The sequence below is a fragment of the Anas platyrhynchos genome, chromosome 6, assembly GCF_047663525.1.
Source record: "Anas platyrhynchos isolate ZD024472 breed Pekin duck chromosome 6, IASCAAS_PekinDuck_T2T, whole genome shotgun sequence".
NCBI lineage: Eukaryota > Metazoa > Chordata > Aves > Anseriformes > Anatidae > Anas > Anas platyrhynchos.
The window spans coordinates 11,194,968-11,339,146 of record NC_092592.1 but is presented as its reverse complement, the minus strand read 5'-3'; the positions used below and the strand labels follow the sequence as shown (position 1 = coordinate 11,339,146).

The 144,179-nt window shown below is 38.6% G+C and overlaps 1 protein-coding gene across 8 annotated transcripts; it reads right to left on the bottom strand.

Moving 5' to 3' along the window:
- Positions 1-57,496: 57,496 nt before the first annotated feature.
- Positions 57,497-129,751, bottom strand: CCSER2 (coiled-coil serine rich protein 2). Of its 8 annotated transcripts, none has more exons than XM_027462489.3 (12): positions 129,612-129,751; positions 112,294-113,767; positions 111,186-111,388; positions 95,673-95,763; positions 92,617-92,779; positions 91,790-91,985; positions 82,552-82,638; positions 80,269-80,355; positions 79,090-79,188; positions 71,241-71,325; positions 66,440-66,479; positions 57,497-62,715 (listed from the first exon to the last, which is right to left on the bottom strand). In XM_027462489.3, the coding sequence occupies exons 2-12, from the start codon at positions 113,726-113,728 to the stop codon at positions 62,652-62,654; spliced, it is 2,550 nt and encodes an 849-aa protein (XP_027318290.2). In that variant the 5' UTR covers positions 113,729-113,767; positions 129,612-129,751; the 3' UTR covers positions 57,497-62,651. The 8 variants fall into 8 exon arrangements, with proteins under 8 accessions (XP_027318290.2, XP_027318292.2, XP_027318291.2 ...); XM_027462491.3 differs by having other exon boundaries at positions 111,186-111,385; XM_027462490.3 differs by lacking the exon at positions 66,440-66,479.
- Positions 129,752-144,179: the final 14,428 nt, after the last annotated feature.

Here is a 144,179-nt window from a genome sequence, read left to right as displayed (position 1 = left end):
TCAAGAAATCTCTCACTCCCCAGGATGAGAGGCTGACTGGTTTTATTCTAATGGAGTTCAGCATAATCCCTAGTGGTTGGCTTCAGCCATGGCCAATGCGAACGGCTCCCTGTCCTTTGGAAAGTCTTAAATTCCACTCCAGAACAAAGGACTAACCTGCAACCCTAGCAGGCCCAAGAGGGAATCTGCATTCTTCCACGTGAAAAAACAGAGCTAAAGTCACACAGCACCAAATCACCAGTTATTCTCCTACTGAGGGGCACAAGTTTTCAAACCTGCTTTTCCACCACTGAGGCTCAACACATGGGCTGTCACAAAACTGGTCTTAAGAAAACTCAAGTGAAACTGCAAGGCTGAAAGTGCAGCATTGATTGGATTGCACTTCCAGACACTTAGCGATTGCTGGGGACTCAGCACTCACAGGAATTTTAGTAGCTTCCACTGCCCAGAACAAAATACCTCTAAATTACAGCCATTTTCTATCTGCCCATCAAGAGTCACAGGATTACCTTTCCCATGACACCCCAGATCTACCTTTGTCCCATGCTGCTTCTAGAAGCAGGAGACAAGCTTCTCTTCACAGTTTAGACATAGCTGCTGGGCAAGCGTGCTGCTGAGTGGAAATTAAAACTCCACTAAATAGCCATTAAGTTGGGAACAATATACTTTTAACAAATAAATATGACAACACTTATTCTACCTTTTTCTACAGCTCACTTGTGTGCCCCAACAACAGGCACACGTTTCTTACTCGCACAAACTCTTCCACATTCAAATACACCCCAACCTGATTCCACACTGGTGCTTGCATCAGCTGGATGACATATTTTGAGACTGGTTTTCTTTAACCCAGACTACAGGCAATACAATCCACATTTCCATGTGCCACATAAGTGGAAAAAGCATTTCCAAAAGAAATCTGCTCTTTTCTTTTCACTGCTGATGTCAAAACAAAGGGACTTGTGGAATGGACCACAAGAAACAAAGTGAGGTAATTCAGTTTTTTTGTTTTGTTTTTCTTTTTAACTTACCTGACATTCTACCCAATTTTAGAGAATACAACCAAAATGAACTACTGACTATTATAACACCACTCATGACTTTCAAACTGACTTCAGTGCAGACCTGCATAGTCACTTCTCTATCTTCAGACAAGGAGATCGGTTTAATTTTTGTTAATACCTTGAAAGGTATTCCTGCTGCCTCAGTTTTAGGATGCCAAAAGATGACCTTTATGAAGAGATTACCTCCCACATGATCAAGTAAAGAAAAAAGTTCTCCTGAAGGGTAGTTCACATAAATTAGTGTCCCTTAAAATTTGGCAGTTTCATGAGTTTTTACTCACAAAACAGAACATTTTGGTTGTTGAAGCTTTTCCTGATATTTCAGCCTTGAATTCAATCAAAACCAATCTATTAGTATAAAAAGCCCATTTGAAAATAACTTGCAAGAAGTGCCAATTTGTCAGTCCTGGAGGTGAAGCATTTTTTATGAGCAGAACAGATCTCTCATGAGCAGAGGCAGTAGAAAGCTGTCAGCACAGTCACACTTCCAGTGTACTTCATAAACAACTGGCATGGAAAGAGCACCAAGTGACGGAAGACCACCTAAAGTGATACTGAATTCATTTCAATATCCTCTGAAACCCTGCTGTCTCCACTTAAAATCGTAAGACAGGTGTAAATATGTACTAGTATAGACTGCCCTTTACTAATAACTGGAATAAAACCATGATATTTCCCATAGAATTTAACCGGCAATTAGCTTTGCAGTGATTGCAAGCTACATAACTTGTATTGCCACCCTGCAATGTATGGGACAAACAAGGACTTTATGGTGGAAACTTTTTATAACTCATATTAACTTCCTGGATTGCCACAGTGAAGAATTAATGCAGTAACTTCATAGGAAAATGTACCAGCCATTATGTACTGAACAATAGCTCATGCAGTCTCAGACTTGCGAATATGCTCATCCAGCAAAAGCAATTGAATACATGCTTACCTTTAAGTAGCCTCACTGGAAAGAATCTAAGAAGTAAGCAGCAATCATGAAGGAAAATGTTATTCATCCTTCTGAAACAATATTTCTATAACTGAATGTATCTTGCAAGGCCATTTTTGAAAACCAAGGCACACCAGGACAGGACCTTTCACACTTAAAATTTTCTCTCATGATGCACTATTGCAGCTCATGAAAATTTTACCTAATGGCATGACCCAGCTAGAACCTTACGTCTCAGACGCTACATTTTAATCAAATGGAAAGCTGAAAACTTGAAGTCTGCCTTATTTATTTCTTTGTGGCACCAGAATGACCTTTAGGCCAATGACCTGAACAACAAAGCGTTTTACTCTAGCTGAAGGTTTTATAGACCTCTTGCAGCCATCAACTTTCAGAGCCAAAATATATGGAAAAAAGTGTTATGATGAATGCTATATTCTTTCTTCCTACAGAGGTAAGGGTTGTGACAATAAGCTCTAGATGATTTGTAAGGTTTCATCTTACTTTTGGAAGAAAAAAAAAAAAAAAAAACAACAAACTGCTATTATTAAAATATCCAGGGCAAATACTTTAGCTGAAGAGTAAACAATGTACATTATTTATTATTTTTCATCCTCACAGTGAATATGACCTATTATTTGAAAGTCTCCAAATGCCTATACCAATTGCAGACTTTAGACTGGATTTGTTTGATCCAACTCTGTTTTCTTCCACTACATTTAGGGGTTGAAAACCTCCTCTGGGTGAGTTTATCCAGAACAAACACACACTTTTTTTTTCCTTCCTAACAGAAGAAATAGGACAAAAAGTCATTCCAGGGAAGTGGGTAGTCCAGAGATTAAGCACCAATAATCTGTTAGTTACAGATAACTTGAACCAGTGCTGAAAAGACTGGGTCCTAAAACTGAGGCAGCAGGAGTGTGTGTGTGTGTGTGTATACATATACATATGTAGAAATACACACACTGAAGCTTTATCAAAAAAAGTTAAGAGAGATAGGCTTGTTTGCCTGGAGATATGAAGTGAGGTTTCCTGGCATTTGACTTGATGGATATTCCTCCACATCACCTCTTCCAAAAGCTGGGGCAGACTTTCTACTCCTCATTCATGCCCTTAGTGCAGGGCTCTAGGCTCCTCAGGCCAGTATGTGTGCTCTCAGCATTTTTCAGCATCTGATGCTCTCCTCAGGCCTCTTCCCTACCTATACATGTCAAAAGCAGCAGCTAGAGTTGCTTCTATTCCTGCACAAAATACTACACAGCATGAAACATCTCTAACTCTGGGCTGTAACTACCTGATGCAAAACATTGGACAATACTTTACCATAGCCATATTGTCAAGATAAATCATGTGCAGACCTTTCTAGCACCATCTTTGCTCTATATTTTGCTCTAAGTGTTCCAACATTTCAGTGTTTCAGTCTTAAAGTCCTAGTTACCAAAATCACGTTAATGAATACCATGGTTTTAATTTAAAAAGGCATGTCTGGCTGCTCTTATCTTGGACTGGCATACGCTTCCTTGGGTTAGAAACTGGCTGGGTAGCCGGGCCCAAAGAGTTGTGGTGAATGGAGTTAAATCCAGTTGGAGGTCGGTCACTAGTGGAGTCCCCCAAGGCTCTGTACTAGGGACTTTAATATCTTTATCGATGATCTGGAAGAGGGGATCGAGTGCATCCTCAGTAAGTTTGCAGATGACACCAAGTTTGGTGCGTGTGTCGATCTGCTCAAAGGTAGGAAGGCTCTGCAGGAGGATCTGGATAGGCTGCACTGATGGGCTGAGGTCAACTGCATGAAGTTCAACAAGGCCAAGTGCCGGGTCCTGAACCTGGGGCGCAATAACCCCAAGCAGAGCTACAGGCTGGGAGAGGAGTGGTTGGAGAGCTGCCTGGCGGAGAAGGACCTGGGAGTGATGGTGGACAGTCAGCTGAATATGAGCCAGCAGTGTGCTTAGGTAGCCAAGAAGGCCAACGGCATCCTGGCTTGCATAAGAAGCAGTGTGACCAGCAGGGCTAGGGAGGTGATCGTCCCCCTGTACTCAGCTCTGGTGAGGCCACACCTCGAGCACTGTGTTCAGTTTTGGACCCCTTGCTACAAGAAGGACATCGAGGTGCTTGAGCGGGTCCAGAGAAGGGCGACGAAGCTGGTGAGGGGCCTGGAGAACAAGTCCTACGAGGAGCGGCTGAAGGAGCTGGGCTTGTTCAGCCTGGAGAAAAGGAGGCTCAGGGGCGACCTTATCGCTCTCTACAGATACCTTAAAGGAGGCTGTAGTGAGGTGGGGGTTGGTCTGTTCTCCCACGTGCCTGGTGACAGGACGAGGGGGATTGGGCTTAAGTTGCACCAGGGGAGTTTTAGGCTGGATGTTAGGAAGAACTTCTTTACCGAAAGGGTTGTGAGGCATTGGAATGGGCTGCCCAAGCCCAAGGAAGTGGTTCAGTCACCATTCCTGGAGGTCTTTAAAGTATGTTTAGATGTAGAGCTCAGTGACCTGGTTTAGTGGAGGACTGGTCAGTGTTAGGTCAGAGGTTAGACTAGGTGATCTTGGAGGTCACTTCCAACCCAGACGATTCTGTGATTCTGTCTGCCGCTTCCTGTGCTAAATTTGATTGAATACAAGCCTATCAAAAAAGCAAAGCAATTTTTAAGAGCTTGGAATCTGAAATCTTGGTGGTTGTTTTTTTGCTGTTTGGTTGTTGGTTTTTTTTTTTTTTCTTTGTTTTGTTTTGTTTTTGTTGTTTGTGGTGGGACAAGTATGGTAAGATTTTCAGTCAAACATTAACCAGAAAAAGACAGTCAAAGCCAAATAGTTTTTCTTATAACATGGCGGCTTAAAAGAAAGAAAAAAAAAAAAAAAAGGAAGGTTTCTCAGTTGCAAATATGGACTTTGTGGACAAAATGAAGAGACTTGCCAAACATGCAACAAATTACCCATTACCAAATACAAGCCACAGCCCCAGTTAAAGCAAAGGAAGAATTTCATTTTGAATTTCTCATTGATGAAATTATTTGCCCAATATTTTGAACTATTAGTTAGAGGGAAGTGTATGTGTACGTATCTATGTGAAAGGGAAGGAAAACTGCCTCACTTTCATCCTGGAGCCTACTTGCTTACATGCCCAAAACCCCAAAGTTTCTGTAAACTGAAGTATGGAGTAAAAGAGACCTATTAATGACAACAAAATCAGTGGTAAGAAAAATACTTTGCACTTATCGCTCAGGTACATTGCTAATTCTGACTCAAGTTCATTTTAAAGCCCACCCGCCAACACCCTTGGTCATAGACCAGCTCCAAGAAACAGTTCAGTTACACATTATCCTCTCCAGCTGTGCTTTGGTACAGTCATTGCCTTTTCTTATAGCACTGCCACAATAAATGCCAAGCATCTCTTTCACTTTTCTGTGACAGAACTACCAGGGACACGGTGCGAGGACATCTCATTTAAATAACGATTGAGAGAAGAGCACCGTGATGGATGAGGCACTCAGTGGACCAGCTTCCCTAATAACACACCAACCCAAACCACGCGATTTTCTTCCCCCAAGTAGCTCAGCTCATCATGCATAATTCTGCCTTTCAATTCCTTTGAGAATGAACCACTGGGGGATATATGGAGGGTGGTAAGTTGACATTTCTCTCATAGAAATTTTCTGATAATAGCAATTGTAGAGAATCCCCAGGACTGTATAAAGTTTTTAGTCTGGGTTACACAAGGTAATAAAGTCAGTGATTTTTATGCACTGGATAGATTACACACCCAGCAGTAAGGTTTGGTGAGAACTGAGAGAATCAAAGATCATTCTTCTGGCTGCTGCTTGGACACAGATGAGTCATGCCTACAGCGAGACATCCACTTTGATGGCATAGTGACAACACACGTCCTCACAGAACAAATTCCTGCTACTCTGCACTGCCAAGACTCCTCCCTGGTGCCCCCCCCCCGCATCCCAGTGACAGTCCTGAACAGCGCCAGCACCAGCAGCAGTATGAAACAAAGGACAACTTCCTTGGTTTTCTATTGTAATTTCTACTGCATGCCAATCAAACTTATGTAGGTTCTACTGAGTTACAAATCAGGTCTGGAGAATTAACAGTCAGATGCTGCCACAGTGGCTTGATCTTGCAGGTGGGCCTAGCCAGTTCGTGACCCTTGTGGCCCTCCCTTTCTGGGCAGGCAACAGAAAAATAAACCTTTGAAACAAAAACAGACAATTGCCTGATAACCAGCTCAGGATTTTGACCTACTAGGAATCACATGTAGCCCAGAGGACACAGGGCAACAACCTTACAGGCAAGGGTGCTTAGAGCTACAGCTTCCCACATGTGGCAGACCTGATTTTCCACTCCCGTTACAGCACATCTCCGGGCTTTTTCCCACTCTCCCCCGCCTTTTATCACACTTTAAAAGGTACTGAGTCTCTTAATTAGTGGCGAAGAAACCATACAAACTAGCTGAAAGCAGCTTTTCTGCCACTGATCACTGACAAGCTATTAGGCCTGACATTTCCTTCAGCACAGTATTCCTTTGATTAATGCAGCTGCACAATTATTATTTTTTTTTTTTTCAGAATTTGTATAATACTCTCCCATGACAGGAACTGATTTAGAAATACAAGGCAAAGACTAAGAAGAGGTGGACTTTCAGTACGGTAAAAAAAGGTATAATGAGGTTCACAGTCACAGCCAGGGAGGCTGTTATACTGGTTGTGAATCTTGGACAGTTTATTACTGCCTAAGGTAATAGGATGGATCTCTTAAAAGGCAGAGAGGGCTTAGCAGCACTTTCCTGTGACGGGAGCCTGCTGCTAAAATGGTTGAGGACAGAAGCAGCTTTCACTCATGGCAGACCACGTGCAGCAATTCTTCTCATCAACTGGACTATGAGAAGGTAGTAAGTGGTACGACAAAGCCCTTGTGGGAACCAAGATGCTCAGAAAGCGTCAGGCATTGCTGCAAGAATGCAACATGCATCAGGCTCCCAACCTGGCATTTATCTAATGCATCCTCTAATTCCTCTCCCTTCCTGTCTACTGCCAAGCTTCTTTCCTCCTGTCTTCCACCTCACTACCCACCATCCCACTCCAGTGGCAAATAAAACAAATCAAATGTTAGCATCTTATAAGATCAGATCTTCCTCTTTTAGTGAGAGCTAAACCATGACTTCAAAAACTACTCCAGCACTCTCTAAACCAAACTTCACATCAACCCCTAGGACACTGCCTCCATACAAACCATGTCCTTACAGGCCACATATTTACAACTCGTTTATTCCTACTGCTGCCCTTCCAATGGTGAGGCTGGAGGAAAACATCTGCCCTACCCACTGCACTCACACAGCTCACAGGGCATTCAGGATTCTGGCTCCTTTCTCTTCACAGCCAAGTTTGCTCCTTTCCTTTCCTTTTGCATGTCTGACTCCAGCTCAGCATAAAAAGGTACACAAAGGCTGCCTCCCTGACTGATCTGTTCAACAATCTCCCAGCTCTCTCTTATGTGAGACTGCCAACACTTCTTCAAAGGACTTGCGCAGAAATAAAGCCCTTCATCATTGTTTCAATCTGAATTATTTAAAATGTTGCTTTTTTTTTATTATTTATTTATCTTGTTGTTCTCTGCTGAGTCAAGTGGCCTCCAGCTATCTACTCCAAAGCTTGACATATACTCAAGCCTCCTTTGAGCAGAACAAATTTTCTTGTCTTGATGCTTATATACATGAAATATAACAGAAACTTCACAGCAATTCTGCACTTTGTGTTTTCAAGTCTGAATGAATTTGCAATATGACTCAACCAGAGGGTTTTGGTCTGGATTTTTATTTACAGCTTTTCTTTGGCAAGAAGCCACCACCCCTCTCTCCATGTAATCATGACCCCATCTCCAAAATCATCAGCTGGAGGATATGTTGGACTGAAAAAAGGGACACCTGGTTGTTTGTTGTATATGAAGTTTCCTATATGGGTCATGGTAAAACCCAAACTGTTTGATGACTCCACCTCGAGGACATAATCACACGACCTTACAGTATGCGTCCACCATGGGCTCTCCATTCCTCCCTTTCCTCAAAGGGAATTTTTTATCCATTAGTAAATTTGAAATTTATGCACTTCCAAGAAGTTGTATGAAAAAGGCAGCTCCAGAGGGGAGAGTCTTAACTGTAAAATCTTAAACAACAAGGACATTTTTGTTCCCTACATACTAAAAATATGCAAGCTATAAAATCAGCTCACTCCTCAATAAATGCCAGAAAATCCAGTCCACGCCAATGATTGACTGGGAAACCAATTTTAGAAGAACCAGGACTCACTAGTCCCACTGGTCATCAAGCTACGTGTCTGAGCAAAGTGACACAGTGTCTGATGGGCAGGTGTACCTGGCACCATACAATGCCTAGAGACAGGAATATTACCCAGAGACAGACAGGTTTAAATTCCTAAAGCACTGAAAGTGAAACCTGTGTCTTTCTGGTCCACACTGTGTGCCCTTGCCGCCAGGCTTCTAGCTGCTCTTGTGCTACAGCATCTGTTATTTTCAGGTACTTCTGGAGCTATGTAATTTCCTGGACACTAATGAATTTCCTTGAAAGGTTTCAGACTCAGTGGATCAGCTTTTTCTGAGGAAAAGTGACATTGAGAGAAATTTCTCTGCCAGTTGTTACACTGGATAATCCTCAGCAACTCAATTCACCTGTTTCCCCCTTTTGAAACAGGGTAATAATACTCTTTCCTCAGAACCTTCTCTGAGACTGATAGGCAAAAGCATTGCATAAGAGAGAAGTACCATTATTGCTATTATTCCAAGCATCACAGAGATGATAAAGGAAAAACAAAACACTATGATATCCACTGAGGTAACAAAATAAAGCAATGCTTCTAGAAGCCATTCTCTGACAACAGCTTTTAACTGTTACAACTCACGCTTTTTTCCTTCCCTTTGTGTGGCAACCTTAAGGGTTGGTATAATTCCCCAATATAAAAAGTGAGAACAAAAGACTTCATCCCTTAAATTTAAGTTGGCAAAACAAAGAGGGAAAAAAAATCCACAAAACACTTTTGTAGGCTTACAAACAGCCACTGATACTTTTGTCTCTCAGAAAGATTTTTTTCCAGCATCTTCGTAAGCAGAGAAATAATCAATCATTAAAAATCTCTCCATATTGCAAACACTATTGAGAATTTAGAACACTTTACAGGTAGAATTCCTTGGTATCACCTAATAAAACTTAAATTCTAGTAACACAAGAAGACTAAGCAACTCACTATCCTGACACTCATATAATCAGCAAAATAATCCACATAGAACAATGCTTTACAGAAAAAAAAAAAAAAAACACTTCCCTTTCAGTAAAGTATCTAGTATCTATGTATTTAAATATCATTCAGCAGAGATGACTGCCCAAAATTATTTTTCACCACATTTAACTGAGATTGTAAAATTGTGCAATGCACAGAAATGTTCAAGATGTACAAAAATTCCCTTTCCTTCTGCAGATAGTTCTAGAGGTACAAAAATGCCACCTAGGCTAGGAGCAATGACACGTTTTAAACACCAGCCCCATCAGGCTGAGCAGTCCCTTGTCACAGAGAGATTCAGAGCTTCTCTGCAGCAGCACTCTATTAGAAAGGGTTAGATTTCTCTGTTATTTAAAAGGAATGGTTTTTGCAGTAATGGCTCATCTACTGTGTGCTAAATTCTCTAGAAGATGAGCTCTGGGGAAACGTTGTTGCAGTGGTTTAGGCCAGTACCTCTTATTGCTATCCGTACCTGTGCTGGGATGTAGTCTGACTCCCAGAGCTATTGCTGTGTGGGAAGAATTATCACGAGCCCTGGCTGCTCCACTTAAAATCCAAATTGTCACCTGAAACCACCAACAAGGCATGCTTTTCATTCAATGCCCAGACTATGAAATGCAAAAAAAGTACAAGGGCAAGTCCCATCCCAGCAGCCTGGCTATGAAAGGCAGGACCTCTGTAAGAGAGGCAATAGGAAAGTCCTGAGAGGGAAAACTTCTGAATCCCCTACCACTTGGTGAATGTAAGCTGGGCTCCTGACTCCAAGACGTCAGGAACTGGGAATGCCGCTCAGTCACATGGAATGGGAAGGACAAACAGCAAACTGTTTGGAAAGATGCTATGGAGAAGGAAAGCTGAAAGATTATTTTTTCACTGGCTTACCACCAATATGAATCAACACATTTCAGATGACATCGAGAGACATCAACTAGCTGAGACTGGTGCTGACTCCAAACAAGCCCATTACAATTTCAGATACCAAAGAAAACACACTGCCAAATCTCAAGAGAAAAAGCCTACTTTACTTGATACAACCCTGGCTTTGTCTGGATCAGGACAGAAACTCTACCTATTACATTAGTACTTTATGTCATATTCCCTTGGTGCTTCATAATGATCAGGACTTAAGCTTAAAAATTCTTTCCTGATATAAAACATCTGCACGCAGGTGAAACAAGAAATACACACACACACAAGTACCTGCAAAAAGAATAAGAAGCTGTATGTATTAGAATACATTTGTAAGCACAAAACTCCACATTGTGAGGCAGTATAAATACACAAAGCCAGAACACATCGCAAATAAGGAAAGAACAATGTTACATTCTCTGGCTTTCGGGCTGCTGCAATAGGTTTTGTCCTGATCTTCTTCCTCACAGTTCCAGTGTGTTTCAATTAGCCAAAAAAACAAAGAATGAAAATCCTTCTAGAATCAAGGGAAATAGCACAAATTATGTCTCCTTTGCTACCTACAACTTCCTTTGCTACATCTTCCATTTCCAGAGTCTTTTTCAATTAAAAGGCAATACAGCATGATGAGAAAAAAACACCACACTCCCGAAAGATCCACATAGTTTTGGAAAAAGCCTTTAAAATGTTCAATAATTTCCATCAGTGTACCAAAGTAATTTAAAGGCATTTGGAAAAGATTAAAACTGTGCGTCTAAAGTAGAGAATTGTTTCTGTAATTGAAAGAACAGCGATACACAAGCACTGTAATACCACATGGACTCCTGGAGATTAAGCAATCAGCTACACTGTCAACTCCAAACATAAATGTGGGTTGCTTTTTTCTGCAACTGTTGGTTTCAAGGTGATATCTTATTATTTAATACAATTAGAGCATTTTGCATAGAAAATTCAGTATTTCTAAAAAGTTCTGTGTAGGAACTGGTGAAAAACTTCCCAAAGAGATAAATTCATGAAGAGGGGAAACACAACGTTAGCCTTTCTGCTGGCTTGTAAGTAGTTTCATACTATCTGCAAAGTGAACTCTTATATTCATCCTACACAGTGAGTTACTTCCATATGTCAGGCACAGAGCAGATCACTTAAAGAAACTTATTTCTAGCTACCTGTATTTTCTCCCTAACATGGCTAGGTGGTTGCTTCTTGGAGGAGAAAGCCACCCATAAAAACAAAAGTATTTAAATTCAGTGACCCACCTAATAAGAGATGTGGATCACAATAACAAAATAGGTTTCTGATGATGAGAAGGATTAAGATGACATTATTGGGGCATCCATCTAGTTCTTCAATACCTTCAGATAATTTATTGAACTTCACTTGCCAGAAAAGCCCTTTGATTTCCAGCTCTCAAACATGAGTACAACCATTTCCTTCTCTCAAGTGGGTTAGTCTGTTTCATCACTTCCATTCCATCATGGGCAGGCAGCTAACTATATGATGAAGGAGAAGCTGAACTTCTGCAAAGTTCAGAAGTTATTTAGGGTCAATTCCTATACCATTGAGTCACAGGATTATTATTATTATTATTATTATTATTATTATTATTATTATTATTATTATTATTATTATTAATGATGATGATGATGATGATAATAATAATCTGGGTTAAATTTGTTTATGTTGCCCTGAACAAACCACTAAGTTTAGTCTGCCTTTTCTAGTGAACATTCTCACTTTGGTAGCTTATTGCCTTCAGTCTCTAATTAGGCATGCAATCTGTTTTTGCATATATAAAGTATTCCCATTGACATTAACTGGTGCCTTATTTGCCAAATCAAAGATGAAATCCAGCCATTAGTGGCTTGCCTGTTCTTGTTGGTAATGCTTATTCACCGCTCATTGTCTGCAAGGCTGTTCTACATGGCAGTGCTAATTCGAGGGATCAAAGCACTGCATCATTATGATGTAAGCTCATTTCATGCTGTGCTTTATAAGAAATAGATGAATTGTTTTCATGCCCCAAAATACAGTCCGAATATGGAACTCAAAGCTCTTTTTTGTACTTTTAAAGTCAAAGTTTTTCTAGTGTTGTTGTTCTATACAGCTTTTTATCCTGCAATATAACCCTGCAAGACAGAGACAAATATTAGAAGGGTTTACAGGGCTGCATATGATTGTTCTTGCATAACCAAATTGGTTGGGCTGTGAAGTTTGGTGACTTTTCTTCATTAACCATCATAAATGGGAAGAGATTAGTTAGTACAAAAAGACAGGCACAACAGAAATAATCAAAACAAAGTGCCCCATGCTGAATCAAAGATTATAGAAAGAAAGAGGGCAAAATAACAGCATGGTAAGGATAAATCACCTCAAAGCTGTGAAAAACTGATATAGGAAAAAAATGTGATACAGAAGACTTACTTCCACCACAGGGATATGTATTTGAGCTAGGTCCTTAAAGAATGCTGCTGCCAACAGTCACTGTGACTTGGCTACATGTCTTTTATCATTACTTTTACACAGTGTTCTGACTTTACCTCCTTCAAAGTGGCAAGGGAAACTATTCAAAGGCAACCGCTAAGGGATTTGAGGGTGGGTGGGGGAGCTCCTCCATGGTTATGCTTTCAAGCATGTACAAACAGCATTCTCTCAATGATTCTGAAGAGTGCAGTGACCAGATATTCTCAACCCTCATTCACCTCACTTTAAATCAGAGTCAAACGGTGAAAAAGACCACTCCACAGCCATAGTGTCACAATGAAAACATAACTGTTTCTGTCATAACCAGAAGACCCTAAAGGTCATCTGTCTTCTGAACTCTGAACTAATTTGCCAGCATTAAAATTCAAATGCAGATAATTTCAAATGCAGCAGGAATTTTGCTTTGTCACCGAAGTACTCACTGGCTGTGTCCTCCCACAGGCTTGCCAACATTGCTTCACTTGCATAAAAGCTCTGTCTCATCACTATCCACTATTGCTCTACAATAGCAAGACCTATCACCTCTTTTTGTACTGTTGAAACAAACTGTACTGGTCAGGCTATCTGCATAAATGGGTTTCATATACCCAAATGAAATGTCTTGGAAGGGTAAAGAGGGGGCAAAGCTGTTAAAAGAAAACTTACCCTACTTCCCTCAGCTCTACAGGGCAATGAACACAAAGATGATGAGTAAGGAGCGATAAAAGCATGCCAGTAGTATACAATCTTGAAGAGTGATCATAGAGATCAGTACAAATTTCAAACTACTACTTTGTCAGTGTTTCTGTAAATCAGATAATTTTTCCAAATATTGGAAGATATTCCAGGAGAGATTTATAGACCCATAATTAAAAATATACATATTCAAAAGACGTTTAGTTGTAGAGCTTAGGGATATGGTTTAGTGGGGACTGTTAGTGTTAGGTTAGAGGTTGGACTCGATGATCTTGAGGTCTCTTCCAACCTAGAAATTCTGTGATTCTGTGATATACAGATATATATACACACCTTTCCCTACAAATTTGCCATAGTTTTACCCTTCACCCACCATAGCTACTTTTACAGAAAAAGTCATCTGAATTGGTTTGAAGATTGCATACCATAAAAATAAGAAAACAGGCCAAACTGAAAAGCAGCATTTATTCCTCATCATGGAACACCATAACTCCCATGGCACTCAGCACCTGTACCCTTTCACTATCATGCAGAACTTTAAGGACACTATGCAGTGTTGAAGGAGTAGTTCAGAAAAGCAGAGAATCCCTGTCTGTTACTTACACTACTGGCAGAACTCAAGTAAATACCACCATAAGGCCCAAAATCACACCGAAACACTGTACAACATACTCTAAAATCCTATGAAAATAATCAAACAACAGCCTGAGATACAGCTAACACTGCCACTACCACTCTGCCAATTTGGTTAATGAAAGACACCATGTCTCTGTGCTGTTCCTTTTTTTTTTTTTCTTTTAATATTTAGGTGATCATGGCTACAACAAAGATCAGCTCAACTCTTTAAAGCTTAACAACGGATTATTCTAGTTCTCCCACTGGCAAGTATCAGTCCCGGACAGAATGAAAGAGCAGCTTAATCTCTCCTTTGTCCTAGGACTTCACAACATACATGACACCCACAACATAGCCCTTGCAGACCTGGGCCATAATACTAAAGTACAGCAAGCTTGTTTCATTGTTACTGTGTTACAACAATAATTCTCAGGATATTACTTTTGTGGAAACAGCAATGTTTAGCTGCTCTATTTGACGCATCTTTCTTCTAACATTGTTGTCCAGTAAGATCCAAGCCTCTGACAGGAGTTGCTTAAACAGAAAGAAAAGAGAGGAATGAAAACAACCCACCAACGTTTACAAGTATTGTGTTCCTCCTCTCAAAGGCAAAAAGCTACACCACACGTTTGAGAGCACTCAGTGTATAGGGAAATGCTCCTTATTACACAGAATTGGCTTTAAGTCTGTTTTCAGAAGGTGAGAGGTCTAAATAGAAAGACAATTTTAGAAGTGTAAAGTCATAACATAGAAAACTACAAAAAAATCTAATAGGAGAACTAGAAATACAAATTAGACAATAAATTAGAAATCTAACAGATAAACTAGAAAAATCTAAAGGAGGAAGAGATGAATACACCAAAGGAAAGGAGGTAAAGAGAAATGAAGATAGAAATGTGCAATTTAGAGTTTGCAAAATATTCAAAAGGTTTTTGGTTCTTTATCACAACTAAATTATGAGAAAATGCAAATGAGCCAGAATGTATAAATGAAGGTAAATACCTATGCAAAGTACTGTCTGTCGGGTAAAACATATGCAACGTTACACAGCAAAAGCTGAGAGGGATATAGCTCTTGCTCAGCTTGCACACAAACAACACTACCTGTACGGTACACTGAGCCATTGCTTTTGATCTGCTGTCCCCCAGAAAGAAACCTGCTACAGAGAAAGGACCCCATTTGAATATTTTACCACTGAAATATGAGCCTTTGGGGGGCCTTCCATAACATACACATTCCAATCTTAATTTCAAATTTATTCTGGCTTTAATTCAAGCATACTGCCAGACCACTTGCAAAGCAACCACACATTAGCAATGACAAGGCTTCTGTCTACAAAATCTCCGAGGGGTGATGAATATTTATGTCACGTAATAAACCACAGTCTCCCCACACCCATCTCTCATACTTGTTTGTTTATGTAGAAGTAGAAAATGGTGAGGAAGAAGATATCAGGCCTGCTTTATCAAGATGATTTCTTTTGATCCCCTTTTTCAAAATTCTTACTGCCATAAATTTTTATCTCAGTAAGATTTTTTTCTCCCCTTCTTTGCAGAGATGTGATTCACAGCTACAGGACCTGCATAAGCACGTGACAACTCTTCCTGTCTCCATGATGTATGTGCCTCCAACGCTGAGGATACAGAGGATCCCAGTGATTGCTATGCACTAATCTCCAGTGCAGAACAGTTACAGAAATAAGCAGGACCTGGAGCTTTTGGAGCACTCCTCTCTTTTACATAGCTCTGGTCTTCATCTTTCTGGGCGCAAACTCCAAACTGCAACCAATGCCTATATAGGACCATTCCTCCTGAGGAACACACAGTAACAAATTACTTCCCTCATATCCACCACCAAATACCTTTAGCTGGATTAATTGATTAACTTCTGTCCCTTATGATGGTTCTAATCACAGGGGCTCAGGGCCAATCAACTGGGAACATTACCTGAAGGTTTGTTCACGGTGGGCTTCGTAGTATCAACCCCTGAAAAAGATGAAGTCCCACACTTTGTTGCATTAGTGTAGCAGATGAGTTTAGGATTAATTGGTGGGTTTGAAGTATCTTAAACAGCCATATAAACATGAAATTAAATTAATTTCCCAATTCTAGTCCTTTACAGGATATTTACATAAAGACAAATTTGTCTTTTATTCTCTAAGAGAACCATTGCTTTGCTCCTTCTGCATTTTAAAATCCCTCTGTGGAAATTCCAAAGCGGCACTGAATACAGCAGCAGGAAAACAGGTTATATTGCAGAGAGCCAGGGAATAAAAACAACCATTGGGCAAGATCATTCATTCAGTAGAGGGAAAAAAAGATATTTTTACAAGAGGCTACCTTCATTCAGGGGATAAGAAATGGGAAATAGCCTGCATGCTCAAGTAAGAAGAGGGAATGTTAGCACATCATGTGTAGGCCTGTGATTTGGCCAGGTTTCAGTCAAGGCTGCAAGGTAGAAGTCCACACATCACCTGCCCCTTACGAGAGTTGTCTCCAACAGCAGACATGGTTTGCACTTTTCTAAGTTCTATCTTCACCCACACATTTTTCAAAGCAAGTAAAACCAAGCGTTTTATTGACTTAATACATGAGATAATGGTCTGAGAAATCCAATATGCTATTGAAAGATGGCTATTGTTGAAGATCCTGGCAGTTCAACTAGACACTTTTCAAAAGTGAATCTTGAAACTGCTCATTCCCTGCCCCTTTATTCTTTAAGCACCCATTGATTGAGACTATGATGTGCATCTTCAAGCACAAAGGGTTAATTACTGTGTACTACTATTACTTAAAATAATGCCAGTAGAAAAGGTAGCTATGATAGCCTATTGTGTGCTTGCTTTCAAGAAGCCTAAGCACATTTTCTTTAGAAACCACAGCAATTTTAATGTTCCTGGCAAACAAAGAAATAATTACCCTTGCAGTCATTGGAATCAACAATGTGCACACAATTTAAAAAACAACCAGAAAGAAAAGTATCCATTTCCGCCTACTTAGGCTGCAGCAAACTCCCTACATTTAACATGCAGTAAACTTTAGCAATGAAACTTTGAAATTAAATCCTCTCTCTCTCCCTATCTTTCATTTTATTAATTCTTTGATTAAATATAGCTAGAACGTTTCTAAGAAAGCAAGGCCTTATAAGTAAATACAGGCATTTGAAATGCCATTTCTCAGTATATTCTATAAGTCAAAAAACATATAAATGATGACACATAGAAGGCCAGAAAAAAATAGAGAAAATAGAGGATAAATTAAAGAGCATTTTTCTGAGATAAGCCTTTCCACAGCACTTTCTATACAACCGTTCATTGCTGAGTAGCTTGGTAAGCATTCCTGTGTGTTCACATAAACAAGGAAAGCCCTTAAACATGGGATTAATTCTAAAGAAACTCAAGTCCCACTGAGCAGTTCAGAGAAGACAGACAGGTCGTGACAGGATAAATGATTGCACAGTCTGGAAAGCAATGGTAATAACAGTAATATATAATTATTCCCAGCCTTTCTTTGGTTTATTCTCTTGCTCCCCAAACATAGAAATGCTGAAGAAAACAGCTGTTTAGCTCATTTGCAGTGCTTCCTCCAGCCAAATCACGAAATACACACTGAGGAGATACAGAATACGGTTGTGTCCCCTAGAACTACAAATAGCACAGAGCTGTGAGCCTAGGAGAGAGAACCTTCAGCAATATAACAAACTTAATAGGAATCAGGCCTCTTTTACCACTGCCTCTATGGGTATTTCTCCCAACTTTACCTGAGATGACCTGCTTGGCTGAGGATGGAAAACATCCATTCTGCCAGGTCAGCAAAAGGGCCCTGCTGGATGACTGTATGCAATAAGAAATTGCTCCTTGGTCCAAAGAGGATCAGATGGCAGTGATGGTCAGATATGCTCTGCTCATACACAAGGACAATCATCAAGCTGATTGTTACTGCTGAAGTCACTGGTAAATTCAGATCCAACACACACACACCCACACAAGGCTTTCCATACAAGAGAAAAAAAAAGATCGCATTTCATCTCTTGAGAGAAGCAATTGTGTGAAAATTATCTTCCTTGTACAATTAAACTTTAATTTTTTCCTTGCATGCCAAAGGATGAACAATCTAACAAAACAGCTAGCAGACTGAATAGGAAATAATACAGCTTACTGTATTTCAGATTAGCCACGCTTTCAGAAAAAGACTGCTCCAGCATGCTGAACAAAACAACATTCCCCTGTGGGTTAGACAGGAGAAATTACCTTCTCAGTTTTTAATTTTGAACTTGAATTTATGAAACACTAATCTATGCTCCATTAAAGATAGCATTTGCCAACATAGCCAGCAAAGCAGGAATGGTTACGAGCTTTCAGAAGTGTATTTTTTAAAGTAGAAAAATCATTGGAGTCAGCTTTTTCCATTGTTCACATAGTTATCGATTTGGCAACACTCCGAAAAGGAAATAGTGTAAGAAATTGCATAATCTGTTCTCCTTAAATCAGTCAGAGATTTTGCCTCTTTCGTCTTCTAAGGTAAATTGGGATTTTTTTCAAGGAGGAGGGACTAAATAGGAATCAGGGCACTTTCTTGCTTTTGCTTATGCATCCAAATATAAGTTGGCATGAGCTCAGAAAAGCATTCAGAACATTTTGTGTGTCATGTGATCAACTACTGCTAATTTATCTGTGCTGAGCTGACCACCTGCTGATCCCGTGATATCCCCTAATTCTTGTACTGGAAGAGAAATTCAGTGTACAAACTGTTCCTTATTTCTGCCTCTCTATTACGTTCTCTCTGAGCCATCTCTTTTCCAAATGGAAGAATGTTTCTCTGTATCATTGATTGTGCAGAAGTTAAGGAGGTCCTTAATGCACTGCTCTGTATCTCTTCCAGCTATACCCAGAAGCCTTTTTCTATGTGGAAGGGGAACCAGGAACAGGCATGGTTTCAGTTTGCTGTTTCTTCCCTGGTATTCCTAGCATATTATTAGCTTTTTGGATAACACTGAGAAGTGATCTAGTATTTTCTTCATGCCATCTATCAAGATGCTAAGATCTCATTCCTAACTGGAAACAGACAGCTGAGAAGCCATAATTTTATACGGACAGACAAGGTCTTAAATGCATGACTTTACATTCACCTCCATGGTTTCATCTGCCATTTCCTTCACCCAATGACTTCAGCACATAAGATTTCTCTGCAGTTCTGTGCAGATGGCCTTTATCATTAATATCGTGAGCCTTTATCATTAATATCGTGAGATTCTCAGCACTGTTGGTAAACTGTCACCTGTCTATTCACTCCACTTTCAAGATTGTACGTTGAGCAGTGGTGACTCAAATGCAGACTCCTCTAACAACAACAATACTTCTATACGCTTTGAAATCTGATCATTCATTTCTAAGTTCTTTCTACTTAACTAATTATTTATCCATGCAAGAGCAAGGTAATGCAATTTATGGTAATTCCTTCGGCACCTTCATTTGTTGAAGCATAAGTGCCAAGTACTACCAATATTAAAGTAGTCTGTATCACTGGGATTGCCATTACCCACTTGATTTTTGGGTACTGCAAAAAAACTTGGATGAATTTGTGAGGCCTAACCTCTCTTCTGAAAAAATGATACAAATGCTTTGCCAACATGTCCATTTTACCCATGCACTAACTCCATCCTTCCACTTTATTCTGTTTATCAGTCCACTGCAGAACTGAGGCTACTAATTTGTACTTTTCCTTATCTTCCTGCAAACAGACATACACTGATGTCCCACTAGCAGCATTCCACTTCCTTTGGTTGCCAGAAACTTAAGTGAGTTTCTTATTTCTTAGTATCATTTGACCCTGACTTGTCACTGTTCATTCTGTTACACGGATTTATTATTAACTTTCTACAAGTTGGTCCTCAGACACAAATATTAACAAACATACAGCCCGCTGAAAGTCTAAAGCAGAAGTGTATCAAATTCAATTAACTAATTACCTTTTCTACTTCTGAACTCATTTCTGCAGAGGGAATTCCTTTGGAGCCTTGTCAACGCTTCTCTTGGTCACAGGGTCAACAGCCAATAAGTAACGGTTTGCTCAGGAGACCATAACTAAAGAGTGGGAAAGAAGAAATACTGTGAGCAACTAAGGGGAAAGAACATACAGTTTTTAGAGAGTCTTCCAAATGACATGCAATAAAATAATAATATTTTCTTTCTACAATAGCTAAAACTAAACTCCACTTGTGTATTATGCATTCAGTAGCCATGACAAGCCTTTGATCTTAACTAATAGAGACATGGAATATCATAATATTTAAAGGATCCAGTTAGCTTCCTTGTAGCAGTGATGTTTGTCCCTCTATTACCATAGAAACAAGCCAACAATAACAGTACTTGTAAATATCTCACATAAATACAATGTACTCTATCAGCTAGCAATATTTGCAAAATATCTGCCAACAATCATCTCAATGGACTGAGGTTGGAGAAATGTATTATTCCAAGGTTGATATTTTAATGAGCACAGTCAAAATTACCTATTTATCCGCAAGTGTGTATTTCTTATAAACATATCTAGAAATTACCTCTATATGTTTATGAAATGACTAGGGATCTTCAGTTTGCTAGTACTTGCTCACAAGTCTTCAATGAACAGCTGTTCAAAGAACTGTTAGAGGAGTTATTCTCTTACCCAGTTCTGCTCCCATGCCACAACTGTTTAATTTTATTTGCTTTGCCATTAGTTTTAAATTATTTAACTGCTTAAAGATAACGCAATGCAACCCCCAGCAATACAACTTCAGACAAAGATTACACAAAAAGTGAAGTACCTGCTTCAAGATGCAGTAGACAAAGCAGAGAACAGATTCTTTGTGCCTCCATTGCTTTATGGCTTGTTTTTAACTCAAACATGCATAACTCAAAAAAGTCATGCCTGCACATCAAAATTCAGAAAATTACAGTCCCAGACAAGATAAATATTGTTTTTTGGTTTTTGTTTTCCCCTCCAGAGGACAATAACAGCTAGATAAGGAACTCTTTAAAAACCTGAATGTTCTTCTTTCCCGAAAAATAGCAGAAACCTGAAGTGCTGAAATCCTTTATATCTTGCCTTTCTCATTTCTTTTTCCCACCTCTGAAAGATTCCTCAATGTTTCAAGTGCATTACTCATCTTTTTAACTGCACAAACTGAAAGATTTGTATAAGCTGTCACAAGAGCCTTTGCAAAATAGGCGCTGCAGAGCAAGTGAGCCATTGATAACGGTCTTATCTGAACAGTTTGGAGTTTAGGCTGAGGTTTCATCATACTCTAGCAGGTTAGTCGGATCACCTCAGGTTAGTTTGGGCTGCTGGACTGATACGTCTGCAAGGCACTTATCTTCTCTGTACCAGGGTAGAAGTGGTAGCCTTTGGCAGCAGCACAACACAACCATTTGCTAAACAAACATGTCTGAACTTCAGTCATTAATAAAAATGTCTGTCTCCAGCATAGATTCACAAGTTAAACAAGACAAACTGAATTAAAGACCAGTTAATTATGTGTGCAAGACTTCAAAAAACATTTAATTTGAACTAGCTACTCCACTTCAGATGGTAGTTCAGATTATTCCCTTTTTCTTGTGTCCTCCCCACATGAAGAACCTGTTTACAATTCAACCACCCTATCCCCCACTCAGCTGGACTTTATAGAATGTGGTACAGAAATACAAATAAATCTATCAACTTCATTAAACCTACATATGTGCTTAAAGCAGTTCACCTTTAAAATGACTACATTAGGTCTTATGTTTATTTTGTATATCTTTCTCCTCTCTTTCCAACAGAGATTTCTAAATAAGTATTCAGAGAAACTAGAGTAAGATACTGATGTATTTAAGTGTTTTACTCTAGGGAACATGGTTCATAAATTATATTAATACTAGAATATCCCCAAACTGTCCTTTTCAAAGAAGTCTTCTAGACAAAGCAGAAATTATGGTTTCATGCAGAGATTACTAGGAGAACACCTTTGGTGTCAGAGTGTGAGGTGGTCTGGTCACACCCTTGCAGCCTTCCCTTCCAGCCTCAAATATCTAGGAAATTGCTGGAAAGCAGATACTAATTTAATCTCAGTTTTTAATTTAAAAAGAATAGCCAGCCTTACGGAGGCTGTTGCATAGTAATTTCTAGATATACCTTCCTCAAACTGTTATATTAGCAAAATCTGTTAGAAACCAGAGGAAGCAAGCATATTCAGTTCATGCAACATTAAATCAGAAGTACCAATATGTCTTCAGGTCCTTCTGGTTTTGATTTTGCAATGTAAGAAAGCAGAGGTTGTCACATATTTAAACATATTTAAACTGCATCCGTACAATGAGGAACGTGAACCCAGAAAAAAAAAGTGTCAGATGATCGGGTTTTTAATGAAAGCCAAAACAATCTGTCCAAACCCTACTGGAAGATGTACTGTTTTTAACAGTCCTGTACGCAGTAGGACTCTAATGTATCTTCCGGCTGCCCATGTGTCTGATCAGCTGGACCTCCTGAGCTTTTAAGCATCATTCCCTCTGACTGGATCAGTGCTCATGCAACACTGACAGCCTTGTCAATGTATGTCTGAAAGCACAGGCTGAACTTGCAGCTGTAACACCAGTACACTGTGAAACCATCTGTGCAGTCTCACAGCAAGTGTTCAGCTAAATGTCTTCAGAATACAACACCGATAGATCTTTTAACTTCTGCTCCACAGGTGATAAGAGAGCCTCTTACCCCAAGCTGTGGCTCAGATGTATACACATTAAATGCATTGCTTTCATCTTGACTTCATTTTAGAGTGAGAATTAATAAAAACTCTGTTTTGCAATTGATCAGCTCACTCATCTGCTAGCTGCCATGGCATTTGCTGTGGGGCTCCTTCCAGTCGCTCACTTATAGCTAAGCTACTAGAGGGTCATATATTTCCAGGGAATCTTCAGGCCAAAGGCTGCTTTGCTTATTTTAAGGGGGGATCTTCTGATTGTGTTGGAAAATGCCTGTACTGTTCTCTGACACCTCTTCTTTCCCTCTTTTTCTCTGTCCCCCAGAGCGGGCCTTGTTAATGTGCTACCTGGAAAAAATAAAGCTTTTATAGTGAGTCTGCTTCAGTAAGTGACACCTCTGTTCTATGCTGATATTCCTTGAACAACCTTATTCTTGTGTACGTACTTGTTTCCCTATTGCATGTAATCCTGTGTCTATCTGAGCAGTTAATGCAAGTGTAATGATGTCAATTTCCAGGCTGTCGAAGTTCTTCCAGTGACACAGCTCAGCAGCTCTCCTATTCCTCCTGTTCACCGAGCTGATTGTTATAAAATCCCCCCAAGAGACTGTTAAGCTGGAAGAGGGCAAAGGTAAACCAGGCAGAAGCTAAAAGAGAAACCATGGAGAGAGGAAGAAAAAAAAAAGAAAAGAAAAAAAAAAAAAAAAAAAAAAACACAGAGCTGCTAAGGCTGGCAAAGCAGTCTACATCATTACCAGCAGGCGATTGGTTGCACCGTGACACTGCATTTTATGAAATATTTTATTCATTAACTTTCACTCCCCTTATTGTAGCTTCTATTCAGGTGACCTATTTAGTTAATTCTTTGAGATAGTTCTCATTAGGTCTAAAGGCCCCCGCTAAAAGCAGAGCCTATTAGTGCTGAACAATGTGAAAATACCTAGAAGTATTGCCAGTCAAGCACGACACCCCTGAGCAGGAATGGTTCACTTGATCAGGGAGGTTAACACTCGGCAGCTACTCAAGCCAGACAATATGCAAGGGAGCAAGGTGGCTCTCGGCTGTCATTTGCACCTGGTCAGCTTTAACTGCTTCAGGCCACAGGACTAGCAGCCATTCACAGGTGTGAAATTGCTACTGTTGGGGCTCTGCCCTTGACAACTTACTCCAATGCTTCTTTTCATGCTTCAAACTTTACAATAATCAAAGCATACAAGACAAAAACAACAACAAAAAAAAAATGTTAACCTCATCACAGCAATGAGGGCCAGGCAAAACAACGTAATATATCACTGTCATGTCACGGAGTCTACCAGGGATTTGCAAACTGATTCCAAATTTCTGGGAATCCCTACTGGAATTCCCCACAGCATCAGACCCCTCCAACAAGCCCTGGGCTCTGAATTACAGCAAGTCACTGGCAATTCCACATGAGGGGCAGAGTGCACATGAAAGATGTAACAGGAAGAGTCATTAGGTTTCTGGAAGTCACTTGGAACAGAACTCAAGACTATATAAATAATGCAGACTGAGCTAATTTCCCTCGAGCTAATAAATCTCCTCCACAAGAGAGAGCAAAACTGTGTAAAGTGAAAACAGAATATGCCAAACAAATTGCATTTGCCTCTCTAAGACTGCGCAGGAATATTTAGAGCTACCTGCAGACCCTGGCCTAATCTGAAGCCTGGGTGCAGCTTTATTGGCCAAGGCACTTTGGTTCCCCTGGATACCTGAAAACCAGCGAGTCTACTCCCTCTCCAGTCAGTAATACCTAGAAAATCATCTGATGTCATTTCACCATTCAAGGAATGGAATGAATTTTTCTTCCCTTGTAATCTTGCAATGTTCAGGCAACTTTTTACACATGATTTCAGAATTTAACCACATGTGTGACAAAAACAGTTAGTCTCAAAGGCAAGAACACCTTAAGACAACTATCTGTTTCCAGTTGCTATCTAGATTTAAAATACATTTTTCATTTCCCCACACAGAGGATTCCACAGGAGAAAAAAAAAAAAAGAGAGGACAAAAAAAATCAACAATAACAAAATCACAGTGTCATCTCACGTCCTATCCAAATTTAAGAACTGGGAGCTTGCCACATTTTCAATTGCACTGAGGGAATTAATAGCAATATAACATCTAGCATGTCAGAGCAATTTTGGAAGCAGCAATACATAAGGAGATCTTTGGACTTCAGTCAGGCAGGAGGGACTGAAAGCACAATCAATGATCACACTTCTGAGGCTGAAGGTTTTGACTTTTATTCCCTAAGCTGGTGAGATACTGCTTCTAAGCACAGACAATATGTTAGAGAATGCAACTCCTAGATACCCACAGGGACTACAGGGACATAGAGAGCAGCATAAACAGGTCAAAAATGAGAAATTCGCTCTATTTCTGGAGGGATTAACAGGTTCATAGCCCTTGTTCTGGGATGGGTTTAAAGTTCTAAATCCACATCCCAACAGTTACCACAATTCAGCCTAAGGAAAAGTTCAGCCAAGTGTTCCTCCGCTGGCCCAAAAGACAAAGCAAAACAATGCAGTTCCCTTGTCTGATGTTACTCTTCCTAGAACTACTAGTTTGCAAGGAAAGAACAAGCCCCATCTGTGTTGACTTACAGAAAGAATAGGAATCATTACAGATAATGTTGACCAGGATGGCCCCAAACTACCAAGGAACAAAGATATAGTTATATAAAACCTAATATCCTGTCCTTTGTCAGATCATGCATGGCTGTATATTTTCTGAGCTTGCAGTCTCATCCAATATGCTGACTGAGAGAATACAGAAAAACACCTGAAGTATTAATTCCCCTCAAAACTGAAAACCGCTCTAACACTCACACTAAACAAGCCAACAGACAACCAAAACCATAGCACAGTAGCTCTATCATGAGCTCTCTTAGACGAGCCCCAAAGAATAAAGGCAACTTTGCAGACAGCATCATCAGATGCAGAGCATGAAGTTACTTGCAAACTGTGCAAGTGATCAGCTATGGTCTACTGCAAAACAATGAGATTAAGTTTTACACAGCACTGCCCCAGAGCAAAGTCTTTCCAACCCTGACATGAGAGAGAGACAGAATATACAGCGGCTACTGTAACTCTCAGGAAAGTGACACCGTGCTAATGGATTTTGCTAAATTCAAATGAAATGGCAGGATAAATCTGCTAAAAGAAAAGTTATTCTACTCTACACTGATAAGGGTATAGTGATTTAACACTCATCAGAAGGACAACCACTGAGGTCTTGAATTGCCTGTTTGGAAATACTGTTTGGAAAGCTATGACTCAGAAATCCTGAAACTTGCCATTCTAGGTTTATTTCTTCTTCTTTAAAGATAGCAGAAGTTTTGTTTTATTAGCTATGATAAAATAATGTTTTGTTTTTCATCTGGTACTACCAGACTTTTTTTGGGTTTGATTTGTTGATTTCTGTGATTGTATTTATCTCTTGACCACAAAACAATTACAGCTATACCTTATACTTTACACTGCCTTGTCTTGCAGACAAATATTTATAGCATTTAAGTCTTACCCTTTTATATTAGAAATTGTTGAAACATCTCTTTGCCTTTAACAGGCAGTGAGAAAAGGAAGGAGCCCAGAGGTATTATATGCTCAGTGAAAAAGAATCACAGCCATTTTATTTGTCCTGGGCCTTATTTCACAGTCACATGCAGCGAGTTGTACTTCTTACTTTTCTTACTTCTTGATTCAATGCTGCATAAAGTCAATCCACTGATGTTCCTCCCCACCACCAGATAATTATAGCCTAATGAGTCTGATAGAGCATATTGACGTTCTTCTCAGGGAAGGTGGTTTCTGTGAGATTAGTTTTCTGCCAGTTTAGCTCTTAGAACTGAGTACCAAAGCACATGTAGGGAACAGGATATCACCTGGGAGAAGGGGTAGGGAAGGCAGGAAGAAGCAGGTAACTAGATTGGGTGTGTTGTCAACCTGCATCCCGCATCCCTCATAACAGCTTTATGAGATACAAAGTTTTGAGAATACACCGCTACATCTCCAGAAGGGAATCGGGTCACTGACACTTTAGCTTTGCACTGTCATGGCTTCAGAGGCCACCTTCCTTCTCTTTATGTGTCACAGTCACATGGAAGAAAGCAAAACGGCAAAAGAGCTGCTCTGAAAAGTATGAGCACTTTGGTGGTATGACCTTACTTATGAGCAGGACTTACTTAACAGCCAGAACGTAACTGGCTCATTCCAAATGTCAGTTTTATACTAGCAGGAAATGGAAATAAATGGGATCTAAGTCTTGTAAGAATACATTTACGTGTAAGGTTTGGCATGAGAGGTAACTCAGTGGAGTTCTCTTTCTAAACTTTATAAGAACTTTGACTAAACAAATAAAAATCGTAAATCTAAATTTCTCTAAAAGCAAAATGGGAAACGGTTGATACAGGGAATCTCTACCAGACTCACTGCTGCTGATGCATGAGCAGGCAAAGCACCAGTCACCAAGGGTGTCATCATAAAACATTCCTCAAAAATATTTGCACAATGAAAACATCAGATGTGTTTTATAGAGTTTGGTCTTCTCTCTGCTGTCATGAATTGCAGCTGTGACTCAGAAACCCTATGCCTCTGCTGAATGAATGGCTGTCACTTCAGGAAGCCATTCCAAAAGGGTTCACTATCCTGAGCAAAACCATACTACTACCAGGACAATTTTTTCCTTCTTCCGTATTTCTCTTTTCTCATCTTCTTCCTCTATTTCTTTCTTCTTGTTCATTGCTTTACCTCTTGTTATATGAAAACCACATTTTGTGTTTTATTATTATAGCACATACTTTGGAAAACTGCTTGATGGTGTTAGAATGAAAACATAAGCAATACTACGCTTATGCAATCACCTGCTCATTGCTTGTTGTGGATACACCAAAAAGTTGTGTCCAGGTTGGCTGAGTCTTATTTCCTAGTCCTTGGGGCAGGGAGGCAGCAGGGCTGGGGACAGACAGACAGACTCAGTTGTAACTACACAAGGGGCCAGGTCTAGGAGATAGATTGAACCTTATGCTATCCAATGAAATCCTGCAGGTCAAAACCCTATTAAAAAAAAATTATATTAAAAACCCTATTATAAAAAAAATATAGTAAAAAAAATAATAATACATGCAACTACATGCATTCTGTATTCCCAAGTGCAAACCATCTTGCATAAAAACAGCATCTTCTAGACACCAACATGTTCTTTTTCAAAGCAAATATTCTTGGAAGAAAAAGGAAAGAAATGTGGGAAGCAGAAGGGACAAAAGAAAAAAAAAAATCTGCTCCAAGTCAGGTCTACAGAAAGGAGAATTTGATCAACAGATACCTAACCTATATACAACTTGTATAAACATCACTAACTGATGATAGTGACATCAGAGTGGTTCATGTGGATAAGTTTAAACACTATTGAACATAAGCATATGATTATAAATGAAAGACAGTTAAAAAGAAGTGCCATAACATACATAGGAACATACGCACACTGAAGCAATGGGGATAACACAGCTTCATCCATAATCTCACTAGGAGAACTTACAGGAGAAAAAATAAACATTTTAAAATGACATTAATATACTAGATTAACACTAATGAGTAAGCATGTGGACACGAAGGGAAAAAAAAGCCCCAAGCAGACTAAGCCCAGCTTTAATTACTGCTAATCTGCAGATACATTCACATCAGAAATATCACCCTGGCATTTTCCTGTTTACCAGCTGCAGATCGCGCTCTGTAACATTTAATCTTTGCAAGTACTTGCCCTTTGAAAATCTTGCTTTCCCTCATCTTTCTCTCCACAAATCACCTTTGCTCTTCTATTGCTCATACTGCACAGCAGCTTCTGTCAGCCTCTTCTTGGCCAGTCCCCCACAGGGAGTGCTCCCACCTAGGCCTCCTTTCCACTTCACAGTATTTTCTTCCTGGAACCTACCAGTGGTGGGGATATCGGCTTATTCTGACCAACAACAACCCTGGGAGGCCAGGGCAGTCACAGACACGCTCCTAGCAGTGTGCACTGCGACTGCAAAACCAACGAGAATTCACTTAGCAGAACAGTTTAGCTGTCACTAAAGTCAAAGTAAAGGGCTCAAAAAACTGTTGAGATCAAAACATGTAGACCTAGTAGCACGCAAGCCACTTCAGGAGATCCAGAGCTACTTTGCTTCTAGATAAAGGCAATTTTAGCACCACCTCAGTTTAATAAACCTACGCTTAATTAAATGGCATATGCCAACGACCACACCAGAACAATGTTTATCCTTTAGGCATAACTAGCCAATAGGATCCCAATTACTTATACACACTGCAGTTGAGCTCATATATACTCAAGGCCAGACCCACTTATTTTTTGATTAATCCGTTGCAACAGCTTGGAAAAGCACATTTCACAACCTGAACCCATTGACTTCACAAGCCATGTTATGCTGTCTCCCTCACACACCCCCACACTCTTTTTGTTCTAAGGTATAGGTCGTGGCACTAAATAGAGCAGCAGCACATGAGGTCATGGGACGGTTCTTCATTCCTTGTTCTAATTCTGACTCCAAAAAGAAATATCCATCCTTTTCTCACATTGCTTTAAAAATAATGTTAAATAAATAATAATAATATTTTTCGGTATGAGTTGAAACACTGATAACCCCCTTTCCCAAGCAAGTTCACTTCCTTTTTCCGGATAGGTATATGCAAAATGTTTGTTAGTATCAGCACTTAATGTTTTAGGAAGAAATACAGATAATCCAAGCTCTACAACTGTCTTCACTTTTCTAAATGTTAAACTTCCTAAGTAATATATGGAGACTTAATCAGTTAATAATCCCTGCACAGGAATTAATCAATACACTTTCCCTGTGATAGTGCAACATATGGTAAATGGTTCTATTTTGTCTGGCAGAAGTGACTCTTTCTAGATGTTTTGAAGCTATGGATACAGGTTTTAGGGCACTGGGACTGGCAGAGGAAAATTAAAGCACCAGAAAAAAAGACCTTCAGAACAAACCAGATCCTAAAGATGTCTGGATCCTAAGGAGGGTGATACCTGCTCTGTCACAAAGTTTTTCTTATTTTGTCCATCTGTCCCTCACAGTGTCCTGCAAAAAGAGGAAGAGTGGTCAGCCATGGGTGATGTATGGCTGTCAGACTGCATAGACAGGTTGTTTTCCTACAAGTTCGTCACAAAAGACTGGCATTGTTGTTTGCATTAGATGTTCTCATAATCCTGTCAGAAATATCCACATCACGGCATTGCACTGCTGTACCTCGCGGTGAAAGTGTTCCCCAATGCAAACTCCTTCGAGCTCACACAAGCCAAAATAGGGCCCATTACGATCCTAACAAAGCTAAATGGGATCTTCCTTCCCAGTCCTGCAGCACATTATCAGTCATTATGAGGGTAAAAAGCATCTCTGACATCCCTCAGAGGGAACTGGAGCACTGCTGGAGAGTTAACAGCCACATGGCTGAAACTAATTACAACTTCCAGCACGAGAAAGAGTAGGTAGAAACATGCTGTACAGTTGCACATCTTTGTAGCACCTTCAGTAGACATCTCACATAGTTCTTCACCATTGAGTATTCCACTGAAATATGCTGTTTGACCCCCATCTTCTTGCCCTACAAAAAAAAAAAAAAAAAAAAAAAAGAAACCACTACGCAAACCTCAAACTGTTTACAACATTGACTAAAAAATACTGGAAAACAATCTTGACCTCTTTGTGACAAAAAAGATGTTGTTGCTTATCTAAACTGGGACTGCAGCTCACTGTAAATCTATTTCATACTGAAAATAAAATCCCTTAGGATTCTGCCTCAAGGAAGCTTTGGATTTATTTTTTTTTCTACTTTTAAATCCCTACGTTATTTCCGGTATTAAAAAATACATTATTTTTCTGGTCCATTCAAATATCTACCGCGCTTTCTGAGACATCTCCACCCACATCCAGTAAGCAACACATACTAAATATGGTGTCAGAAAGACAACTCTTACCCTTATTTCTGCTCCTTTTGCCTACTGTCACAAAGCACAAGCCCTATTCCCCTGCTGTCTCACACCGTGCAGCAGAGATGATACCAGCCTTCCTCTGGAAACACTTTCAGAGCCCCCGTATAAAAGAAACACCTGGGGCTGTTATGGACTTTCAGCTTTCCAGACTGAATAAAGATACGAATTTAGGCCTGGCTTGTAGCTTAAAATGTATTGAAATGTCCAAAAAAAAAGTATAATGAAAATTTATCACCTTTATAAAATGTTTCGTTATTTCTTCTGTCGAATAACCCCCAGCCAGGAAAGGCTGAAAACTGGAGGAAGAGGGAGCATCACAGACCACAAGAAAGGTGCAGCTGAACACTGACAGTCACCATCAGCTGAGAGGGACACCCTAAAGCAGTGTGCTAACATCCTTGTCCAGAAACAGAATTTAAATTACATTGGGGAATTTGTGCAATAGACAGATTTCAAATTAAGAATCAAAGTTTTCCTTCATACTTTTGAAGGTTAACAGTATGCCTAACAGACTGACCTGAAAAAGTCAGTATGCAGTATCTTCTACTCTGAGAAGAGAGGCTTTCTTTCAATAGAAGCATGACAGACTGACAGGGGGCATGCTGGAACATGCTATTCCTCTGCCAGGGAAGGAAAGCATCACCACCTGAGCTCAAGGCACACACCCCTTACTGTGCTTTATGACAACCACTTACTTGAGAGAGACTTACACTAACACAGTGCGTAATAAAGGCTTTGGAAGCACTGGAAAGCTCAAGGCACCAAGACAAACAAGCAAGCAAGCAAGCAATTATTTATTTATTTTTGCCAAATCCCACAGTTTAAGCACTTTTTTTTTCAAAAATGTTCTCAGTACATTAGCTTTTGTAAAGAAAACAAAGTCCTGGCTGAATTTTCACAAGCCTCCCATTCTCACTTCTCGTACCCAGCAGAGTCATAACTTCTGCAACACCTCTACACCTCATGCTGTGACTAGGAGTATGTCTAAAGTTGCCATGACATGGTGTGACTGCATGTTCAAGGTCTGTAGCAACTAGATCACTAGACCATTTCAGCATGCTACAATCAGATTTCAAACTATGGAGGATGATGTTAGCACAGCTGTTTTTACAGTGATGCAGTACAGTTTCATCGCACTTCCAGGCTAATGGAGCTACTGCTGCAGAGATGCATGGTTTCCCTAATTTTGACATAGTACAACATCTCTCCCCAAAATCAATGCAAAAGAGACATTCAGCAGAAACATTTCCAGGTTATGATAAAATAACCTGGAAAAATAACCTAAAAAGAACTTGTTTCAAAACATCTTTTCTCCAGTCTCATTTCCATTTTGTCTTTGCTGGGTGCAGAAGTTAAGGAAGAACGCTGCAGGCTTTGGAAGCAAACAGCCACAAGCATGCTACCTCTGTCAAACACAGCCTCTCAACTCTGCGGCATACTGGCAGGGGAACTCCCAGTTCAACTGCTGTGTCAGTGTGGTGCCTCCCAAAGGGCAATGCTGCTCTTGTGGCTATGTTGCCCTGTTGCTACTTAGACAGGTAAGTGAAAGAGCATTTGTTCATGCTGAATGCAAGAAGAGTGAATAAACCCACAAGATTAGCACATTTTATGCAAAAATAATTGCCAATAGAACTTCTGATCTAAAAGCATCTCAGGAACATCTCAGGAGCATAACATCCTTACTGACTTTACTGACATTCTGATTTCATTATAATCTACAGAATGCCAACTAAGAAAAATTGTAATTATTTTCCTCTGTAAAAAATAAAATAAAATAAAAATCAATTTGTTCAAACTAGTAAGCTGAGGAGTCAGGCCTTTATTTAGCAAAACATTCAAGCATGTTCCCAGCTACTGCTCTTTACCTTTGTTTTTGCAGTGATGCTGCATCAGCCCATATTAGGCACAGAACTACAGCCTCTGGATGGCCAGCAGAACTTTCCAGAGACTATGAATCCCCAAGACACACAGCTAATGAAAACAGCACTTCATCATCTGCTTTTCCACATCAACAACCAAATCAGCAGAGAAAACTCAGCTGGCAGATTATAAAAGAAAATCAAACTCGTCTGGTGCTCATCAAATAAGGAGGCCATTATTCTCAAAGCAGTCGTCATATAAGGTTAATTCATCATTAATGTCAGCAGATGTATTTTGCTCATTTCAGTCAATTCTGCCTGATATATATTGTTACCTTAACAACACTTAAGCACAACTTCTCTTGTTCCCAGATCTGCTCACCCTGTGGCCATGCCTTCTTGCAGGTGATTAAAAACAAAGTCTAAAATTTCTTTTGCCACAGCTGAGTGTCTCCGGCCTGCTCCTGCCTATTCCTCCTTGTAGTTTTTTTTTTTTTTTTAAAGTGTAATACTGATTAAACAGCAGTACTCAGCAGTAAGCATTATGCTTCGCTAGGCCCAACCTTTACATTCAGGCTCTGCTGGCTCAGACTATTGCCATAAAGAAGACAGGATACTTGCTTCATTACACAGAGCAGCTTTCCCTACAAAGCTCTGTGGAACCCCACCATAAGCTGGGAGATGCTGACTTGCAGGGAGCACAGAAGTGGCTATGCCATCCTGGTGTCAGTAGTCAGTGCTTAGATGGAGCTGCATTACCAAGGAGCCTTCTCCGAGGAGCTCATCAGAGGCTGGCAATGCAGCCATTTCCCTTCTCTAGAGAAGCAAGAGTCCTGTTGAGTTCAGATCCCTCTTCCTCCATCCCATTTTTAACACCAGTTTCTTAGCATCTTTTCCAGACCATGCAAAGAAACTTTCTAAGATCATCACCCTCCATACTCCGCCTTTCCACCCTCCCTAGGCAACTCATCTGTAAGAATTACTTCTCATAGGTAGCCACGGGTCTTTCAAGTAACCAACAAAGGCTGAACTATCAAAACATGAAGTTCAGCTCTCTTGTTTTCTCTGTGGAAGCAGCATGTGTTTTTACCCACTGACGGTATTAAAAAGACTAGGGAAAAAAAAAGTCACACATTTAAACTAAAGTTGTCTTATTCCAGTGCACTGGCCATAAATATGCTTAGTGTCATATCACTAAACCTCATCATAACGAAAAAAAAGTTTCCTTAACAGCCACAGAACCCACAAAGGGAAGTATATGGTCTGAATGGCAGCAGTTCCTACAGAGTTACTGAAGAGCCAAATCACCTCTTTCAAGGAGTGGCTTAGAAAGAAAGGCCTGAATCACAGGAGGAAGGCTGAAATGGTCAAGAAGTTCTGGGAGTACACCCAAGGCTGAGGGAATGTGGGAAGGAAACATGGATACAGACACCAAGAGCCAGGGAAGGCTGAAAGCAGCTCACAGTGACAAGGAATAATCACCCCTGTACAGGAAAGAAATCCCACACAGGGAGCTGGGCAACCCCAGGAAGGTAGGCCTCATTTACTCAGGATCTCCTTACCCACACAAGGAGGAAAAGTGTCTGGAGACACACAGGCTCCAGGATAACTGCAGACTGCAAGGAAGCCCAAATGCAGACGTGCAGTCTTCTGGACTTATACAGCTTGAGTCCTTTACCTTTCTGGCAGGGAGGTCACACACAACTGGCCTTGACTTTACATAGGTGTGTCACATCAGGGTCACCAAAAAAAAGTGCTAACTTGCCAAAATAAATCCCCTCCACATGCACGCCTACTCCTCTCACTTGGGAAAGGTAAGAGAGCTCATCAATACCTAAATTGACTTGATAGCAACCTGGATAGTGTTGAAGAAATTCATTTGCTTGCCTGATGACTACAGAGGGACTTCATGCAATGGATTTTCTTGTAATGTTTGCTATTTAAACAAAAAAAACGTATAGAGCCTGCAACTACCTCAGACTTTGAATCCCCTTGCAATTACAAATATCACTGTGTTTGACTAGCTGGTTCTCCTCCACTGCTCTTCTTCTCTCCGCTCTGGTGACACTTATAGGAAAAACATCGTTCGGTTAGCTGCCCTGGGAGTTACTAGATTGTTAGAACTCAGCCTTACTGCTAGTGCTAGTAAAGGGAGAAGAGAAACAGACTATTGCAAAGAAAGGCACTTGTTTAGAAACCCCTGAGAGCCCTTATGTGCCCTAGAAAACTCTTATTCTGCCAGCACTACTAACTGAGAGTCACTTAACCTTTGACTGTTTCAAGCAATCAAATTCAGTGATCTATTAGGTTGCCACCAAAGAAATAATTAATGCAGACATTGTAGGAAATAATAGTTTACACTCGCATGTCTGCAATCCCAAGTTCTCAATGTGTTCTACAACTGTTAATAAAAAATATATGAGAGATAGTGGATTACATGTTTAAATATGATTAATGTTAAAGTCCTTCCCAGTACAGCAATGTGATGAAGGGATGATGACACCATCAAAACTGAGCAGAGAAGGGAGAGAATGGCTGAGCTGACAAAACGCACTTCTCTTGTTTTATAGATGGCACTTGCTTAGTTTTACTTTAAACAATAGCAAAAGGTATGAGGCTGTTATAAATTCATGCAAGCTTGCAAAGTTGAGTGTCCTTATAAAAAGAGCAATTATATACACGCTTTAAGCACGAAGCAGCACAATAATTAAATGAGTAATTACCTTCCCACTTTTAAGCTGTCATGCAATTAAACTTAATTAAACATTCTCTATACTTCACTAATCTTATTCAAACAGAAGAAGGTAAGAAGGGTGTGGTAAAGAAAGAAAAGGGCATTTGGCAGAAGGTTGAGCCTTTTATTTTGCCTGTAATAAAAAATAACACTGAACAGTCAGCACTAGATTCTCATGTAATTGCCTTGTTCCTAGCGAGAATATAACCTGGCTTGAGATGCAAGACAAACAATAGACAGAGACAATACAATAGCATTTAAATTTATGTAGCATTCTTCTATATAGCATTGCAAAATGCTTTTCAGAAGAGACAACTATAAGGAAAGGAAAAGGAGAATGGAATTCTTTCCTCCCAGAGCAGAGGGAGGGAAGAATTCCATACAGACAGGCCAATGCAAATGTAAAACAAAATCTTTCATGTAAACACAAGATTTCTCTTGTCCCCTGTAGAGGCATGTTTGCAGAGACACAACAGAGGAATGGCCAAAGCAAGACAAGGGAATTCTGCTGACAAGGACACAGACAGCTATAGTGCCAAAACTGTTGAGAATTTGCTCCTTTCCTGATATTAAATTCAAACGAGCTTTGTAAGAGCACAACCCACATACTTCTGCTAGTTAGTTATTCATTCACAGGTAGGCTGTATCACATATGCTGTCTCTAGCTATGTTATTCTTATGGTAAGTGATAAAATTAACATAAAAATAAATCCTCTCAAGTAACAAAAATTCTGTGTTCCGTAACTCCCCAAGGCAAAGCCCAAACTACGTATATCTAGAAACAAAGTCTGACCACGTTCAGTCTGCAGACATGTTTGTTATCTCCAGGTGTCTACAAATCCCTGCCCACCCTCACACCTACCTACACACATGCACAAGCCTTTTTCCTTCTTTTCTTTTTTATTCAGTCCTAAGCCTGAGAGCTACAGAAGCAATTTGAGCTCATCTCAGCACATGTAGCCAGGACTATCAATTTTGCCATTTTTCACACTCATTTCTTCCAGCACCCACAGCAGTTCCACAAACTGAAACCTGTCATTAATATTAGCAGAAGGAACATAAACATGGGTTGAACCTATTGGTACAATGATGGGACAAAAGCAGGATGCTTAAAGATAAATGCTATTGTCAGACAACATTAGGTGGTATTATAAAAAGGGATGAAAAAACAATACTGAGAAGCATGAGCGTGTGACTGAGTGCTGAGAATTTTGATAAAAAAAAATATAGTTTGATAAAGTCTAAAATACAAATATATCACCACGTATTTGGACAAAAAATGCTTAGGGAGCACATGAAGTAAATGCTACTACAGTGAGGTGAGTCACCCATCCCATTTCTCCACGAAAAATTAAATAAATATGGAAGAGTGAAAAATTCTCATCAATTCCACTTAATATTAACTTCAGTTCAAATCAGAAGTAAGGGTGTTTTCAGGGACTTAACAGCCAGGGTCTGCTCAGAGCATCCCAACACAACACAGATGCCACTAGTATTGCCTGTTTTTCAAAGATAGATACACCACATGGAAGGGAATACCTTTAATAATGAAAGTTATAGTAGAGTAGCAGAACACAAGTCTTTAAAACAACTCCTACCCACACTGGATTCATCTCATTCTACCTTCAAAGCACCAAATTATTGCCAAGTAATATATCCCAACACTGCCAGTAAACAAAGGACAAATCTAAAGCAAGTGGTAAATACAGATTATTCTCATCTAGCAGCCATCTCTCTCTGGAAGACAATACTGCTTCTTATGCATTGTAAGCCAACATAAGTAAATAAACATCTTGAAAAAATCGGAGGGGCAGCATTTAAGAAAAGACTTATTATGGCTAGCCTGTGCTTTCTTGCAAACAAGAACAACCACCCAGGGAACTCTCCTTTTGGCTGCTTTGACCCTGCTGTCAGTCCTCAGAGCAATGAGAGGCAGGCAGTGCCAAGCAGAGCCTGCCAGGCATACAGTGACAGGGCAATTCCTCCACCTCCCTCGCAACACAGCTAATTTAAAAGCTGAGGACCTTGGGTCCTGTCCCAGCTGCTGCACAACTGCGGGGAGCCTTCAGAAGTATCCAGCCTTAGCTGTTTAACCCAAGCTGACAAGCTCCGATGGATATTTTATTTCAGGTCTGGGACATTATATCATTTTGTTAACAGACTGCAAGTGAACAGACGTCTGCAGCTGGCAGCGCTTAGTGGTGGGTGATTTAAATTGGGAATTAGCAATAGAAACAGCATTAAAATTATGGTTTCTGCCTCAAAAATCCATCATACCACCCATACCCACATGTCCAAAATGAAATCCCAGCAGACAAGATGTCCACAATTAATACAGCCCTTTGTTTTCCATGAGTCAGGCTGTGGTTTGATGTTAGCAGTTTTGTTGTTTTATTTTGTTTTCCTGCTTGTTTTGTTTCCACATTTTTCTGTCAGGTTTGGTAACATCACCTTAACTCCTCTTGCTGCTTTCTGACTCAGACCCAGCCCAGCTTCCTCTATCCCCATGAGCACAGCTATCATCTGCTACTGAGGAACTGTTCAGATGGACCATGTCTGTGTTACCTTGTCTGCAGAAGCAAAGGAAATAGCCATACGAAACTAATTTGTAAACAGGAACCCAAAGACAACAAACCTGTACCCTGACTCAAGGAACACTATGGAAAAAGAGAGGTTAAGTAACCCACGTCACTCTGCATTGCCTGTTATAAGCAGCCCAACTAACTCAAAGTTCATTTCAATATATGCAGAAAGGATGTGAGAGAGAGAGAGAGAGAGAGAGACAGAGAGACAGAAAGAGAGACTTAGTTTCCATGCTGCAATTTCCTTTTTGTATGGTTTCCATGACGGTCTTGACATATTTTACTGCATATCTGCAAATGTCAGAGAAAACACCCCCCTTCTGAACTTGCAATGTGAAATGCAATTAAGATACAGGCAGCACAGTGTTGTATTTAATGCTGTGGGGGCTGCTACAGAGCTGTGTTTAACTACGTGGATGTGTTTAACTCTGTGGGGCATTGTCTCTCGCTGGTATGGGCTAAAAGTATTGTGTGACTTATTTCCTGTGTTTCAAGGAGTTCTTTGATTTATATCACCAATCACTGCATTGCCACTAAAATACTTACACAATGAACAGTTGGGGCTGGCTCACGCAGCATGTCTCCTGCTCTGCAATAGCTGTTTCCTCAGGACTGTTCATAAGGCACAAGCAGGCTTTGGTAAAGATAACAGTTTTTCCTCAACTGGACTTTTCATGCTGGCTCCAGTTCTCCAAAAGGCAAAAAGGCACCAACCATCAACGTGGAGTTGGTTTGTAAAGCACACTAAAAAAATAGAAAAAAAATAGTTTGGGAGGAATCTAGAGCTCCTCTGGCACAACCTCCCACTCAGTGCCAAATCCTAGAAGGTTACTCAGCTGAGTGTGCTCTCGGGCAAATTTGTTCCAATGTTTCACCACCCTTAGGATCTTTTTTTTTTTTCTTAATACCTAATGAGAATTCCCATTGTAGCAATTCACCTCTGATGCACCTCATCCTGCCACTGATCACCTCCAGGAGGAGGCTGCCTCTGTCCTTTCTGCACTCTCCCTGTCATTAGATAGTAACACAACCTCCTCATCGCCTTCCCAGGACTGAAGTAATGCAGCTCCTCCAGGCTCTCCGGCTCCAACCCCCAACCAGTTTGATGGAGACGATGGGCAGAAACTGCAATTTGTCTCACAGGAATAATGATCCAACACAGAGGGGGATCTGTCCCAGAGGCCTTGCTCACTCTTTACTGAGAGTATCTCTCAGCCTTTTCATATGAAAAGATTTTCATAAGGCACTCCAGCATTGAGATAGCAGAGCCTCAGCTTCTTATAAAGAGAATCAAAACAACACTGGTTCTGAGTTGAGTTCACAGTAAGATAGACCAGAAACAATCACATTGCCACTTCCATCTTCAGGGTATAAGTGCCACTGCACCAGTCTTGCCTCTGGTGCATCTCTTCCATAGTGCACCTCTTCCATAGTACACATAGTCAAGCCCTTGGTCTGTGCTGTCCTCATGATGGCTCAACAGAGAACTTCTGCTCTAACCACTAGCTGAAGAGCACCAATAATACATTACCTACCTGACACTGAAAAACCACTGTGACTTCATAATTAGTAACCTCACTAAACATTAAATGAGAAAACACAGACATGGATATGCCCAGCTTTAAACAGTCTCTGTGGTACATTAATGTGTAGAAGAACAGAGTAATACAGACCCCTTCTGGCTTCGCTCTAATGGCGTGATGTGTGCATCAGCTGTTCTCACAGTCTTTGTTACAGCAATAATAAATAACAGCCTGAAAATGAAAGAGGAAAAAAACCTACTCAGCTTGGAGGCTGCTTCTTGGCAATCAATAAACTCTGAAAGACCTAAAAAACCTGTGGGATTTAAGAGGTAGTCAAGTCCCACTGTCCTTCTACCTTTAAACACTGGTCTTCAATATAACTGCTTTTCATTTAGAAGCGCTCACTTCCATCACTGCTACTGCTTAGCTCCATTCTCTTCCCCCAAAAGCAAAGGAAATGAAAAGTGAACAGACTGAGGCAGCCTTGACTACACACTTCCATTTACAAGGCACTCCTTAACTGCCTCTGTGAAGTCTCCTCTAAGCTGGTTTGCAAAGATCACAGAAGATGAGGCAAAAACTGCAGAAGTATTCAGATAACTGCTAATGCAGCTCAGTAAGGAGAGCAAAAGCTTCGCAACTTTTTTATTATTTTTTTTTTAAACCTACTCATTTGGTCCAGTGAAGGGTTCTCTCCTTGTAAGGCAGTGGGGCTGGATCATGACTGTTCACACTTCAAGCCCAGCTCAGGACAGATGTTAGGACAGAAAAACACCTCCAGGGATGGGGCATCCACAGCTTCCCTGGGCAGCCTGTGCCAGTGCCTCACACCTTCTGAGTAAAGAATTTCTTCCTTATAACTTATCTAAATCTATGTTCTTTTAGTTTAAAATTGTCCTGTCACTACACCTAAACTCTCATTCCCACATGCCCATGTCAAGTTGGGGCACTTTCTCTAATCCTTTAGAAACAGCTTTGGGTGCAGACTTCTCACCTTCCTTGGCAATACCTGCCATGCAGTCCCATTTCCAAACCCACGAAAAGTAATGTTGAACTAAGGCAGGCACCCCTTGTAGCAGTTCCCCACCAAGATTATCAGACATGGTTAGAAACAAGGTTACCTTGGGGCAAGGAGCAGCTGCACAGCCAAAGGGAACCCAGAGCAAAACAGTGGCTTTTGCTGGGTGTGAGTTAGATGCTCGTTGCTTTAACGGCATACATGAGGCGAAAGTTGTTTCCAGAAAGAAACGCAGGAATGCTGGTGTGTCAGTTCAGGGCAAGGAAATAGTACTTTGGGAAGTTTCTAACAGAAAGCTGTAGCCAAGCAGAACTCCCTGGTGCCCCCTGTGGCCACCGCGATGTTAAGTGACTCCTCTCCACCTGCTGTACAAGCGTGGGCATCTGTGGACAATGAGCACTCATTAACATCGATTCATTAACTTGGCACTAAGGACACTGTTCATCACAGCTGCATAAATACTAAAGAGGGAGAGAAACTGTGCATTAGGCAGCATCTGCACGGATCAGAAAAACAGAATTAAACTGCAAATAACTGGCCATTAAAGCATTGGCTCTGGCCATAGGTCAAAGCAGCAGACAGACCCAGGCCTCATACAACAGCATAGCGTCATTCCTGACCCAGGCTGGGTGATTTCTCTCTTATTATGACAGTAATCTAAAGGTGACAAGTTTGGTGCATTTCAGTACTGATCCTCTGAGGCAGTCACTCCCCAGCTAGCTTTCAGCTCCAGGGAATGGTCCAAAGTGTTATTAAGACTGTTAAGACTTCCCCTCAGCTGGAAGCTTTTTCACCTTCTAAAGCTAATCAGCAAGCCTGGACCCAGGGCATAAGGTGCTTGGTTTAGATTCCAGAACTCAGCAAAACAGAGGGCACAGGTTGAGGACTGGCAAAATAACCTCTGGAAAAGAGAAAGTAGATCCATGCATCTAAAGACACTTCAGCACTTCATAAGGAAAAGGTAGCTAAATTATGCCCAATTGTTCCACGGGGTGATGCAGTGATAACAGCAGAGATGTAAAGACCTGCCCTCCTGCTTGGTTGGATGCTCAGCTCTACGTCCCTCAACTCCCTCCCAGGAGACTGGGAAACAACTTCTGTGAATGGAAGTGCATTACCAGTAGCTTGCTGCTGAGCGGTGATCAGATGAGTATTAAAAAGAAAACTTCCTGTTTAAATCCGAGAAACTTTTGACCTGGACTGTTCAGGAACATTACTTTGACATGTTATTAAAACTATCTTGTTTGTATTGAAAACAGTTATGAGAAACACAGAAGCTGCAACATTTCTTCTAAGAAACGTGCACAATTGATTAAAAACAAAAACAAAAAAAAACACTACCAACTCCTTCCTTACCCTTCTTCTTATAAGTCCTCCTTATAACTTAGGGTTGGCAACGAACATACAATGTACTCCACTGGTAACACATCTGAAAAAATCTTAGTTATGGCCCAGAAATACTGCTAACCAGCTAGCACTTAAAATGCTTCAGCATCCTCCTCCACCTCTAATTGCTTCCATCTTTGAGAGGATCCAACACCTTCATTCTGTGATGTGCCATGATGTCCATGAGCAGAGCGAACTGTATACACAAAACCATACCATCAAGTAAGATAGAAGAAGAATCTAGTGCTTGTTTTTCACCCCAGAACTGACAGCAATAATGACAAAGACAGACATCACTGGAAGTACCCAAGTATTTGAAATCCCAGAGGAAACCAGCCTATAGCTTTCAGTGATGAGAAGGTCCTACAGCGTCAGTTGCAAGACCTGAACTGTCAAAACAGAACTGACCACTGATAAATCACACACAAATATGAAGTGATTCATGCTGTCAAGCACAGGGAAAATCCTACATTTAGTAGCACTTTGCAGACTGCCTGGATCACCTTATGTTGATAAGTACATCACGTACAGATGTAATTTAATTATACTGCAATTAAGATGTTGAGACCAGACTCTGAAAAGGACATCTATCAGCTCTTTCAATATAGTCTAATAGTCTAATAAGGATCGCAAAACAAGGCATACATCACAATGTAACAGAAGTCTCAGGCAGCTAAAAGCGGTAGCTGAAACAAACTAATTTTTTTTTCAACAACTCTGAGAGATATTCCATAGAAAACTACCATAAAATTCTGGATTAAAATGTTATTTTAAAAATACTTACCAAATTAAAATATTTGAAGATATAAAGTCCTCAGTGAATCAACCTCTTACTCGATCCTTCCACACAAAATCCTTGTAGACCTATTCAGGTGCTACTGCAATCAAGTTACTCGATTCTGCTGGTTGACAGCAGGCTCAATACGAGCTCGCAGTGCATCCTGCTTTTGGGGGCATTAAACACAGAACAGCCAGCCAGACAAAAGAGGTTATTATTGTTCCAATTCTACAGAGGTATGGGTCAAACCTGTAAGATTCTTCCTCTAGGAAGCTTCCCTACCTGCTTAGACCAAGAAAGTCTCTCTGCCATTCATCCAGTAGCTGAGGTCTCTCTCTCCAGTTAACTTTGGTTTTGGCTGAGACTCCTTTTAGTCAGAAAACCAAGCTGAAAGCAAATAAATATTCTCCCAGTTTTCAGAAGTTGAGATCAAAAATTGCCCCCAAAATAGTTGCTAAGTCCGTGTCTGCATGACACACGATTATCCAGATAATCTCTTGTTGCACCAATGCTGACCCAACACGTGCTGCTTTCAGTGGCACAGCGAATGATGGCTGTGCAAATACATCAGTAACAAAGGTGCTTACGGAAATGTTCGGTAGACAGCTCATGTAGTAAACACAGTCACAGTTGCTCCTACTGTGCAGAGGGATGATCCTGGAACACCACAAACCCGGAATTTAGCTTCCCTTGACCTTTTCAAGTTCAGGACTTACTTGCCTGGCTCCATTAAGAACAGCAGAAAGTGAGCAGTTAAAATCCTTAAAAAGGCATTGAAAGCTACCTGTGAAAAGTTCCAGTGCCACCTCACAATTCAGCAATTGAGCAAATGGGGAGAGACGGAGGGGACTGAGGAATGGCGGAGCAGTTAGAGCATGAAAGGGGCTGGGAGGAATACAAGAACAAAATTTGGCAGCTCCCTTTCACACTTCATTCCATGGGGCCCATTCTTCTCTAACCCTGCTAAGCCTCCCAGATGTGAGAAAAGGTACTAAACCTTCCAAAGCTGAGTAGTCTGACCTTCAAAACCAGGTTGATTTCTTTTTTCCAGATTTTTGCCCACTGCATCATGCATTTTCACACCTGATCTCTCTGTGAAACTGCCTGGGCAGCTGCCGAAGCAGGATGTATCCTGCAAACATCTGTGGCTGCAAATGGAAGTCCTGAAACTCATGTCTTGGCTAAGACCCATCTGGGTTCTCGCTCTACAGGGTCTGTGAAGAACAGGGAGAAAAGCCTTCCAATATAACACTTCCTAAGTGCTAGAGGAGACATCCTATTTTAACAAGGTTATTATCTCAAATATAGACAAGTCTACTCACTTTCTCTCATTGCCTTGGAGCCTCATTTGTCTCTGCTCAGTACATTTCAATTGTTTTCTTAACCTACTGCAGATTAATTCTCTTGATTGATGCAGACTTCTGGATGCAGGGAACAAACTACAAATTTGCAATGAAGGATGTGAAATCCACCAGTTTAGGTTCGTTGTTACGGAAGCAGGTTCCTGGAAAGATTGTAACAGAAACCACACTGTGCCCACTCCTGCGAGGAGGGTAAGGCATTCTCAAACTTCTCCAACAGCCTGCTCCCAAGGCTAGTAATCATTCCCAACAACACAGCAGCAATTTGAACTAATAAGCTACAGGTACTACAGACCTGGGAATTTGTTTGCCTCTGTCACAAGACAGGAAGAAAAGGTGCAAAAATACTGAATTCCAGTAAAATGGTGGACAAGGTTTAAGCTCCCACCCCACCGCATAGCATTCAGGATGGCTATTCAGTAACATAGCAATGGGAGATGGAGAGAGAACAGAGGAAGTCTGTTTCACACCTTTCTGTGAAGAAAGAAGGACTGCAAGTCGGCAGCCTTTCAGTTCTGCTTCACTGCAGAGAGGAGCTCTGGAGACAAAAGCTTTGCACTGGGAACAAACATATTTAAAATCCCAGAATCTAATCTGAGAAGCTTTCTTTGTAATACCTAAGCACATCAACAAGCAGGATTCTACCATTCACTTTGTCTCTTGCAACCCAACTGATGTGACCCCTCTGCCCAAGAGCAGCCTTCACACTTACAGTACCTACAGATGTCAACCCACCACCACAGCCAGTCTCATGGGCACCACAGTGATTCCAACAAGGAAATTGACAACCTCTGATAATGGCATTTTATGAATTTCTCATATAACTTAGCATAATTTCTCAAATACCTCAGCATTTTTTCCTGCCCAGAAAGTAATGCAGACCATAACTTTCAACAAGTTTTTGTCAGACAGGCTTCTGGACGAGGCACAGAGCCACTAAACTGCACGTAAATACTTCAGGTTCCCTAATTTGACTCTGCCATTCACAGCCCGGACAATCCCAGATGAAAGCCTCGTGTTGAAGTTGACACATGCTAAAATAAGCAAAATGATGTTTTTGGCATAACTTTTCTAATGATACGTCTACCAAAACCACTTGGTCACCTGGCAGTTGAGTATTCCTAATAGAATTTCACTCTCTGCATGATTCCAATTCACAGACAAATCAATATCTTGCCTGATGTTCCAGCTAGTTTTTCTTCATTTCATCATTATGTCACTTCAACCAATCAACCAAACAAAAAAGAAGCACTTTTTCTTTGTCTGATTACAGAACCTTGCAAGTATTTGTACGAGTTCACCCTTAGCTTTGTCACATACACCTGTGAGGGCGTACACACACACACACACACACTTGCCCACCAGGCTCCTGTTCCCGTAGGTCTCTTTGACCTGTGTTCTTAGCAGATACACGTTAGCTTCCCAGAAGTGCTTGTGGGATCCTGGCCTGGATTCTCTGCTATGGCTCCATCCTTCAAGTCATACTCAATTTTGTTTCCATTCCCTGAACTCCTTCCAATTTGTTTACTATAACCTAACAGCAAGAGAAATGAACTTTGGCCCTGCTTCATATGTCTGTTTCAGAGTGGGTACACTTGACACTATTGGTAGAAGATGAGGGATAGCACAATACCACTATTGGTTTTGGCCAGACTGCTGGAAAATAACTAGCACTGATCCTACAACCATGTCTCCTGTCACCTAAAATGAACCCTCCTCTGGGAACATTGCTGTTCTCCTCACCATACTTGATTCTGAAGCTCCTTGAATATGTTCCAAGATAAGACTGCAGGAATGAGCTCCACACAACTAGCCTTTCAGTATTTTCCTCCATGAGAGGGAAAAAAAAACATGAGATCACCTAAGAGACTACACAGGCAATTAACCACAACAGTTTGCTAATTCTGAGTGCTCTGCATTGCAGTCTTAACAATAAGGGGAAGAAGTTATTGGGTTTAATTATTATAGTAGGCTTTTCTCATTACCAACGAAATACAGGTATGTATATGCATATATATATGTATTTATACAGGCACACTTAAACCAGGGATTCCACCCCCTTTACAAACTCAATGTGTCTTGTATTACTGAAGCGACAACCTCAAATATTTATAGGTAAATTGGAAGATCTAGAACTGTTCAGCATGCTTAATGGCTTCCTTTTTCTCTCCCTGATTACATGGGCAGAACATGCCTTATGCAGCTGCAAAGCCTCATGTAAAGCTTTGACCTACAGAAGCTATAAAAATACACTCTAGCTTCTTCATTGCATGAGTCTTCACCATCAAAATGCAGCTGAAATTGACAGGTTCCAGCTGACTTCCCTCCCAGGTCTCCATTAATTACAAGGTCTTTTAATTACTACATGCACGCAAGGGGTGAAACAACTTAGCTGCTCCTCCAAGATGTCATTACCAAGCTCAGCCCCAGTGACCCAGCTTGGCGCAGTGGGAGCTGCTCACTCTCACAAGATCCTGTCACTGACACAACCACTCTCCAGTACCGCAGCACCCTCCAGATCCAAGGATGCAGTTACTGGTAGGACTGGGGAGAGGAGGGAGCCCCTGTCTGTCTTTTCCTCTTCCCATTCAAGCAAGGGAGGGAGCACAGCTGGTCACCCACGCAACTAGGGTGCTGTTGGTAGCAAGGAAAATCTTTGCAACTTTCCTAGGTAGGCAAAACCACTAAACAGTTCTGAAGAGGCTCATCAAAGACAGCAATGGCTCTGGAAGCCAGAAACACTGTAAATCTCATCCTGTTCTCCTCTACAGCACACTTGCACACCCTTCATTCTGCAAGATGAAGGAGTAACAACCCCCAGACAAAATCCAGGTAATAAGAGATTGAAAAGCAAGCCAACCCTACTCAGCCCTCTGAACAGTGCATCCAGCCCAAGTGGATTCCTGTGGAGAAAACACTGCTCTTCAAACATTCAGAATGAGCTCCAGGTAGCAACTGTATGGGTCTCATATTGCAACACAATAAACAACACATAAAGAAGCCACTATTAGGGCTATTAGGAAGGATATTAAGACCTCCTGGGAGTGTAACTTCAGCAAACACTTAGACTGAATTTACACTCCAATCCTTTGGTTCTCTGCTCCAGAAGAAGTGACTGGTCCTTACATTCTTTATACCAGCTGTGTTCATTCCCAAGTATGTTTTTTTTTTTTGGGGGGGGGGGGGAAGAAAAAAAAAGAGCAGGGAACTCAGCTGAGCAGCAGCTCAAAACCCTCAGCTGGTATTTTATTCACTCTGTTTTTCATTAATTCTTTCATTTGAAAATGAAATGTTCACCTCCTACATACGAGAGGAGAAGAACCAGCAATAAAGGCTGCTAAGAGAATAATTTGGAGCTGTGAACAGAGATCAATAAATAAATTGGAGATGTGTTCAGTCAACACCCCCCAGAGCTGAGAAGAATTAAAAACCAATTAAAAACCATGCACCTTTCTTCCAGTCACTCAATTGGAAAATGAAGGACAATCATAAGGCAAAAGTTATCAAGAGAAAATGGATCTTCCTGGACTCTTTAAAGCTGATCTTATAGCAATTAACTTACAAATAAATTAACCCAAAATTCACTACACTATAAACCCCTGGTTATAGTTTTACAAAGCAACAGAACCCCCTCCTCGTTGATCATCTCAGCACAGTTAGCATTTGATTCATGAAGCTGTGCCTCAGGTTGCCAAGAGCAGAGCTGCTCCTTAATTAATAATAATGAGCACTAGCTCAGGAGCCTCACACCTTTAAGACCCCAAAGGAGCACCAGCTGAAGCCAGAATCTCAGTGGGCAACTCTTATTCAGCCTGAAGCAGAACCACCAAGAGATTAGCAAGAGAAAGCCTTTAAAACAGATACATTGATCTTTGATGTTCACCTGCATCAAAATCACTGTCGAAAATAAGACCTTTTTGGGTTTTGGTAAAGCATTTGGTACCATGGCTCATGAAACTACCTCAAAATAATTTCATCTATACGTTGAACAGCCACAGCTTAGTAATAAACTATCAGACAGGAGTGAGCATCAGTTTACAGTAACTGAGAGGAAAAACAAACAAACAAACAAAAACAAACAATAAACATTTGTTTTCTGTGGCACAATCTGTGAAAAGGAAGAGGAAAAAACAAGGCCGCTACATGAGTAAATAACGTGATGAAAAAGCATTTAGTTGCAAATACTAAGTGTAAGTCAGCTGAATACTTACGTGACACAGGAACCATTCTGCCTCAGGACGTGCAACACCAACTATGCTACACACCTCTGTTACAGATTACCTGTTTGTGGAATTACATACACCAAATTACAGCTGATGCTGGGTCAGAATTTTGTCCTCAGATCCGTTCCCAGAGATACACCAGAAAAACCTCCCAGTCAGCCTAACAACCAACTTTCTGCTTAGATCAAACAGTATGTTGGAGCCCAGGTGGGGATAAGAAACAGCTTTTGATCAGGGTGCTCACATCTTAAAGCTGTTTCAGACTCAGGCTGAGAGGAAGGACCGTGTTCCTTACCAGACTCATTTAGTGTCTGTAAGGTTCCTGTTCAGCTTGTAGTGAAATAAATACAAATATATTCTGACTGATCAATGCTGTTAGAAACTGTACAGAAAATGAGTGTATGAAGCACCAGAACAAGAAAAATATTTTCTTCAGAACTGAGTAACTTTTTTTTTCCCCCCTTTTCTCACATTATTTACAGGAAGAAAGTAACAGCTGTTTAAAAGTGCCAAGAAACCTTTTGTACCTTTCAAACCCTGCATGAATCACACCCACATACAGTAACACACACCGCTAATCTTCTCCAATAATCTCGTTTCCCCAGCCCTGTGCAACACCAGGTGTTCCAGCTGTACATTTCACGTTTAAACCCCTGCAAAGCGCTCAGCGCTTCACCAACATCAGACCATCACCACACTCCCCAACACCCCAGTGCAATCAGCAGGCCAAATTTCAGCTGCTTATTCACAGACCTTTCCTTATTTTATTCTTCCCTCGATGGCACACGGGATTTCTGCCTCACCCTCAGAAACACCTCAGCGGACCGCCCAGCCCAAAGGGCTGTTGACGCGCACTCAAAATGGCGGCCGCCGCCCCTCACCAATGGCCCTGTGGGGCTGCAGAGTGCAGTCCTCACCCCCTGTGGAGGTGGTGGTCAGGGCCAGCAGGGCGGCTGCAGGGGGGCACGACCCAGCTTTTGTGGCTAAAGCAAGCAGGGTTCAAGGGTTTTCAGAGTGAGAGAACTCCAGTGGTAATGGGCTGTAGCCTGAAACCAGTCATAGTTGAGTTTTCCTCACATCTGGGCAGCCTTTAGTGCACTTGGAGGAGCTCAACCCTCCGCTATTTACTAGCTGTTATCTCACATACAGGTCTGCAATAAAGCCTACCACCGACAATTCACCTTCCTGAAATCTCCACAGATGTGGAAGTTTGTGCCAGAATTGTGCTTCCCTGACCTTGCTCTGATGAGTAGCTCTTTTGCTGGGCTAAAAATGCCTAATATGCTCCTAGGAATCACAGACGATTCAAGATTGCCTCTGGCAAAGCCACAGGCTCCACAAGGCATCAGCACACAGACAGCAAAAAAATTTTACAGAAACAAAACTAAGAGAGACCCTTGTAGCTTACAGTAATTACTGGCCCAATACTGTTAGTCACACTTGTCATCACAAGGCTCATCTGAACAATTGTGACTGGCATATATTGCAACTAAGAAACACCAAAGCCCTAGCATGCTCCCGGCCTGATCCGGCAATGGGTGAACAGACAAGTAAGGTGTGCAGGACACTCAACACCTCCTAGACAAGTTGTCAGAAATTTCTACACACCTTCCCTCACAGTAGAAGCGCAACTTAGCTTTCAAAAACTTGAAATGCAGTCCAGCTGCTGTTAGATTTAGGGCTGTGCATTTCTTCATTCTAGTTCCCTGCTGCAGCTAGCCTGCGTGCAGCAAGGGTGTGATGAGAGATCACGCATGTTTTAATGGAGGAAACCAGAAGGAAAAAAGGGAGACTGGATCCTTATTAAAGCTGCAGCTTTAAAGAGTTAAAAGTAAATAACTGACTTAAAATGAATTCAGATAGTGTTTGTTCTGTTTCTCCATAAAACATCCCAAAGCTGAGGAGAATTAATTACTCCCATACCTGTGATGGAACAGAAGCTGACAATATGGCTTTAGACAGCCAGGAAATGTCTCTGAGGAGCAGACTCAGGACTGAAAAGCGATTTCTTAGTTCCAGTAGTAGGAGGTTAATTCATTGTCAGTCTACACTCTGCTATTGAAACACTTCTTTCTGTCAACTGTAGTTATGTGATGAAAAACTCAGTAATGCCCATGGGTCAGTATGGAAGAGAAGAACAAAGTAGTAGTTATCAATAATCAAATAAATAAGCGCCAAGACCAAATGTAATCTAGGACTGACAGGAAAAAATGGGTAAAACGATGTGGAGTTCAAGTTGGGGTAAGGAAATTGTCTTCAAATAGCCTTTTCTTATTACAAGAAAAAAAAAAAAAAAGAAAGAAAAAAAAAGAAAAAAGAGGAAGGGAAAACATTTCAGCATTTTTTAAGTTACTGTGATAATATTCATATATATGATTACAAATAAAAGGAATCCACATATGCAAACAGCTAGAGGGACTGTAGAGATGCATGGCAAGTGAGAATCCATATACACACATGAAAACATCTTAGGAAAAAAAAGACAAGGGACAAAACCAATACAGTCACATCCACAGAGCTGCAGAATAACAGCTGTTTGTCAAACAGCACCATTCTCCGAACTTAAGGCAGATCAAGTCTGCAGTCGATCTGGAGATGACAAAAGAGAAGCAACAATGATCTGAAAGTGGGGTCAAAATACTTCTGTAGATGGAACTGCATCTTTTATTCCAAAGCTTGCATCAGCATCGTTTCGAGTGCGATACTACTGGAAAGTCTGAAAAAAGCAAAGTTCCTCCCCTAATCAACACCCTTTTTTGTTGTTGTTAGAAAACACATACACACAGCCATATTCCACCTTGAGCAGGTACATTCTGCATTCAGGTGCATTCTTCAGAAGGAATAGCTGTTGCTGCATGCCTGCCTTGTCTGTAACTCATTTTGCAAAGGTAGAAAGGAGAGAGAGAGAAACATTTATTTACAGGAGGCACATACATGCCTAGGAACATAGTGTGGTGAACAAGTGCCTAAATCAACATCACACTGAGCTTTGTATGCGTATATATACATTAATGTAAGCTACCATGCATTGCTACATAGATGGAGCAAGCATAGCAACCCTACTAACCGTTTGCTGCTTCTGGTCACACAGTTACTACAGTTTCAGTTAAGTCAGCACTGTATTCTGCTGCACAGAAGATATGCTGATTGCATGTCCAGTCTTTCTTTCCACAGACTTCTACAAAATTTGGTGTTACAGCTTTCTTATGCAGCTTCTATAATGTACCTGACTTCTTGGCTGTAACAACTACTTGCAGACTGTTTATAATTGCAGAAGTTGGCAATGCTTCTTGTTCTTCATGCTTAAGGGGAATGGGGAATACCAACATTAACTCATAGCACATTTGGAACATAGGAGAAAAGGCCATCATTACTTTAGAAAAGACCCCCAAACTCCCTCTGCTGGATCCAGTCTGGAAAAATCAATTATTCTTCAGTAGCAGTGCAAAGCACTAATGTCCTGAGAGCATCACACAGATTGAACAATAGAAAACACGCCTGCTAAATATCATGCTGTATTTCTACATAGGTTGCACCCAAGACAAAGTTTTGATTGCTTACCGTTAAAATTAACATGTGTTGCTTGTGTGTGTGTGTGTGTGTTATCTACCTTCAGACAACAACAAAAAAAAAAAGAACAAGAAAAAAGTAGCCTTTCAGAGACAAGTGTCCAGGAAACGTTTTCTGAATAAGCACTAAAAATTACAATTTGGATGAGAATGTGATGACAGGCTAACAGAGTCAAATCCCTTTGAACCTTCAAGTCAAGTTTTCAGACAGTTGCATTTTAGGGGCCATTATGAATTTTTTCCTTGTGTAGTGGGACAGAACTACTAGAAAAAATAGTTAAGTTCAAGTTTTTCCTGAAACAAAAAGGACAAAATAAAACCCCATGCCTAATCTAATTCCCTGGGAAAAAAAAAAAAAAAGTGCTTGTTTTTATCTATCCTGATTCAGGGCAGTAACACAATTCATAAATTCATCTAACTTTAATTCATACTTTCACTAGCTGTAGAAATGTAATCTTTAGGTGAAGCAGTATGATCACAACACCTCTCAAATTTCACACTAAAATCTGTATAGTTATTGTCCCCAATTTTATTCCACATTAAATATTTTCACAGCATTTCAGTTCATTCTCAGTGTTAAGAAAATTAAACCTGGTTCTCAAACATGTTCAGATATAACATCTCCTCCTTTGCAGGATGAAGAGCTTACTGAAACAAGGCTGCCCACTATAATCTGTGTATCACAGTGCAAGTGGTAATAAAACAACAGAAAACTGAGGGATGGAAAATTAATTATGCCAGTATAAGCACATGACAAGTGCTTCCGTTGCTGAAGGTCCAGTGAGGAAATCCTACCCACTGTGTAAGAAGTAAGAAATTTTAGGAGTGTGTTGTTGTTGTGTTTTGTTTTTTGTTTGGTTGGTTTTATTTTTAAAAAGATTTAACAAATTTTTGCTCAAGAAAGCAGACTCATTTAAAGAGCATTGAAAACCAAGGACCCAATAGCAATAGTCATTCCTGATTATTTAATCTACATTATATTCAGTAATTAACATTTATATGCAATTAGACAGGAGAAAAAAACAACAACAACAACAACAAACATTTTCCCTAAGTAATTTTCCAAAAGTCATCACCAGCAAAGCAAATTCTTGAAGTATACTAAAGAAGACAGCTCTTCCCAGGCACAATTTTCTCTTCAGAGGAGTCTGTGCACTGAAAGAGCTCTGCAAAGGCTTGGAGTTGCAAACACATTAGCACGTTCAGTCTTTATCTCCCATATCCCTTGTGAATTTCCAGCCTAAGCAGACAGTGAGCTGAATGATAAATAGAGCTGGCTGAAACAAGGCCAGCCTGTCACAGAGACCAAGCAGGGACAACCAACTCTGTTATTCCAGTTCAAATGACGCAAATGCCTCCGTTAAGGTTATCGATGTCTGCTGTAATCCCTCCACCTCCAAACAGATGATTACTTCATTCAACTGAGCAATGTTGCTTCTCCTCACTGGAATAAAATGAATCAGTATTGCTTAGTTTGGGGCTTGTCCATCAAAGCAAACAGGACGGAGTGCGAGGACAGACTATCTATATGCTAGTCAAAGGCATAGCCCCACCTATGCCTGGGAAGGTGCTTTGACATACTCTGAAGTAGCATATTTATAAATGTGCACTCTTTCAGCTGCTTGCATTGCAGTGCCCTCTGCTGTTTGCAGGAGCAAAAGGCAGCCTGCTAGCTGCATTAAAATACGGTGGAGGAAGGGCAAGAACTGAAGTTTTGGCGATCGTGGCAGATGAAAATACAAGTTCTTCTTTAATCTGATCAGAAAAGGAGGCAAATGGAAGTATTTTCCCATAAGATTTCCCAGCAAGCATTTCATTTTCCTTGTTGTCATCCACCTGTTCTCTATGCATTTACAATTTTAAAAAATATTTAGTTCTTGTCCTTTTTCTTCATCAGTAGAACTCCAAGAGCTTCACCAAGAAAGTGCATACAATTAGGACTTTTTGTTTACCCTGAAGACCCTAGGATGTGTTTGCTGAGGTCTGTGCGTCTGGGACTTAGTTTAAAGCAGTTAGCTCTGTGTAGCAACATTTGCTATTGCTTGTGGTAACTGTTGAAGAGCCCCTGCACAGCATTTCTCCTGTGACCACTACAATACTTCTCACATGCCTCTCAGCTTAGTTTCTTGATTAGTTTGTACTTCAACTAGTTGCATTCCAGGTAAGACTGGAGAACATACATTACACACAATGCAGTGTTCTGTCCGTCAGCAGTGCAACAGACAGTACTGCAATGTGAAAATAGCCTCCTTTTTCCTCCTTTAAAAGAAAGGTATAAAATCAGACGTTACATGGCAGAAGAACTGTCAAAGGTAAGCCCTTACCTTTGGAGAAAATTAACATTCTTGAAGTAACTTTAAAAAGCGCTACTGAAGTATATTCTTAAGAAAATATTTTGCACATAAATACAAATATACAGTACTGTTTTCACTACCCTGCACGTCCCAGAAACACCACACACAAAGCTTTCAACAGCAGTTAAACTGCATACACAGATCTTTACTAACTCTTCTGAAGTAAGAAGTTGAATGCCAGCATAAAATGCACAAGAGTATTATTAGCAAAGAGTTTGTGTATCATTAAGCTTCCTTGCACAGTAATACCAAATCTACAACAGCTTATAAGCATATGGTTTGAACATCAGACTTCCTACAAACATAAGTTCAGATCCTGGCAGGATCAACTCAGCTTGACAACCTTCTGCTGTGCATCTTGTAGCAGTAACTGCTTTGCTACTACCGCTTGCTACATCTCACAGAAAGGGCTCTCTCACCTGTGACTAGGGACTTCCAGGTTACTGCTGTAGTACAAAAAAAGTACCTCTGTAGTGACCCAGAGAAGTTACAGAGCAGAACTCTAGAAGGATTATAAACCAGGACTGAATTTTGACTTACCTGTAGGAAGGAGCGTGAACAACACAAACTGCTTTGCCAAAAATGAATGAAAAAAAAAAAAAAAAAAAAAAACAAAAACACACACTCACACACAAACTTGCAACTCTTGGGGTAAGCATAATGTATACCTCATGAATCATTCATGAAGTCTCCATGAAGCCAGGGACGCAGGTTCCTGCTGCCCCATGATACTGTTAGTCTAGTGGGATATATATGCCCAGGACGTGTGGTGCACAGAATTTGCATATAGAAACTATTCTCTCTCATTTACACTTCATGGTTCCTGCAAATAACTGCTCTGGAAGCTAGTAAGATTGAAACTTGCTGGATCTGGTATTAATTGCATAGCTCCAGTGAGGTCTATGGTATTTGCCCTACAATTAATTATTTTTTTTTTCCTCCTTTTTAAAAAGGAAAAATAAAACCTTTTTCTACAGCTCAGGCTTCTGAAGACATAATCATTTACCTAGCAGGTAAATACAGGGAGATGTATGTTCAAGAAATGTGTTCAAGAAATAATGTTCAAGAAAGTACAGGAGGGTTTGTTTCCTCCCTTGTCATGTTGTCAGCATTTTGTCGTGAATGAATCATGTAGTTCTCAACTTCACCAATACTGGTATTATTCTCATTTTTTACATACAAAAAGTAAGGTACTGTGATTACAGATAGCATATGATAACTAGTATAGCTTGTCAAACCAAGGAGCAATTAAAATGGAGTAAAGAACTGTAGGAATTGGTGGACTTTAATACTATTAAGCATTGAAATCTATCAGATTAATTTACCCAAGTTTTCAAATGCTCATAGGTATTATATGCATACTGTTTTGATATATCTAAATTATTTACCACCCTAATATATCTGAATTATTTACCACCACCTAAAAAATTCACCACTGTTTGTGCACAGTGTATTTTATACTGACAATCAGAATGAAATGACAAATTTACACAGGCTGATTTTCAAGGATCCCTCTCTTTCTAACTGTAACATCTAAACTAATGAATCAGGTCTCTTCGGAGTAAAATTTGAACAATACTTTTGATTGGAGAGGTATTAAGAGAAGCATATTCTACCAGAAATGTGCTGAAAGTCTAGAAGTTTCTCTGAAATTGCTACATTTCTACAGAAAAAAAAAAAAAAAAAAAAAAAAAAAAAATAACTATCAGTGTCCTAGCTCCACAGCTGCTTAAATGCCTGAAAGTTCAGGGTATTTCTGAGGTTTGTGTTGCAGAAAGCTTTAAGAGTAACAACAAAACAGTATCTGTCATGAATTTAAAATGCTTTCAATAACTTGAAATGATTTCTAGAGGCAGGGATAGAGGGAAGGATTTTACTTAAACAGCTTTTAAGTTTTCAGATTTTTCTCTGGTTTGGAATAAACAACTTCAAAATCGTTCCTAAACCAGTTTCTGGTCTGTTATATAAGGCAATTACTTCTGCCTTTAGCTTCATATTTTCAGAGCTCTGATATTTATGTTCAATGTCCTCTGCAAAACGTCAATTCTCATTTGAAAGAGCAGCTGATATTCATAACCTAGGAAAACAGCAACCGTATGAATCTGATATTACACATGCTTCGGTATTAATTTGTCTCATGGTTCAGCTGTATTCAAGTGTGTTCATGAAAATAAACCATTCCTGCACCAGGAATGGTGCCAAGAACGTTGACTCTGGGTTGCAAAAGGAAGGGGCCTTTGGAAATTTCTCATCACCAAATACTCTCTTCTCACATATAGTATTATGCTCAATGACAGTAAAGATGCATCCCAGTGTGAGCAGAACATTGCTCTCAGTCTCAGAACAGCACTGCTGCAAGGCCTTTGTCTCTGGATAGGTGAGGGCAGGGAAGAAAAAATGGGAGGGACCTGTGAATCACTGCTTTTTAGGAATATTACTTACATAGTCATTGCATCAGCTGTTCAACATCTGATGATCACTGATAGGATTGGACACCACTATAATAGTCTTGTCATCAGTGAAGAGTGTACTTATCCAGCAGAAATGCAAAGCAGGAGGATCCGCAAAGATGTAGCTGGCTTTTTTAGCTCTCTGATGAGGAAGGTACATAATACACGTTTGAACTTGGAAGCTCTGTCCAGGAGTTCCCCCCACCCCCAAAACCTCAAGAAGTCTTCAAAGATCTAGAAGCTCAAAATGAAACCTTAGATTAAGGATTACAAGCATCTGTCTGCAGCACTTTTTAAAAGTTTTCTTCTAACTTAATGATTCTCCCTTTACCAATCCCCAAATTTTGACTGAAATTTCAAACTTTGATTTCCATCTACTGAAACATCTCAGATTGAATTAGTGAAACAAAAGTCCTTTTCTTGCAAGGATAATAAACCATTCAGACTGTGGGCAAAATACTGATATACAACCAGGAACCCGATGTTTGTATGTATGTATGCACTGTGTTGATTTTGACTCCTACATCAAGCAACTTGCTCAAATTAATCTGTGATAATAATTTTAACTAGTCAACACAAGAAAACTATGAAATAACTATCTGCTTTCCTCAACTGTACATTAAAATTGAAATAACCTACCTGTAAAAACTAACCACATCAGTTCTTGTTCATCTGGAAACAATAGATTAAGACCTTTAGCTTTTCTAAGTCTTTTTGTTTTTGAATGTTCTCATACTTAAAGTCAGAAGGAAAAAAAAAGCCTGCAACTCTGCTGGAAAAACAAAAAAAAAAAAAAAAAAAACAATTCTATGAGAAAACATAAAACTGTAAGCTTAAGAACAATCTCTCCTCCCCCCTCCCCTCCCTCAACCCCTCTCTACAGTGTTATAATTCTGCAGTCAATGATGGAGTTAAAAAAAAAAAAATACATAAAGTGAACAGTCAGGAGAAATAGCTACCGATTAGAATTATGACTTTTATTTTTATTCACTAGAGCAACATTGAGGAAAGAATTTTTACATACAGGTTTTAAATCAACTTTACAAGCAAATTCCAATATACAGTATTTACTCTGGTCTGGGTTTTTTTAAAAAAAAAAAAAAAACAAAGCAGATAAAGTAAGGGTACCTCTTGATAGCTAGTACTGAATTTAAGATTTCACTGACACTGGCATTATATTGGTTTTATTGTGGTGCTTTTACAGTTAAATAGGCAGTGAGCAGCTTTATCACAACAGTGACTGAATTTCCTCGATAGCATAGTTGGAAGATGACTATACTGAGGCCTACCACCAGAACCGTATTAAATCCACTCTGCTCAGGAAAAAAGCCACTATAACAACATAAGGAATAGCTATGGAAGCCCAATTCAAGAACAGAATTCCATTTGAATGGCAAGAAAATGTCCACATTAAGAGGATTATGTGCTGTGCAAAAACACAAACACTTCTCCCCCCTCCCCCCTGACATGCAAGCTACCCGAGTATGACAGTTCAGAATGTGACATGCAAACAAACCAAATCAGAGACGGTATTCAGTTTTCTAGCATTGTTACAGCAAATGAGCATTTAGATCAAGGACGAAATTTTAGATCAAGGACAAAATAAATTTTACTGACCTATGATGCAGTCTGGTTGCTATGTCTAACTTCTAATCTCATAGCAGAAACTAAGGAGACCACTTGTTTTTTTTCCAGAACTATATGAAAAAATCATTGCAGCTTTGGATTTTCAGGGCTTTTGTGATTATTTTCAGAAAGTCTAACAGTCAGTATTGCACTTTTTCAAACAAAAATATATGCTGAGACCATTATTGTTTAAGGGCTACACTACTCCAAGGAAAGTTTTGCTGTTGGCCTTTACTGGCAACATGAAGCGCAGACTTCAGGGAAAGTAATCATCTGGCTGCATCAGAGTGAAATTCCACAGTGAAATTAAAGTCATTGCACAACAAAAATTCATTACACTACATGAGTATTTTTCAACATGCTAGAGTGCATAGCAATGATGTGAAGGCGATGTGAAGATATCTTGGAAACAGCAACACTAGCAGGGAAATTAGTTTCAAACAAAAGCCACACAGCAGGAGGCATCTAGATTATTTTAGGCACAACTCCAAGCAATAAAGCTCATTTAAAGTGCAATTCTGTTTTTTGTTTTTTGTTTTTGTTTTTTTCTCTTGTGTTTATTCACTTGTTAAAACATGTAATTGCCTCTGTACACACATACTGAACAGTAGTTTAATACTTTTGTGAATATTGCACAAAAGAATAAGACATCAAAAATTGCAATAAACCAGTTTTAGAAATCTAAAAACAAAAATTGAAAGATATCAAATCCTTTGATTTATGCATTGAGGATAATCTGCACGCATACTGATAATACATCTGCAATTTTCATGAAGTAGATAAATTACCTGAAAATACTTCCTTAATCCCATTTGACAAGCTCTACACAACACCCTCTTACCCATTTCCTCCCAACCCATCCTTCACTGAAGCAAGGCTTCAAACTTCACTGCTACTCTTCTCAGTTGCCCATCTGCTGACAGGCTTTGCTCGTACTCTGGACTTACTATACATGCAACAGAGCCTTCCCTGGATAAATCAGAAGAGCCAAAATACGCAGTTGTCTTTAACGATATGCAAGATCAGCAGCTGAATACGAACAATTCAGACTAGTATCCGTCTTATCCACGATCAAATCATGATTTCTCCAGCTCCATCTTACTAATCTGTCAGAACAAAACGGGGAAATACAATATATTCACATCAAATAATATAATCTAGTTATGCTCCTTTAACAGGGAAAACAGAATATTTTTGTTCTTCTGAAAAAAATACAAACCATCTCTGTTTTATGAAAACACTGATCATCTCTTCGCTTCATTCCTTATTTTTCAGTAAAGGTGCAGATCGATGGACATCTATACTTTTAATTGTAAACCTAAAAATTTTAACACTACTAAATCAGACTGGTGACAGTTTCAGAGAAAGAAGCAACAGAACTCATGATGAAGTATCTGTCAACAGCATTAAGTGAAAATAATCTTTTTAAACAAAATCATATACAACCAAAAATAAAATAAATTCTCTTCAAGGAAAGTAAACTTGAAAGAAAACAACCTTCCGTGGAAGTCTATATGGACCAGAAAACAAATCAGGAATCTGATCATTCCCTCTGCAGTTTTTAAACTCTTGAAAAACACAGTTAGCTGCCAGGAGCTAATTTTGGGGAATATAAAAAAAAAATTGTTATCAAAAGCAGATGTTTACATTGAAGGTCATCTATTTCAATGCTTTGCAAGAAAAGGTAAATTTTCTGGAGAATATTTGTAACAGCAATCTTGACTTACAGTTAATATTAAGTCAAAATAAATACAACAGCTAAGGTTCCTCTTGTTACTTCCTGGTTATATTCTCTTCACCCCAGCCCCCCCCCCAATTAACAGAAAGTCCCGCAGGTCTCTTAGTTCAGATTCTTATCAGCAGTTCTGAAATAGAAACCCTACCCTACCCTTTCCCCCTGAGCTTCTCATTTTTCTACTTCATTGTCAGTTAAAAGAATTGACAGCATGACAAATCCTAAACCTTTCTTGGACATTAAGTAGTGAGAAATTCAAGTCATATGATTTTATCCTTCACCCATTTGACTAAGGTATCCATCAGGATATCCCTAGTCAAAGGGCTTATATTAGAGAAATTGATTATGGAAAATACTCATGAAATGTCTATACCCATTATGCTTTATTGTTTCAAAGAAAATACTGTAATATGTCAATGTCCTGTAGGCAAAGACTAGAACAAACTATTACTATATATTTTTTTTTGTCATTTTATGCTATACAGGAACAGATTTGGAGTGAAATTATTTTAACAGCCTTCAGCTGCTCACTTTAAAACTCAATTCAAGAGTAGAAAAATAGCAGTAACATCTAAGATTCAGTGATGGGAAAGAAGTGAAGAATAGGAGATGGGGCATAATGTTAAGTTCTCAGAACTCTTCAATGGATATGCATATATTCGATTCACAGCTCATGTGTTACAGTCCCATAGTTGCACCATGATGGGCACATATTTCCAGACCACTTTCAGGAAAAAAAAAAAAAGATTGTCCTAGAGAGCAGAACGTTTTGTTGTTGCTGTTTTATTTCCCCAAAATGCTCCTTCCCAGTTACCATGCATTTCTTCAGGAATTACAAAAAAAAAAAAAGAAAAATTACAAGGAACTCTCAAAACAAAATACACATCTCTGAAAAACTCTTAAGAGTACCAGCTCTGGATTAGAACATAATAGGATTGCTCAAAGCAAGTAAGTGGGGTTAATTCATTATCATTATTTAAAAATAGTTGCTTTTTTAATACAAGTTTTATTATGTAAAATAGTTTCAAATCCTTACCATATGGCAAAGTTTGTGCAAACAGTTCAAGTCAGGTACTTCAGAGTCTTTCAATATTAAACAGAAATCAATAAATAGAACTAGTACAATAAAAGTTAATATATATTAATCAAAACACATGTTGTGCAACCTCAACATAGGTGTTATGGACCCCTTATTCCCAGAGGCTCCTTACTTACCAATTCATAAGAGCCTGTATAAGGTTTTGCACAAGTATCCCTAGCACTGCGTGCAAGAATCTAGCCATTAATGTGTCTATTGAACACAATAAAAGCATACCACAGTATCTTAACAAATGATGATATTTAAGAGAGATCCTTTTCACTCTGTGAAATCTGCTTACTGTCTGTAAAGAGTGAAAACGAGATAAATAAAGAACAGAGCAACTTCATATTACAGCAAAACAAAAAACACAAACCACCCAACCCATCAGATTAAATAACATTAAATATGTCAGTCTTGAGATAATGATAAATACAAGGATTTTTGCATAGGCCTCTGGAATACAGAGTCAGAATTATGGCCAATAGAACATCCACTAATAAGTCTAATTTTCTACCACTCCAGCGTAACGAGTACTCAGAACCAAGAAGTTAAACCAAATAGTAATTTCATTAGCTAATTAATCAAGTTAACAGAGGTAAGAAATGATTTCTGCCTTCCTGGATACACAGTGCAGCACTCTGGTATTCATAGTCACTGGACTTCAGCACTTGATTAAGATCACTGTGCAATACAATCATTAATACAGCATTACAATATAATTTAACACTCAGGAACTGCTGTACTGCTCATAACATGATCTTCAGAACATAACAATGGCATACGCAGACACGAAAGGAAGATGCTCTTTTTGCTATTCACTTAGGATTTGTAGGCTGTAGATAAAGCAACCTCAATGGCAGTTGATATATATGAAGTAATTTAACATGAGATACCAATGAGATGTAGGTATGTTCTCAATGTGTCTTTGGTTTAGGGAGGCGGGAATACCGATTAGAGAGCAAACTGTCCCCAGAATGCACAACGGTATTCTGTGTTTGCACATTTTCCTTTCTCTGTACTGGTGGCTTTGGGATGTTCGTCTTCAAACAGGTGTTTTGAGGCTCCTGAGACACCGGTGTGGATTTCTGGCTGCTCGTTTGCTTAGATTTAACAAAGGACATAGTTGGTGGGCGAAGTTTGGACACTTTCTGACTCTGTTTACCCTTTAGATCATCTGGACCAGATGTTGGCTGTAGCTGAGTTGAACTACTTGATGGTAGAAGCTCAGGTTCCTTGGAAGCAGCGGAATGATTTGCAGATCGTGTGAGTACGGCCGCTGTAGGAGGCACTAAAGCATTTGGGGGCTTTGTAATTTTTAAAGTCTTTGGCCAAGAAGCCTGGTATGTGAATGAGGGTTGACCTTTTACAGCTAACTCAGTCTGAACTTCTCTAGCATCATCTCTTGCAGAGGTCTGAAAACAAGAACGAGATAACGTCCCTTCCTTATTACTAGCCACCTCTCCAGGGTCTTCAGTGTTTTTATTTTTCATATTTTCTAAATACGATGTACTCTTATCTTTTACGTTTAATTGTATGTTCATTGAAGTGTTTACATCATTCAGGCTATTTGTAAGAGACACATTTGCAGCATTTTGATTCTCATGATTGCCATTTTCATGCACACCATATTTAGAATATTCACTGTGGGCCTCGATATGTGGCATTTTTACTAGTTTTCCCTGGGCGAGGTCTGTGGAACTGGGAAGGCTGCTGGAAGGCTGTAGTACTTGAGGCTGTTCAAGAGAGAAGAATGCAATAACACATTAGGCACAGAAAACTCCAGATAACATTCTGAACCCAAAGTATGCTGACTGGATGCTTGATAACAGCTGTATATCTTTTTTAAAATCAAAACTTAGACTTGATAAAACAAGATGGTTCATGGGACATGTACAACCATGATTTGTAACTTAGGTGAAAAGTTAAACCATCACTGAAATACACAGCAACATAAAGACCAGAAAAAATGTATTAGCTTAAAGTAAGAACATGAAGAAGGCTTGGTTGATGACTTTGCCCTAGCCTGCAGTACATCCCAAGAATGACAAATACAGATCAAATTCTGACTTAAGTTCTTAAAGAAATGCAACAGCTATCAGTCTGTATCCATCTTTTCATTTCTATTCACTGCACACTCAAATTAGCTGTCCCAAAACTTTCATCAGTGCTACACACTATACAGGCATGAAAGGAGTTCAGTGGACCACATGAATTTGTGGTGCATTTTATTCACCTAACCAAGGTCGGAAAATTGGATACAGACATGCTGTAATTTAGGTCACTGAACAGATTTAAGCAACCATTTTATCTTGAAATGAATTCAAATGGACTGATAAAGAAACCATCTTCAACAAAACAGTACAAAGTACATGTGAAGCTACAGATCACATACTGCCATTCTAATAACCAAGGAGATAAAGATAACTTGATGAAGCCTTTACATTTTGCCAGAAGAGGCATTCTAGAATCAGACAAGAATTGCCAATACCTCTTTCTGGGTCATTTCTACATTTATTTATTTATTTATTTTATCTTCCCTCTAAAAAGACCTAAATGTGTGTACAAACACATCTTGGACCTTAAACTTGTACACAGATCTTGGAAGAATTATTTAAAAAAATCAGTAATGCACGGCAAACCCCCAAACCTAGTAAACTTTAAACTATAATTTTTAGCAAGTTTCAGGTTTGAATTATTTTCTTATTTTCCTCACAAAGGGAAGACATTCAACGACAACAAGCTATTCCTATCCCTAAAGTTTTCTGAAACTACTTGAATTCTTACTAAGTGATAGTATGGACATAGCAGACAGATTTATAACATTTGTTTACGAGTGAAATACGGTCTATGAAAAAGCAGTAACATTTTTCTTTAGGGATTATGTCACCTCAGTCATCCTCTTGAATTATCCTCAACTTGTAAATGGGAAAGCCAACTATAGTCTTTTTAGCTACTAGAACTAGCAGAGAGAATGTGATAATTGTGCGTGCCAAAGTCGTTTCTAGGAAGAGAGAGTATCTCAATATTCTTTAGATTTTCATCTTTCACCCAGCAGGATTACTGCAGAAAACCAAATCCTCAGAAGTTCATCAAGAGGAAAGTTTAATAGTAATAAGAGATATACCAAGGTTTCTTGATCTAATTCAGATTTACTGAAGTGTTTTCTACTTAGTATAACCAGTTCTACCTGTAAGGAAAGGCAATGTCTAAGCTGGACCAGTGATATCAGCAAGCGATAGACAAGGAAGTGCAAACATGTTGAGCAGTTTGAATACAAATTGTTTTGGAAAGAAGGAAAAGATATATTTTTATTTTTTTTTAATGTGTCAGATGAATATCAAAACATTACTCCAGAAGTAACGTGTTTTTCCTTACTTAGCCAAAACTACCTTATTTTTGTGAGTGCTGTCAAATGCAGAACTATCCTTCTTAAGCAAACAATCCTACAGAAGGGAAGCAAAAAACACAAGAAGCAGTTCTATATTTTAAGAGTTACAGCTTAAAAAAAAAAAAAATCCTCCTGACATATTTCTAATTTCAGTGTTCCTGTAATGGTTTACAGAAATCATTATACTTCCATCTTAGGAGTTGAAAGACAAATGTTAGCCATAATAATTCATTGTTTTGAGATCATGCTTGCAATAACAGAACTGCTAAAAATGAGATCAGAAACCAAAGCAATACATACCTGATTACTGTATAAATACTTAAGTAACTCAGATTTTCTAATCTCAATGAAGGCAAAATTTAGTGAATTTATAGTAAGCAGTATTGTGTCAAATCCAAATACATAAAAATAATTGTCAAAAAACTTTTTCCCCTCACCTAGAAAGGGTTTCTAAACACTTGTCTTAAAAAAAAAGAAGATACAGATAATTATTTTATCTGACTCTATAAATCCTAGCTTTATATCAAATAATGCTGGTTATACTAATCAGCAAAATGAAAAATTTAAGTTATAGAAAAAAATTAAACTTCTACAGGAAGTTCACAGAAAAATGTAATACTCCAAAGAAACAAGGCTTCTATAATGATATTTCAATGATATTTTCGATAAGAGATATTTCAGCTTTTCCATTTTGACAATTTCACGTTTAATGTTTTACATAGAAAAATAGTCAATTATGTACTTGCCTTGTTATCTTTCATAACCTAAAAGGGTCTAAGCAGCATAATTTTCATGAAGTTAGCAATTCAAAAGTAGAAAACAGCTACATGCACAGAATTATGAGGGCACTACTGCTATGGTATCATCTTTCTGTAAGTTGCTTTAAATACTGTACTGTTTCCTAACACTGAGAGTCTATTTAGTGTAAGTCCATCCAGTTTGCTACACATTACCGTTCAAGATTACAGTGAAAGCAGAAACACTTCCAAAATATGCAAGTAAATGTTTACATCGTATTCAACACTGAAGATTGCATTATCTTCATCTACAGCTTACATCTTTGCCTTATACATAAATTTTCTTTTTTTTATCAGGGAGGCTTAAATTATGACTAGGTATTAATGAAAGCACCAGTAGAAGGATAAGCACTTAGTGAAATCCACTATTAGAAGGAGGAGGGAATAGAAAGAAGCATTCTACCTTCTAAGGATATTTTATTTCATGGAAGCCTTAAAGAAGTTTGCCATTTACCTTGCTCTAAATACTCTTTAGATAATATTTCAGGGAGGTACAGACCATGACTTGGTGTAGGCTGTTATTCTAAGAGTGTTTATTGGACAAAACTAGAAGTAAACTATTCAGGGAGACCAAAACACCTTGTTTTGCATTTCTTTGTGATACTCCTGAAATCTGAAGTTGAACTCTAAAACATTTCTGCACCATGCAACTGAGGAAAATGAGTTCTCCCCAAAATGAAAGCACATTAAACAAAATGCTTTGTGCACGCATTTCTTTTTTGAAAGACAAGGGAACAGTCTTTTCTGTAATGGCAAGAGCTTTAAAGACTTGGATATACTGATGCATCAAGAAGACTAAATTACAGTTCCTATCGCATTAGGCTAAGATTCTTTTGTTTCTCTCATCATCCAGAGAAAAATGACAACACATCTGCAAAGAGGTTTATCATTAATACTCAGTACTGAACCACTGAGATAGTTTTCCAACAAAAAAGCCAATAAAGATACAAATATGTTATACTGAAAATAGTTGTATCAGTCTGGCCATAACAGTAATAGTCATTGCAGTATCCCTACTGTAAAATTCCCTTCAGTTTTGCTTTGGTTGTTCTATATCTCTAATCTGAATACATATCTCACTTCCCCATACAATAACTCTGCAGAATGAAATACAGACATTTTCTCCCTGTGGTATTTTGAGGAACGAAGGAAGCGAAGCAATGGGAAATCAGAACTGCATGCACATCTCCAATAGACATGCATCATGCACAGGGCAAAAAAAGTGAAAATGCATGAGGAGGAGATGGGAAAAAATCTGAAGTTGTACTGTACCACGCTTTATCACAGAAGTAATGGACTAACTTCTCAACTCCTTGCCAATGGCATAATGGGAAAGCAGAGACAAGAAAAAGACAAGGACAATGATGTCAGAGGACCAAGACAAAACATTGAGCAATTGCCATGACAGAACTGCAACTTTTCATCATTTAAATTGCAATTAGCACATCCCCAACTTGTTTTTAATCCATCTTCAAGGAACAGAAATAGCAATAGTGTTGCAGTAGTAGTAATGCAGTATGAACAATATTTACAGCAAGACTTGCACAGAACACCTTTGTTCTTCAAACTTGAAGTCTTTAACATATTTCATCTCTTGCACTTCAAATGCCATTAAGAATAGTAACTAGAATTTGTGTATGATTAAAAATGTATACAGCAAAAATGTCTGCATCCACGTATAAACACATTAGATATCTAACAATGAATAGCAACGTCATAAGAAACTCTATTACATATTTTGATCCTTGTTGCCTTTACCCATCTTGCTTGCAACTCACTCATGAGTCTGAGAAGACTCCAAACTATCAGTTTCTTCTTTTTGGAAAGGGGTAAGGAGCAAGGAAGAAGACAAACCTTCTTACCCGTTAGTTTCTGATCAATCTGACATTCCTTATCTCACTGCCATAGCACAGGACAAGCTGTCATTTCACAGCCCCTCATTTGAAGATGTAGCCTTGCTGGAAGGCTACACTGGAAAGCTGTCATTTTCTACCTCTGGCAAACATCCAAGATTTTGCACCTCAAATCTGTAGCATTTGTCAATACTTTCATGGTGGATTTTTTTTTTTCGTCATTCTCTTCCATCTAGCTGTACTATACCTGTATTTCATGATTTTGAAATAGTATTCTACAGCATGCTATATTATCTCAAATTGCAATACAAAACAAGCCCAATATTTTGTTATTGGGCTTGGTTGTGTGTTTTGTTTTTTTTTTCCCTTCTCCAAACCATCATTCCCCCTTGTATAGGGTAGTAAGATAATTAGTAATATGGCATAGCATGGACTTTTTTCTGTGTAGTCTGGATATAAAAACAAAATTCCTACAAGAAAAATACTGTCTTAAAGAAAAATTACTGGAAATTATATATAGCAATATCAAGGCAGGTATTTCATCCATAAACTCTGATATATGTGCAACAAACAAAATTATGACCACAAATAAAATTGAGTTTTGTCTGCAAACACAACCAATTAGGTACAAGAAACATTTCCACTGTAGTCCAAGCTGCACACTAATCTCCCACAGCACAAATACGTGTATATATAAAGGACAATAATATAATCACTCCAGGACATTTTCACATGAGGGTCATAACACTTCCATGGCAATTTTCTGAGGCAAATTCTTCCTCCTAACATTAACACTTTGCACACCATACCAAGAACCTGAATTGGTCAATAAAGTCTTAGATTAATCACAGAAACACATGATAATGTTAAGCAATATACCCTGCTTTAAAAAATGCATGAAAAAGTAAAGCACGCACCTGATTTATAATCAATATGCATACAGCAGCTTTCTTGTTGGTGATAAAAACCTACGTATCACCTACTAGAATTAAATTAATTTTATTTGTAATGCTTTAATACATAAGCTCTAAATTTCCCCACAAAGTACATAGTAAATAGATGTGAACTGCAATTCTTGATGTGAGCAACAAAACAGCTTTCATCTGTTTTTGCATGGAGAAGTACTTGGGGTTAGGTGTCTACAGAAACTGGTATAAGATTTTAATTTTAATAGTTCATAGCCAGTTCATTGAAAATGCGTATTCTACACGCTGCATTTGTAGAGCTGCATCATTAAAGCTCCAGAATACAAATACAGAAGTTTCAAGTGGCATTGAGGAAAGTTTGCTATGTCATCAAGCTATATATTCTATTACCAAGAAAAAGAAGGAACACAGCATAAGAGCTGAGTTCAACATGAATTATATGAGTAAAAAAACATACATTGATTTTTATTTTTATTTTTTTTTTAAGAATGAAATTGTATTATTGGGAAATGTTTATGAAATATAAAATGCTGAATTGTTTCTCAGGCTGTTGAAACAACAGAAAGTTAAAGTACTACAACAATAGTTCTTATTAAAATTACAAAACACAGTATCCAAGTCGAAAGCACGGTAACCAAGTGTTATGGCAGGTTCTTAGGACAACTTAAGCAGTAAGCATGGTAACCCTCTAACTGGTGCTAACTAAACTGTATACACGACGGTATTATAATACTACATAGCAGGGAGATAGTACCTGTCCTGTATATGCTATACTTTCATGGCTGCTGTAAACAACAAAAGAACAATTTAGAGACTTATACCCTCACTCTGCTGTGTTTGCAAGTGTTCTATGTATCCATCACCTATCAACAACATAGCAAAGAAACCTACATCATTCACAAGTGCAGATGCTATTTTAGGTTTGGAATCCTGAATTTCAGCATCTCACAGAACAGTTGGGGTTGGCAGGGACCTCGGAAGGCCATATGGGCCATACCCCCTGCTCAGGGCCCCCCAGAGCAGGGTGCCCAGCACCACGTCCAGGTGGCTTTTGAAGATCCCTAAAGAGAAATCTACCACCTGTCTGGGCAGCCCATGGCAGCGCTCCATCACCTGTGCAGTAAGGAAATGCTCCCTGATGTTGAGACAGGATGTCTTGTGCTCCAGTTCGTGCAGACTTTGGGCAGAATTTGCGAAAGTGCCTGAATTTCAGCATCTCCAGACAAAAAAAAATGGCCAAACAAAACAGATTCCTTTGTGGTCCCAACATCCTCTCTATATTATTGCAAAACAACATTAATTTGACTGTAAGCTTTTCCTGTTCTTAGCAGTGACACCCAGCTCACCACTTTCTTCAAAACCCCACCTTTGGCATTCCCTGCCAACTCAACAGACAGAAGACTTAAAACCACAAAACCAAGGGGACAGAAGGATGCTAATGATAATTCTAGTAGTATGCTACTTCATGGGACCCTGCTCTAAAAAAATAATTAAGAAGTCACTGACCTTGTGAGTGTCAGATGAATTTCCAACATACCTTTTAATTTATATTTAATTTTAATTTACATTTAATTTTTTCTCCACCTTGATCAAAAAGATAAATACTTAGACAAAGAAAAATGTTAGAAATAGTTATAAAAATATTTTCCTGAGAAGCAATTAGAGTTAAGGTTGATTAGTCCAGTTATGTTTATCATACCAATTTTAACCTACTTGATTTCCATTACTATTAATTCATACAATTTAATACATAAGATGTATACTAAAAAATCCAACCAGCTTTAGTAATGGAAGTTCGCTATGGAGTTCCTGAAAAAGAAGCTGCTGCTGTTGGTGGAAGAACGAAGTCAGGGCTCAGAACTAGGAAGATATTAGAAAGTTTTCTTCTTTGTATAACAGTCAGTGTGAATGATGTGGCAACAGATGCACAGCAGCTTGGACACCACCATCCCATTCTGACTATGATTGGTAAGCTCCCAAAAAATTGGTATTTATATGTTCCTCAGATCTAATAACTCTTTACGAAGTATTTCTCTGCCAACAGGACAGCAACCTAGCTATGCTGTGCTATGGCTTGCCCTCTAGCTAGAAACAGACCACACGATGATCAGTTTTTGGGGTTCTACATTCTTTTGGGATTCTACATTCAATACACTTACACATATGCACACACACACACAAAGTGAATCCCTCTATGGCATAGAGAAAAGCCTATGAAGCACGGAGTGCATTCCTGGTGAGTTGATTAAATGAACACTGGCACAGAAACGTCAAGAGAGTATTTGAAATACAATTTGAGATATTTTACAAGATTTTTTTTCTTGCATTTGAAATAATCATTAGTGTTATTTCAAATAATGAAATAGATGTAAGGTTAGTTTTCCAAGGTGCAGTTTATTCTTCAGATCTCCGCTGGGCCTGGAAATCTTAGTGTTTCCATAATTTTACTGTATTTCCTGTCCAAATACACTCTTGGACATTGCTAAGCAAACACTGTAATTTTCAAATTACAGTAAGTTTTAAAAATATAACTTTAGTTTTATTAACCAGTTATATTTCTCTGAACAATTACCCGTTTACAATGCAATACCCAAGCACAAAATAAGACTTACCATTTCTCTATGATTATGTAAGCACACATTTTTAAAATCAGCAATTGTCTTGTTTTGCAGATCCAAGCCAAGAGAACAAAAGCATCTTAAAACAGCCCGTACTATAGCTAGCACAAAAGCAATGTTAGCAAATCATGCAGGTTTTACAACAGCCACTTCAGTGTATTAGAAGTCTTTTTACAATGAACATTGTGAGGAAAAAAAATACTAGTTTCAGGAAAGCCATTCTGTAAGTTAAGAAAACTTCTTGTGAGACGCAATGCCAATTACTTTTCTCACCGATATTTTTATGTACTTCCACAACATGTTTAAATACATCCACATACGCATACATGCAGACTCATGAGCAAACAGAACACACAAATAGGAGAGTATATTACAGCCATGAAAAAGGGAAAAAAGCAGCAAGCAAGATTTATGTTAAGACAAGACGGGAAACAGGGGCCTACTCGGTTTTGCCTGAGGAAATGCTGAAGTAAATCAGCGTTTAATATCTGTTATAAAGCTTTAAGTTGTAGCTGCTTATATGCTGGGTGAAGGAAGCAATTTGGTTAGCCACAGACTTTTGTGTATGCCTGTAAATCTGCCTGAAAAGGAGGATACTACGAGATGAACAGTGCGTGCAAAGGGAAAGCTTCTACTGGAACACAGTGAGGGAGATGAGTGAGAGGTACAGACTCACTCTGTCTGCGGTGCGGTGGAACAGTCCGAGGGATGCCCTGGAGTGAGCCCTGCCAGGGAGAGAAGGAGGGAGCAGAATACCCACCCTGTGCAGAAAGAGAGAGGGGGAGAAGTATAATAAAAAAAGAGAACAGGGAAAAACAAGACACCAAAAAGCCACACCAACCTTTTGTGTTTTCCCCCAGAAAGGCATCGTTATATTCACAGTTTTGCCACTTTAAGGCAGCTTTGAAGTCCACATTACAATACCCTAAACTAGCCAGAAGTCTTATACACATCCATTTGAATTCAATATATACATGTAAGTAACATTTCTGTTATTTTAACGGAGAAATATATGAGTTGAACTTTTCGTGTTAAAATGGATGCTACAATTGTTATTTTCATAGCTTTCAAAAATGTTTTTAAAATGTCTCCCTGATTAGTACGTTGGTTAACAATACCAATCCACTGGGAAAACAACCAGCTTCAGTTTACAACAAAAAGATTTTATCTCAAAAAACATTTCCTAGCAAAGCCTGGTGCATTTTGATAGTATTATTTAATGTGAAAGAGGAGAGGGGACATTTAAATATTTTCCTTGCGTTCATTTTCAGAGCTTGAGCTTTCTTCTATAGATCAGAGAATTGTGACTCTGTATGTCAATGGCGTGCAAGGCTTGGCTGTCAGATGTTTCAGATAACTGAAAAAGTGACCCAAGGAAAAGTAACATTATGTAGTTTATGAGTTTTTCCCTTTAAAAGGAAACCTACCCAAGTTGGAATTACCCTTTTAAATCAGACAAACTTGATTTCCTATTTCAGCAAGACAGGTTTAAGTCTTTACAACCCCTTTATTTACCAATTAAAAACATCTGTTTCAGCAGGTACTAGAATACTGGTGCTGAGAATAAGGACTGCCATTGCTTCCTGACTACCAGTAACCACCAAACAGCAACAGTAAGCATTTGTAGCATTCCCTTACACAGCAGGTATAACACATCTGAACAAACATCTCAATCAGAAGTGACAGGAACACGATCTGCCCCACTCCTCTTGTTTCTTGCTGGCCTATCAGTTGCACATCGGATTGCCCTTTGTCCAAGGCTGGACAGATAATTCAGCAGTATTTTATTTCCAAGCTTCTTTTAAAATAATATTAATCAAATTATTTCTACAAAAATATTCTGCTTTTATTTATCCTGGCAGAGGTTTAAACATTCTCCTGAACTACTGCTTGTCTTCTAATTAAGATTTTACCCATCATTACTCCGAGTTTCATTCCTGTTAAAACATAACTTAATGCATCCCATTTAAATCAAGTCTTGGATTTTGTTAGCTAGAACAAACTAGAACAGGAAATAAAGGAAAAAGGTGAGAAGACTACTTTAATCTTCAGAAGCTGAGACACAACAATTACTTGAAATTGGAAGGATTTTTTTTTTAAATACAATTATCTCTAGATGGAGATATTGATTATTTCACATGTTCTTGCAGTCCTCCATCAGTAGTCATCAACATTCACACAATTTTTAGACTGCTGCATGAAAGAACATAACTAGTTTCGGTTAAGTAATATTACAAAACAGTGTAATACATTGTCTTTAAAATAGAAATATTCCTAGAAACAAGATGAATTGATCAGTGATTGATGAGATTAACAAAAGCTTTAGATTCCCACAGCTCTGTACAAAAGACAACAACATTTTTCAGGCCAGCTATAGTAGGCTTGCTCACATTTTATCCTGTCACGGTAGAGGAACAACAAAAAAAAAACACTCTTTCCATTCTCTGAACATCTAAACAAAACACCATCTCCAGACTGTAGAAAGCACAGTATCACGAGATACAGGTCTCATCTTCTAAAGGCCTCTTCAACATGGCAATGTGTTGTGTTGTTTTTTGTTTTTTTTTGTCATTAGTGGTGTTTGTTTTTTTTTTCCCTGTTAGATTTCTTTGACATTAAGGCATTAAATAAAGAGGAGTAGTGAAAATTCTATATCCTCCTCCTTCCTTTAAAGGAAGAGATTAAGACAAGTACAAGCCAGCTGATCTACAAAACTTATGATATTATTGTAAAAGTATTTAGATGTATTTAGATGTCCTGATACATTCCAGTACTTTTTAAGCATTCATATTAGCACTTCAAAGCACAGCCCTAAATACAGTCTTCTCTGTAATTCTTCATGGTATTTAATCATTACTTATTGACTGGAAAAGGAAATTAAGAAAGGGCAACTAACTTCTTTCAGTGTTTCTCCTGCTAAATCAAACTGCTCTCCAGGCATGGTTCAGTTCCCTTCTCACTGATGCCAGAGAACATGCTATAAGCTGAGAAGCAGAACCAGCTATTCCTCCAGCAGCAGTCTTCAGAGATTACGTTGCTCCATGCAGGCCAATCTCAAATAAAAGCTAAATTTCTCCTTTGTAGAAATCATAATAGCATTGCCTAATTGTACGTTAAATAAAGTAATTAAACATAAACATCAGTCGAACCAAACAAGGAACAAGAAATACAGTGTTGGGAATTTATTAGTGTGGGTATTTTAAGTTGTTTTTTTTTTTTTTTTTTTTTTAAATGATAAAGACTGTACTGATCCTCAAATACATTACATTAAGAGAGGGGTATCTGACAGTAAGGCTGGCTTAAGGGAAGATTACTTTTAATAGTATTTTACTGAACTTCAGCAAAGAAATCTACAAAGCTCTTCTTTCTAGAATGACTCACACTTACTCCCCCATTAGTCAAACATATGCTGATGCTCCCAAGAAATCCAAAGAACGGGAAAAGAACACATACACACAAATAAGCGTGTCTTCTAGATTATGACATATATTTAAAACACACAGAAAATAGTAGTTTCTTAATGAATATAGGGAAGAAATGTGAGAAACAATCTTTTTTTGCTTGACTATTAAAGAGCCTCTAACTATAATAAGCAAACAATGGTAGAATTGAAAGATGAGAACACTACTTAGATAAGTGTTTATTTAAAAAAAATGAATTATGCAAAAGTGAAAAACCCAATAATATTCTTCTGGGTCTTGAAGCTTAGCGTGATGCAGATCTTTACTCTTGCACTTTAATGTTAGACAGCAGTCTCCGCAGTTCCTCCCCTCAGCTGTTACGTGCATCTGGGCCCTAAACTGAAGTCCCACTCCTCTCATTTCCCAGATACTGAAATTGTGAAACAACAAAAACATCCCAACAGGAAAGTGATTCAGAATTTAGTACCAGGCAAAATACTCAGGGAAAGTGTGGAAAAACGAGAGCAATTGAGATCAAGCAGCCTACAAACCAGAACAAAGTGATGAATGTTTTTCACAGAACCTGAGGAATTGTACAATTGCAGCTAAAACGTTTGACCCTGAAGTTTTGACCTTCACTGCACTGCAAAACCTGGTGGAGACCAGGAGGATTCGTTTTTAGAAAAACACAACTACAAAGATATGAAGGCCAGAGCTTTCCATTGCTAGGAAAAGACCTCAACCTTAGAATAAGCAATCACGTGAATAAAAGCAATTGCTTTTGCCAGAGCAGGACAAGAGAAATAGTACTAACGTACTGCTGCATAGTAATCTTAGACCAACAGCCAAACATTGCAGCTATTTTTCTAAGGATACACCGATATCCAAAACCACTCCTGCTTTGCTTTAAAATGTCTTTCCTGTTACAGAAATAAATGCAGGAAAAAGCCACTTTTATCCACATGTCTATATTTGCTGTCTCACCTAGCATTGCCAGCTGCCGCATACAAACTTAGAGCACTACCTCATGAACAAATTTACGATGACATACTCCAAGTATCAATGAAAACAAAATGTTTTTGCAGCTGCTTCCTTTTGCTAGCCTACCACCCAGGAAGATTGTAAATGAGCAGCTCCGCCATGCAATGGTATTTTTGTAAGTATAGAACATCAAGTTTTATGTGCTGGTTTTAGACTGAACAAACAAGAACCGCTGTGTAAGATTTAAAGGACTTCTGCTCTGCACATGCCTACACGTCATGCAGCATCACTGCAACAAAGCAAGAAGCAGATGCACAACAAGAATATCTAGTCCAGTCATGGTACCGTGTTGCCAAGAAAGTACATGCATTAGTGGTATTTTTTTTTAGTATATTAAAACAGATCAGCAAGTGAACAGCACAGCTGAGAAGTGCTGGACAATGGGAGAAACTTACATCAGATGTGAAGATAAATACTGACATAGCAACTAGGCTTCAATACCTGGAAATTTAGAGTTGCAGAGTCAAAGCATACAGAAGCTCAGGGAAGAAAATACTCAAAAGACAACAATACAAAGACAACCAAAGCATTATGAAGGTTCACCAAAACAATTGATGTGAACAAGCAGCTGGAACACTACACTAATGGAAGGTAAAGATTATCTGAGCACAGAAGTAGAAAAGAGGTGTAGCAAAGAACAAGAATACGCATGCTCCTGTGCACACTGAGTTTTTCTATTGTTTTACCAGAGACAAGAGTGAAATTATATATAACCTTCAAGAAGCAAAATAAATCTCATCACCACTTGCTACTCTGAGACAGGGGAGAAAGTCAGCTCTTACTGTTTCTATTTACTGTTTCAAGGCACAGGAGAGCACTTGAATCATGTTCTGCTAAGGAACTGGACCTCAGGGCCAGAATTTTTTACAGGCATGTTCATCCAAATTCAGGAGTTTATAGTTAGCTTAATGTACTTTACTTCTCAGCATCTGCAAACAACCTTTCTAGTTCAAGACATCAAATAACTTGACAACAGAAATAGAAGACATCTAACCCCTGTTAGTACCTTTAAAGTCTCAGTATCTTCCACTATTTTGCATTACACAAACAATGCTGCAAAACACGCAAGACAATTGTGGTAACAGATGCTCATATTTTTCTCCCTGTAAGCTTTCTCCATCAACATTAAATTCCTCAGGTAACTTTGTATTCAAGACTTCCATCAAGTTTTTACTTTTATTATTCTCACGATAGCTAAACAGAAGGAATATACTGACTAGAAGTGAATTCACTTTAAGAGACGCATATAAAAGCCATCTAGACATGTCATGCTCTACCCCAGCAGTCAATACCTGCACAAGACTTTATTCTGAGGATGGCTAACCAGAAAGAATGGTTGCCTCTAAATTATCGTTTTTAGCATACTTGCAGGACACAAGATGTACTATGTAACAACCGGAGTGTGACCGGGCAATAAGTAGCTATTAAATTTTAATATGCCCAGTTTTCAAAACATTTCAAAACAGGTTTGAAGAATTAACCTGAAGTTACACAGTTCATAGTTATGTACATATTTACCTTTAAATATAACCCTTGCCCCCCGTAGAAGTACTTTGAAAAAAAAATGCAGTCTCTATTAAGAATAACCCCAAATTTATTTTCGCATCAACATCAGCCATTTTGTAGATCTGTATCTGATAATAAAGAAACGAACTGATAATACAAAATTTTTGAAAGAATACATTTAGTGATACTTATGTGTCTATTCACTAGGAAAACCATAAGCAATCATGAATATCAGCTATTTTAAGTAGAGAATAAAGTTGCAATAAATTACTGCAATTAACATGGTCTTAAGTTTCTGAGATCTTTTAATAGCTGATTTCCACTCTCACTATTCTCTAGCTTATTCCAGCAACTATTTGTTATATACCACTACATTAACAAAGTTTAAGCACATTTCTGGAAGCATTTCTTGAAAACGTTACTTAGCATGTTCAAGGACTTATTTATGCTTCACAAATTAACACACAGTTATCAGTTCTACTAGAATTTGTAAACTGTTAGAATAAAGTAGATCCCTCAAGAAAACGTAGCTTACTTCTGCTTTCCACTGCAAGTGACATTTTGTTATTGGGTTCCAGATTGACAATGACTTCATGTCCAGGCTTTATCTACATTTATTCTGATTATATTAAACCATGCAATAAAGCATACAGCAGAGGAACTATTAAACCAGAAAACTGAGGTCTGATTATTAGAACTGGAACTTGGCTACAGCAGCAAAACTGCTGCCCTTTAAGAAGTCCTGCCTTAAGCTACTACCAATTTGTTTGTTTTGGGGTTTGTTTTTAATGTCTCCTTATTTGCTTTTAAGTTTCATGGAGTCATTGTGTAAGCATTTTGCCCAAAAATGTTTTTTGCTATTATTTACAAATAACGGTTCCTGAAAAGCAGTTTGTTTTGAACATTTGTCCATACTTCGCATTTTCCAGTTCCACTATCAATGGTCTTGAGAAATTTCACATGTAAAGATAAAAATACTGAGAGGTTTATTATGTGTATACATATACATACATAAAAACACACCCAACCAGGAACAAAGCTATAAGCCCTTTTTTATTTAAAAAGATATTCTCCCTTAACCTGAATTAATTTCTGTATGACAATAAATAGTGTATTCTCAAGCAAAAGTACTGAATAAGTTCAAAGGAGTGTACTTCATCTTGAAGAAAGAGATAATGGGGTTAAATGAATCCTTAACCTGAGATTTAATGTCTTAGCTTCCTCCTGTTCTCCATCTCCTCCAATATCTTTGTCTTACAAATTAGTAATACAGGTTGCTCAAACTGAAGCTTCTGCAGCTCGCAGTTAACTTTTAACAGTTACTAATCTGTCTCTGAATTTACACTGAAACTGAGATTGGAAGAAAAGGACCACCAACAGTAACCACTAATTTAGGCACAGTATCAGTGTAGAAAAACGTTATATGAATGTCACAGATTAAATTAAAACCTAGGAAAAAGAAATAGTACAAGAGAACCAAAGACACAGGATAACAGAATGGAACAAACATCAAGGACATCACTTTTACTTAGTGGAACAGAAGTGCCAGAGCAAACTAAGAGACAGTTAGGATTATGTTCTCTTTACTTCGTGTGCTTTCTAGAGAAAATGTTGAAGAGCTAGGTCTCAACAGGAAAAAAAAAAAGTGTTCGCTATCAACTGCTAATCATACTTCTGTCCTAGCACCAGATAGTTAAAAGAATAGTTTTAGAGGGCTGGCAGGGGCAATTCATCTTTACTATGATCTGACATCAAATAACTAGGGACAGGGTAAAAGGAAACAAGAATTCTAATCCATTTTTCATCCTCCAAATAGATCTCTCAGGATTCTCTCTAGAAGCAGCAGCTGCAAGATTATGATCTGAAGACTATTTGCTGGTGACTGATAAAAGCCTTGTTCAAAGACATTTCCTTATTATTTAAAAGTGTTGCCTCCCCTCACATCACCTTAAGTATTCTATTACTGATCCTTGAAGAATTTAACAATGTTGTATAACACAAGCAAATATGATCATGCAACAACATATGGGAATGAACACGTCCTTGGTCAAAGTGATTTTCACCCAATATTTTTTTGTTTAAGCTAAACTCTTCAAATAAATGATTGGAAGAAAAAAAACTAACTTAGCTGTTGTTGCTGTTGTTTTTTACACTTAGGGACTGAGAGTTAGAATACAAGTACTTTTCTTCAAACATGTGCACAGCAGCAATGAAACTTCAACAACGAAAAACAGATATGAATACTTGTGATTTGAAAATCAGATAGGAAAATGTCTTAATGTATGCTTAGATATACAGCTTGGGCTGCCTGTAATGTCAGTAGTGCAAAGTATGATTAAGCACAGAATCCTAAAATTTTATTATGTATTTTAAAATAAAAGTTTATTACAAACTTATAAGAAAAGGTCAGCAAAAGAATGTGTACAGTAGGCACAGCAGTAAGGATGTATGAAGAAAACACTCATTTAAGAGTATAATCTCTTAAATAAGGCCAGCCAACTTGTGTAATAAAATTTAAAATAAAATTGGGGAGTGAAACAAAGTAATAACCAAGAAGGAATGGGAAGTTTTACTCACAGAACTCCTTCTCCAAGAGGTTTGCGTAAACTTATCAGCGCACACAGACGTTACCCCTGAAGATTTTTGGTTGTCTCTCTGGCAGTTACATCTAGTGGCCTTAACCCCCGAAGAGAAAGGAGAATTTATTAGAAAAAAACTAGGTGATATTCTTGAAAAGCACCATTGAGGCCCAGACGTCAATACCATGTTTATTTTGTATTGATACAAATAGAGTATTGGCCTAGTGTTAATTGCTTATCTAACAATTAATTCTCCAGGACTATGTCTCCCTCTCAGGAGAGTACGTGAAAGATGTCCATCATCCATATGCAAAAAAAAAAATGCAGTACTTGCAAATATCTGCAATTAATCAAGATGAACAGGTAGGTAACAGTATGTTCAAAAGCTTTACTCAGTATATATCAAGACAAAATTGAAACATGAATGTTACTACCATTTAACAAAAGGAAGGTGCATGGGGACTGTTATGAAACTTATTATAAAATGAAATTTCATATCCAGTAACATATCCTATAGTGTGAATTAAGTTTCACTACCATTAATTTAAAAAGGGTTATGAAAGCAGTTAAAAATAGTCTCATTAGCCATGGAATATGGCATGGACTGCACAGGAAATCACAGAGTTATTCCCAAAGAAATCTATCTATAATGCTCTTCTAAAGCACGTAATGCATTTAAGTGACATCATACCCTCCCCTCCATGCTACTTTGTGATCTTGGTTGAGACAAGATCAATCAATGAGTTTCAAGTAAATACAAAAAGCAATTTATCTAAAATAGCTTCAGAAAATGGCTTAAGAACATGGGATTATTTTGCAAGAATTGTCATACCAGACTAGTTTGGCAGAACCAAATGCAGAAATATATACGGCAAAACTCAAAGTTTACTTTGAACAGGAACAAAAAGTGAAGAGGCATAAAATAATTTTGCCTGAGAGTCTGTGTTTATCTGGACACAATTTATAAGCATCCCCTAATTTCAGAGACATAACTTTTCTTTGGTCAACTTAATATTAAACAAAAAATCATGACTGGCCCTACTGAATTAAAGATCCCCACAAAAATAGTCAAAGTCACAAGTTTCGCTCTCTTAAATTCTTTGTAAGAATTACCTATTAAACTTGCACTCTGCAGTACATACTTGGAATTTTATTAAGAATTTAACATTGTACTTACAAGTTGATGCTCTAATTGGTTGATTGTTTCATCCTTTTTCTTCAGTTCATCTTTAAGCTTCCTGATCTCATTCACCAGATCTTCTGTCTGCAACAGAACATTGGACAATACAAAGTTTTCCATATGGGCTGTACAACATAACTCTACACCTTTACAGGACATGCTCCTTTAGGTGTTCATGGTGTCCCAGCAGTAATATTAGTACATGCTTTCCTTATTTTTTTCACCTGGTGAAGCGGGCCGATAAATGCAACTAAGAACAAAAAAATTTGACTAGAAGTCTCTAAAATAGTTTAACCAACCCCCTACATTCACAACGTGTAAGTAAACCAGCTGCAATTTCAATACAGATTCATCTGTCATTCAAGAAACTGGTGTCATGGAGTGTCAAAAAAAAAATGTAACCATTAAATACTGCCTCTAGTAGTATTTCTGTTAGTAACATTAGAAATATTTGGACTGATATTATTTAACATCTTGGTTGTCGACATGGTCAGTGGGATTGAGAGCACCCTCAGCACGTTTGCCAGCAACACCAGGCTGTGTGGTGGTGTTGACACTTTGAATGGAAGGGATGCCATCCAGAGGAACTTTGACAGGCTTGAGAGGTTGGCTCATGTAAACCTCATGAAGTTCAACAATGCTAGACATAAGGTCCTGCACTTGGTCAGGGCAATCTCAAACATCAGTAACAGGCTGTGTAATGAGTAGATAGAGAGCAGCCCTGCTGAGGAAGGCTTGGGGATATTGGTGAATGAAAGCCCAAACATGAGCTGGCCATGTGTACTTGCAGGCAAGAAAGTCAATTGCATCCTGGGCTGTATCAAAAACAGCGTGGCCAGCAGGTTGATGGACATGATTCTCTGTCCCACTCTGATGAGACCCCACTTGGAGTACTGCATTCAGCTCTGGGGCCCCCAGATTGCAAACAGCAGAATTGATTTAAATTCATCCTACTAGAAACTAACAACTTTAAGCCATGCAAATTTCAGAAATCTTAAAAAATATATATATAAATATGCAATTTTTATTTAAAAAAATTCTCATCACATGGTAATTTTAACATACTTCACAGCTATGCCATTATAACATTATAGCTAGGCCATACATTGAAGGGTGTTCTTTCATTCAGTAGCATTCATCTTCTCTTTCATTTTCACTAGATGTTATTAGTTACTGCTTTAGGACAGCATTCAGTTGGATTTCTTATGCAGTTTTTCTAAACCATATGCTAACTTCAATTAAGGAAATGACAATTCGAAGTGTCAGCTAAACCTAGCTTTTGTTTTTTGCTATGAAGTTAAAAACCAACATATTTTTCTTTAGAATTTAAAACTAAGATTGTGAGGGAGACGACTGTTGAAGTACAAGCTCAACTAATGTATCAGACAAACAATTCAAGAGAAAATAAGTCCTAAAAGAAGTGTTAATAATGTAGAAATCAGGATTGTTAAAGGATCACGGATATACATGTAGATCTATGGTTTTGGCAAACCTCTTAAATCCTGAAATCAGGATTTGGACAAGTGACTTTCAAACAGAAATCAGATTGTAAGTGTTCTTCCCTTTCAAAATGTATTTTCAACTTCATTATTTCCTCAACAAGTATTATTCTCCTACTGTAGTATAGGATTAGTGATCTTTCTGTATTGACTTTACAGTAAGAGCCTCCAGTAATTCCATAAAACTTCAACACTGTAGAAAGCACAATCCTGTGACCATAAAAGATGATCCTTTCTGGAATAACCATTGTGATTGCTTCTCTCTTCAATACCCATTCTAAAACAGTAAGTACAACTTCGATTTTGTGGGGTTAATTCTGTTAATTTTTAAGTTCTTACGTTTGCTATACCTGCAGTATTTCAGGAAAAACTTGCATTAGAGGAATGATAGTTTAAACTGGAGCAGAAGTCAACAAAAAGTCTCATGAAATACAGCACGTAACAAAAATTATGGTATGATTATACTTCAAAGCAAAAATTGTCATCAGCAAAAATTGTCTTTTTAAATTCTAACAGTTACCAAATTGAGAAAAATCTTGAAAGATGTTACTCTACAGTTTAGTCTGCCATAACTGCTACAAGTATCAAAAGTTAGTATTTAAACTGTACTTATATTAGTCAGTATTTCAGAAGGTAAAATAAATTCTTTCATTTGAACAAAATTTGATTTGACAAAATAGATTTGAATAGATGCAAAAAACACTACTTCAGTGATAAAAATTAATTTTCCTCTTACAAGCAAGTTTGTATCTATTCTGGAGAGTGAATCAGTGTCATTTACCTTACTGTAAGTTGTCTCAGGTTCTTGTGGTTCTGGACTGGATGGAATTGAGAGAGTTATGTCCTCGAGTGACACATTCTCATCATTCTAAGAGAATAAGAAATCATCAAATTACTCATTGGGAAAAAAAAAAAAAAAAGACACTTCCCAACTTTCTTTCAAGGATATAGGATACACATCAACCCTGCAGAACCTGCAACAGTGTCTGACTCATCTCACTGAGTTTTCCTTTCTTGCTGTTGTTTTCATCTGATTTGAATGTGTGCCTTGCAGCACATGTACACTGCCCAAACAAGGGCCACGAACAGCCTCTCTCTCCTCATGAAGCTGTCCAGGTAGCTATGTCAGAACGTATTGATTTTTGTGAATATTGGCCATTATGTATGTTTGTTTTTTTAAATCAGGAAGGAATAGTAATATTACATAATTTTAAAAGCTTCATTTCCTTCAGTACCCATTCTAAAATGGATGAGCAATAACAGAGTATACTTCAACTTGTAAATATTGCTTTTCTAGTTAAGAATTTCCAGTGTACAGTTTAAGAATAAATTATTTCACAGCCACAAGAACTGAATATCAATTATGCGAACTGGAACCATGAAAGGATGTTCTTCACCCCTATAATGACAGCCATAAATTCTGAAATTAATCAGAGCAAGGAGAAACAGAAAGAATCAGCAATGACACTAAAGGATAACTGCTTAGGTATGTCCTTAAACACCTACACTACCATGACAAGAAGTCTTTACTCAAAGACCTCACTGACTAGGCTTGCATGAGATCAGCATGTCTCAAAACCTGTCTAAAACCACAAGCCTGAGCCAGCAAGTCCCAAAAAATCACAAGGGTAAAACTGCAGCTCAAATGCTAAAAATCACCTGAGGGGAAAGAAAGATAGCCCTATTTATGTCCTTTATATACACGAGGAATATATCTGATTTTATTCCTTAATAAAATTCTTATAAATTTTAATTAAAACATTAAAGAAATTGACCGGATGTAAAAAGTAAAAAATGAATTTTGTAATTTTTAACCTTTTAATCTTTACTTTTTTTCTAGAGGCACTGATTATTTGCAGCCAAAATATGCAAAACCATCACCAAACTTAAAGACAAAAATACTAAGAACAAGCATACAGTTCCAAAAGGCTTCCATCATACTAAAGACAGTTAACTTAATTTCCATTACTTAAATCTATATTTTAAACCATCTTGGTCTTTTTTTTTGGGGGGTTGTTTTGAGCAAGATTACCCAGCTTTGTCGTTGAAGGCTTCTGAGTCCTTACCATAGCAGGTATCTCAGCTTACACTGTCCAACACATGGTTTAGGTCAATTCACAAATAGCTGTTTGTCCATCCCAGGCAGACTGCCAGCCAGTGACAGGCTGATGAAGCAGCCATTTGCAGTCTATAGTTCTAATAGTGTTTTGAAATATTTTTGAATTATTCTGCCCTGTGATGCATTAGAGGTAAGAACCTTATTTAAGCCCAAACACTTCTATAATGCCAAAGGGAGCAGCAACCAACAGATTTCATCAACTTTATTTATTGATTTTCATCAATAATTTCCTAGCAATTAAATTAAAATACTCAAGCCCTGTGCTGTACCTGATGACAAAAGAAAAAACTATGTTCATCTGCACTAATTCCCTTACCATTGTTTTAATTATCTTATCATATACAATTAACACAGTACAACTGGAAAAAAAAACAGATTTAACACCATCAATGGAAATTTCAAGTACCCTTTTGTGAACATATGCTAGTACTAAGGTACAAGTCTTTGGTTTTGCTTTTTTTTTTTTTCCATAATTGCATTGCTAAAATGAGATGGGGGAAAAAAAAACCAGCATGAACAAGGTTATCCATTTACAAAGAAAAAAGGAAATTAGAACAAAGCAGAATTTGCAAAACAATGCAACTGGTTATATACACGTTATATTTGGTAGCCTAGAAATAACCCATTAAGACATCAACTGTAGAAAACTTGGAGAGAGCATATAATTTTAACCCCTAGGTAAAATTATGATGACGAACTTTTTAAAAAGCTTATCACCACATTGCAATTACCAATATAGAAAGCTACTGGCTCGTGGTTTTTTTTTTCCTCCAACAATACAATACATAATTATACCATAAACATACATTTAAAACATTTGGACTAGTCTCATTTGTGCCAAATATAAAAGATGCTTGCAAAACCAGCAACATATCAAGAACAAATGCTTACTAAAGGCATTACAAAGTAAGTTTGAAAATAAGCAAAAATAAAGCATTTTTATTTCTTCAGAAGAAGATGGCTTTTGTAAAACAGCAGCATTAGAAGGAAAAAATAGTTAATGTTTGTAACTATTTCCTAAATTTTAAACATTGCTACAACAACAAAATATATACGTTTTGGCTTTCCTGTTACAGTTGTTTTTAAACATTACTGTCACTTTAGGTGTGAAAATAGCCTTTAGTATGTAAATTGACATAGAAATAATGCTGTAATATTCACATTTAAATAGCTATGTAGGAACAAGTCTTTAGTTAGAGATTCATTTTTTAACCTGATATAAATTTATGCATGTATTTACATGCACAGTTCAATCAGGTGTGCTCTCTTTTAAGTATCTACCACATAATGTTGCAGTGACCCACCAGTTTAGCCTCCTTTTCTTGATGCTGTATCAGCAATACATTTGAATCACTACCTTTCTATACTGATTTTCAGTTCAATCATGTTTACTGGACACTTTCTGCTGGACTTGGGTCAACAGCATACACTGCGGCTTGTGGCCATTTTTGTTTGGTTCCTATGTCATAAACTGGGGGTCATCACATGCTTCAACATATATTTTAAGTGGTTTATAAAATTCAACAGCAAGACTTTTAAAAAAATCCTTAATTTATTAGTAACTACTTAAACTAAACGAGTAAAAGTGGTGGAATAAGAAAACACACAAAAAAGTTTCCTTCAAGCATTAAGAATATTTAGACTAAAAGGTTGTTCTGAAAAAACCTTGACCGCTAACTTTTCGAAAAACAAGTATGAATAAATGTTACAGCCTCTTTAACAACATTTTTGCATTTCTCTGCATGATATTACTTGCAGGTTTGTTTTTAGTTAAATGCACATGCAAGTGCAGAAAACATGGAACTTCTACAAGAGCAGAGATGAGAGGGCAAAGGAGATCCTCTCAGAAGTAGTCTTCCATATTGCATTACAGGAAAATGAGCTCCAAGTTTAAAGGTAATAGTTGTTTACAGTATACTAACATATTTTAGATTCTTCTATTAAAAATAAATTCTATCAAACACATTTTCAGCAATTGTCTTGTAGATCTTAACCACATAAGCTATGTTTTAACATGCAGGATTTTAAAATAATATGCTATCAATAACGTAATAATTTCATCTTGAGGACTCTGAGTGTTCCAACAGCTAAAGCTCATGAAGAAGCTGAAAAGTAATGAACATTTTTTAAAGCTTTAATCAAGTTCTAGCCTTTGATTCCTACAAGGAGTACAGATGATTCCAAGTTCTCTACACTACAAATTACTCACTTGAAGAGCCTCATTTTCTAGTTCAGCATTTTTGCACAGGTGCAAGCAGAAAACTCACCAAGTGTTCAGCAAGTAGAGGGTGCTATTCACCTGTTTACTACTTCACGTTTTCCTGTGCATTTGACTGTAGTTGTTCTGAAATATTACCATGAACGTCACAGTTTCCATTTCCACTGTCAAACACTGTTATAATGACAGCCCAACAGCTAACAATCAACAGTTTAAACCTAAGATATACCATTTCTTTATTTGTTACCTTGAATACTACTTTGGTTTTGTTTCTTTCAAACAGTTTCAGTAATATCAGGACTAAAAAAAGCCTACCCTAAAATAAAGCCCACCAAACAAGCCTCCCATGCACTATACTTGCCCTTCCCCTAAAGGGCATTCCCACTGCAGAAGTCACCAGCAGCCTGAACCCTTATTCCAAATCCCACAGCTTACCACTGGTTATTTAACAAAGTAGGAAGTGGGTGAGAAAGGCAGCTCTTGGCCAATGCAGCACACAGGAATAGCCAATTGGCTCCTCTTAGACAAATCCACCCAGTCTCTTTCTTAGCACTGGTAAACACCCGCACAAGCCTGCAAGATGTGTTTTGTCTGGAGCTACAGGTGATTCAATGCATGCAGGAGATGGTGGGAGACACCCAGAAATAGAAATTGTGCTTAGGAAACTGGTTGTAAAATTTTCTTGAAGTGTAAGCAAACAATTCATATTCCATCATCTACTCCTTTGCTGACGAAGTTCTAACAGGTTACAAGGGATCATTTTACCCAACTGGGCTTGTGAATTCCCATCCATCAGTGCCCTGAATTACAGAGTACACTGCATTTAAACCGCTTCAACAAACTTCATATCTGCCTGAAGTGCAACATCCTGTAACTCCCAAAACTGCACCCATACCTACTTCAAGACAGACTCCTAATCATTTAGTATTTTTTTTTTTATTAAACTGATGAACTGGCCTTAGCCACAGCTTTCTGAAGTTAGTTCAGACCTTGTCAACCTAGGGGCACATCTTACTTGGTGCAACCTCATTTTAACCATGAAAACAAAGCAGTTTCCTCTTACATTGGCAGTTCAGTAAACACAATTATTTCTTACAACATCATACATATTCTGCCCCATCTTCTTCACTCTCTGGCTGGCCACCAATTCTCACAGACTCATAATATATTTTATTTCATTTGTCTTTGAGTGGCCTCTCACCAAATTTCAGTTTATTCCCTCAACAGGCTGAACCCAGGCTAGACTTGGTTTCATTTAAACTAGTTTGCCTAACCATCTACTATTATTCAGCTTATTGATCACCTCTGCACTACACTTTATCATAATATAGCATGATTAAACATATTTAAAATTACTTGAGGCTTTGGAGTATGCCTTGCATTAGTTCCTCAAACCTCAGCTCCCTGCATTTATTTTCTTTGTTTTCAATTCAGTCCCTGCTGTGAAGAAGCTGAAAGCTCTGACTATTACTCTTCCACCCATGCTTCCATCATGCCCCCAGAAAAGAGTAATAAAAATAAAATTAGTAATGCTACGTTTTGGGTTGTGTTTTAAATCCTGCGAATTCCAATCAGCACTTTTTTTTCCCCTACAGAGCACTATATTGATAAAATGTTTCAAGTTAGACAAAGATCTTACTCTATCAATGCCATTTGTAATCTATTTTCATGTAAAGTAGAAAGCAATGACTTCAGAGAATAGTTAGCAGATAAGCATTTGGATGGATCCTTTAAAATTCACTTGGCAACTGGAAAATCTGCTACATGATACAGACTGCATCCTGAAACTGATTTGAGCACGAGGTTTCTGCAAATATAACAAAGGTCTCAAAACAAATCTACATTTTTTCTGTTGTCATTTCTAGTGACTAGGCATAACAGTTTATGTTCCGTGTATATTAGCAATAAGAGGCTGCAGGGTATATAAATGGTAATCATCACCAGTTCCCAATATGCACAAGCCTAGAGCAATAACTAGCAGGTATTACCAGTGCCCCATACGTTTTTTTTCATGTCTCTTAGAAAAGCTTACAGTTTCAAAATACACACCAAAGGCAAAAAATGACAGGCTCCAGTAAATTCTGCAGTTCCCCTGCTGAGTAGTAACAAGGAAGTAATCCCCACGTCTCCATGACAGTAGCATGTTCCAGCTAGGAATTTATTTCGGAGAACAGCCAAAGTATAGCAAAATATTAATGAACTACTTGTTTCCTTCTTAAGATGACACAAAATCCATTAATGATCATCTTACAATTCAAAATTCCATCTAAACATCTTTTTAAGCTGCAGTGGAAGATCTGGTATGTCATATTAAATAAGTTCGTGTAAACCATTTTAACAGAGAAAGATATATTTTTATTTATTTTTTTTTTACCTCATGACTATCTTTTAACTAGACAATTATTGCTTTTATAAAGAGTAAAAATTCCTAAATTCAGATAATGGTTAAAATGTTAACATTTCAGAATAATTACTAAGCCATCACACAAGTGATGTTCCAAGGTCACAAGACTCCTGAAAAAAGTGCTTCCAAGAAAAAACATCTTTTACATGCATTTTCAGAAGGAGTCCAATTAGTTGCTGACATACATGCAATTGTCAAATAGTTAAATCAATGAGATGAACTACTTCAGGGTTAAGAAAAACATACAAATAAATGCAGATGTAAAAAGTAAAGAGCAACACATATTTCAAAGGAACTCAAGTGGCATATGAAGCTTATCCCTCAGCAAAAATATAGATGCATCTAACAGTTCTGCACTACAGATTTTATCTTTCCATTCATATGCTTCAGATAGTCATATCTGATGCTACAATGAAGATCTGTGCTTGAAAAACAGCTTTCATGAATAGAAAGGAAATTAATTTGGAAAGAAACATTTTTATAAGCCTTGCCCACTCCAGAAAAGGGCTTCACAGATCTTACAGTTCTGTAACCTGCTTCATGTTTTAGTCCTCCTTAAAACATAAGTGCTTATTTGAGATAAGACAAGTTGAGTAGGAATCTCTGCTGCCATTCTTGAGAGGAATTACTACAGAGCATGGCCAGTCCTTCCTTAGATCAAAGGCTCCAGTGCTTCTTAAATAATAAAATCCTTATTTAAGTAAGGAAGCTCTAACACATGAGTTTTGCTCAAGCTAGAGCAACAAGTTTAAGAAATTCAGGAGGAAGATGAGGAAGGAAGTAATCTTTAAGATCAAAATAAAACATTTACTATTGGGCATGCAGATGAACTATCTTAATCAATATTTAATAGGCATGTTAATTAATTTAGATGTTAATTAAAGACTGCTTACAACAAAAAAGTGCTTCTGTTAAATTTTAAGTGAGAACATGCACCAGTATCTCAACATCTCTCCATAAATAATTACAATCACATTTAGTGCAAAAAGGTATATTCTCCATACAAGCTGGTATAACATTACTGGAGAATCAGAAGTTTACACTTACCATGCTGAAAATTTCAAAACTCCTGCATGAGAAGATAAGGATTCTCTATTTCACTGTTTGCTTTAAGATACAACGATGGCACTATGTGAGAAGCAAGTAGACAGTATGTGTACTGCTGGTATTGTTATCCTGCTCACAGAGTTCAGAGAAGGCCAGACTACTCTAATAACTACTTATTTTTCTAGGTAGAACTCTGAATTCAACACAAATCCCATGCTGCTGCAGCTGTTACTTGACAATACTTTCAATACGGTTACGTGAGCTACAGCCGCAGCAGTGAATCCAGTACAGCACCTCCAGCCTCCTCAGGAGACTGCTAGGTATACATTCATTGTATGCTGCGTGCTGTAGCATGGTATGCTACAGTTGGTTAGATAATCATACGAGTCTATTTACATCTTGCCTTAAAAGAAAAAAAAAAACAAAAAAAAAAAAACAAAAAAACACTACTCCTCACACCTGAAACCTGACTACACTTCTACTCTCACCCAAATGAGAACTATTGCTGAAATAACTCAAAAAAGGTAACATTTCTATATATTTAAATGTATATATTTCATTAATACATTAATATACATTAAATACGTATTTCACTTGTATAATTATAGATGAAGCAAAGACATAACTTCTGCATCCTTTACTAAAGCTAGTGTTTGAAAGGAGCTCTCACTCTGCATCTTGCTTTTTCACGTATTTTAAGAAGCAGCTTGTTATATGAGCCTGACTGAGATCAAGTCCTAGTTCAGTGTTGAGACTGCTAAAGTTCATGTAATGTTTTCAAGTTATATTTGTTATTCTTAAGCAAAAAAAAAAAAAAGTCATATTTTTATTCATTGCTGTTATTGCAAAACAAATCAAGTTTTTAACTAGAGAAGCAACTAATTTTAAAGAACATACACCTTAGGAGTAGCTACTTGTCTCTTCTGTAACTTTTTTTTTTTTTTTAACAAGGCTTGATGCAAGGCTCATCTTTTAACACTTTTCAGAGAACTCTGACTCTTATAAACTATGACAAGATTTAAAATACAACATTCTGCAAGGCCATGTGCTATTTGGCTATAACTTGCACACCTTTACACAATGAGCTACAAGTATACAGATCATTTGTCTAGTTGTTTAATTGCCCTTGTGTTAAAGGCATTAAGAGCTCTGGCCAAGAAGTTCCCTGTTATCTCAGGTACTTATCACTCGCTCAAGGCTGCTGGGAAGCACAGTTTACGCAGCCTACTTCTCCGACTTAGGCTTTAAGAACACATCCTCCCTCTGTGACACTTTGTACAATAGTATTTCTGATTTTGTCAGTGGAAAAACATCTCCAGTGTTCTGTTACCATAGGAAGCAAATATTCACATTTCTAAAAGGCAGAGTCATATCCTTCAATTAGCCTCAAGACTGATATTTTGCTTTTTGTTTTGTTGTGCTTTGTCTTAGTGTCTTCTAAGGCACAAAGTTGTTTCTATTATATTATGCTGTTAGGAAGCAACAACAATAAACCTAATATTAAAGAAAACATCACGCACACTTTTACATGCTGATCTGTAAATGCATCCAAAGAGGAAGTCCTATAGATTTCCGTGTATTTAAAGACAAAGGGATTTTTGCAGCTGAAATCTTATACTTTTGCAGAATGATCCAGCAGTTTATGAACTCCCAACAATTTGTGGATTTTTGAGTTTAAATTGAAAAAGCTCCTTAAAAGCTTATGACAACACACTGGAAAGGTTAAGTTTTAGTACTTCCAATATAGATGGCCTAGCAGGATGCACTAAGCTTCCTGCTGAAACACTAAGAAATGATGAAAAGGAGGGAAAAGGGTTTTCTGTTGTTGTTGTTTGTTTTGTTTGGTTGGTTGTTGTTTGTTTGTTTTAAAAGGAAGAAGCTATAGACACTGACTTGCTGAATGCAAGCTTGTTCAATGTGATAGATTTTTATTTATTCATTACTCCTAGCCTTCTAGGACTTTATTAAATAAAAGCCTGTCTTCACAACCACTGATTTAATTTACTATTCTTTCCACAGAGGAGCAGAATACTAATACGTAACGTTTTTGCATTCAGTAAAGTGCTGAAAAGGCAAAAAATTACTATTTTACATAGCAAAACGAAGCACACTCTTAAACACTAAATCAATGTCTGAAGAAAATGAAAACACTTCAATAAGGCCAGATGACAAGCCAACTGAGACAACTCTCCAACATACTTTTTGGCTTTTGTTCCATTTAAACAGCTTACCTGGTGTAGTAATCTTTTCAATTTCAATAACTGAGTTTTCACAGCTGTACAGTCTTGGACCATGTGCTGAAGTGTCATTTCGTCAAGCATCACAGTATTCTCCGGTAAGCCCACCAGCTGTCTAGGAGCCTGGTAACAATTTGGTGCCCCATAGCTTTCAAAGTGACCAACAGGAGACTCGGGGTAGTTTGATCTCCTGAAAATATATACGTGTATGTATCTACATGCATACTCTCACACTGGGATGACAAATTAGAGCTATGAAGCATTTAGTAAAATAAATTATATAACATAGCCTATAGTTACATACTGTGGTATACAGAGGAAAATAAATCAGAAAATGCCAGTGCTATTTCACTTTCCTACCCGCTTGCACAAATCCACAGACCAACATCTACAGTACCCTAAAATCAGTTTGCTCATAATAGTTTCTATAAACGCAGTCATGAAAGCTATAGCCTGTACAAGGTACAAGATTACATGTATTTTAAAAGAAAATTGTTAAGGAAAAAAATCTACAAATTTAAAACATGCAAGTAATAAGACAACATTACAGTATCCTATAAAGACAACTATTAAATCAGAACATTTCCAAGTACGTTCCAGCTCAAGGCAGAACACTTGTATTTTAATTAAAAACCCACAACAAAATAGCTTTACAAGGAAATCATTACAAATCTGAGGGATGCTCCCACTCAGACATGCTATTCAATAAAATAAAACTACTCTGCAAATGTCTTACATTCAGCATCACTTGATACCTTTGATACGAAAGAGATTTCTCATCATAGTATTTTAATGAGGGTAAAGGCTGCAAAAGTCTTTACCTGTTCAAATCATTTTTTCCATGAATATAGTTCTCAGTATGGCCAAGATGATAGTGATCCTGTGCATTCCATCGTTGCTGTGGTGCTCTTTTCCAGAATCCTTCTGGATGTTGTCTAGCATTTCTGTCTTGTCTATCATAACGGCTCATATTTTCACATTCCTCTATAGAGTAGGAAGTAAAAAAAATAAAAAAAATTGTTCCCAAGACCATGTGTCTTTTTTGTTAATTTATTATGTGCTGATAATGGATGCAATGTAAAATCAGTTCTGTTTTTTTCTTAAACAGACAAAAAAAAGGAAAGCATTTTTAGAAGAATCCAGCAGAATGCTGTAATGAACTCAGGCTTTTACTAGCATATAAAACTTGTTACAAGAATAAAAGTAACCTGAAGCAGAAACTACAGAGCTCAGCCTTAACAATATTTCAGGTCTAAGAAGAAAATCACTTGGAAGAGACAAGGCTATAGGGAAGAAAAACAGAATAAAAGAAACATGTTATTTTCTTTCTTAGTATCTTTAGGATTTTAAGAAGTTAGAACAAAACAAACACAAAGATGGTATTTTAGAAAAATGCCAGAACTTTATTACAAAAAAAAAAAAAAAGAGACAGACTAGTTTCAGTACTTAAATTATATCTCTCGCACTCAAGTCATCTGTCTTGTGATCAAACTTCAGAGAATTTTAATCTTTATTTACCTGGACAAAAAATTTAAAACAAGCAAACAAAATCTCTTTAAAACACTAGCTTCTATAAAGCAAAGCAAATTCCACAAACTTCTGGAGCAAAGAAGTGCTATATTTGGCAACAGCTTGTAAACCACTAGAAACAAAGCCAAAATAACTGCTACCCGTGCAGTCAGGCACGGTGAAAACGTCCTAAACTGCTATTCTGCCATTGCACCGTCCCCTTCACTTACCCAACCAGCTTTTCCTCACATTGTCAGCCCTTTGCTAGAAGAATAAATCTACACAAGAGGACATTGTTTTGTTCGGCTGCCTACTCAGACATAGCTGCGTATGAGACGCTCATAAACAGGCCTTCCTTCCTGCTGAGCTCCCAGCCTGCGTGTTGGTGGGAAGGCAGCCCAGTTTTACCCTGTGATTTAAGACTGCCATCCTCACTCACTGCATACTTGTTGAACTAGAACTGCTGCTATAAATAGTGTCCAAGCGGCATCCTCCACTCCAAAACGAAACAAGGAGAGTTTCCACGGACCTGGGAAAGTCTTAAAAGGCTGACATCAGTGAAGCTGCACACAAGTACGGAAATAAGGTTGGCAAAAAGTGCTGCTAGGTGTTATAATACTCCTATCTCCAATTCCATTTTTAATCAACTAGTTCAATAACCAAATGTTTATGTAAAAAAATAACTTGTACAGCTAAAATAACAAAAGATTTGTTTTCCTTTAGAGGCATATTTCCACAGCTCACACTACATGAAAGCTCAAACGGGTCAGTTCAAAATAAGCCCTCAGTAAGTTTGTTGGTAGTTATGATACACAGCTTTGGAAAATAAATTGAGACACTGAATGAAAACCATATGAATACTAGCAAAGAACAAACTTCACTTGTGGTTAGTCATGTTTGCTTAAGGGGAAGCATGAGATGACGTCTGAATTTCTCTTTTTAGAGCTTATTTTGAAATCACTGGATTTTTATCAGTGAAGTGATTATAGCAGAGATGCCCACTTCATTCCACATTAATTTTATATGGAAACCTACTTCAAAAAAAATGCCTAGAACAGAAGTAATTATCTGAAATCGATCCCAAACAGCAATAGTTTCTCCACCTGAACCACCAGCTTAAACAACACAGATTGCTGCAGTCACAAGACATATTCCAGCTATGTAAACACTAGAGATACTTGCTGTAGCAATGTGAGTATAGATTATATTGATGCAATTCAGAAAGCAGTGAGGCAAACACAGTATTTCACCCATAGCCAGATTAAATAGCAAGCTAACTTTTGTGAGGCAAGCTTTCACCTTTCAAAAGCACACATTTTGAACATTTTTTATATTAGTTTGAAATGAAATTACTGATGCAGATACATTGCATGCCTCTTAAACAAAATAAAACTTTAAAAAAAATTGATCTGTCCCTTACAATTGTTTCTTAGTTTTTCCAACAGGATAACTATTACCATTATTGAAAGAATGCTTAGTGCATGCCCACAAGCACTGTGAGTTAGCACATATGCTTGGTTTGTTACTCATTCAGGAAATTAAAAAGAAACTTAAATGTCTGGGTTGAAAAGTTGACTACTAGCACAGCAGTAATAGTCATCAATAAGCACCTTTCACACAAGTACTTTGGAAAAATTACTGAGATTTAAAAGGTTAAGTATTGCACTTTATATGTGCCACTACTGTTGTAGGTGGCAGACTATTTATTTTAATGTTAATTTGGCTTCATAGCTAACATACCTGTAAGAATCTTCATCCAAAGAACTCAAACGTACTGTCAAAGCAACTGAATTACCCCATACTTCATCACGTAGCTGAACAGTACGCAAAACAGGCAAAGCTTTTTTCTTTCAGTGCGTGTTTAGACAGGGTAGGATATCACATGGTCCACATCCAACATTTCTGTTCATCTGAAGATACTGACAATTCTCACAACCAGTGACAATTGTTATTAAGTTGGAATGACCAAAACCAAATGCCTCAAAGGAGGCTAGAATTTGAAGAAGTGTGACATTAATTTGCCTGACACAGTTAATTCTGGTCTAAATTTGTATTATGAATTTTTATTATGTTAGTGGCATCTGTCTTCCCCATGAAAAGGTTTCTCACAGACAACAAGAGCACATAAAAGACTCCTCAAAATATTGCATCTTAAGACTTAAGACTGCTGTTACCCTAAAGCATATAAAATATATTAGGCGATAATTCTTCCTTCTACAAAATGACAACCATCTCAAGAAAGTTACCTAAATAAAGACCAACTGAAAGTGTGCATCTTATTAAAGCAGAAGTTAGAACAAAGAAATCCAGAAATATCTTAAACCCATACTGCACTTTCACAGTAAGATTGCTTGGCTACTTTACTTACCTTTGTCATGAGGTGGGTCCTCAGGTAGGTCCACATCGAGCATGAGATCATCATCTTCAAGATCACATGAATCAAGATTATTCAAGATATCCTACAAGAAAGAAAATGGCAGATGGAGCTGTTTTCGTGATACCTCATTTATTCCAGTGCCATAAAGAGTTGATTGCAAAGCTTTATTACATCTCTTCTGTATACGTATCTGATGTTGTCAGCAGCTTCCTCTCTTTTGAGACAAGATCAGCCCTACCTGAGACTGTCTACACAAACTAACAACCCTCCTACTGATCTGGTACAGTAACGGATAGATTTAAACAATTTTATGCTTTGTACCTATGGAATGCTCCCAAGATTTTCTTATTTATTAATTTAGTTTTACAATGGACGCAGAGTATTATTTTACTTACTTAGGGTTCAAAGACAAGTTTATAAGGAGAAGATGTTAAATCACCTTGTTTCAGCTCTCACATCACACTGATCAAAAGATCATCATGTCATGAAAATGAAAGGGGTGGGTTAGGAACCTATAGTATCTTGGTTTAAGCCTTATCTTAAATCCCAGAACAGTGTTCCAACTCTTTTACGTGTTGTCTTTATGGAAGGCTTAAAAATTGACTTTAAACACTTTTTCCAAACAAATTATTTAGAATAGCAAGAAAAAGAACAGGGAAGATTATTTTCTAAGCAAATTATTGAGCAGAACTGTACTTTCACATTTTCCAAGGTGAACACATTGCCATCACCAAACACTTGTTTTCTACACCTATTTGTGATACGGATGGAAATCTCCTTTACTTGTATACTGTTACAAGGGAATAACTCTTAATACTAATAAGAACAGCCATTTATAATCTGGAAAAGCTACAGATTTTCTCCGGCATCGGCACACCCATCCTACACTAAGAGACAAAAACCCAATGCAAGCTATAATTGATTAACTTTGACACATTTTCTTCTACTGAATCCTTCAGGGGAAAGCCACCACTTTATACCTTTGACTCCTTTTCACTAAATGTACATGTCCAGACACCATTTTCAGATTCAGATTTACTTTACTGCTTTATTTCAACATAAATAATAACCAAAGCCAGACTCAGGACAAATATTGCCCCTCTAAAACGAAGGAATACAGAGGCCTCTCCATTCTTTATGTTACCAAAGGCACCTAGTACTTCAGAAAAAAAAAAACAAAAAAAAAAACAAGAAACTTAACTGTTTAAAGAGATGAGAAACAGTACATGATCATGCTTCTAGCTTTTAAGTATGTTTTAGTGTGGAACAGAAGGAAGAGAACACCTATATCCCTTAACATGTTTTGTCAGCCAGAGATTGGAATAGTCCCAAGGTTTTGACAAGAACTTACAGCTCCCAGCTGCTTTTTCGGCCAACAAAATTTAAAATATGTAATTATCAGTACCAAGCGCTGCTGCCTTTTGTCTTTAAAAATGTGCTATATATAAAGCTGTTTCTGAAGTTACAAACAAAACATCACATTGTGTAATAAGATAATAACAGAAAAATGCAGTAACATTAGTACCAATACTCCATCCAAAAAATTAGTCAGGTGTATTACAGGAAAACAACTGCAGTGACAGCGAAGTCAACTGACAGTGAAAGAGACAGAAATAAACTAACCTCTCTTCCTTTAAGAACACCAACAGTACAAAAAAAAACTCAAGAGGTCAAGGCTGCAAAATACTCTGTTGGAGTAGCCAGATGCTGCTAGCAACATGCTGCTGGAAAGCTATGTCAGACAAAATGCAGTACTTGATTAGAGAACACAGACTCTCTCACTTGATTGTTCAAAGATAAATAAACGTATTAATACCAAGTGATCACAATACGAAGCAGGTCTAAGGAAATTGTTAATGGTTACACAGCTCTAAAGCTCTTGACCTCTATTTTCTGAAATCCTGCAAATAGAAGTCATAGCTTTAAGGCCTAGGATTAGATTCAGACATTTCACACCTGCTTCTTTTCCAAGAACAGAACTGTACACTAGTACACAGACTATCAACACACCGCAAAACTGTATTCAATTGGAAAGCTATCCCTTCGCTGGCTAATCATGTTAGATTTGCTTTGTCAGAGATGTCAGAAACAAATAACATTGACAGGCATCGCTGAACTGTTGACCCAAATGTTCTTCTGCAGTGTTCCTATAGTATTCACAAAGTATTCCTCTATTTGATTACAAATGGTGGAAAAAGCTAAGGATATTTTAAGATTTTTTTTCTTGACAGAACAATAAACATTCTCCATTTCTGCAGGGAAATGCACTTCTCGACATTGGAGAGAGGATATGAATCAAGAAGTTAACATTCACTTCATAAAACATGTGCAGTATCAAGGGACAGTGGAATATTTGAGACAAAACCACCTCGTTTTGTTATATTCTAGAAGTCCTACCTGAATAATATTGCTTACATATGTCATTCTAACTATTTACAGGAAAAGAACAGAAGAAAAGCACAGAATATCAGGACACTGAATAATAAATTACTAGAGAAAAGCTTTCACAAATTGAAAGTAATTTGAATAAAATGCATATTTACCATTCAGGGGAACAGACTGCAGATGTTCACTCATTTTTACATCCATTAATTTACATTTTTCCAGGAACTCAAATGTTTTTAAGCAACGTGTATTTTTAAAGCAATTTTGTAAAATGTAGGTGTTGGAGAGGCAAATTCAGTTTGTTAGTTGATAAATAGCTTCTATGCCATGCTTTGATCTTCAAAATTAGTACGAAGAAGGACTATTTTCCCCTACTGTGGGAACCTTAATGAACATGACAAATTAGTTGAGCAGTGGCCACAAATGCTTAAGGAAGTTGAAAACATTGCCATTACCATGCAAATGCATTTTAAAATACAATCAAAAAACATAGTATGTCAGAGTGTTAACTAATAAACCCAGATAAGCCACTTTGCTATCCCTGTATCAGAGCTTCAGAAGTCTAATGATGTCAGAAAAGGTCAGCATTTGAGATGCCAAACATACTTCTCTGTCAACAGCACATTTCATTATGTTTCCCTAATTATACATTCCTGAACCGCACTGAGGCAACTCCATGCTAGAAAACAAAATCTGACTATGAAGTCTTTGCAATATCTGGACCCCATGTGAATTCCCTTTGAGCATTTCCTACAGTTATCTAGGTAGGAAAGATAACAGGAAATGAACTGTTGTTAATGTCATCTTGAAATAGTTACAAGATAAACTTCAGGTTTCATCAGCAAGTTTGTACATATAAACCTGCATTTACAGCCTTCGGTTATTCTTACTGCTGTATAATGAATTTAACTACAAGACAGTAACATTGTTAAGAAGAGTGCTTAACAGCTACTATCATCAAGTTCTGCCTAGAATGGATGTAGAAATTCTCCAAACTACACCAGCTACAACCCTATAGATTATTACATGTTTTAGCAAGTATTAAGAGTTACATTAAGGGAATAATCCTACTTGGTTTGTATCATTGAGAAGAATAATGTATATAAAAGTGCATAGCAGCTGGTCAAAAGAGGTGATTCTCTTGATATATTTAGCCTTGGTGCAGCCTCACCTGCAATACTGCATGTAGTTCTGGGCTCTGCAATATAAAAAGGACATTAAGGTCCTTGAAAGCATCCAGACAAGGACAAAGCTAGTAAACTGGCTGGAGGGCATCTCCTGTGATGAGAGGATGGGCACTCAGGTTGACTAGCCTGGAGAACAGGAGGCTGAGAGACGACCTTGTTGCTCTCTGCAACTCCCTGAGGATGGGAAGTGGAGAGGGAGGCACTCCTCTTTTCTCCCTGGTATCCAGTGACAGGACACACAGGAATGGTTCAAAGCAGTGCCAAGGAAGGCTCAGACAGGACATCAGGAAAAACTTTTGAAAGGTTAGACACCGGAACAGGCTGCCCCGAGAGGTGGTTGGTGCCCCATGCCTATCAGCGTTCAAGAGGCTGCAACTTGTCAGCCCCAAAGTTGTCAGGCAGTTGGTCTCTGACCTTTGGAGGTCCCTTCCCACTAAACTATCTTTTTTTTTTTTTTTTTTTTTTTTTTTTTTAAATTTCACAAGACTAGATTCTCAAGATGTTACAACTTATGAAGACATACAAACTGCATAAATTACAAGTCCTCTGAACAAGTTCCTACCAGAACCCTCAAAATACCAGAGTTATTGTTATATGTCTTGAGTAATTAGTTTTTAAAAATGTTTTTTAAAATTTGACATGCAGGACACCAACCAAGTCTTACAAAAAAAAAACAACAACTAACACCTGTTAGCATTACAATGTACTTCCTTGTAAACTTCAAAAAAAGCAGCTTGCCAAAGCCCCTAAATCATTTAAAGCAGACAGGTGTGCTTGTCACATACCACAAAACAAAGATAAGTCAGATATTCTGGTCAGATGTCAACTTCATTCTTTGTCTACTACCAAAGAGAGACTACCTAAATAGAAACATCAGTGTCTGCGTTAGCAGAACAGTGAGCAATACGGGTGCTGCACAATACGGGTTTTAACACAATACGGGTGCTGCACAATACGGGTTTTAACACGAGTCTGATCCTCTAGTGATGGATACATTACAACAAATTCAGTAATATGGATTTTGCTTCATGTCACACAGGAGGAAACTGTAATCAAAGTTCTCAAAAAACATACTCTTGAAACAGATGACGTATAGTGACTCTGGGATAAGAAATTAAATTTCCAGACTAATGTATAAGCCTCTAAGAAGTAGGTAACAGTTTCAAGTTATTCATTTAATTCATCCAGAAATGGGAGTCTTCACATTTGCAGCATCATAACAGAACAATCCTCATATGCAGAGATGATCCAACATGCACTTCAGAATCAGAATCACCTAGGTTGGAAGAGACCTCCAAGATCACCGAGTCCAGCCTCTGACCTAACACTAACAAGTTCTCCACTAAACCGTATCACTGAGCTCTACATCTAAGGGTCTTTTCTAATGCACCAGAGGACCCTTCAAAACAGGACTACAGCAGTTCCTCGTACCAGCACTCTCTTTTGTAACAAACTCAGTTTCAGAAATTTCCCATCCTACCACTTCCCAATGAAAAGGCACAGCTCTTTTTGAGATCCTATCTTTTTTTTTCCTCTTTTTTTTTTTTTTAAAACAAACAAACAGATAGAATAGCTGAACGGATACTGTAACTTTTGTCACACATTTCCTCCAGTGCAACAGTCTTAAGAATGACCAAGCAAGCAAAGCTTCTACTTGATTACTTCTGAAGTTAGGAAAAGTATCACAATACAGCTGTGATACATCTCAGCAGCCCAACAGCATGGTGAAGTTGTACTGCTGTACAAAGCAACAAAGACGGGGCTGCCTGAGAGGCCAGCTACAAGATACCTACCTTCTAGAATTCACTTGGAAAAGGTATTCAAAAAAGCATGGGTATTACAAGAAGAAGTAGAAAATAATTCACAGGAAACTAGTTCCAGACCACAGAAAAGCACCACAAAATAAGAGAGTTTACGAACTACTGTTTTGTGAAGAGAAACCTGGCTAGGCCTCCAAACAGCATACCTACCCGTCCAGCTGAACATGGCTTATTGCTTTTATTTGTACAAACAGGAGGGTTTGGCTGTGATGTAGCAGATGTGCAAATAGCAAAACATAGTTTTAGCTCCAAAAACCTTAACAGAGAAGGCAAACTGAAGCCTTTGCAATCATTCCTCCAGTTTGAATTCTTGTTGACAGCAAGCATCACTAAAGAAAGTGAAAAGTATTCTTTTCCTCAAACAAAAATATAGACTAGATTTTTTTACATATAATACACCGGTTTTTCTAACATTACTTATTCATTATATGCAAGACTGTATACAAATATACACATTTTTATAAAAATGTATCAGTAATCCTTCTGGTATGCCAGAGAGAAAGGCTAGAATTCCCCAGGAAACCAAGAACAGGGTAGGAAAGGAGCTATTTTAAATGTTGTATTGCTGCAAGTCATATTAGGGATAATTAAGCCCAACATCCAAACAAGTGTTTTATCATTTTGTTCATGCTCCATTAAGGAGTGTTGCCAAGACAACAAATGCAACAGGACCTTTGTTCTGAATACCCAAGACATTTTAACTATTGGATATTAGTCTTAAATAATGATGTATTCCTCTTTGAAAACATTTTTATAAGGGCATTGTATGTTCTATCTAGGTTTACAGAACGCAGATAGGAAATAATTATTAGGTTAAGTTACTATCCACTATTTCTCAAAGAGCAGCTAGGCTCGCTGCTTAATTATTTTAATTATATGCTAGAACATGTAAAAAAAAAAAAAATGAAGTTCAAGAGCACAAAGGGAAAGAAAAAGAAAACCTGAAATATTAACTGTTCTGTTGAGATTTTACCAATTCATAGCAATAGCACTAACCAAACATGCAGCACAAGTGAAATCCCACAGCCACAAAAAGCATTCCTTTACTGCCATCTAGCCTCCAGTAATGAATCTACAAAAACACACCAGGAGGGAAAAATGGTCCGATCATCTTTCTGCAGAATTTCAACTACGGCTAGGAATGTTTTGTAACTCCAGTTTTGGTTTGATTTACTTTAGAGCACAATAACAGAAAGACATAAGCATTAAGTGTAATGAACATAGGCAATATCTGCTCCTTTCTACTCATTGCTTCTGTTTCCAGAAAAGTCTACCAATATCAGAAGTTCAGCATTACTTCTGAAGTTACTTGCAGTTAATGTACAAGTAATGGACCATTTTACATCATAAAGCAATATGTATTTTTTGCTTAAACTCTTAAATGGCAAAAACACCGCTATGAATGATGTTCTCTCCACTGACTTAAACCTATATTAGAGCTGCGAGGTTCAGCCTACATGAGTATGGTGAGAGGAAGACCTTGAGAGTCAGGAGGAACTACAATTTAAGTAGTTTGTTACCTCAGGACTTCCAGATTACCAGACATCCTGTATGATGGGTCTACTGCTCATTTCTAGGGATCAGTAGAGACACATGCTTCAGCTCTCCAAATACTTTTGAACTTGGTTTTACTGCCTCTTCTTAGGCACATGCATCAGCGGTGAATTTGAAAAACACATAGCATGAAATACCAAGAACAATCCAGTTTAATTTGGCAATTCAGTTATAATAGAAGAGCTATGTAAAAGTACCTTCAGGCTCAAACAACTCCCAGTTGATAGTGAAATCAAAACAATCTGAATTTAGAGGAACACCATGGGCAAGGTAGCTACCAGGAGATCAATTAAGTTTCTTCTGTACACTAAGTTTTAGTTATGCCCTAGCTAGAATTTCCATGTGAACTGAATATGACTTTTTACACAGCCTTTGTGTGTTCTTATACAGGCTACTTAATACAGTTGTTTCTAATTAACAAAAAAAAAAAAGAGAACAAAAACATCAAATATTTTTATTAAACCTATTTTGACCAGTCTTTAAATGAACTGTGCATCCTGTCTTTAGAACTGTGGAGACAGTAAGACTGGAAATGGGTGTGCACATTTCATCCAGAGAAACCAGATTTGCACATACTACAAACATAACTGACCCTAATATGTAGAAGATACAGCCCTTCCTCAAAGTTTCGGATGGTTTGTAACTAAAAGTCAGTCACAAAAAGATTCAACACCAGTGTTCTTATAACTTACTAGGACACTACTTCAGGTAAAAAAAAAAAAAAAAGGAAACTGTGTGCCAATCCATATGTTTTCAATCAAGTTATCTGTCAAGTGTTCAGAAACACAGTTAGATTCCTCTCACTTCATTTTGTATACTCTTAAGTGATTTTCTTGTTTGCACTGACAAAAAACAACAGAACTACACCAAAATTAAGACTCTACTGTTCTTTGAGTACATGCCTACCTGTTTCAAGATTTCCTAGGAGCAACGAAAACAATGTGTGATACTTGAAAAAAACACAGCAATACAATTAACTGAAGCACACTAGAGTATTTCTGAAGTTCTGTTACAGAAAAATGATGCCAGTTGGTAGAATAAAGAAAAACATCAAAGAGGAATTGCTATAAACTAACTAAAAATACTACACTGCATATGCAGCTGCAAACTCATACTGGAAGCCTCACTTTAAGCTTATGAATTAGAAGTAGTAGTAATTTCTACCAGTATTTATTATTATATTGCACTCAACACATCTGCTGCTCTCTCTCCCCACCATACAAAACCAAAGCTGTCATTAACAGCCACCACAAATGAAAGACGGGAGCACAAGAGAAGTTGCCTTCCTTGATTTCACCAACCAAAACAGCATGAGAAGATTTACTGTGTCAATTCTGCATCATACAGCTCTCAAAGCCATATATACCTTTGTATCCCAAAGGAAAAAAAGGTAATTTGCCATAAAAGCTTGTTCACAAAATGTCATACCTCTCAAAGCAACACCACAAGAGATTTGTGCACTGTAATACAGTCATATAACCTCTTAATAACATTTGACAGCAGGGACATGCACATCACCCTAGACACAGACAGAAATGTCATCTCAGTAAGCAGTGCAGTTTCTCACTACCTCCCATTGCTGTAACAATTAAGCTCTAAAGCTGAAGACTGGAGCGGTGCAGACAGCGGCTATTTTCTCTCAGAAGTCAGCACCTCTGAAGCCAGTTCCTACTTCCATGACATTTATCTACGCCACAAGCAGAAAACTGACTGTCAGCAAACATTCCTGAAAAAGCAGGCAAGGATCACTGATAGCAAGACATACTGAAACAAACAGGTACTCTTAAATCTGTATTAAGACAAAAAGTACTACCAGCAATTGTAAACAGCAGTTGCATAGTTTACTAAAAGTTTAACTGGAGACACATTGATCAAGGATGCTCTCACCCTGATTTACTACATCCAGAAGCACTATCTTTTCAAATTGAAACTAAATGCAAAAAAGGTAACACTTATCTAGCCTTTCTGAATCTTCTGAAATCAGGAAACTGTACGCTTGAGTCTTCTCCAAATATAAATTTTTAGGCATAACTAGAAGTAGGTTTTTTGTTGTTGTTGTTGTTGCTTTCATTCTTGTCTTTTGGGGGTGGATGAACTATCAGAAATAGGCAATATGAACAAAATGCCACAAATTTCTGTACTTGTAGAAAAATGAAACCAATTATATCAATCTAATTAAAGTTATTAAGTTAGAACATAACAATTCAAGAGAATCCTCAGTTCCAGAAGAGCTCAGAACTCAGACATAACCTCTGCTTAAGGTGGTGAGGTTAACAGCAACACCAGCTTCACATTTGTGGCACACAAACACATGCTAGTGAAAAATGCCCTCCCAGGCTGACATTTCTATGATATCCCAATCCCTGATTCACTGTGTTTCTGAGCAGGAAGTCTGAACCACTATGCATTTAAGTAAAATTGCTGAAGCTCTTTTATAACGACGCTCTATGCAGCTTATCAAGTTAAGGTATTTCCAAGAAACATTTTTCTATGAGAAGTAAAATTCAGACACTGTGTTTGTCATTACCTAAAATACACTAGTAAAAGCTAAAATCTCATAAAAGACTTCCCAGGCTACTCCGATGTCTCTGTCAAAAAAAAAATCTTGACCTAGAAACCCAACAGTCATGCTTTCAGGTAAAGCAGTATGAAAGACCAATGGATTACCTAATCTGTCTTGCAAAACAGGATTTCTTTGGTGCTAAATGCAACAAACGAAAATTCCCTGAGCAGAAGCAAGAGATATAAGACTCCAAACTGCCATTCCACATTAGTGATGCTACACACACTACAATTCTCTCCACAAGAACTGCCTCCAGTATGCTGGGCCCAGAGGGAAGTAGAAAGAAGTACAGCATATTGCCAAGTATCCAGCACTACCTATAGCACCAGTACACTGGTACTATACTTGCAGTCTCATTACACTGATGTGATGAAGTCTAATTTTTATTTGCATTGCTACAGGGCAAAGTTGCTTGATTTCCTCCTCCGTGGTCCAGTTATACCATGACAGTGGCCAGATAAATTGGCAGCAGCATTAAAGACCAAAATGACTAGGAGCTCACAGCCATGTTAGGCAGCACCTTTTGGTGACAAAAAGGACTGTCTCCTTTAAAACCCAAATGATACTGGTATAGTAAAGCAAAGAGACAGGATGGGGTCCAGGAAGAGGCCACACCAGCACATTCCCCCACAGCTTAAATCAGAGTTGTGAAACACTGGGAATAAATCATAAGAAACCCTTCCTCTTGATCCACCTGAATCTGAGTATGAAGTATAAATGCATTGATAATATAATATACACTGATGATAATGTTAAGTAAAATTATTCATTTTTAATTCATCCATCATTCCGAAGAAAGAAAAATAAGACGAAGGCTCCATGAGACTCATTTAAGGTCCCCAAGCGTTGCAGATCAGTGGTTGGAGTTTCTCCACTCACAGGTCACAAAGCTAGCTAATTTACATACCACCTGAAAGGATGCTCAATGTATCAGTGGACAAAAATTTTTGATTGATCCTGTCTCTTACATGGGGGAGAAGGGGAAGAGCTGAGTAGTGCATAAGTATTTCCTAACTGGAACATCTCCAATAACAGAGATGGAGCATTTTAACACCAGTTTGCACGCAGAAAAGCAAATACAGGAATGGGAGATAAAAGCTTCAGATTTTATAAATCTACAGATTTCAGTAATGGTTTACATGAAGATATCATGAAAATCTAAACACACTTAAGAGTCTTTGTTTCAATAAAAAAATATGTACATATTCTTTCCTATGAACACAATTTTTACATTGAAGCAGTTAATTTCAAAGTGTTTTTTTTTTTTAAATTTACCTTCAGCTTCTTAAAATCTTAGACACTTCACTTGCAGCATGAAAAGCAGAAAAAGGAACCAAGTTTAAATTAGATCATTAGACAGAATCTGCTCATGTGCTTTTTATAACTAGTTTGCCCCTCAAGGGCACATTTCAAAAGATCTTCTTTCTAAAGTGTCTCAAAAAACAAGTGTCTATATATGAAGAAAACATAGATATTTAGTTCTATTATCTCCTGTTAAAAAATGAAAATGAAGCACAAGACTTTCTGAATACTCTGTACTGAATGCTTCATTAAATCGACAACTGCTTCTGATGAAAAATATCATGATGTAAACACTTCTCACTTTCAGCATACTATTTAAATTGCATTTAAGTCTGTAAACGTTACTATTAGTTCAGAAGTCCTCTGTCTTGAAAAATTCTTCCAATGGATCTTATACAGTGCTGCTAGCACAGTATGGAGACTCATTATTCACCTATTTGGAACAAGCATTAAAAATTTGTAGTGTTTAGAATAATTCAGTTCTTCTATATTAGTATTACATATATCCAGATAAAAAAAAATAAAACAAACACCACACACACCAAGGAAAAAAACACTTCCTTGCACATGGTAAAATTTATGGGGTTCAAACCTCATTGAAGATATCCAAATACTACTTAAAGAACTCTTGTCTATCTGAATAGCCTTTTTATTCCATATTAGTACACTACCTTAAGCTTACTTTTGCTTTTATTTTTATTACAGTTGTAGCAAAGTAATCCAAAATCTAAAGTCCAGCTTCTTATAGAACAACAACTATGGATTTGGCATTAACCCATTAGAAAGGATGTACAACTAAAAGCAGAAATGGCTAGAAGACAATACTTAGAACACTTGGCTCTTTAATTGTAAACACATTGGAAGTATGCATACTACAAGTCTTAATTCCTATATAACAAATTACTCATTTGATACATCAGACTGTCATTTAAAGCTTAGTCATTTCAAGAAGGAAATGATTTTAAAAACTCAATTACTTGTAAGTAACTAAAACTACTGTAACAAAATAGCAAGTACCACAGACTGAACATTACACAATGTTATTTTAGCAAGCTCATCTTTTCTGTAGTTAAGAAGTATATACATTTGAACAGCATATTTCAGTGACTATCTGTGCCTCTAGAACAATAAGCCGTGCTACAGTCTCAGAAACTAGTTCAGAATCTCCCTTTCCCAAGTTGCAATCACAGGAAAAAAAAAAAAAGCATCATGAGATTTCAAAAATATGCTAGGAAGCTGAGAAAAATGTAACCATTTCAGACTCTGTGGCTGAAACTCTAGCCACACCGATAAATGACAAAGCAGATTCATTCCACTGAGATCTAGATTTCATCCCAAGAGCAATTAAATTCTAAGCAAAGCAGCTAAAACCCATCTGTCTCTTCAAGACGGATTTCAATTATTGTTCCATAATCATATATCCTTCTAACTAAATTGATGCTCACTTGGTGTATACCCCAAATACCAGCTTTAGTTCAGTAAAAATTCAGATAGCAGAGACATACACAGTTACTAGAGCCTCTAATAACAAAAGGACAGAGGATTGGATCTCTGTCGAACAGATGGTCTTCGTACGACCCGATAATACAGAGTACACAAGTTTTCTAAAACTATTAGTACAAATGAAATTTCTTTGAAAGAGGAAAAAAAAGAAACAGCTTACTCTCTAGAGGCATTAAAAATGCTAATGGAAAAACATTCATCTTGATTTTTTACTTCTTGCAGACCCCTATATGGTAGAATACTGTAGTGTCTTTTAAAAGTAGTAATACCTCATAATAATACAGGGACCCTTGTTTGGATTATCTATCCTATTTTCAATGTAAATAAGAGCTTTAACCTTCAAAAAATCAAAACCAAAGCTTTACTCGAACAAATGCATACTAAAGATTATGCTTCTCACATGCGTAGTTAATACAATGGATAGCACAGAACAACTCAAACAAGCCTTGCTATAGCAAAATAGTACTTTGTTTTCTGCTAAGGAAAGGGGCGATGAGACTCCAGGTAGGACCCATGTTTTCATCCATTCTGTTTATATGTATATTATTTCCCGACAAAAATAAATTAAAGCAAAAATACAGCAAGGTTCATGTAGTCAAGTAGACTACTGTACATGAAATGAAGTCTTACCACTCTCATTATCATTCCACAGACCTAATTAATACCACCCTAGGCAAATAAGCCAAACCACTTCTCATTTGACTACCCAACAAGGTCTACACTGCCATCTATATATTTGTTGATGCTATAGATGGCAAACAGATGACTAAACACTGACAATATTTACCATCTTATTATGAGTAATTCAGATGTACTGCTGGAATCCAAAGCATCACAAAGGCTCACACTGCTCCTTCTCACACCAGCCTAAAGCCAGGGAAACTCCAGAACCACCTATCTGCTTCAGATTTCCCCAGAAGCAATACTTCCCAGGGGCAGTCAGGCTGACATTAGCTTAAAAGACTCTTATCAATTGGATTTTGACAAAGATTTACTGCTTTCACCTTCACAATAATAGAGGACAGAAAATGCACAATTTGATCATACACCTCCTAGCAATCAAAACATCAGCATATGCTGCCTAATCACAATAATTATTCTCACGACCTTCAGGGTTTTTTTTAAGTTGCTTTTATACTCAGTGCCTTCAGACAGAAGCAGCAACAGAGGACAAAAGCTTATACTAGTCCACCCAACACCACAATTCTTCAGAACTAAGAACTGTATCAGAAATTCTTCTACATCTTAAGACTAAAAGTGATGAGTGTTTAATCTGTAGGCTAAAAAAAAAAAAGAAAAACAACTCTAAATCTCATTCTTTCTGCCAACAATAACAAGCAGAGGAAAAAAAAAAAAAACAGGACTACCACTAAAATGCAATTCAACAAACAGATGTATTATTGATGTTTCCCTTACTTAGGATGAAAATATAGTGCTTACTGCACTATAATTCTGGAAGAGCACTAACGGAATAAAAATCAAAATGAGTGGAAAAAGCACATTATTTTTTTTTAGATTCAGCACTAAGTCTTACACCCTCCTTCTTTCTCCACTACATCTAAACCAAATAAGTTTATTCTTCCACTTTTACATGTAAGACCTCTCTAACAGCTATTTACTTTCAATAAAGAAATTAACCAAAACGTTGAACAAAATTATCATAAGCTTCTAACAAACCTCTGCTCTTTGAGGCTTACAACAGCTTCTATCAATCAGAACATCAATGACTGACCTTCAGTTCATATAAATGTATAAATTAACGCACGGAGGATATGCATATCTAATACAAGGTACATAGCTCAAAAGCACATGAAAGCAGTGCCTTTTGTTTGATAAACTGCATTGAATATCTATTTCAGGTTTATCAAGGAGAAAGTTTAAGAATTTTTCCTGGTATGTGCATGCATGTGACAGGGAGAAGGGTGTTTATTTTTGCAGTGCCCTACATTAATTTTTTTTCCTGTAAACATCAATGTAACTATGAAGTTCATGCTAGAAAAAAAAAATCTCAAAATGATTTTCCAAGCTGGCCATAATTACCAAGAGAAGTTAATAACTATTTCTAAGCTTACTTTTAAGCACCACATCCCAAGATTGTAATTTAAGACAGAAAACGAACACCACCACAGGCAGCTGAACATATATCAGGAATTCCTCCTATGTAGTTACACATAACAATATAATTATGTCGCTCTGCCCCAGTTTCAGAAAAACATCTATGCTGTTCTGCTGTTGGGCTAGACAACCCTAACAAAACTACAATTTAAAATCTGACTTAGCGCCACAAGGACCTTTCAAAGGCAGAAAACAGCGTCTGCACTACTGATAATGGCACTGATGACATAGTACTTAGCACTTCTCAAATTTAAGAAGCTAGAGACATTGATTGATTATACCTAATTTTTCTTGGAAGTTCTGAATGAATAATATCATGTTAATAAAACCTGAGCGGTCTTTTAATTAAGCAACCCAAATAAGTTAGAACAGTGTTTCATTGGAAAAGGATGAAGGACAGACAGACAACTTACATCAAGTCTATCAGAACCCAGAGGCTGGCTAACTGACCTCAGCTGAAGGGTTAGAGCACTGCAACTACTCTCCATCTACTCCAGACTGAATGTTTGATGCAAATCAGTTGTGTTTAGAACTAAGAATATGGCTATTACTTATCTTGCTTTCTGTTTTCCAGACGTAAAGAGTCCAGTTCAACTTAAGAGCTAGTCAGCTACCTACTTTAAAGATGCTATGCTTGAACAAACAGACAAATGAAAATAAATTAATGTTCAAAAGGGTCCTGTGCAGATATAGAATAGAAACAAATCAATGGAAGTCAGTTAAGGACCAACTATTTTCTTGCTGTTACTCTTAGGTTTAAAGATTGGTAGGAGATATTTTACTTATTTGCTGAAGTAATTTCTTTATTGTTGAATGCCACCATGAGATTGCATAAGGAAGAAGCTGTGTTGTCCCAGCTTTCGAATGGGGCAAACATGCATGTAAGTGGTCTAACTCAAGGCCATCTGTCCAGAAACAGGGACTCCTTAACAAGAAGTTTCAGAAAGCTGTCAACTACAGAGGAAAGAAGAAACAGTTATCAAGTGAAAAAGATATATTAATTATTTTTAAAATATACATCAGCAATAAAATGAAAAAAACTACAGATATTCAGATGATGCGTATAAATACATACTATGCTGTTCATTTCTGAAGACTCGTAACTTCCGCATGGATGGACGCTTCCAATAGGTTCCAGTCCTTCTTCATCCCACATATATGTGCCATCTGAGCTATCAGATGGAGAAAGCTCGAAAGAGGACCCAGCTCTGTAATTTATCTCTGGAGAAATCACACTCTCAGCAGTATTCTTTGTACTTTCACTGTTGTCATCCACTGCTTAAAGAAAACAGAAACAGTCAAGATTCTAAAAAACAACCCAATATTACCAAAAAAAAAAAAACTAAGGCATATAAAAACATTAAAGTCTCAATAATAAACTGTGTTCTAACAGAAATATCTGAAAGCATTCTACAATATTAAGAACACTCATCCTAGGAGGTAAAAAGCTTAGCCACAAAGCTGGCCATTACAATTAAGTATCCTTTTAAACTACATCTTTCCTAGCTTTATACAACACAGCAATTCATCTGTCAAGAAAGATGAATTTTAGAATTCTGTATCTTTTTAATAAAATATGGTTCCACCTTCGGATCCAATCTTTTTAGCGCAACATCTCTCAAAGTAAATATATACACTAAGGAAAAAATACATCAGACTTGAAAATGCAGCTTTGCTTTTAAAGCATCTTCCATCTCTTCCACTGTTTTTTTTTTTTTTTTTTTTTTTTAAGAGTTTAAGAGTTAATGCAGCATGCTTTTGGAAAAAAAACAGTAACATGACAATTTACAAAATTAAGTAATTAAATAGGTCACCCTACATTCATTGCCACTACATTAAGCAGTTACAGGTGTTCTCTGCCTACAGAGGAGGATAAAAATTGCAGAAATCGCTAGCCCAAGAGAAATGAATGCCAAGTAAGGCTAAGAGGAATTCTACAATCCTATAACAAGCTTGGCTAAGAGTACCACTATTTCTTATTCCAAAGAAATAAGCACTCTTATAAAAAAAAAAAAAAACGCTTGAAAATGTTTACTATCATGCAAAAAAAAAAAAAGCACTCAGAAAATAAGTTGGCCAGCATAGTTCCACTCTGAAAAAAAAATCAGAATAGTTAAACATAACTGCAATTACAGAATCTTGATAGAGTACCTAAAATACCAAACAGAATGCAAAGTATTTACCAGACATATTTATATCAAGCCAGTCATCAGCATTACAGCAAGATCCTCCACTTTCCTTGAGAGAAGTGAATGGCTCTATCGACGTTATGCTCCCATGCTCCAACTCTTGAACGCGGCTCTCCTTTTGCTGTAGTTGCACAGTTCTATTTGGATCTTCTATATCTATGAAGTCATCACTGAAGTCTTCACTCAAGTCATTTTTCTCCGAGGATGACAAAGAAGATATAGATATTTCATCTCCATCATCACTCATACACATGACACTTGACCCATGTTTTCCCGTGCTTTCATGGAGGCCATTGACAGATTCTGTTCTTCGAGCATCACACTCTATAATGCTGTTTTTGTCAATTGCTCGATTAATATTTGTTGCAATTTCAGAGTTCTCCACTATACACGTGTCAGGAGTTGTAGTTTTGCCATCATCCACAATGATATTTCCAGCAAATCGCTGCCTAGTAGGCTTCAGCAAAGATGGTCGACTTAATCTGTATCCAAAAGAAGGTGTGGACCCAGACCCATTTGTCAGTGGGGGCTTCTTTGAAGCAGGAGCTGATATACCAGAGTACGGCCTGGTAAATCCGTACTTCATAGGTTCATTTCCATTCGGTACATCCAACTGTCGTGCATTTCTTGACAACAGAGATGACCTCTGAGATGTCCTAACAGCTAGATTTTGACTATAAGGCCTTGTAAGATCCACAGCTTTATTAAAGGAATGTGACCTGGTTAACGACGTAGTGGGGAGGAAGGAATTCTGAATGGAATGTGAAAAACTTTGTGATCTTACCATTTTTTCACTGGAAAAAGGCTTGTTATTGTCTGTAGATTGTGCAAAGCTTTCTCCTGAACTTGTCCTTGTGGCACTGGAATTAGCTCTAGGTCTTTGCAAACCTACCATTGGCCTATTTCCATAAAATCCATTTAAGTGTGATTTTGGAGCACTGAGTCCAGAAAATGAGGTCCTTCCTGACAGGGTACCTTTGGCGAATTTTGCTGAACTAGAAAGTCCAGGCAAAGACTTTGGGTTTAATTCCTCTGTTGAAGGTACAAACATATTGTTTTGCTTTACTGTTTTTGATGCAACTGAAGCAGTGTTGTTCAAACCCACCCGGAGCACATCATTACTCAGTGCTCCTTGTGACGGAGAATACTTCTCAGAATCGATTAGTTTTTCATTGCAATTATGTTTGGAATTGGTGTCTCTCTCATTTTGATCATGAAGTTGATGTTTATTTGATTTTCTCCAGTTGAAAGAAAAGGAAGACATACCAACAGTGCCATTGTGCTTGCTGAAATTTTTGCCACCGTTATTGCCTGCTAAATTAACAGCCGACCCATTTGGCATAGGTTGCAAGACGCTTCCTAAAGTTTTCGTTCCGTATTTCGGTAGCCTGGAAACCAAGGATGTCCTGGTTTGATTTTTTTCTTCCATGAGCTACGGGGTACATTGGTCCTTAAAGAGTGCTTGAATCTAAGGAAAAGAAAGAACATATTAGACCTTGAATAACCACACATTAAACAATATTCTTCAACACAGATTTGCATCTGTGTAGATGACTATACCACAACTATATAAAGTAACTCATGCATTCTGTGAACTCCTGAGAAATACTTATCAACAGCAGCAATTTGGCAGTAATACTATTCAGGTGTCACTCTCCACCCCCAGCATTTTCATTGTCTAGATAAACTGCACTTTTTGCCTTCTTTACATCATTAAAATAAGCTTTAAAATGGGTGCATATTTTTCCTTTGCCTATTTTGAGCAGCAAACTGAATTTTTTAATTGTACTACAATTACTCAACTACATACTTAAGACTTCATATTTAAAAAGGAACATATTGAATATAGCACAAATCTGCTGTCAGCAACATAGGACTTCCAAATCTGTAATATAAAACCTGACCAAAAGCTTTTTTTTTCCAAAATTATTTTTCCTTGCCAAAACGTTCACATTGGCCTGCCATAGCCCCTGCTGAAAAGGCGATACTGACAGACACCACAACATATATCCTTAAGTATGAACAAAATCAAAATAGCAGCAGGAGAAACAACATTATCGAAAAACAACTGAAAATAAGTTTCCAAATTATTCACTGCCTTGGGAATTTCTCAAGCTCTTCATGCAGAAGATTTGAGGAAACTTAGACATTCAGGGGTGTTTTTGTTTTTAACACTAGTGAATCAGATTTCTGCTATCAGAACCAGCACAGTGTATAGGAAATCCAGCAGGTGTAAAAGTAGCAAATGCACAGATCATATGAGCATGAAGATTACCAACTTCTGAAAGAAACCTATTACTGAAGAAAGCTACTTATATTAAGCATCATCAATAGAATTCAGTACCCAAAAATCATCATTTTTGTCAGCTGGTCATACTGCGAAGGCAAGAGATGCGTCCTAGCAGATGCTCACAGCAAGCATCTTTCTCCTCATTCCAACAGGGGTACTTCCCCACTATATCCTCCCAGATTCCATTCATCTCAGAACTTCCCAAGCAAGGAGCTGCGTTCACAGCCTCCTGTTTTAACTGTGCTTCAGTACAGGCTTTTCTTCACTAATTTTGGTAATCGTCTATTCTATTTTCAGAATAATCTCAAAGCTCCAGAACTCCATACTCTGTGGTACAACTGTTTGTTTTCATTTGTTGAAAACTCAATAGCCAATCATTTCATTTGGTGTCCTCAATTGATATGTTATAACGTACAAAATAATCACTCATCATTGATCTTCACCTCAGCATCTTGTTTTTCCACATTTAAATGACATCCCCATTCTGGATGAAAAATCCTGGCCATTTTTCCTCTTTCCATGGAAACTATGGTCTATTTTGGTTATCTTCTTATTTGTGTACAAGATCTGAAGAACATGGCAGCAGCTGCCTACAGCATTCAATTTAATAAAACTCTTAGTAAAGGTGAATTTAAAAGCTTTACTTTTGTGCTCTAGTATGTGAACACAGCCCAGACTCTGAGATAAAAAGACAATTACAGTACTTATTCATTTCCTTACATCTATGACTTTTCATTCCCTAACCCCGATTGGGAACATTACACTGCCACCTTCACTAAAGATTTGTTCCATCTGAACTTATGTGATTTTGGTGTCATGCTTTTATTTTATAAAGCCACATCTGCTTTACAGGCGTATCTTTGCCTCAACAATTCCTGCCTTGAGAATCCCCATCTCCTTGCTTTAGTACATCACTTGTTTCTTCCACGCTTATCCACATATTCATCCTATTATTTTTTTTTTTACCATGTCTGCATCATCCTTTTGCACAGCACTTCATCTGTTGTTTTTCCTGGCAATGCAATACAAAGAATTTGTCTAAATGCTATTAGCAAAGACTAATAATTCAGATAATATGGGCTTTCAAGTTCCTAAGTTGTATATTCAACACTGTATATAAAGAAAAGGTTTACTCTAACACTAATTTCTGTACTTGCAAGATGAGGTTTCTTTTTTCCAAGACAGATGTGAAAGGATACCTTGCTTTTGTTATGCTGGATTTTATTCATCAGCCAGTTTCACACACTGGTCTTATAATGGTGCCAAGACAATTAATTTCACTAGTTCATACATTATTCCCTGAAACTAATATCTGTATTTCCTTCATCGTAGACCTACTACACGCAGCTAGCAGGACTGAAAAGTACCCTGAAAGTTTTTAAACCATGGCAATCATAGACCACAAGAAGCAGGATGAGAAGTAATATACAGCAAGTATCATTATCCTCATTTGAGGTACAGGAAACACCCTGTGTAACCAAAGCAAACACTACCCAAAGTGAGTCACTCCCCAAGCTGCAAGACCTCACTAAGAAACGTTTAAGATAAAATCAAAGTGGCATTAAACTCATGCAAACTGAAGCACCCTTAGGATTTTGTAAATGAATAGGATGCCCCAGAGCTGTACTTTTGAAAATAGGTCTACATTAAGAAGAGAAACACTCATAAAGATGGCTTTTTAGGGGCTCCTAATGTAGTGAAAATATCAGGATCCACATTCTGCAACTGGTAGAGCACAATTCCATTTAGAAACACAAATGCACAGTTCCAAAATACTGAGTGTAAGTGAATGCTTGCACATTGGAGATGTAATCCACAGAGCTGTACACATCTCATTCTCAGCAGTGGTTTCTTATTTTTATACAGAGGAATGTAAGTTAGAGTTATAACAAGATTATCTGCTAGTAAGAACAGCATGTATTTCTCAATGTGCTCAATACAGACTGTTTCACATGAAAAAAGGCTGCTATACTACGTAACTGTAGTAGATAGTATGAGACCCACCAGTTTGTACCTTAGAACATCCATTAATCGACATAGAATTGTTTTCTACATGTATATAGTCAAGGAAAATATATGGAGAACCACTCACAAGTACATCACCACTCATTAACTGAGCCTTAGTAACTTATGATGCAGATGTTCCTAGCTTGCTACAGCTGAGAAGTGCTTGAAATACTTCCTTATGCGAACTTAAAACAGAGAAGAGGCATGCATTATGCAAAGTTTGTTGGTTAGCTATATTTAAAATAAAGCTTTAAACAAAAAAGAGAAAAAAAATTCTATCAAATTTAGGCAATAATTACCTAAAGTCATGATGATTATTGTATGCTTTTTTTTTTTTTGGAAAAGATGCTATGAGCTTACAAACATCGCACTACTCAGCTTGTTTGCCAGCTGTATTGCAAAGGCAGCAAGTAGCAGCCCACACTTTTTTTTTTTTTTTTTTTTTTATAAATTTCTGCTGTGCAGTTGCAAGTATTTTTATTGGCTGGAATGCATTAATATCCCCCTGTACTACAGGGAAGACAGTGACATAACGTACATATTCTCTTCTACTTAGATCTCTGCAGAAATCATCCCAGCTACATTTAAAACAATTTCACATGAACTACATCATAATTTACAAGCAGATCAAGAAATTGTAATTGTAACTTTGGAATTAATATTTTCAAGCATAAATCCTGTTTCTGAGCTGAAGAAGTATCTCAGTCCCCACACAGCTGAGTAACTTGGCATCTCTACTGTCTCCAAACCACAAAGAGATTCCTAAATTCAGTCAGGAGCCTTCTGTCCCAGCTGCATCTCCAACTGGAGACTGCTACAGTTAAGCTCCTGAGCCCACAGTTAAGACACCTACCTACCAGATGCACAGAAATGCTGAGCACTCCACAGTTTGCATTGACCTTACTTAAGTGCCTGTATGTGAATTCAGGTGCCTAATCATCTCAAAAAAAACTACGACCAATATTTTCCGCTAAGAAAATGTACTTAAAGCAACACATTTGTGTGTCTGTACCTATAAAAAAGAAACTTGCCCGCAGTGTACCTGAATAAGAGATTTTTTTCATTTATAATGTCTTTGAAGTTGACATTCGACATTACATTATGTCAAATATATTTAAGTAGATTGTATTTTTTTTTTTTTTTAAATAACTCAATGCATAAAAATGGCCTTGAACACTATGATGAATTCAGTCATGGCAAGCACCATATTATAGAGCCAAAGATATCCCAAAGCTAGCAAAAAATGCTCAACTCTTGTGAAGTCTTCAACACTAAGAGAAAAGTTAAATTAGAAAGCTGCTAATTTAGCTTTCATGCTTTATGGATAAATCCCTTTTCATATCTGTCTACCATCTCTTAGGTGACCACAAAATTTAAATGAGGCCTTTTAATGAGATTACTTTAATCCTCCAACAAGCACTGCAAATTAAACTTGAAAGGACGACCATTCAGTCCTCTAGGAAGGGTGCTTGCTCATTTATCCTTAATTAGGGAAAGACAAAATGTTATCTTCAAGAAAACTGCACTGATTGCTTAAAATGCTTCAGATAATTAAATTAAAAAACTGCTTACAACAAAAACTTGACTATGTTTTATGAGCTGTAGCTACTGTGTCGCATTTTCAATTCTAGGTTGCATTCATTTGGTTGAAGTACAAATGCTGTCAAAAAACAACAGTACCACATCTGGCAGACAATACTTTCCCCCCAAATCCAGAAACTTTCTCATGAAGTTCTCTCAAACTTCCTGAATTTCAACAAACACTTTCTCTTAAAAATGACATTTTAACAGTGAAATTTCATTACCAAGAAACACAGTACTTGCAAGTTATGCATTCCACAAATCTCAGGTTCAGGATAATCTGTGTTGTATTTTTCTGTATTATAAAAAATTCAAAGTACTTTTAGACGTGAGCAATCCATGGATTTTTTTTTTAAACAGACATTTGGGATAACAAGCCTTACACATTCTGCCCCAGGAAATGCATTACCAAGTGCACACAAGTCTAAATGGGAATTAAACTAAAGGGCCTAGACTTCATACATAATAATCCAAGGAAAAGGAATTAAGACTTACAAATCCTCTGAAGTGTAACCTGAACTGAAAAGGTGCTACATCCCTTCAAGGACATCCGAGATCCTAGTGATAAGAAGGATGTTCATTTTCACTCTCCCTTGTATTTTCCACGTAGGCTTATGCACACAGAGACAAGTCCTCCAACATCAGTTCCAACTCGCAAACACACCATTCACAGTCTGTTTCAACACCATCAGGAAAGCAGTTTCCTGTACCATCATCTCAGCGCAGTTTTGCATCTGAAACCACCCTACGTGTTGTAGAAGGACTCTTATAGTATGAGACAGCTGGAAGCTTACACATTTCATGTTTGGGTACCCTTAAAATATCACTGCCCCTATGGCCCGCGCCGGAGAGCTAGCAGCAGTCTGAAACTCCTAACAAATTGCTATTTGAGGGACCAAACTCTCTCTTACTCTCATGGCAGTGTGGAACAAACAGCTGCCAGATGAAACACATCCAGTAGACAGGTGACAGATGGGTAGCTCTGTAGAACTATTGCTATGCCAACAGTTTTGAATGCATCCTTCGTTTATCTTGTCAATTTAAAGTAGATTCAAATAATCAGAATTACCAAGCAGCAACCTTTAAATGCTTTTCTTTGAGCAACTTCGTTCCCCACATGAAGGATATCTTTTTGATGCTAGAGACAAATATAAGGTCACAGAAGAGGGCTGTACTGAAAACCCAAGGTGGTCACCACCTCCTCATTACTTCTGGGAAACAGGAACAGTACTTTCCTGAAGGTGTACAGGAAGCTGGCAGCTGCCACAGTACATGAGCTTGCTTATCCATCCAGAAATATTAGGTCCACCAGCATCCGTTTAGCAGCAAGCACCAACTATTCATCAGTCAAGGTGGTTTGGTATCTGGCATGGTGTCAGACTAACAAAGCAACTAGCACAGAGCTCAGCACCATTATTCACATTTCTGCTATCACATGTTGGATGTTACTTAAGACAAAGTTTAGTAACCACACTTTCCAAATCAAACCTCATAGTCTTATTATTTGCCTCCCCCAGAAAGACCAAGAAGTAAGAGATTGTCTAATTCTACTTGTTTGGCTCAGTGGCAGGTGATCTGAAGCAGCAGTTTACCCATTTTACACACATTTTTAGCGACACAAACTTGACAAGATAGTTTCCAGGGACCTTCATTCTTTTCCCTAGAAAATGAAAGCACATTTCTATCCATACACACAACATGGACAGGAAGGCAAAACCTGAACTATCTCCTCTAGCTAAAAGCCTACTCAGCCACAGCATTGCACTAGGGCATAGAAAAGAACTGGTAACCAATGTCCAAGCAGCATGAAAAAGAAGTGATGCACAGCCTTCAGAACTGAAAGGAAAACAGCAGGTGGTGAATGGATGTCTGAAGGCAGGCGGAATCCACCACCTTCAGCAACCGCTACATCCTGTTTCCTGTGCCACGCTTTTAACAGGATGTTTGCCCTGCTGCAAACACAGACACAAGACCAGGTATTCAAGATGCTGCAAGAAGCCTTCAGGACAACTGCTCCTAACATCCCAGTGGTTTTCACTCTGTGATGCCTTCCACACACACAGAAAAGAAATACACAATGATCAACGTGAAAAAAAGGTTGTATTTTACTTGTAATTATCTGCTGGACATAGATACACTAAAATTCACAAAGGCCATGTGATGTAAGTATGTTTCAGCCATGTCCACTGTGCATAGCTTACATAAACGATAACCTCTGGAAATCCCTGGGTTTTAAAACACTTGGCAACTTTTACATACACACTTTTATATTCAGGGCACACAAAGAAGGAGAATCTTTTCAACATGCTTAGCAATTATCTAGTTTCTGGGTTAAAAGTGTAACTTCAGAACTGTTTTACTTTAAAAAAAAAATAAAATATGAGTGCACTACATATGCATTACTTCTGCCAGTGTAGAGAGGTGTTGAATGATGTCCGTGGGAAAAAAAAAATCAGGGAGGCTTTTGGAACAGATAAAGCAGAAAGCCTCTTTAGCTTTGGAACACCACTGGATGGGTAGCAGGGCTACCAGTCAGCCTGCAGCTGTGAGGGGACCACGAGAGCTCAACAGAATGAAAGAAACTACCAGAATATCTGGACAGCAAACAAGCTCTGAGCAGGACAAGTCCTGAGCTGAAAGAGGAATCAAAAGAGAGACATCCTGAGGAAACTGTGCAATAGTATGAATTAGAATACAATTAAAAGTTTTTATGGTTGAAAGACTGAACTGAGTATTTATAGGTGTCGCTTGTTCTTTTGTGTTATTTACCCTGCAGACTGGCTCCAGCACAGACCAAAAAAAAAAGAAAACTTCTATAAAATTCAAGGTCCGGTAAGATTTACCTGCTTTGCAGTAATATCCTCCAAGCTTGCCTTCCTTCCCCTGTCCAGAGTGTCTCTGAAATACCTCTGTTCTTGAATCTATTACTGATGCTTCATGAAGGCACCCATGAATTTCTCACCCCTTTATTATGCGCAAACTGCACGGTGACTCACACACCAGCATCCTTTACAGGTCATCCTTTGAGAGTACAATGGTCAGAGTACAGTATGAAATCGCAAGACACTTAATAATGCTGTTTTATTTAACTTCTTGTTCTAAGCTGTAGGATTCCTTCCCCAGACTCAATAGCCTAGAGGGAAGTCCTTTTCTGTTCTTCCTCCCTCACCCGTAGGCATGGGGGACGTTCTACCCACATGTGAAGTTTGTTGTATCTGACACCAAGCACAGCAACCACCCAAACTGCTCTTGTGCTCAATTACAATACTGTCGGTCAGCACACACTAGGTCAAGGAACAAAAGCAGAGGATGATAATGAATGGAGATGGAAAGAGGAAACAATACAGACATCACAAAGAGACTGGGACTGTTGTATTCCTGAACAACATATTCGGTCAACACAACAGAAAGATGTGGCATTCCTTGCAGTCTAAAAATATGCATTGTTGTTACTCATCAGAATATGGATTCTTAATGTTTTGTATGGCTAGAGGACAGAAGTGCTTACTGAAGAAGAAGGAACATGAAAATGCAGCTCTATTTTTGTAGAGGAAAGCTACCAGAATACTTTCAGAGTCAAAAACTTAATTCATATCCCTTAGGGCCACACTCACAGTTCACTCCGCCGTTAATGCTACTTACATTGAATATCAGGCACCCCAAGGGAAGGGGGGAGCTACTTGCTATCTGCTAGACATTTCTGCTTTGTAATGGTTTGCCCTCCTGAGCTTTGCATAATGGTGAATTGGAGACTATACTTTTTCAAAGCCAAAATTTCCTACAAAATCTTACTAAAAAGGTTTTTCACCGGAAAACAAAAGCACTTCTGTATGCATGTAAACAACATGGATAGGAGGGTGAAAACATTCCTCCCATGGAAACCTAAACTATCTCCTCTTGTGAAAAGTTTACTCAGTCACAGCACTACACAAGGACATAGAAAAGAACCCTAATAAACAAGGGGGGGAAAGGGAGAGGAGGAAAACCACAAATAACAGGATTTATCATGAATACTTTCAATGTTTACTGAAAATCACAAATTCCATGCAAAACCTCTGCTAAGGCTTCTCATACACATAAGCCTGCACTGATTTTCAGCATTCTTACAACAGACTGTTGAGGCACGTGGCAGTCAACACCTAAAGGCTGAGCCAGCTGCAACAAGGGCGCAGCTTCAGGACAAAGGACAGAAGGAAGATGATACTGTGAAGAGCTGCTGATTTTTTACGCCAACGAAAAGAAAATTTCAGAAAGAAATTCTGCAGAAAGGTCTATTCTGCAGAAAGAACAGACCTGAAATTCCTGCATTTTGCTTAAATACCCATCACATTCCTCTTAAATAGTAGAAACATTACAGTTCATTCATAAATAAGAAGTGAAATCCAACAGTATTTGCTATTTCCTGCATTCCTGGCTGGCAGCCTGTTCTCAGGGGCAGGGGTTAGCTGGCAGTGAGAGTGAAGTGTTGCAGAGGCACACGGTGCCTCTGAAGCTGCCAACTCTCTGGTGCATCTTCATGGAGCCACCAATTCCACCCTTCTCCAAAAGGCTTACTCTTCTTGCCACAGCTGAGGTGAAACTTAAGTGTAATCAGACTTATGGCAAATTTCTGGACAACTCCTTTAATAAGAACTAAAGGTGACTTAGGCACCAATGGACATAAGGCTTTCCTTAACTTCGCTTTCATGCATTCCTTTGATCCTTCATCAGAATGTAGCAGAGTCACGTCCTGTTCAATTTGAACTAGCAGTGTCAACTCTGTACCTGCAGCTGGAAACACCATGTGCTTCCTGCATAACCAGCTCCTCAAAACTGAAGATCCAAACCAGCACGGCTTTCTCTAGAAACCCAGAGAACAAGGCAAAACTGATAAGCGTGCTACATTAAGTGTGCTGACTCCAAGAGCACATTTCAAAGCATTACAAGAGGAAGATGAGATGCACTGTAATAGATCAGAAGCAATTGACATAATCATGACTGATACACCTGGCTCCAGTGGAAACACACATGCTAGAAACAATTTGACTAGGTGGATTGCTTCATTTGTTACAGAACAAAGAACAGCCTCCCAGGGCACAACCACTCCAACAGATTCAGCCTTAGAAAGTGAGTCACACCGACCATCTTCAGCAGGGTAGCTTAAATGCTTAGCTTGCCAAACATGTATTGTTTTCAAAATCCTTGGTGAGGAGATACAAAGAGTCTTTATTTGCTTCAATTCTTTGATGACGTTATTCGGTTTAGATTGTTACCAAATTTGCAAGGACAGTAAAAAGAAAAGGGGAAATCCAAACTAGGGAGAGACATACCCCCATCTGCCTGCCACACAGCTCCAGTGCCCCACAACCTACAAAGTCCTGTTGCTGCGCAGAAGGGAAGAACCAAGCTATCCTATTCTGCAAGTACACCCCCTGAAGTACCGTAGCTATGAGGCACATCTGTATCTAAGTTACTCTTTTGTGCAGTCTCATCACATGTCGCTGTTTGGCAAGACTTCTATCCTGGAAAGTAAATAATTGGGGGAGGGAGGGGAAGGAGTGACACATTCATCTTCCTCATTAGATGTCGGCAAAAGCCCTTCAGAGAAGTTTTAAAGCTGACATCACCGTTTATGTCATGAAGGCTAATTAAGTTTTATTCTATAGCTAAAATTGACTGAATAATCCCAGGGACTACAGGTGGGAACACAAGAGTAGAAGTGAAACAGCAGGTCTCAGCCCCTCCTCTCGAAGACGTGCTGATCATGTCAGCATCAAAGCAACCGATACAAGGAACAGGCTGTGTTCTGCTGTGCTCACAGATGGTATTACTCCTTCAGCAACGTTTCATGTTGGTCACTTCAATCTTTCTGAATTTATTCTTGAGACAAATTGCTTTTATGTCAGAACTCAAGAGGCAGAGCAATGCCATTCTGCAAACAAGTGGGATTTAGTCGCCGTTGGCTAGCAAATGCTTCACTCACAGATACACCGTGAACACACTCACTGGAATCTGTTACCTTAAAACCAAAGGTTTAAGTCCAAAACACATGCATTTACAGAAGAATCATTTCCCATTGCGCAGCTGACCACTCGTGAAGATGAGCGTGCCATTTCCCTCAAACCTATCCACTGCCACCCAATGATTCAAACACACCCACTCTTGTCCATAGCTCTAACAGGAGAGATTTACTTCATCACTGCTTCAGTAACAACCCAAAGAGCCAGCTGCCAGCTACTGTTTTCTGTTCACTATTTAGTGATGCTACCTGGAGCAGGATTTTCTTGCTGATAAGGCTAGGCAGGCTGGAAGCCAAATGAAGCGTTGAATACAACTGATTACAAATGGAAACAGCCCTTTTTGTCCTCTCACCTTGTCTATCCTTCTCCTCTAGTTCATTTGCTCATCTGAGGCAACATCTCCAAACAGGAACGCTGAATTGCCTTGAGCTAAAACCCCTTCCGACTGCACAAACAGATATTGTTTAATATATTGTTTTATTGACTGTACAATAACTAATAACGAAAGCAATGCTACCGGCACAAACCACATTTAAGCACTTTATCCACCTAGGTATCTTAAAATCAAGAATTCCCATCAGTTTCAATCCGCAGCTTGGCTGTGCTTACCAGCCAAGTAAGCAGTTTAGTTACAGGTTAAGCTGGAGGACAAGTACAGGTAACTCAAGGAGACAGCATGCAATTCCTAGACACTGCTACTGAGATAAGCCTCAGAGGTTCACAGGTAACAACTGAACGAGACTAGACAAGACGATAGGTAGGTAGAGGGAAGAAAACTCGAGGAATTCCCTTTCTATATGCACCAGTGCCATTTTAACTTGGCTCATTTTTTGTCAGAAGACCATGATCTTAAGAAAAGAATGTCAAACCTCAGCTACAGACAAAAAAATTATATTCTTAAATCTGCTACTGCTGGATTAAAAAGAGATGTGAAAGTGGAGTGACAGAGCAAATCTTAAACTTCTCTCACGAAACAAAGCAAACCCTGCATAACCTTGAAATATTAAACAAATCATATTTCTCAGGTTTTGGACTATGGTGACTCAGCTTCAGCTCTCTAGTTCAGCCACCCAGGTCCAAGCAGACAATCTTATCTTAAAGGCGATGAACAAGAAGTGCTCGTCTCTTGTGCTAGTCTTCAACCAATGCACCAGGAAGAAGCAGCACAGGGCAAGACCTATAAATACTGTTAAATCACAGGATTTCTTGAATTTGATGTAGTTTGGTTTGGAACCCTCCGCAGGTCTCTCCTCCGCTGTCCTGTCCAGTCTGTCTTTGGCTCCCCGAATTCTCCTATCCATAAGTGCCTTAAGCAAGGAGCAGTATTTAGCAATATTGCTAACTCTTTCAAAGATTATTTTCATCTGACACAGGTCACTTCCATAGGAGGATACTGCAAACCATCAGCATTATATTTATCCTTCCATTAACGTTTCTGTGTTTTTGAGAAGTGTTCTTTTTTCCAAGGTTGCAAGTCCTAGGAGGACATCATACCTCCTCAAACCATCTTTTTACTCTTCTGGGTTCAAAACATTTTCTCTAACATATATGAATTAGCACATAGGTTTTGGAACAGGAACCATGAATACCTAGAGTTCCCATCTCCAAGTATGGGCACAAATGAATTTATGGAATGGCATAATGATACTTGAATATTTTTTTTCTCTGACATGGACCAATGAGTTTATATTTTTAGCTATGTATTATAATCCCACAAATCTCATCCCAGAGTGACAAAACCCAGCCCATAGCCCATTTGTTTATGCATAAAGCTAGGATTGCTCTTCTCTCCCACAGATATATCTCAACATTTATGATTGGTTTTACACACCACTTTATATGCAAACAACCAGCAGAAGCTAAAAGGTTTTGCTGCAGGTCTTTATACCATATAATCTTTTCAACAACCAGCAGAAGCTAAAAGGTTTTGCTGCAGGTCTTTATACCATATAATCTTTTCAACACTTCGAAGAATGCTGCTCATGTCAGCTTATCATTCACCCCATTTGCCAGGTCCTTTGGGATACAGGAGTCCTCACACACACTCCTGTCCAACACTACTTCGAAACACCCCATGTTACAAGAACTGGCTACTGATTTCTGCCTTCCGAACTACCAAACAAACCAGTTACATGGATCAATCTGTTCCATATCTGTGCTTTCAAGAAGATACTAGGTTGCTTGTATTCTCTGAAGTTAAATTTGACTTTTCTTCAACATCCACCCTTAACCAAAATCACTGCAGCCACATAAAAGCATGTAATAGCTTCCAGTTGAAGCTTGCTTATTTTTGAACCACAGCTTCAATGTACCGCTCTCTTGCTACGGAATTTCATTTCATTAGTGCTGGACATTTACAGCTTCTGTCTGTGATTCAATTACTACAGATCAATTCCCTATTAGAACACCAAACTCTGGAAAAATATTGTAGTACCAAGTAACTTGGCAAGTCTGCCACAGCATAACAAACAAACATATTTATAACTACAGACTGACAAAACTTCCTTAATTATTTTCTATCTTCTTACTGATTTGCTGATTAACAGCTAGATTTGCATGTACCCATCAGGGCCAGCCTTTTAAAACACTGGAGCCATAGATACTGACTATGTAATAATTCACAAGTGAAACTGTTTCTCTAAGAAATTGAAAGAAACTAACCTGTAGAACATTAATGACTACTGACAGTTTGCCCACAGTACCTGTTTCTCCCACATTAGCTTATTAAATTACACAGCCATGGTCATCTGTGCTCACATATTGTTTGTAATTAAAGGAAGGTGATGAGTACGATTTGTTTTGTTTACTCAGTATCCCAAATTTATTCATGGTAAAGTGTTATTTTTATACATTACCATTTCAGAGCACTTCCACAACAAAAAGATTTACACAGATTGGGGCATTCTGTTTCGTTGTTGTTTGGTTTGGGTTTGCTTTTTATATGAGCTGTTGTCTGATGGACAAGCTGTGCAGGATGCAAGCTTCTGCTACTTTCCTTAAGTCTCCTGCTACTAACAGCTATAGCTTTGGCCTTGCGAAGCTTAAACCTATGCAAGCTTGCCTTGCCAAGATGCAGGTCAGTTGAAAGTCATAGCTTCCTCCAAATCACCAAAGATACAGATTCACATGCCTATGTAATAATATGATAGAAGATGAGGTTTTACTTAGACCTGATTTTCTATCTTCAATATGATTCACAAAAATAAACTGTGTATCATACTGATTCAGATTCTCAGGAGAATTTCTGCATCGATGTAGAGCCTGAGTCTCCAGCTCAAAGCATACACAATATTTAAGTCAAGAGAATGCAGGGTGTTCAGGACATCCTCCCATGAACTGAACTTGTGCTGTGTGTCACAAGCCACCTAGGCTAATGAGACTAAAAACACAGGAGTTCCTATGCATTTCAGAAATCACTTACAATTTAAGGGTTATTCCAGACCAAAAACTTGCTCATCCACCACATAAAAGTAAACCTTTATCAGCTATTTTCCTCTGGCTAAGAGACTAAGACATTTTGTGCAGGCTGAACCTTGCCAACATTAGCCATACTTCTGCTTCAATCAGAGCCATTACAACGCGCTCCACAGAACACTACCTTGAGTCCTCACAGGCTAAGTGCTCACGAAAATCCCAGTGATCTTTTCAGTGGGAAAGGCATTTCACTGACAACTCGTGACACCAATTCCCCATGTGACCAGGGTTAAGCATCCCCCAACCCAAGGAGGCTTTCTTGCTTCACTTACTAGAGGAGACAATCAACAGAACCGTTCCAGCTGAACCCTCCCCTCTAGGATAGAGGGGATAGATAGCTAGCAAGTGAAACCCAGATCTCTGCAGCTCTAGAAATCAAGTAACTTTGGACTAAGGAGGATACAATATACTCAGAATGCCTTCAAAAATGCATCTAATTTGATTGAAGTTTAGAAGTGAGTTTCAGTATGTGTCCCAGAGATAGGAAGAAATACAAAGACCCACGCTGCCTAGCTAAGCATCTTTGGAATAGTTATTATAACACTGCCTTGACTTTATTCTAATATCCATGTATTCAGGTATACGAAGATTTACATAAGCTTTTTTATTGCTTCAAATGAAACACAATACAGGATTTTAAACCTAATTATCAAAAGCACCATTAGTATTTTGATCTTCTTAGCATCCCTATTGGCAAGGAATTTAACTGGGCTTGAAAGCTTCTAATTAGGAAGAGGGCACTGCTGTTTATATTTCCAAACAGTGGCAAAAAAACAATGCCACAACCACTGCCATAACTGGTACCTTTTACCCTGTCTCCATTTTCACAGACCTGCATTCTGCCAACAACTTCAGGCAAGCGATGCTCATTTGAAGACTGAAGGCCTGATGGCTCTCCAGATAGAGAGCCTGTGCCAACTCTTCTACGTAACGGGTTTATTCCAAATGACCAATCCATCTTAAGGGATGATCAGGTCCAAAAGTAATAGGTTTTACTCTCGCAAGCTTTTACATGAGCAGTTCCATTAAACAGGATTACTCATTAGTATAACACTATACTAAATGAGAACATTATGTTCATGGAGATCATTACTATTCATATTTTCACATATCCATATGCATTATTAATTGCCTAAATTCAGAAACACAAGGTGCCACGAGCAATAAAGAACAACGTAGGCATCTTCTAAACGTGAAGCATTCCTACAGCCCTGCTGTCAGCAGACCGCACTCAGCAGGTTTTGGCGCCCAAACACCAGGACTGCTATGATGAAAGGTGTCAACTGCGAGCAAGGATTTCATTTCTGTTTTAAAGACATCTTGACTACAGGGAGCTGTACGTTCACGCAGCTCCTAGGTTAACGTTTGGTGCTCGCCTCCTCAGCGTGCGGGTATTTCATTCAAAACGGGTAAAACCCAGCACGAAGCGATCCACTGCAGCCTTGGGACACTGCCTGCCAATTCCATTCGGCATCCCCAAGCACAGCCTCACGCTGCCGTGACAAAGCATTTTACCCCTAAAACCGCTCCGGAGAACGCATTTCCGAGCGGCTCCCGGCCGGAGGAGCACCCCGGCGCTGGGCCGCCCCTTCCCTGCCGGCACCCCGCTACCAGCGGGCAGCAGCGCGGGGCGGGGGCCGCGCAGCCGCCACCCCCCTGCCGGCGGCAGAGCCCCGCGCCCCGCAGCGGCCCCGCAGCGGCCCGCCCCTTACCTGGCCGCGCCGCCAGGCCCGCCGCTAGCGCTCCCCTCGGCCGCCGCTCCCCGTAGCTGCCGGGCCGAGCCGCCGCTGCCTCATGGCCGCGCCTCAGGGCTCGGAGCTGCGGGGGAAGCGCGCCCCGGCCCCCGGCCCCGACACCTCAGCTCCCTCCCTGCCTGCCTCGGGGCTGCCGAGGGCTCCCCACCGCCCACAGCACCCACCCCCGGCCGGGCCGCGGAGGGGCGGTGGCCGCCCCCTACTCACCGCCGGGCCGTGCCGGACCCGAGCCGCCCTCCCCTCCCCTCCGTGCCTCAGCGCCTCAGCGCGGCGCCCCCAGGTACCGCCCGCCCCGCCCCGCCCGCCCGGCACGGAGGGGAGGGACGGGGCGGGGCGGGGCACGCGGCCCCTCTGCGCATGCTCGGGGCCTCCCCGCCGCGCCCCTCGCCTCAGCCTGACGTCAGCGCGGGCGGGTGGTGCGGGGCTGGCCGTTGGGCCCCGGCTGTGGGCCGTTAGCCGCTGAGGCGCCTGAGGGAAGGGCGCGGGGCTCCCCCCGCCCGCCTGCTGCGCACCCGCATTGCTTGGGCTCGGCGTCAGGCGCTCCGCTTCAGCTCGGACTGAAACCTGGAGTTACTGCTCCGTTCTCCCCTGCCTGCTGCATCAGGCCCCTCAGAAAGCCGTGCTGGGGAGGAGAACTGAGAGCCCTGTAATAAGCATCGCTTGCAGCCTCCTGGCTGGGTGCGCTGCCTAGGCTGTGCGTGGTGGTGCCCCGAGTGCCTGCTCACCTTTCTAGGCACAGGCTGCGAAACTTCTACACATTCGTAGGAGCACAAAGGCCTTCCTTTAAAATAAGGAACAGCAACTGAAACTGTTTGCCTGTAGTTCAACGTACCAGTCACATTAATGCATTTATTCTTAGAACAATTTGAACTATAATTACTCCCTTGTGGTACAGGAAGGAGAAAAAAAAAAAAAAAAAAAAGTGGAGAGAGATTAAATCTCTTGCACAAAGCTAAAGAGATAGCAAAGCCAGGAAATGAGCTCAGCTTTCCCAAGTCAGGCGTCCTTGCTTTAACCACACAGTCATCCTATCTTATGGTCCTTCTCAGTTTCTGAGTATTAATGTAAACTTCAACAGTGTTAGCACAGATTTGACTTCTCTCTACTTTGTTCAACAGAACAACTTTACTGTTCGCACCAAAATTCCCTCCAACTTCTCCATTTACTTCCCCAAATATAAGAGAAATTATATTACAGGCTCACTGAGGCCTTCTTATGTTCCCCACTTCTCAGTTATATTCTTCTTTTCTCAGGCAGGGTATTTCTCAGTGGCAGGTATTTCTTCAACACAAATACGTTCAATATAAGCTCATAAAATGATTGTGAAGCTTCAGAGGTGTAGCTCTGGGGCCGGCATCCAAATGGTCATAGTAAAACAGATCAAGGAACAAATTGTTTCCTGTCATCACACTTCTGCCCAGTAGAGCAGAAGACTAGGAGCACTTGTACCAACACAAGGGAAGCACATAAGCTTCGTGTACTGACATAGAAGTGGTGGTACAACCACCTTTTTATCTACAGCTCATGCTTTTTTTATCTGAAAATTATTATGAAGTCAAATTCTAAAAGAAAACTATAAATATATTAAAGAAAAAAAAAAAAAAGAAAGAAAAAAGAAAAAAAGAAAACAGCCTAGGGATATTTTAGAGCAGAGTTGAGAGTTCTGCTGTTTAGACATTTAACAAATTGCCATAATGCCTATATAGCCTCAATCATAAGACACAGTTTTTCCACAAAATTCGTAGCTTTTTTTGAATAATAACTTAAAAAAGGGAAGCATTACAGGATCACACAATCACAGAATGGCCAAGGTTGGAAGAGACCTCTGAAGATAATCTAGTCCAACCCCCCTGGCAAGCAGGACCACCTAGAGCATATTGCACAGGATGGCATCCCAGCGGGTTTTGAGTATCTCGAGAGAAGGAGGCTCCACAACCTGTCCCAAGGTTGTGGAGTCTCCCTCTCGTACTGGGGAGCTGTCGTGGTTCCGCTCGAGTGGGCAGCCGAGCTCCACCACAGCTGCTCTCTCACTCCCCCTCCTCAAAGAGGAATGGGGAGAAAATATGTGAAAAGTGCTCAAGGGTTGAGATAAGGACGAGAAAATCATGCAATAATTATTGTAACGGGCAAAACAGACTCAGCATAAGAAGATAGTAAGATTTATTGCTCATTACTAACAAGCTAGAGAAGTGAGGAACAAAGGAAAGAAACCAAAAGCACCTTCCCCCCCCATCCACCCTCTTCCACCTCCTCCCCCCGAGCGGCGCAGGGGAATGGGGAAATGGGGGTTATGGTCAGTCTACAGCACTTCTTCTCTGCCGCTCCTTCTCGGTCACTCTCATCCCCTGTGCTGTGGGGTCCCACCCACGGGATACAGTCCTTGATGAACTGATCCGGCGAGGGCTTCCCACAGGCAGCAGCTCTTCCAGAACTGCTCCAGATATGGGTCCGTACCACGGGGTCCATCCCTCAGGAGAAAACTGCTCCAACCTGGGTCCCCCACGGGCAGCAGCTCCTGCCAGGTCACCTGCTCCTGCGTGGGCTCCTCTCCACGGGCTACAGGTCTGGCCCAGAATCTGCTCCGGCAGGGGTCTTCCACAGGCGGCAGCCTCCATCGCTGCAGGGCCACCTGCTCCACCGTGGTCTCCTCCACAGGCTGCAGCGTGGGACCCTGCTCCACCGTGGTACTCCATGGGCTGCAGGGGCACAGCCTGCTTCACCATGGTCCTCACCACAGGCCGCAGGGGACTTCTGCTCCTGTGCCTGGAGCACCTCTCCCCCTCCTTCTACACTGACCTTGGCACCTGCAAGGCTGTTTTCTCACTCCCTTGACTCTCCCGGCTGCTGTGAGGCACAGTGTTTTTTTTCCCTGTCTTAAATATGCTCTCACAGCGGCGCAAAACAACATCGCTATTGGCTCAGATCTGGAAAACAATGGGGCCCTTCCCAAACATGGGGCAGCTTCTAGATCTTTCTCACAGAAACCACCCCTATGGCCCCCTGCTACCAAAACCTTGCCACGTAAACCCACTACAGGGGCCCAGAACTGGACACAATACTCCAAGTGTGGCTTCACCAGAGCTGAGCAGCGGGGCAGGATCACCTCCCTTGACCTGCTGCCAACACTCTTCTGAATGCGCCCAGGGTACCTTTGGCCTCCTTGGCCACAAGGGCACACTGCTGACTCATGGTCAGCCTGCTGTCCTCCAGGACTCCCAGGTCTTTCTCTGCGGAGCTGCTCTCCAGCAGGACTCCCCCCAGCCTGTGCTGGTGCTTGGGGTTATTCCTCCCTAGGTGCAGGACCCTGCACTTGTCCTTGTTGAGCTTCATGAGATTCCTCTTGGCCCAACCCTGCAGCCTGTTGAGGTCCCTCTGAATGGCAGCACAGCCCTCTGGGGTGTCAGCCACCCCTCCGAGCTTTGTGTCTCTGTTTGCACTCTGTTCCATCTTCCAGGTTGTTGATGAAAAAGTTGAACAAGACTGGACCCAGTACTGACCACCGGGGGACACCACTAGCTACAGGCCTCAACTAGGCTCTGCGCCGCTAAGTGCAACTCTCTCAGCCCTGTTGTCAAGCCAACTGCCAATCCACCTCACTGCCCATTCACCTAGGTCGCACTTCCTGAGCTTGTCTATGAGGATGTTATGGCAGATAGCATCAAAAGCCTTGCTGAAGTCAAGGTAGACCACATCGACCGCTCTCGCCTCATCTACCCAGCTAGTCATCTCATCATAGAAGGCTATCAAATCGGTCGAGCATTATTTTCCCCTTGGTGAATCCATGCTGACTATTCCTGACTATTCTTCTAAGGGCTAACCACCCATAATGCTTCAAAATACTCTGCTAGTTTAAATAACGTAGACCTGCTTAGGTCTAAGAGACTAGTTGAACTACTTAATCAGTCTACTTAAATAGCTTAAACAGTCTATTTGAAACTACTTTGTAAAATACTGCCATTTTTTTCTGCACATCTTCAGTGGCCATTTTTCTACAGTATGTCACCTTCACAAACACGCAAAAGCATTTCTAGACAGCAATTAAAATCATATTGTACATGTCTAAAATCCAAATATGCTGTATTTCATTTATTTTTCAATATGTTCCCCTCAGTATCTGTTAAAGCAAATTAGTATATATTTCATTTAAGTCTGGTACAGTTTATTTTTTATTCCAACTTAGCTTGTATTCACATACGCCGAAAGCCCCAAGGAATACAAATGTCTAACATTTCCATTGAGTCAGTAGGAAGCTTCAGGATTCTGAAACATAAGTAAAAGCTGTTATTTCAGCCTGAGGCATATGTATGGAAATTATATCTTTTTGTATAAATAAAAATGATTCTATATCAGGCTAGATAAACATTTTTCCCCATATTTTGTAACTGAAATGTTGACTGATAATCTCAGTACTCAAAAAATATCTTTCCATTAGTGACACTGTTATGGAAATTTATCTAGTGTGTTTGGGATTTTTTTAAAATCCAACCTATGAAGATGCCATTCAGTGACACAGTAGAAAAAATAACTTAGACTTATGTTTCTAATAACTCCCTCCAAATTTAACATAATGAGAAAAGTTGACTGGAATTCAATGAAATCTCTGTAGACTCAATAAAAACATTTAAATATATTTGGCATTGTACCACTTATCTTTATGTAAACATCGTTGTAAAAGATCCAGTTCTAAATGAATGCTTGTCCTAAGCTGATTGATGCAGTAAATTTTGCTATTTACTAAAAGTTTAAATAGCACAATCCTTTAAAAAAAAAAAAAAAAGTTTAATAAAGATGAAATGCAGTCTTTTTGTTTGTATAGCTAGTGTCCTCCATTTTACAATATCATTATGGTCTTTAGTCCTGTGATATGCAGAAGTGATAATCTACTTATAATCAGCCTACAATGCCATGAATAACAAAGCAATACAGCTATACATATTAAGAAATAAAACATAAAGCAAATAGCAAAATAATACATAAATAAGCACATCACATGTATGTATTTGTTTTCATTTGACAGCATTCATCTTAACATCCATCCACAGGGAGAGATTGTCGGCATCACTCAGCAGCCAGAAGCAAAGAACCTGATCCTTTTGAGCCTCATTCAAAAATTGGTTAGAAATGACAAAAGATACCTGTTGGTACGGTGACCACATCTGTACATGCTGTTAGCACAAAAATATATGCAAAATTTTTAACAGAGATGCTCATTTATACCTCCACTGATTAATCCCTACCTCGAAGTGACAAGACAGATAAGAGAAACACACCAGTTTTATTCTAGTCATCCTCTCCACTAGGATTGCCAATAATTTTACCAGTCCTAAAAACAGCTTGATTATATGATATCCCCTTGCATTACCTTCTCATGTTTCATTGTAACACATGACACTCTGCTTTAGAGTGATTAAGGAGCGTCCAATATTATCTTTATAAGAAAATAATTTTGTTTCTTTAAGTATTATTTTTCGCAATGACAGATATTCTGAAATATGGTGAGACTTCACAAGAAACCTAGGATAGACTTGCAGATTAATCCCCTCTTCCCTTCGTAGGGAAAATTCCCACTGACTAGGCAACTTCATGAGAAAATATATAACTGAAAGTATTGAGGTTAATTCATTCTCATTTATCTCAACCCAGAGAGGATCCTTTTAAGAGGAATTGCACATTTTCTGAAACTTGATTCATAACTGAAGCAGACTGCAAAAGGGAATTAACTCAAAGTGATATTTTTTCCATGAATACTTCTTCAAACATATTAAATTTTTATATGCAAATTATTAGTTTCAATTACATTTGAGATTAAAAAAAAAAAAAGCTGACAAAAACAAGCTGACTGTTCCAATAGCAAACAGTACTTTCAAAATACTGTTCAGGACTTCAGAAACAGTCTTATTCCCTGTATATATTTGACCCTAATCTTTCTTGTCTGAACACGTGAAAGCATCCAAAGATAAAAAAATCAAAGTTGAAATTCCATTTTTCAGTGATTAAATTACATTTTCGGTATTAAATGGCAATGAAAAACAAGGAGCTCAAAGATGCAGATTAGAAGATGCAATTGTTTTTCCTCTCTTTGTGCACATGGCAGTAACATGTGCACCGAGAAAAGAGCTGACCTTATCTGAATTTACGTGACCAACTTAACCAGTATAGCTCAATAATTAACTGAATGTCTCAGAGCTCCACTGGAACATTAAGTACAGTTACACTGTTTTCTCAAAATCATAGTCACTTGAAAAAAAATCATGAAATATTATATCAGAAAATGTTTTGTATCTTACAAGGATTTTTCCTCTCTTTTATACTTACTCCCTCCCCTCTTTTCTTTATTTTGTTAGCTCTAGTTACTCAGGAAAATTATGCTTAAAAATGCATAAACGTGTATGAATACAAATATATTTATATAAAATGTTACTTTTACATGTACCCTGATATATATGTGTATGTGTGTTGAAAACATTGTTCTAGGCATTGGGAATCATCTGGACAATGTAAGTGGATAGTTGGATGATTCCTCCACGGCAACCCTGGACTATTGGAGGTATAATTTTTACAGGTTGACACCGATCGCTCCTCCAGGTGGGGTTGGTTGGTCCACCTCAACACCAGCTGGAGGATAAGCCTTCACTCTCTCCAAGGTCCTTCCTTACCACTGTATCTTTCTGGAAACTTCTGTTAAAATCAAACATAGTTCAGTTGCAGTGAGTACAACTGTAAAGAAAGCTGGATCCTCGCAAAGGCAAAAAAGGAGAAATTTTATTCTTATAAGCTGGTGCCTGCCCTTGATTCATGGACTTCTGAAGGCATCATCCTGAGAGATTCTGACAGAAATACTGGCACCAGATACTCAATCGCTGATCTATCCAGTAAGAGACTTAGCAAGGTTTTGCTTGCTTAGAAGGCTTTTCTAACCAGGAGGTGCTGAAGGTGTTTTTCTCTGAGTTAATAATTACTAACTGGAGATAGCAGCAAGCTGGAAAGAGACTGAACTATTTTAGAAATGCATGCAATAAATAATAGTGGATATGCTTCAGATGGTTGTCACAAGGCTCAAGGGCAAATTCTAAGCAGCATGACTGGCATTTTAATGGCTAAAAATATGTCTTCAATCCACATTATGAAAAATCAATTAGAAAATGCTGGCAGACCAAAACGTACATGCAACATTGCGAGTAAAACTGCTGCTCTTCCTGTCTCACCATAAAGGTAGCTATGAAAAATACTTTGCCCTCTAGAACCTTTGTAATCAGGGAACTCTTGGTGCGCTGCAAACATGAGCGTATCCTCAAAATAGGTTTCAGCAGGGGTAAGGCTATTTCTAATTCATTTCAAATAAACTGAGGTACAGAAGGTGCCAGGGTCGAACTGGCAAGCTGGTGGCGGAGGCAGGGCTGGAATCCACTGTTCCTCACTTCAGATCAGTGTGTTTATGACCAAACCACGTAACACCCAGCATGAAACTCTACGCCCTACCAAAGCGGTGTGGAGAAAGAACATAAAATCCAATACGTTTAATGTAAGGAAGCTGTAACAATAATAACCATGAGTAAACTAAGAAACGTTGGGGGATATTCACCTAACTGGTGGTGATTAAACGGACGTGACTGAGATGCCTGTGATTCTCAGAGATGCAGGAAAAGAAGACAACAAAAAAAAAGCAAAAGGAAACCTCTACTGAGAATGCAGCTAAAGTGCAGAACTAACTCAGACTGCAATGATGCACGTAATGAAAGTATTAGCAAATAAGCACTTAGAAAGCAGTGAACCTACAAAGAATGCACAGAGAGGTGGATAAGCTTTTATGGAATGCCTGGCTTTCCTCCATCTTTTAATATCACTTTGAACTGGGTATTTGATTACAAGCATTTTTCAGACATCTGATTTTATTTTTATGTTGCATTTTTATAATCCACTGCAATCCTTTTTCAAGAACATTATAATACTCTGGCAACATGAATGTATATACTGAAAAAAAAAAAAAGAGGCCAAATATTGTATAGTTCGATCAGTAACACAAGGAGAGCTGCTGGGTTTGAACACAGCATCTACATGTAAAGGAGAAGCTTGATAAAAGGTGAATATTCTCCTCAAAGTGAAAACGGGACCACCTGGAGTGTGGTTCTTCCAGTGCCTGCAGTGGCAGGCATCCATGTATGTTTATAGTATTAAATTCCTCCTAAGACTCCAGAGTCAGCTGCTGTGTAAATGAGATAGTGTTACACACCACTGCATGGAATATCATTTCCTTCACGTTCATCAGAAAGCACTTAAAAAAATAAGTTCTCGTTTCAGAGGCAGAATTTCTAATGATAATTAACTCAAGACATACTGCGGTATCCAGAGGGAAAAGAGATTTGGAGGCATTTTCATTTAAAAGAGATACCTTCTTATTACCTCTTGCAAAATTTTTCAGATGACAACCCTCATTACTGTGGAAATTCAGCAACTGAAATTCTCTTCCAAAGTGCTTAATGATAGAAAGTAGATGGGGAAAAAAGTTCTAATGTTAATTTTCTTTAGGATAGATTTCTTTACAGTCCTAATCACCTAAATAAATAACTGTGCCCTTCCTGCTGGCAGTGGTAGTGCGATACTGTGCATTTAAAGGGCCACATTTCAATACTAAGAAAATGGTAGTATGTGCTGCTGATGCACCCAAATCATGAGTAGTAGTGCAGACTCTAGCTAGCAGAAATGAACCGCAGTTTTCCCTGGGGCTGTACTTCTGTTATGGTCTAAGCATCCTGGCACTCTTTTGATTCTGTGGGAAGTAGCAAGAGCATAGAAAGAGCTGCAGATAAGAATATTAAGCCTTATTTGTCCAGATTGAAGATAAGAATATTAAACAGTATTTATCTGGATGTAGATGACCTGGCGTGGTCCAAAGGTGGGAGAAAACAGAGGGGAATTAGAAATCAGAAAGAAGGAAAAAAAAAATACGACTTGAGACAGAAAAAGGGTTTTCAGACCAGAAAGAAACGGCAATTTTGATGATAAGAGACCAGGTCTGACGAAATATTGAAGACAGAAATAAAAGAAATAGGCCTGCTGTTTTCCCCTGAAGTGGTGGAGGTCCCCAGTTTGCACTTGCTTCAGGTCACTTTTAATTCCTTATGCTAACACAGGGACATCCTCTGCCCAGATGGATACAGCAGAGCATCGCTGGGGAGACGTGATTGCGATCTCTAGAATATTACACCTGAGGCCAAGTACAAGCACTTAGCTAAGTGTATAGTTTGCATATTCAGTGAATGAATTAAAATGTATGTATCAGATAGAAGCACAATAGCCCTCAGATCTATTTTCTGCTTCAGTGCTTATGGCTACATGTATATCTCCTTGTCTGTTAGTCACTGAAGAAACAGGTGCTAGTACAGTCTTCTATGCCATTTCATGAGTCATGGAAGTCTATTGTCATTTTAAAAGCAGAACATAGCTGGCAATTTTAATACATTAGTGCCCAAGGTTACTGGCTTTCTAAAAAAAAACTTAAGCAAGGATCTGCAGTCCTGTGATACTCCTAGCTCTGGGCTACTCCTCCAGGTGCACGCTGTAGATTCAGTATCAGCTTGGGGAAATCTGTATGTGAAATACAATTTAAATGAATGCATTAGATACACTTATTTGCTGTAAGTTCAAGATGGATCCACAGACATTTACCATCCTCAGAAGCTTTTGACTTAAGCACAGTAAATCTACAGAATTATTGCTTAAATGAATATGGTTCCATAAATAAATTTTAAACATTAAGATTTTGGTTAAGGGCATATTGGGAAACATCATTTTGCCTGCAGCCCCAACAGCGTAAATCACCAAGACACACTACACATTTAATAGTAATACAGGTATAAAAGATGAATTATGAGTTAGATTCTCTTTCTCACATCAGTGCCTTATTGCTTTGCAAAACTCAAAGTGCTTTACTAGCATTCAGTGTCTTATTTCCATTACCTACTGTTAGATAGCTTCAAGAAAAACAGGCTACAGAGTCAGTAGTATCTCTTTCTGTATTGGATGAGCAAGATGAAGACTGATACATGATGCAACCACCACAGTTTTTTGAATGGCCTGAAATTTTTCTTATGGTTGCTCCTGAAATTCAATGCATGGGCAATATACTCAACACCATATACAAGTTCATTCCCTTCAACTTGAAAAATATTTTGTGGGAAATCATATCCTTCATCAAATATAACTGATAGTAGAACTGAAATACGTTCTTTTGATATCAGGGTGGTTTTGTAATGATTTCTTAAGAGCTGCTGCACAACGCCACAATCCTGCAAAGAAAAGCCATTGGCCAAACAGCAAATGCCACTAACACCAGCTGAGCTTTACCTCGGCTGATCTGGTGTCCGCATATTTGTAGTGATGTTATTTAAGTGCTCCACAGATACGTAGCTCTACCCATAGAACTGTTCTTGCAGAATCTGGGCTTCTTGGTCTTAACAGCTTCAATGATCATATTCCTGTTTATGCACTTTATAAGACTTTTTAATTTTTTTTTAATTTCTGTGCTACCACAGAGGAGAGAAATGTTACAACACAGGTGCACATTTAGTTAGCCATGTGTGTTCATAATACAATTAGCTATTTTTCTAAGAATAATCTACTAAGTAATTTACACAGATAGCTCTACTGTGGCATTATGTGTGCTTTGGCACACATTTAAAATATTGTTTTCTTTTACAAACATGTTCCTCTTTCCAGTGTTGTCTAACTGTCCTTAAAATCTGCTTCCTACATGTTTTTCACATTTTTATGTCTTGTCAGTAAGTAAAAATACAATTACAAGTACAAGTTCAATGCTAAAATGAACATATCTCATTTAGAAGAAATGGCAAATGTATTTATGGCTTCTTCGTCAATCAGCACCTTTGTTTTTAAAATATATATTGACTTAACTTTGCATTGCATAACCGTTTCAAAACCGAGTACAAACTATAAACTACAGCATAATGCTTCTTTCTCAGATGGACACTAAGATTTTCTTCCCAAACCTGGTGCTTCCTCCTCCCCATCCCTGGAAGACCTTGCCTATAGCATCACCCTTAGTAGGATGGTTTCTAACACGATTCATAAGTAGTTTTGTTTTACTTTCAAGCAAAGATAAACAGCTGCAAAGAAAGCTTCATCAAAGTAGGCTTACATTTCTCTGAAACGTCCTGCAGAATGACCACTTGCTACATTGGTCCATTTTCCCTCACAGAATACCTAGTGTTAGGGATATGATGTTGCCTTTTTGAAATAATTATGGAATTAATACTTTGGTTTAGTCTGTGGCATGGGGTGGGTCTTTACTGAGAAAAAGAAAAAAAAGTATTTAATCTCTTAGTACTATAAAGACCATAAAAACCATGCAGCTGCCTGCTTTCTTCCCCAGGTTGTTGCACAAAGGTACGTTGAGAGCAGTTTCCAGGCACCAAGACTCACTAAAGGTGTGTACAGCTGATGGCAAACATCAACTCTAACAATAAAAGTTAATCTGAAAGAAAAATAGAAAAACAAGCAAACAAACAGAATACAAATATATGGATAGATTATTTCAGATCTTTGCATGGCTGATCACAGAATCACAGAATTGTAGGAGTTGGAAGGGACCTCAAGAGATCATCAGGTCCAACTCCCAAATAATAATTTTTGGGGTCCAACCCCCATATAATAATTTAGTGGTAGATGATTTGGGCCTTTTACAAATTTAGAAAGCTATGATGATAAAGGTAACAGATTAAGAAACCTGGAAACCAAAATTCTTCATTTTTACACTAAATTGTGTAAACTCCTGCAAGGAAAATTATTGCCTTGCCAACTTATGTCTTCTCTAAGCTAAGAGATCTTCTACAGGGGAGAAGATACGTCTAATTAGTCTATGGCCTTTTAAGCAAAACTACTAGCATTCTGCTTTATAGAATAAAGAGCACATGGTCACGAGAAAGAAATATTAATACCCGCTGGGAATACCAGTTTTCACTGGAAGTTTGACCACTGAGGACTGGACTATGATCATCAAATTTACTCCGTTGCTCTTTTAATAGTCATCGGACCATAATGTCTGTCAGAAATAATATATCTTTTCACTGAGATGTGACCCAGTTGATGACTGCGAATTGAATCTCACTATATTCCCTTTACTACTCCTTTGAGATATAGATCTTATTATCCATTATCTCTTTTTAGAGATGTAATTTCTTATAAAATTTACTCAGTCAAAAGCTAATAATATGTTTCAAGTGCTATATTAGATGGTCTTTTGTCACTGCCAGCAGGGAATGAAGTTAACACTAAAAGTTCATCAATGTGTATAGTAAACAGAAAGAATAGAAACTGATTAGTAAGAGTGTTTTTTATATTTCGTCTGCAAGACTGGGTTCTGTAAAATGATACATACAAGTCAGAATACATTTCCATATCAAAATGTAGGCAACAGCAGGAGGCTGTATTTTGATTAGTGTAGTAAATTGTGTATTTGCCAGCTTACAAATAGATGGGGGAAGAGGAAGCGTGAGAATATACTCAAGATCTTCTGTCTTTTTTTCTTATTGTGGGAAAAAAAAATCATTATTGTAGGTCTGATGCTTTCCCGTTTGTACCTAAATTTAAGTAGATAAACTAGATCTGTATTCTGCCTGTTTCCTTACTTTTATCATTCATTCTCCTGCCTTGATTTTTTACATCTATTTATATGTCATATATATTTATTTATATATCTTGCCAACTTACTCTTGGAGGGAGGAATTCAAGCACTCATTCACATTGGCTACTCTGAGACTTGGCAAGTTTACCCCACTGCTGAGCCATTTCAGTCATTGCTTTTAACTGCTTTACACGCCATCAGCTTAAGGGGATATTGAGACAGAGCAAGTCATGTCTTGCTAAAGCAAATGCTTTTTTTTTTTTTTAAGTAAAAGATGAGAGGAGAAAAATAAAGCAGAGAAGGAAAACAGAAAAGTCTTCTCAGGTTTTGTTTGCTGATCAAGATGGCAATCTCGATATTCCTTATCTCTGGCTTTTCTAATCAGTGCATGTCCCTGGATCAGGCCCAGAAACGATGCAGTTATGAGCAGGGTGTGGGGGGGAAGCAGGTGGACTTCTCTAAATCCCAGGGATACTAAGGATGGCAAACATGACAGAAGAATTCCTTCCACCCTCCCAGCTCTTCTCCACAGCCGCTTCCCACACTTTTTAATGACTTCAGAAAAGATGTGGAGCAGAATCATCCCCCCGGCACCCCGTCTACTAGTTGGCTCTAATTCCCGACACATCAATTATGATCCATTAATTTCTGTTTCCATTCTTCCCTTGTTTACCAGACATGATGTCAAGTCAGTCCTTGGGTTTTATCGGTCGATGTTTTTGTTTTCATTAGTTCGGTAAGCCACTCTCTCTATTGTTCCCCTTAGCATCCATTGTTATAGGCAAATAGGACATTTTGTAAAATGCCTCTCACCTAAATACCCAGTTTACAGCTTGGTTTGGCCCAATAAGACCCCAGTAATTACAAGCAAAAATCTAGTAGGCGAGTGTCTCCTAAGAACCCATCATCTTCTTGCTCTATTTAAATGGGAAAGGTAATGCCATTACCAATTCAAATTATCCTGCCCTCTAAACCTGTAATAACATTTAAGTAAGGAAAGTACTATGTGCTGTGTTCACTCTGACAGCTGTGTCACTCCTGAGTGCTCTCGGTACCAAGAGTATTTCCACAAGGGCAGCACTATTTTATTCATCCTCTGTGTGCGGAGTGACAAGTCATTCTTCCTCTCCATGTAATGCACTAATTAAAAAATAAACATGTAGTATGACAAGTCGTGTTCAAAAATCTCTGAAGGACAGACCTGCATACAGCGAATCTGCTGATACTTTGTGCCCTCAACGATGACTTATTCCTATTCTCTTAAATTACACTCTACTGGCTGATCAGTCCATAAAGCAAATGGACAGCTGCAGTAGAGAGCAGGCATTTTAACAGCAGAGTGCTGTAGACATGGCTGACTGCCAAAGAACACATTGTTAAAGCAAGCAGCATAAAATGAAAAATTAAGATATTGGCACCAAGACCTGCTGGTAAGAGCTGAGGGTCAGTAAAGGACACAGCAATAATCTAAAAGATTTCTTCCACTAGATTAAATTTAGGACAGGCAAAGCAGCCTTGCTTTGGAGAAGCGTTCTGCAGTGCTGGGAACTGTGGCGTGTCTCAAAACAAACATAAAAGATGCTGTTGGCTGCCCTGGCTGCTACAGATCCTGTTCTTGGCCTATTAGTGATTTGGTACAATCCTTCGTTATTATAGCCCAGCCACAGCTGGACACAACACCACCCAGATCTGTTCTGAAATGCGCTCTATATCAATGTGTAATTTAATATATGTGTTGTCTTTCATACTTTTTGTTTTGTTTATTTGAAAAACATCAACAATTTCTTGAAATTGCCTTTTGCTTCAGATGCAGAATAATAGCAGCAAGGCGAGAGAATATGCAGATGCTCCTTCCTCAGTAGCCACCACAGCTGCTGCCAGTTAATACCCTGTGCACATGAAACCAGGTCTGAGAAATGCTGTAGTGAAATGGTTGTGCACTCATTATTCAGGAAAACCCAAACATATGACTCCCTTCATAGGGGTACGTATATTGTGCTCCATTCTTTAGTTATATCATCATGTACTGTACTCAAATAGCATCGTGTTTTTTTTATGGCTGTCCTATACAATGACTACAGTATAGTCTGTGATGTGTCCTCATTCCTCTCGGTAATTCTATTGTCACTGTGATC

Bases quoted from the DNA above. Each gene is read 5' to 3' on its own strand.
- CCSER2 (XM_038180972.2), bottom strand. From the start codon at position 113,728: ATGGAAGAAAAAAATCAAACCAGGACATCCTTGGTTTCCAGGCTACCG. The intron at 111,389-112,293 runs GTAAATACTTTG...GTTTTCTTTAAG, and splicing joins GCTTGATATAAATATGTCTG to CAGTGGATGACAACAGTGAA. The intron at 91,986-92,616 runs GTAAAGACTTTT...ATATATTTTCAG, and splicing joins GGAAAAAATGATTTGAACAG to GAGATCAAACTACCCCGAGT.